Raw genomic sequence first — 144,179 nt, 5'->3', positions numbered from 1 at the left:
TCCAGGCCACAAGCGGGGAGCTGGATGGGAAGCAGAGCTGCCAGGATTAAAACCGGCACCCATATGGGATCTTGGTGAGTGCAAGGCGAGGACTTTAGCTGCTAGGCTACCATGCTGGGCCCATCTGTAAATTTTTAAAACGTAGTTTACTATCACTTCTTGGCATTTTGGCTAAAATCAAATGTAAAAGTATTTTACTAATATCTATGCTCTTGAGGTTATTTGCATGTTTGTCATGTGTAGCATGTGAATAGTATGTAACAGTGTTTGGTGAACAGTATGCAATAGTGTTCTGCAAATCTCTTCAATGATTGCTTGAAATCAGACCTGATGGTACTATTTTATATCACAGAAGTCAGTGAATGACACACATCACACATCTATTGTCCCCAACAAAGAGCTGGTTGTTAAATATTTATAAGTATATCATCATTTCCACTCTTTGGCGAGAATTTATCTGTGGTCGCATCTGGCTGCACATAGATTAGGATATATGTAGTCTCCAGCTACTTGACTATATATTTATTTGAAATGTAGGGATTTCCTTTGCAGGAAGAAGGGAAGAATGTATATTGCTTCTCCCTTAATACCCTCGTAATTTAACATGGAAGAGTGACCTCTGTACCAGGTTCTATACTTCATTAGTAGAGATAAGAGGCTCAGAGAGAAATTTTAGTACCTATCTGGTGCGTGATTACAGAAAACTTCATACCAGGCTCTGTATTCAGAGACATACAAAATAAGACATTAAAAATCCTCAGTAATAAAAGTCTATGCTTTTGATTTGCTAAGGAACTAGAATTTGGGAATACCTAGACTCTGGGTCCTCCTCGTTTCATCAATGTAATACTTAAAGTTCAATGTTTCAAGTCAGTCTTGGTTAAGGTTTTAAGTCAGTTGGTGTATATTTGGCAGAGAGACTGAGACAGAGAGCGAGCGAGAGAGACAAAGAGCAAGAGCAATCGAGAGATTTTCCATCCATCAGTTTACTCTGCAAATGCCAGGCTGAAATCAGGAATATAGGATTCCATCTGGGTCTCCTGTGTGGGTGACAATGACCCAAATACTTCTCATCTGCTGCTTCTGTGAGTATTATTTTGAGTAATATACCAAGCTCTACCATTCAGTTCTCAGGAATAGCTCCAAAGGCAAGAGAAGATAATTCTGCCTGTTGGATGCAGTGCTTGAATATTTGCTTGTGGAATGATCATCCATGCTAGATGTCAGTGCTTTTTTTTTTAATTAAACTATAATGAGCATGTTGGTACCATGTAGTATAGTCACAGATTGTGTTGTACAGATATGACATATTAAATATACATATGCTCAAACATTGTTTTATAACCTCATGTTAGAACTGAGAACGTAAAAGCTGGAGTTAAAACTATTTCCAGGATCATGGATGTTAAAGTGTTTACTTCCTCCTTATAAAACTAGGGGTTGCCTTTGTTTTTAAACAAGTTTCCTTCAGATCAGAAAAGTCATTACAAGCTTATGCATGAATTCTTGGTATTTGATGATAAAAAAAATAATGCTTCTGTGGTTTTATTAGAGTAGGAAAAAAAACTGTCGAATATTATGTTAGAATGTTGGACATTTGAATTCCAGAAGGAAGGAAAATAAAATTACAAATGTATTGTGAAGTAGTTTATTTCTCAATTTTTGATCATGCGAATATACTATATGTAAAGTGATGTGACACTATGTCCTAAAACAAATACAGTAATGTCCTCAAGGAGCTTTCAGTCTAGAAGGAATAAGAGCTACTTTAGTGCAAATGTTTATAACAATGTTGAGGCCAAGTACATGAATTTTCAGTGTTTAAAGCAGACTCTAGAAACATGGGGAATGCCTGAGCCAGAATATTTATAATCTTTCAATTTCTTAAATATTTGAAAGGTACAGTGTGAGAGCTTTAGTTTAGAGGGGAAGATAAGTCTTTTATAATAAGCTGACTTTTTCCCTAGAGGGACTTAATTAGGAGAGGAGAGTAAGCAGGACTGAGTTAATATTTGCCCACAAGCATCCTGAGGTCCTGCTTTTAGCTATGATAGGAACCAATTTTTGTGATTTGTCTGTTTCCAGTCTTTTTCCTTTCACCTTTTAATTCCTTTGGGTTGTTGGAGAATTGATAGTATGGTATGAGGTGGAGAGATGAATTAAAAGAAATGAAGATATTAAGTTGATTTTTACATACGAAGACATACAGAGCTATTAGCAGAGGAGATGTGTTTGGAATGGTTGGAGAGTTTCGAGAGAGGTAGGAGACAAAGGCTATCAAAACTGAATGTGAAACAGCTTGGAGTTGGATTCCTTGGTTCCACTTAGCAATCTATTCACATGTCCATCTTGACTGCCTATGAAATACTGGAGGCTTCAAAAGCGCATGATCACTGTCAGTATTTTTAATGCAACTAGATCTATTTTGTAACCAAAACTGTACTGTACAATTCTAAACAGTTCTATACTAAAATGTCAGTGTAGAAGCAAAAAAAGGCCGAGTGTAGGGAAGCTGGTCTGCTTGATAAGATAACTGAAGAGGATTATTGTGTCTGGTGCCTTGCAGGTTGTCACTGGGAGTTCAACCAAGAACCAGTGGTTCTAGGCTTTTTGTAGGCTTCTATATATTCCTTTAAAATTCCATTCTTGCTTAAACTGCAGCAGATTTTGAAATGTGAAAATTGGAAGTGGCGTAATATACCTCCCTAAAGCTTCCCAGTGGGCAGTTCTAAGGCTTGATGTTGTTTATTACACTCTAACCTGACATTCTAATCCCTTTGAGTTTAAAGTCTTAAGAACAGAAGGGAAAAGTCTACCTTAACCTTATTCCAGAGTGGGCTTACAATTTTTACATGTAGTTTTAACAGAAATAAAGAGGTCTTAGGAAGTGAAAATCTCTGGTCTGATATTTTACTGTAGGAATTGTGGGAGCCAGTAAAAAGAAATGGAGTCATGAGCAGGAAGGAAGAAGAACCTTGCTCTTCTTTTGAGAATGCTGTATTGAGGGGAACTTGAGATGACCTAGGTGTTAAGGGAAAGATGTCAGACTGGCAAAGGTTGCTTAACTAATAACAGCAGCAAAGAGAGTAAGTAGGCACTACTGGTAGCAGGCATGTTCTGCAGGGTTAGCAAGAGGAGTTCTAAGTAACCCAGACAATACTCAGAGAGCTCTCAGAAAGCATTGGGCACTGTGGGACTTCAGATGGTAACATTTTCTTCTTTCAGGTTGTTTAGTGAGGTTTTCTCTCTCATAAAAGCCTTTTTGCATCCTGTGTGGCCGGTATGCATTCAAGTTTGAGAGTTTGTGTCAGCCTATGTAGTGGTCCACTTAAAGACAACTGTTTATATTTTTTATTGGAGGCTCACACTAGAGAACAAAAAAGATAAGCCAGCTTTTCTACTACGTATGCATTAATCACATTAATCCTAGAATATTTTGAATGATGCATGGGTTTTAATATTTTTTATAATAAGGTCGTTTGGAACCAAATAACTCCTACATGTGAGATCGGTTTATCCTTAGGGATAATCATATAGAGTCTTAATTACAAACATTGAAAAGCAAAATGCAATTTGCCTAATAATATTTCAGACAGTGGAAAAAAATTGTTTTAACTCCTCTTGGGTACTTTTATCTCAGTTCTGACAAAATGAAGGCCTGTTGGCAATTTAACAGTTCCTTGGCTTTCAGCTGAAAGAAAATCAAATAAATGGAGTGGTGCTAATGGTTGATGTATATGTACAGTCTTGCAGAACTGGAGTCAACTTGTTTTTAAAACAGTAGAAAATATAACTGTATTTCATTGAGGTTTCCTTCTCCATTTTGCCTTCATTATGAAATGCTGATGCCTGATATCCTTGAATTTTTTTGTATATTGGCCTTGCCACTGTGAAAAAAATTAAATGAGAATCATATGTTTTTTTAATTTTTGTATTCATATTTTGCTCTGTGTAAGAGTCATGTAAACTTATTCGATTAAACATGGGCACAGGATCTAAATAGTTGTTTCTCCAAAGAAGACATATGAATTGCCATTAAATACAAGTAAAGATTTTGAGCATCATTAATCATTAAGGAAATGTCAGTCAAAATCACAGCGAGATACCATTTCATACGCACTAGAATGGCTACCATTACAACAATGATAAACAGATTTAAGTGTTGGATGAGCATGTAGAGAATGTAGAGAAATAGCTTAAACATAGAATATTGAGTATCATCCAGCAATTTCGTTTGTAGGTAGAAACTGAAATGAAACTACCTGTCTACAGTAAAACTGTTGCATGAATGTTCATAGGTGCATTGCATTATTCAAGATGACCAAAAAATAGAAAAGACCAAAGTGTTTACCACTGATAACTAGATAAGTAAATGTGTTTTGTGTAATACACGACATTTTATCCAACAAAATAAATGAATAAGGTAATAAGAGAGAGAGAGACAGGAAGGAAGAGAGAGAAAGAGAGAGAATCAACCTTCCATTCTACTGGTTCACTTCCCAAGTGACTGTTAATGCCAGAGTTGGGTTAAGCTGAAGCCAGAAGCCTGGAACTTCATGCAAGTCTCCCATGTGTGTAGCAGGAACCAAGTACTTGAGCTATCTTTTCTTATTTTCCCAGCATTAGCAGGAGCTGGATTTGAGTGGAGCAGCCAGAATTTGAACTAACACTAATTTGGGATGCCATCATTACAGTCTATGGCTTAATCTGCCATGCTGGTTCCAAGAGTATTGTTTTAGAGCAAATATCATAGGTATGCCTGTTAAGAACAACATAGTTCTGTATCTTCCGAATGCTTTGCAGCTCCCTTTTAGCATTACCTTACATTTTTTGGCATCTAATAGATATATAGGGAAAAGTAAATCAGTGAACAGGGAATGCTTAGGGAACAAAACATGCATGATAAGCCTGAACTAAATTATTCATTTCTTTAGGAAAGTATGATGTGGATGAAATACGTGAGGCAACTTACAATGTGATTTAATTCAGCAACTGTTATCTGAGCACTGTAATCAGCATTGCACTATGGCAAGAACTATGAGAAAACAAGTACATGTGAGGCAGAGATTACTGTGTAACTGGTAAACAGTGCTTGAGAGAATGAAAGGTCAGCCACTAATCTGGGAGCTAAATATACAAGCATCTGTAGATTTATTTTCATACACAAGCATTGAAATCCGTGCACAGATTTTGTAGTGTGTATTTTCTATTTTGTTTTTCAAGACTCCTCTTGTATCTGGAATAAAGGCTACTCTTACATCTTCTGTAAACATTTAAGTAGAACTGTAAAGAACAGTTGCTTTCCAGCTACATAGATAATAGCAAAGGGCAAACTTATATTCATCATAAATAAAGCACATAACCCTGGGACCAACATTCATTAAAGAAATTTCTCAAATGAATTTCCAGTATGAGTCAAAGGTCTTGTTGAAACATATAACAAGTGGTGATGAAGAATCTTTCTTGAATAGGATCATTTAAGTATGTTTGAAGTATAAAATACATGTAATCAAATATATTAATCTTAAGTATTCAGCATGATTTTTAAAGATTTCCTTTGAAAGATTTTCAGAGAAAGAAAGAGGGACAGAGAGAGATCTTCCACCTGCTGGTTCACTCCCCTAAGTCACCACAATGGCTGAGCTGAGCCCATCGGAAGCCAGTAGCCTAGAGCTGCCTATGGTCTCCTGCATGGATTGCTTCTAGTGTTTGATTATTAGAATGAAAGAAGCCATCACTCTTGTACAAGTCCTTTGGTGGAAAGTGTACTAATTTCTACTAGGTACATACTGAAAAATAGACTTGTTGGGTCACAGAGTTTCATAAGCATAGTTTTTGGAAGAGTTGCTGAACAGTTTTGCAAACTAGTTGTACATATTTACATTCCTCTCAGCAATGCATGAAAGTGCTAGTAGAAAAGTATTTGTTTAATAGCATGGGATTGTAGTGAGATACTGATGTTAAATTGAATGATAGAAAGGTCATTTTGTTGTGGACGACAAAAAGCCATGGTTGACTGTGTGGTTAACAAGTCTTGTGGTTGTCAGACAGGTCTTGTGATCGTTATATTTATGACTGGGCTAAGGAATGCCAAGATGACTGGTAAAACATTATTTCTAGTTGTGTCTGCAAGGGTGTTTTTCAATTGGTTTATCCCCATCAACATGAATGAGCATCATCTAATCTGTTGAGAGCCTGAATAGAGGAAACAGTAATGGAAAGAGTGAATTTTCTCCTTACTTGGTTAGGACATCCCTTCATAACCTCCTGCCTTTGTATGTAGGTGGCACACCTGCAGGTCTCCCCCCGACTTCCCCCAAGCTATTCTTAGTTCTTCAGACTGCCAGTGAACTACATCACCAGCTTTCCTGGTTTTCCAGCTTGCACATCACATATCATGGAACTTCCCAATATTCATAATCTAGTGAGCTGATTATTTTTTCCATAAAAGAGTTTATTTTTTTATATGCATGTAAAATGACAGAGACAGAGACAGAGGAAAAATTATCTTTCATGCAGTAATTCATGCCCCAAATGGTCATAGCAATCAGGGCATGGCCAGGCTGAAGCCAGGGCCCAGCCACTTGTGTTATCTTCCATTGTTTTCATAGGTGTGTTAGCAAGGAGCTTGGTCAAAAGCAAAACAGCTTGGATTCAAACTAACGCTGCAATATGGAATGCCTGGAATGACAGACTATGGTGTAACTTGCTATGACACAATGCCAGACTTTGAAATGATTCTTATCATAAATCTATATTATTATCTCTTTAAAAATATATATTTGTTTATTTGAAAGGGAGAGTTACACACACACACACACACACACACACACACACACACACACACGGAAGGGGGAGAAAGAGGGGAAGAGAGAGAGGGGAAAGTTCCTTCATCCTTTCACCCATTTGTTCATTCCCCAAATGGTTGTATTGCCTAGGGAAGGGCCAGATCGAAGCCAGGATCCAGGAATAAGGAGCTTCTTCCAAATCTCCCATGTGGGTACAAGGGTACAAGTTCTTGAGTCATTCTTCTTAACAGGCACATTAGCAAGGAGCTAGCTGGATTAGAAGTGGAGCAACTAGGGCTTGAATGGAGATATGCTAGTCATAGTGCCGGCTCCTTCTATCTTTATCTCTGTAACTCTGTTTCTTTTTTTCTAACTCATACTGATTCTATTTAGCTGGAGAACTATAATGTAAGGTTCTTAATTGTATCAATGTCTATCATAAAAATTCTTACACATTTTATCAGGAATGCTAAATGCTTTCTAGGAGTCTTAATAGCACCCTCAAAAAATTGTGTTCCAGTTTCTCTTTACTAGAGCTTTAGAAACTTTTTGTTCCTCCACACCTAGGTTCAATGCCAAATATACCATTTAATCACTTGTTGACCTTTAATTATTCATTCTCTTTGTGCCCGCATTCCCTTAACTATAAGACTGGGACAATAATATCTACCTTGCAGGACTAGTCTACGGCTTTAATGTCTGTTACAGAGCAGGTATCTAATTCCTTCCTCTCTACCTCTCCTTCCTTCCTTCTTTCCTTTCTCTCTCCCTTTCCTTCCTTCCTTGCTCCCACCTTCCCTCTCTTCCTCCCTCACTGTTTTTCCCTTCCTCCCTGCCCTTCCCTCTTTTCTTCATTCCTTCTTTCAAGGAGTCAAGTGAGAGGTGATCAAGAGTAATAATAACATTATTGACTTTTGTCATTGTCTTAACAAATCAAAAATTCTATGGTGAAATGGGGAACACGGTTTGGAAAGAACAAAGAGTGAAAAATACAGAAGAATTAGACATTGTGTCTTCATCCTTAAAATGCAGTTCTCTATCGAGTGGGGAAAAAAGAAAAGAAGCAGAAAAGTGAGCAGAAAAGAAGTATAAAATATTGATAAGATATTCTGAAAATTAAACGTCATTGTCTGTAGCAATGTCAACCACACTAGAAAATGGAGTGATTCAGCTTTAATGATTTATATAGGTTTGCACTGAATTGAAGATATGTCCATGTGAAAGTATATGAAAATTAAAATCTCATTTGCATAAATATCTGTCAGAGCAAATTTTCACTGCATGATAATGCTCCCTCTAGGAGCGCCATTAGATTGATTTGCATTCATTTAAATGCTCATGTGGGATGTTGAGTTTGCCTGTGCAATTACTAGGGTAGTTAATACTGTGCGCTACTAAAACAGCTATAAGACTACATAGAAGCTGTAGCACTCAAATGCATTGATGTCTGAGCTGATTGGAAGGAAGGTTGCTCCCATAGTCACCAATCCCTCCTTGTCCCCTGTTATTCTTGTGGTTTGGGTTCATGAATAAATGAAACATTGTTTTTTATAATATGTGAAATAAATAAATTTATGGTATGTTAGAAGGTGTGGTGGATTTCAAATATGGCCATAAATTCTTGTTCCCATTTGCACACCTCCTTACCATTTAACTTTGCTTTTCTTAGCATGAAGAACTGAAGTCTCTCTCAACCCCTAAAGTCTGGGATGGCCAGGATGCTCCCTTTGGTCAATAGGATGTTAGTAAATAAAACACAGGCATGAGCAGAAGTTTGAAAATCACTGACTCACAGAGGTTGCTGCCTTATCACTTTTGAAATCCTGAGACCACTATGGGAATGAATGTGAGAATGTCTGCTGGGAGATAAGTTACCCAAAAAAGAACAGAGGTACTTCAGCTGATAGTCTGCAAAACACTTGAAATATGATTGATTTCATTCTGGATGCATTCAACTACAACTGAATTGCAATTAATGCAATTCAATTGCAACACACTAGTTGATCACAGATATGAACAATTCCAAAAGTGACCAGAAAAGCATCAGTCCAGACCAGAGCTGTCAAGTCAACCCACAATATTGGAAGCTAAATAAAAATGATTATTTCAAGCCACCATGTCTGTGGTGTTTGTTATGCAGCACTAGCTAACTGATACTGAAAACGGAGCAGGTGTGGGTGGAAGCAGAAGTATGTTATTATGTGGATGTTGAAATTTTAAACAACTTTGTCTTTCTGAGGAGATAGCATTTGAATAAATATTTGAAGGAGATACAGGAGTGATTCATATAGTTATTTAGGCAAGAAACATGCTAGGCATAGGGAATAGCAATGGAAAGTTCCTGAGACACAGCGTGTTTGCCTTTTTCATTGTGAAGAAAAGCAAAGTGGTCAAAATGTTGTAGAACTGTAAGAAACAAGGGCCAAAAGGTAACAAAAGAGCAAATATCTCAGAAGTTCCCTGTGACATTTGGGATGAGAGGTACATTATTCTGGCTAACATAAAAAGTTCAAAAACTGTGTAGTTTATATATAACAGAAATTTGTTGGTCACAATCATGGAAGCTGGGAAGTTTAAGATCAGAGCATTGGTAGTTTTGATATTTGGCAACAGCTTATTCTCTGCTTCTAAGATAGCATCTTGCTGCGTCCTCATGTGTGGAAAGAGCAAGACAACTCTCTGGGGCTTGATGTTGTTCATGATGGCTCTGTTCACATGAACTAATCACCTCCCAGGATTTTCACCTCCTAATGTCATCACACTGGAAATTAGGTTTCAGTATATGAATTTGCAGGATTATACATTCAGATTTTAACACTGGACTGTACTCAAGAAACCCAAAACTCACCCTTAGTTTTAGTTGCTGAATTTTAGAAACTGACCTGTTTCTTGTTCTTATCAAGGCTTGATAATTGAGCTTGTTTTTTTTTTTTCAAATACTCCTGAACATGACAATAAATTTTTCTCTATTGCTTTTTTCTTAAGTAAGGCAGCGTTAATTGCTATTGCTATAACAAAGTATCTTAACTAATGTAATTATCTGTGAATCCTCTCTAGTTTTTTAATGTAACCTTTTTTCTGAAATACATTGTTAATTTCTCAGAGATGGCAATAATTTCTTCAATTTGTTTTGTATCACACTCTACCCAGCTGTGCTTGTAGAACAAAATAATAACAGCTAAGCATTCATTCATTGACTATAATATGTCAAGCACTGTGCTAAGTGCTTACGCAGATTATCTTATTTAAATTTCACAATAATTCTGTGAATAATTAACTCTTATTATCTCCACTTTTTTTTTTTTTTAGCAGATGAGGAAGCAGAGGCCAAAGAGATGACAGGATTAATGAATGGCGTGGGCCTCAGATTCTGGCAGCCTCATCCAGAAGCTCATGCTTTCAGGACACAGGACTTAGTATAAGATACTTAAAATATTTGTGTAATGATTCACTGAAAAGTACTGAACATCGACACAGATTGCTTCCTAGGATGATCAGCTGACCTTTGCTGTCCAGGCAGGATTGTCCTGGTATCCTTCCACTGTGACTAGAAAGACTTGATTCTAGGAACTCACTATCCATGACAAATTAGGTAGTGCTATGTCCAGAAGGCAGGAAACCATTCTTGCTCAGAAAATTTTCATTTCTACCAGCTGCTCCTACTATCATAGTGGGCCCCCAGAGACCTCTTCTTCCTGCACTAAAATCTTGGTTTGGAGTAGAACACTCAAGACAATGTAGAGTTTTAAATAAGAACACTGTAACATACTAAGGGGAAAATATAAGAAGTGTTGTAGGGAAACCATTATTTTCATTAATAAAGAAAAATCATTAATATATTGTTTGTACAGATTGTTTGTACTACATGCATTTTTAATGTTCCTTCTAGCAATTCTGAAAGACGAGGTAGGTGTTATCATGCCCACTTTACTGACAAGGGAACTGTGGCTCAGAATTTTAAGTGCTTTTTTATAATATGGCTTATCCCAGCCCCAAAGCTGCTGCATTCAATGAGCTGGAGGTGCGAAATGCTCAACCTTTTCACTGAGCCATTCTAAGCACCAGTTATTGCTCTACTTCTGAGCTCACCACAATTCTCTTTTCCTATTTTATTTGCCACTTAATTATGTGCTGCCCCATGATACTGATGTCCTACTCCATGATTATGTTTGTGTTGGCTCAGAGCAGTGCAGCTTCATTGTAATTTTACTTTTCAGATCTTTCTGATATATGTTGGTACTGTCAAGAGTAGAGCATTTATGTGACGAAATAATACAGATTTGGTATCAGCTTGTACGGAACTATTTATTAATGAAGAAAATGATTGAGTAGAATCAGACTTAATGACTAAATGCTTTTCCAGTTAAAAAAATCAGATAATGCTCAATATTGGACTTAATATAATTCATATAATTTGGGGGATCTTTGCCCTATCATATTCATTGTATATTCTCTTATGTGTTTTCTTATCCATATGAGTAGATGGAAAGAAAGTAAAATAAGTTTTGTTTTTTGTTAAAAAATATCCTAGTATTTAGGGGAGTTTATCATGCTGAAAGACATACACACACAAATAGGCACATACATATGATAATGGGAGCATTATATCAGTCATTTACTATCATAATCCTAATGCTTAAATAGTTAGTAAATATACATTGAAATACTTCTTAAATGCCCTTTAGATGCCAGTGAGAGTTCTAGACACTGAGAAATAGCTTTACCTAAAACAGAAATCTATGTTTCCATGGAGTTTGTATTCTAGAAAAGTAAAAAACAGAAAACAAAAGTAAATTAATGTAATATTTAGAATGTTCAAAGGTGATGTGAATAATGGTGGAAAATAAATAGATATAGAGGATAGGAAGTGTTGGGATTAGGTGGAAAAGTCATTATTTAAATAGAGCATAAAGGAAAATCACCATGATAAATGAATCATGTAGAGAAACCAAAAGGAGGTGAGAAAGTAGGACATAAGGATGTCTTAAGAAAGAGAATTCTCAGCAGAAGGAATGGCCAGTGCACAAACCTTGTGTTTGAGAGGATTAGCAAGGAGGCCTGTATGAACAGTGTGGAGTCAATGAGGGAGACAGTGGGGGAGAATAGGCTTGGTATGGTAGCAGGGGCTGGACCGTGGAATGCTATTGACTATAAGAATGATATTTTTAGTCTGAGTGACAGTGGAAGGTTTTGAGAACAGATAACTGATGTATTTTGAATTATGAGAGTGTTCCAAAAAATTGAACTAAAAGATATTTATTTTGATGTGGAAAAAATTTAAAATCTATTCATATAAGAACTCTTCAAAATGTTAATGAAAATGTGTATTATAAAAACGAATTTCATTTTTTTGTTTATAAATTAACTTTTCAATTTCATTTTCCACAATCCCTCCATTTTTAAAGTTTCCTTTTTTTAAGATTTTTTTTAAATTGGTAATGCAGATATGTGAGAAGATGAGACACAGAGCGAAACATCTTCTGCAAAGTGGCCACAGTGGCCAGAGCTGAACTGATCCAAAGCCAGGAATCAGGAGCCTTTTCTGGGTCTCACACATGGGTGCATGGTCCAAACGCCTTGGACCATTCTCTACTGCTTTCACAGGCCACAAGCAGGGAACGAGATGGGAAGTGGAGCAGCCAGGACATAAACCGATGCCTATATTGGATCCTGGTGGATGCAAGGTGAGGATTTAACCACTAGACTATCACGCTAGGCCTAAACCCTCAATTTTTTTTTTTAAAGATTTATTTATTTATTGGAAAGGCAGATATACAGAGGAGGAGAGACAGAGAGGAAAGACCTTCCGTCCCGATAATTCACTCCCCAAGTGACCGCAATGGCCGATGCTATGCCGATCCAAAGCCAGGAGCCAGGAACTTCTTCCGGGTATCCCACACGGGTGCACAGTCCCAAGGCTTTGGGCCGTCCTCGATTGCTTTCCCAGGCCACAAGCAGGGAACTGGATGGGAAGTGGAGCTGCCGGGATTAGAACCGGCGCCCAGATGGGATCCTGGCGCGTTCAAGGCGAGGACTTCAACCACTAGGCCATACTCCCGGGCCCTAAACCCTCAATTTTTAAAGAGTCATTCTAGCTATTGTGCGAGAACAAACCATATGGGACATTGGGCAGAAGCAAGGAAACAAGCTGAACTGTTTATAATATCGTAGTGAGATAGTGGCGGTTAGATGAGTACAATAAGCAGTATGTGTGATGAGAAATTAACAGCTTCTAGATGTTTTGAGGGTGGAGTGGACAATATTTGATAATGGAATGGAGTGGAGTGTGAAAGAGGTGAAGTATGAGTTAAGGTTTATTAAGCTTATGGATGTATTTGGCAAAAATAAGATACAGAAGATTTCAAAAGGCACAAATGTGGGAGAAATATTAAGAGCTGGGTATTATAAAGTTACAAACATATATGATAACTTTGAGATTCCTATTACTCATGTAAATCAGGATATTGAGCAGGTTGCTCTGTGTGCAGGTGTCTGGAATTTGGCGGACATTTCCAAACCAGAGATAAAAATCTGGGATTTATTGACATACAGTTGGAGTTTAAAAATGTGAGAGCAGACTAGTTGACAGGTCCTTGATGAATATTTGATGGATAACAAAAATATAAATAATCTCTGCCAGTATAAATGTTTTTATAACAAATAGTTTATATGCAATTGCAAATAGGGGAATAATGTCAGCATCAATATAATGTGGAAGCTGTACTGGAATTCAGTTAAATTATTTTAATGATAAAAGCAAAAATCTCCTCAACTTGAATGTTGATCAGGAGCCATTTTAACTTTGTTTCAAAAAAAATTAAAAGTAAGATTTGTACACCAGAGGCTTCTTGTCCAAGGAGGTACAATCCCAGAATTACATGGTTCTTGCCTCAGGCAGATTGTACTTCTTTCTGTGCCTACCTTGATAACGCCACATCTGTATCGTCTCAGAAATCCCTCTACCGGTTACTTACATTTTTACTCTCTCCTAAAGTGACCTAGTGCACCAAGCTGTGTGTCTGGACTGTCAGAGTCACTGCATAATGTGCTGGTATTTACCTTCTTAATGCTCTGCTTATAAGGTTGTATTAAGTTTGAGTAATCTGCCCAAGTCTCTTTTTTTTCTATAGATCTTGTTAGTTTTTGTGTGTGATTTTGTAAAATGGGAGACTTTTTCAGGGTTGAGTGTATCTATTTGCTATCTCATATCTATATATCTATAGGCATATGTTTTCCTACTGTGTGTCAGGCAGTGTGCTGAGTTATTGGAACACTGAAATGAATAACTCATCACTGCTATGAGTATCATTTGTGGAGAGATTTAGGGTTATAATGGTGGTAAGAAACCAATGTGATGGTGAGAAAGTGTGCATGTTGAGGGGAGCCGGCCCTGTATTCTAATAGTAAAAAGCTTCCATTCTTTGTCAGTTTTTGGAATAGTGGAAGAAGTGCTTTCTCTCTGGGCTCTGTGATCTGTGCCTGGTTCCAATGCTAAAGGAAGCTCCTATACTACATGGTTTCCTCCCGGTTTTCATATGATAAATGCAGGAGTTACCTTTTCACCCCTGCCCCTCCCCTAACAGAACCGGATGCCTCTTCCAGAAAATGCCATGTTCAAAGCATACTTCTAAGCTATGTTTGCTTGAGTTGTTACCTTTATACGTTCTGGCACCCTAGGTCATCTTGATGTCCCATTGAAGTAGAACCACACAGTCCAGGTTGGGTAAAGCCTTGTCTGCTCTTCTGACACCCAGCCAGGATACCTGTGGATACCTGTGGCCAGAATGAGGGTGCCATCATTCCCCCAGTGCTTTTCCAGAACCCCGGGAGGAATCAAGGAGAGATGAAGGACTGGAAACCTCTCTCTCACTCCTCTTTTCAGTTAGCTGAGGGACTCTTGGGTGTGTTGATAGTCGTGGGCAGTAGGTGCACCGCCGGTATGGACATCAGATATGGGAGGGTTAAGAATGTATAGGGTGGGAATGAGGTCACAGGGGAGCAGGTGCCTGCAAGGTCCATTCTAGAGAGAGAAAGACCAGTGAATACACCTGTGGTCTTTTCTGTTCCTGTTCCTGCTCTGGGTGAGTCTTGGTGCCACCGCAAGGGGGAGACCGAGGATGACTAGGGTCGAGGGATACACAAGGCTGGTGGAATGTCCCAGGGTGATTTGTGCACTCTGTAGCCAGCTTGGCATAGTCTGTAGGAGGGCTCTGGCAATGCTGTGTCCAGATGGTATGTGGAAAATGTGATTTCTCACGGGCAGCCAGGGGCAGCGGTGTCGGAGGAGGGGGCAAGGGCAGAGGGAAATCCACGACAGAGGCTCTCCAGTGGCAGAAAGCGATTTTCTGGAGCAGCGGGCTGTGCTAGGCTGGGCGCTGGCGCCGCCCCCTGGGGGCGGCCAGCAGTGAATTCGGTGGATAGGGGAGGTTGAAGATCGCCTCCCAGCGCTGGGTCGTGGAACCTGTTGGGGGCGGGGAGAAGGGGCGCGCGTTACAGGGAGGCGGGCGCAGAGCTCGTGAGTCACTCAGCTCCCCTGGGTTCTCAGAAGGACTTCGCCTCCCGCCTGGGGTCTGCATTTCGCCTCCAGCTTCATGGCCTCTTCAAGCGGTCTGACTGCTTCCTTAGGCTAGACCGGTCGTTTTGCAGTCTAGGTGAGAATCAGGTAAGTTTCTCGTCTTTTGATGCCGCTTGCTTGGGTGTTTCGGCGGCAGGGAGTCATTTAGTCCGTCTCTGCCTTGGCTTCCTTCTTCTGTTCTCTCCACTGGAGACAGAAAGTTAGATTTAAAAAACCCAACGGAGAAGATCAAATCCAAGCTCAGATCCCAAACTAAACTCCGGACAACAGTCTTAATTTTCCCTGGGAACCTTAAGTGTCCGGCTGCGATGTTGTTTATGGGGCTAGGAGTGTTTGGTTTGTTTTGTCTGTTTCCCTCCTCCCTCACTTTTTGAGGTAGGGACAGGAGAGCTGGGTGGCTTGCCGGAATCCTTTGCCAGGGCGGTTTCTTCATCTTCGACGAGGTGGCAGATATTTTACTGTAGACTGAGTTGGGAGCTGAGAACAACGCTCCCCAGCCCAGGACATGCTGGAACTGTAAGGTACTGCAGGTGTTGCAAACCTTCTCATCACCATTAACTAAATGAAAACATTCTGGAGGCGAATCAATGTGAGTGTTATGATAATATTAAAACAATTCATTTAAGGACTGTACTGAATATTTTTTTATTGTATTGTATTCCACAGATAACCTTTTAAAAAAAAATTCTCAGAGATCCTTCAAAACCTCTTGATTCCCTTGCAAGGAAACCAGTGAGGACCTAGTTACTTTCCTATAAGGATTTAACAATGCAAAGCTGCATTTTAGTTTTTCCTCCCCGGGAAGGGGGGAGGGGGAGGGAGGATTTATCCACTTAACTGCTTTTAGGAAAATCAGTGTGAGGAAAGGTGTCCCCTCTCTCTACCATTAGGTGGCAGAGTGTTGTGACTGTTAAATAGGTACTAATTGTTATTGTCATTTTGCTGAAAACTAGCAGAAGAGAGAATCTCTTGGAATGTGTGTATTTGTGGTTTATGTTGGCAACTGATTGCTTCATCATCAATGTTGTTGGAGTGATGATGCAGTGTTAACAGGTGGTCTTAAATCACAGTACACAAATAGTCTGAGAAAACATCCCTGCTGATATGGAAGTTACTCACCCCTCCCCCAAACCATGTCTTTATTCTTTGTGGGAGAAAGATGGAAGGGGGCTAGTCTCTCTGACAGTTGATGAGTTCATGATCATAAATTGCTCTCTTCTGAATTATCATCAGGTTTATAGCCTGTGAGTCTCAAAAGAGAATAAAAGCTTAGATGTTTAGCCAGATGACAGGGATAATTTTTTTAGAGTTGAGTGGAATCTCTGATGATCATCTTTGAATGCTCTCCCCAGGAAGCCCTCCAAACTGAGTAATACTTCTTCTCACCTCCCTGAGAGCATAACTGATTTTTTTCTGTGTATCTTTATCATAGTTCTTACTACTGTGTGACTTTTGATTTACATACTAGTCTTACTCAAAGTAAAATTTATTTGAAGGCAAGGATAATGTTATTCATCTTTATATCCCTGGAGCCTAGGAAAGTAGGAATCTACTGAAAAAATAAATGACTGAATAACTGAATTTGACACAGCAAATTGGGTTTACTATTCCATGAATACCACCTTGACATGCTTGAAATTCATCATTTTTATCCAATGATGCTTAAGGTTTGGATCCTTAGACTACATTGTGTTATAAATGAGTGGTTTTGATATATGAAGAACATCTATATATTGTGAATTTTTATTTTTAACGGAAAGTACCAGAAAAGCCAACTAAATACAATTAATTGATTAGAGAAGTCTGACAATAGGAGATCACTGTAGCCCAACATTAGCAGGGTTCTTGATCAGCGTGTTACCCTTTTGGTTTCACAATAGGTCTAATAGTTCCACATACTATGTCCTTATCATATACTCAAAGACAGGCATTGGGGTGGAAAGGGGCAGAATATTTTCCTAATGTGATTTTTTTTTCTTATCAGAGAGGAAATTATCTGATCCCGAAATTCAAAATCTCTCAACAAAATCTCCCTTTCAGCTCATTGGCCATATCTGGATTACTTACTGCTTTTAGTAGCAAAGCATCTAACTTTTCAAGTTCTATAAAAGGCAGCCAAGAAAAGGGATATTGGGTATGGCTTTGGGGAGCTCACTAGAAAGTCTGCTAGACTGTCACAAAAATAAGGCATGTTTAAATCTGTGATTGTATTAATCATTGGGCCAGGTAAAATATGAAATGTTAACCAAGGAGGCAGGTTTTGTCGCACAGGGGGTTAAACTACTTTGGATGCTAATCTCTAATGTTGGAGTACCTGGTTTGAGTCCCAGCAACTTTGCAATTTCAATTCTGATTTCTGGTAATGCTCACCCTAGGAGACAGCAGGTCATAATTCAAGTACTTGAGTTCCTTGAACACCTGTGGGAGACCTGGATGGAGTTCCTGAATCCTGGATTTGGCTCAGCCCATCCCTGACTGTTGTGGGAATTTGGGGGTGGACCAGTACATGAAGGACATGTGCTCTTACTCATTCTCTCTCTCTCTCTCTGCTTTTTAAATATATTTTTAAAATAAAATTTTAAAAATTTAAGATATTGAATCACAGAGCATATACTCTGTGCTAGGAATATGGCATATTTGATATGCTGATAATCATGCTTGTAGAGTGCATTAATTTTAGAGATTATACCAGGTGTAATATATAAGTATATTCATGTATTTATAATACCATATTGACTGCCTTTCTAATGAGTCACACCCTCCTCTTCCCCTGCTGGTTCTTAGACTAAACATTTAGTAGTTTCATTTAATAGTTGTCCTTTGAGTAGACCGTTGAGTTTGGGAGTGTCAAAATTTCACAGGGATGTATAAAAAGTTGATAAGGCAAGAAAAATCTGCTAGTTGTCATGTATACTCTAGAGTGCTAATTTGCAAAATCTGAGCACAACATAACAGAAATCCTGCGGGCAACATAGCAGGATGAACACCAGTGATCTACGAAGAGGTAGTGGGTACTGATAATTTAGATCAATAAAGTTTTGGAGACTTCTTCATATCTGCATTGTGGAAAAATGTATTATCAACATCTTTCTTGCATGTATACCTGCATGCAAAACACAAAAACTTAAAATTTGAAAGATGACTAGAGGAGAACGACTATTATGGCCATCTTTGATTTTTCCTGGTTTATAGTTACCTATTTACTATTTTAATTTACTTGAAAAGGAGAGAGAGGAAAGAGAGAGAGGGAGAGGGAGGGAGGGAGGAAGGAAAGAAGAAAAGAGAAGAGGAACTTTCCTCTGCTGGATCATTCCCCAAATGCCTACAACAACTTGCAGGGCCAGGCAGAAGCCAGGAACCAGGAACTCCATTGCAGTCTTTTATGTGGGTGGCAGGGGCCCAATCACTTTAGCCATCATCTCCTCCCTCAAAAATCCATTATTTAAATCAGAAGGTGAGGAGTCATGACTAAAACATGAGATATGGGCACTGTACGTGGTAGTATAACCTACTGTGCCACTATGCCCTCTGCAACTTTGATTTTTGATTCGCTGTTACCCAGAGTCCTCAGATAGTTGCAGAAGGAGTCAGATTTGGGGACACAGGGTGGAAAACCAAATAAGTATCAAGATACTAAAATTTAGTTGATGGGCTCCATGTCTTAGATTCCCCACTAGTCAAAAGAAAGTTTTTGAACTCTAATGCACATTAAAAATACTTGGAAAGCTTTATAAAATGAAGATTTATGGGCTGATTCGTTAAATGAATAGCTCTGGGGATGGGACTTATGTTTCAATATTTTTAGAACTCGAGACAATTCAAATATGCACCTAGTTTAGAAATTGTATTGATTTGTTGGGAGTGGCATACAAAACATGAAATACTAGCAGATTAACAAATGTATTTTATCTTCTACTTTCTCCCAATTCTGAGGTTGGCAGTCTGAGATTAAGCAGGTTTGGTTTCGTCTAAGGTTTCCACTTGGCTTGCACATGGCTGTATTCTCCTTATATCACTTCCCATGTCTTTCCTCTTGTGTCTATCTCTTATTGTAATATAGGACACCGTCATATTGGATTAGGCTCTAGCCTAAAGTTCTTACTTTAATAAGTTACATTCTGAGATCCTGGGGGTTAGAAGATGAACATATAAATTTGGACACAATTCTTTCCATGATAGGAATCATTAAGCAAGTACAGCACTTCTCAGATTTAGTGGCATGCAAGTCAACTGGAAATTAGGTTAAATTCAGGTTCTTTGGCAAGTCTATGTGGAGCCTGAGTTTCTGTGTTTCTGACAAGCTCCCAGTGAAATTCATGTTACTGGTTCACTGATAATACTTCAAGGACCATAGATTTTTAAAATCTAGATCAGTGGTCCTCAAACTACAGTTGGCATCAGTATTATCCTGGAGAAACTTAAAACCATATTGCTGAGATGTGTCCCCAGAATTTTTGTTTCTATAGGTTGAAGTACCGATCAAGAATATGCATGGCTAACAGGTTTCCAGGTGATGCTGATGCTACTAGGCTAGGGATGAAAATCTGGAAACCATGTCTCTCTGACACTTTCTGATTTTGCAGTATTGCATGAATCAAGTCAACTTCACATCATGTGTGATATTTACCCTTGATACTTGCTATCCTAACTGCTGATAGTATTACATTTTTATTTTGCGAAGGTTAATTCCTTTTTCTGCTTATAGAACAGAGGTCGAGGAAATAGGAAAAAATGCTGTAGTGTGATTCCTTTTAGTCTCCTATACAAATAGAGGTGGATAAATACAAAGCCTACATGTCAACGCGTTTGTCTTTATTCATGTTTTTCTCCATCACAGAGCTAATTTACAGCTCGTTCTACTAGCTCAAGGATGCTTTAATCCGACTGGTGTGTATTTCTGATATGTGATTTCTATAAAGAATGAGAAGTGTCCTAGAAATTGTATTATCTTAGGGTAATGAGCATTTCTCAAAACACACAAATTTTAAGTTTTTTCAAATTTAATCACATTATTGTGTCTACATGAGACAGCAGTGAACTGTATCAAACAGCATCTCCTCCCCACATAATTATAGATGGGGCAAACATGTTGCTTGCTCTTGATAATTAAATCAGCAAAATTCATGTTCTGTGGATGTCATTAGCCTCTGCAACACACATACACATGAGAATTCACCCCAAATTTGGGGGAAAGTAGAATTGAAAGGTAATTATTTTGATGCAAAAAAAATTTGAAATCCATGTTTATGAGAGATTTTCAAAAACTTCATGAAAAAATATAAAGAAAAAGTATTCATGGGTTTCAAAAATGTTTTCACCAAAATAAATTTATATTTGATTCCATTTTCCCTAAATGTTTTTGAAGTTTCTGTATACACACACATTTGAATATATATGTATGTATATATACTTCTTTTCCTATTTAAAACATTTTATGTTTTTCATTTTCAGGTTTCTGTTTTCTCCACATGAAATAATAAAAATCATTCCATCTTAAAAATGCATTTAACTTGTAATCAAGTAAATATTTTAAATAAAATTATAATCAAGTTTGTTGCTTCCCTATTGAAGTTGTTATCAAGAGTGGATCTTGCTAACATATTTATCTTACACTTTTCTAAAGTTATGGCAGGTGCATAAGATCTCTGTTTAGAATAACTTTACTGATGCCATAGGTATTTTGAGTTTTTCCTCAAGCATTTTGCACATTGTACACATTCTTGATGAGTTTTCCCAACAACTGATGGTGCAGCTCTCAGTACAATCCAGGGGAAGAGATTATCTGTTGTGTTTCTGGCCTGAAACACCAGATAAGACCAGCTCAGTTGAGGAGATGGATACAACAAGCTGTTAGAGATCAATGCTATTAACCATTTGAATTGTATAACAAATTCTGCTTCTCCTGATTTCAGCTCTACAATCAACCATACAATGCCACATGTTCATTGCCTTCAGGGAGAGAATAACCTGGTCAGGGTGTCTGGTCTGCTTAGCAGTCTTATTTATCACTGTAAATTACTAAGCCACCATTAAACCACCATTCTGGCTTTAAGCACTTATGAGTATTGAGTGTGAGTCAGCATCCAGCAGCACTCTCATAGCTGATAAATTCAGGGACGTTGATAAGATCAGTTATGTGAGAGTTGGTTCAATGCCAGACTCTGATGCTGATGATTCACCAAAGCATTTATAAAACATTCTCTGCATACCAGGAACTGTGCAATTTTATTTGCATTATCTCATTTAGTCCTATTATCAACTTTGGGAGGTAATATTGTTATTTAAGTTTTACAAATTAGAAAACTGACAAGTATATTAAAAACTTGTCCCAAATCAAATGATTTGTTGTCATCAAATGAGAGTTCTAGTTGTCATCAAATGTCCACTTTTATCTTCTTCTTTAGTGATAGAATCCCAGTTTTATTCTTGGCAGCCATTCAGTGCAGTCTGAATTACCCAGCATCTCTTGCATTCAGCTGCAACCCTATGACTGATTTCTGCCAGTGAGAAATAACTCTGTTGTGTGGCACTTCTAACAGATATGGATAAGGGGAGTTGAGTTATCTGGGACGGGGAACCTCTTATCCCTTGTGCTTCATCCTGCTGCTAATCTGGAATGCAGTCCCAAATTGACAGAGCTATCTTGGACCATGGTGTAGTGACCTACCGGATATGAACTAGCATTGAAAATGGTAGAAAAGAAAGAAGAAATCTGGGCCTGTGATGGTACCATGGAGCTACTGTGTCAGATCTACTTCAGTGTTGTTTGTCTGCCACTGGAACAAATTGACATTCTGTTAGAAGAGCATGAAGATAGGGATGGTAATTGGGTAAGCAGTGAACAATACTTATGCACTATGTACAAGGTGATTTTGGCAGGTACCTGTGCTCAAGTTGCATCTTTGCCACTCACTAGCTGTTTCTGTTGGAAATGAGCTTTACTGTGTGTATTTATGCCTCACCTCTTTAGCTAAACCATTGATCTAGAAACCAGCTTTATGCAGGTGTAACCAGTTAGTGCTTTGCATTTACCTCACTATGAATATCTTATTTTTCATCCCAGGATTTCTTTCATACTTCAACACAGAAGCCTGTTAGAGAGTTCTGGAATCCCCAAATGTGTATTATGGAATGTGAGGTATTTAAATGATGAAGAGTCTACCTTGGCTAGTAGGGGACAGGATCTAGGCATACATACTCCCTTCTTCAAGGCCAAATAATTCTCAATTTCATTTCAGTGGTGTTGTTCCCAGGAGGTTCTCAGAGATTGTCTATAGTTGTGGCCAAATCAAGAGTATACTAAATTGGTTTTGTTTTTCCCGTTCCATTTTCCCTTTTCATATTCCCCACTTCTACTCCTTGGAATCACTTTCCCAAATGAACTGCCTGTGTTCAAACTTGTATCATGGCCTTTGTATTTCAGAGATAACTCAGGCAAAGGTGTTGCATAACCTTGAATTAAGCTGTATTTATATAATTTTTAGTGTTTGCTGACACTTTTATGTCCCTTACATGATGAAACAGTATGTTGTCTTTGGTGTACAAAGATAAAAATACATTAAGAAATCTGATGATGCAATAAGATCTTACATACTTTGTTGATTGGAGTGTGAATGTTTTGTTTAGGAAAGATGGCTTGGCACTATCTTATAAACTTGAACATTTATTTTACCCTATAACCCAACATTTTTTTAATTCTTACAATACATCTCCTGCATGTGAAGCAAGAATTCTCCTTCTCAGCTTTTCTAATAAATCTTGCTTTAAAACTAAAAAAAAAAAAAAAAAAAACAAAGCTCCTTAGGAGTGTCCATAGCAACATGGTTCATAATACAACAATCCTGGATTAACCTAATTTTTCAGTGGTAGAAAACAAATAATTAAGGAGAGTTGATATGTATTATTATTTGCAATAGAGTCAAAACGATTTACTGCCATGTGCAGACAGGAACACAGATGCAAATTGTCAGCAAAATACTCAGGGAGAGACTAAATCATCAAAGACTTCATGTAATTGGGTCATCTTTATAAATCTCAGAAACAAGCAATACAATGAAGCTGTAAAATATGTTTTGACAATATGATGCTAGATTTTCTGCCATTGCCTGTATCTGCAATGCCTTAATACCCTTAAATAGCAGAATGTTGGACTTGTGATTGTTGCTGAAGGACTATACTATTGTAATAATGCGGGGAAAATAGGAGGGGAGAATGGGAATGGAGGAAAGAGAGATGACGTGGGGGATCTCTACACTTAAAAGACTGTATCATGGAAAATAATGAGAAGAATGTGTTGTCAAACTGTAAAGCAAGGTAAACCCTAAGTTCAGGCTGGTGTTGGGGATTCAGGGATGGGACAATCCAGGAATATAAAATAAATGCAGTGGTTTTAGTAATGTTCTAGTTCAAGTCTGGTTGATGGCTTATTTATTGCTAGCCCTTGTAATTTATTTAAATGTTAGAGATTTGTTGTGTATATCAGACTTTATGTAGTAATTTAGATTATGTATCTGTTTGAAAGGCAGAATGAGTAAGAGAGAGAGGGAGAAGAAGAAATTGTCTATTCCATTTCATTCCCCAAATGACTGCAAAATCTTGGTCTGGTCCAGACTGAAACAGGGAGATAAGAATGTCATACTAGTCTCACACATGGGAGGCAGGGGCCCAAGGTGCCTGAGCTACCATCCACTGCTTTCCAAAGTGCATCTCCAGGGAACTGCATCAGAAGCAGAGCAGGTTGCACTTGAAGCAGCACTTCATATGGGATGCCGAGGTTGCAAGCAGTAACTTTAACCTGCTGTGTTATGGTACCAGCTCCTATATAATATTTATTTTAAAAAAGCAATCTTTCCCTTTCCTTTTCCATTAAATAAATAAATGGAATAAGTAAATCATTCTATTAATAATGAAGTTACTTCTGACAATGATGTTGCACTTAACAAAAGATGGCTTTTGTGTGAAAGACTCCTCTAATTCTCACTTTGAACTTTTAATTCTTGAGCCAGTGTTCCTCTTCATGTTTATATATACAGTTTAACATATATGTATATATGCATATATGCACATATATAATTAATTTGTGTTACAGAATATATTGTAATCAGAATGGTCAGGTACAAAATTCAGTTGTCTTAAAGCACTTAAGAATCATGTTCTCTGGACCTGGTAAATGACCTAGTGGCTCAATTCTCACCCTGCAACTGTTGAGATCCCATGTGCGCGCTGCTTCATGTCCTGGCAGCTCCACTTCTCATCCAGCTCCTTGCTTGTGGCCTGGGAAAGCAGTAGAGGATGGCCCAAAGCCTCGGGACCCTGCTTCCTTGTGGGAGATGCAAGAGGCTTCTGCCTTCAGATCAGTTCAGCTCCTGTCATTGTGATCATTTGGAGAGTGAACCAGTGGATGGAAGATAAGAGAAAGAAAAAGAAAAGAAAAAAGAAAAGAGAAGAGAGAAGAGAAGAGAAGAGAAAAGAGAAGAGAAGAGAAGAGAAGAGAAGAGAAGAGAAGAGAAAGAGGGAGGGAGGAAGAGAGAGAGAAAAGGAAAGAAAAGAAAAAAAAAGAAACATGTCCTCTAACATATGTAAAGATGCTTGTGTTGTATCTTCTGCTCCTGAATACTTTTATTCACGATTCCTGTAAGTTTGAGGTACTCAATGTTCTCTCTTGTACACAGTCCAGCTGGCTTCTTTATTGCTGTTTTTAGCTCTCTCTCTCTCTCGCTCTCTCTCTCTCTCTCTCTCTCTGTGTATGGGGCAGGGGTTGCTTGCTAGAAAGTGTTAAGATGGACAGTCAATACAGAGAACCTACTGTTTGCTTTTGTTAAGTTTGTCCACATTGTGCCAGCTTGTAAATTCTAGCCCAAGGTTTATAACGATTAAAATAGATTTCTGCAGTGGGAAGATCCCTTTACATGTATGTACGTGTCTGCATATATTAGAAGAGAAGGAGAGACATATCCAGATTTTCCATCTGCTGGTTTACTCTCCAGCTGCCTATAATAATGGGCTTGGTCAGATTAAAACCAGGAGCTGGAAACTCCATCTGGGTCTTTCACAAGGCTGGGAGGAACTTAATCCTTGCATCATAATCTGCTGCCTTCCCAGGTGCATTAGCAGAAAGTTGGATCAGAAATGGAGGAGCTGCTATTGGAATCAGTTCTCCAATTTAGGATATGGGCATAGCAAGTGGTAGCTTTAACCCTCTGTGCCACCATACCTGTCTTACTGTGGACACTTTGATGAAGCCTATGGTGGCTTGAACACATAAAATCAAGTATACAAGATTACTAAAGGAGCCAAGTTCAGTTAAATGCAGTTATCAGAATATTAAAACAAAATTAGAATACAATATTATTTACTTATTTTAAAATTATTTGGAAAGCAGAATGACACAGAAGGAGAAAGAAGATAGAGGGGGGCATACATGGAGAGAATATGAATATGAGAATGAGACTAATTTGCTCCCCAAATGATCACAAGGGCAAAGCCAGAAGCTAGAATTTCCATCTGGGTAGCAGGGTTCCAAACATTTTATCTCACCTTCTGCCTTTACAAAGTACATTATCAGGAAGCTGAATTAGAAGTGGAGGAGTTGAAACTTGAATAGGAATGCTGATGTGGGTACAAGGTTGTTTCAAGTGGCAGTTTAACCTGCTGTACTGTGTGCCTACCCATGTAGTTACTGCTTTATTAATTTGTTAAATAACATGACCTGGTGATGGATTATACTTAAAATTTTCTAAGTATTAATAAAATTAAGGTATATATTTCACTTTCACAGCAATTAATATGATATGAAAAGTATCTGTGATTTTTACTTGGTAACAAGTTCACGGGTACTACTAGTTGTGTAGTGGTCTGTTGTTTACATTCAAATTGAAAGAAAATCCTCAATTTCATTTATAAATCAGTGAATATAAGGATGTAATTTTTTCTTACTCAAGTTCATGTACTTTCTAGATTCTATTCATATATCTGTGGGAGTTCATAGACACCAGGCCTACACCTTGCTTTAAGCAAGGCAAAGGGAATTACAGTAGACAAAATAAATTTGAAGAGGGTACCAAGTATTATCCAACTTGCAGTCCATACACATACAAAGACAATTAGCTGTTACCTTCATAGAGGATGGGGAAACTAGATGGTTCATCTAGTTTCCATTCTTACAGGCCGTCATTTTGAGAAGCTGGTATTTGTTTCTCTGTAGATATGTTTCCATACTTCTATTAGGTACTCCTGCCTTCCGCTCAGAGGGGTGATAAACCCTTCAATCTGTCAGTTTTGTTTCTCCTCTGTGTTTTCCCACAAAGTGTCATCCACTGTAGAAAGATGTTCTCAGAGTTCCAAACAACAGCTTTGGCTCCCTGAGCCTTGTGCCCTTTGAGGCCTTTCTATTCTGAAGAGTTATGGTGGACAGAGTCCACCTGTCCCTCCACCAAAAGCATTGGTTCTCAGGTATAGCAAGTCTGAAATCATAAGGAAAATTAAACCTTTTCCTGATTGTCCAATAAACTAAAAGACTGATCAGGCCTACAGTAGACTAGCACTGTGCAATTATTATGCAGATAAGTTATACTAGCTCTTTTATTCATTCCATGGCCCCTCACACATGGATTCATTACTGAGCTGGAGATCTTACAGTGGCTTTTCTCTGAGCTACACAAATGCTTGGGTCCAGTTTGAAATTTCTGCTTTTATGACCCTGATTGAGCATTTACATGGTGTTACTTGTATTGCCCACATGCATTTTGACTAATTCATTGATTATTTAAATGATTTTTCAGATCTGTTTACTGGGTATTTAATAAGCTTATTGTTTTACTAGTTTTGATAAACAAACATTGTAAAGGTAGTAAATAAAGTTAACTATTATATATAGTGATATACATATATATCATATAAAGTATATATATGTAGAATATATATATTAACTGAGTTCCATGCTGTATTGACATTTCCTTAATTTTTAGCTAAGGTACTTATTCTATTCCAAAATCCCATGCAGGATACCACATTGCATTTAGTCTTCATGTCTAAGAATTTTCTTGGCTGTAACAATTTCACAAAGCTATCTTCTGAAGATGATGTTGGCAGTTTTGAGGTCTGTTGGTCAGAAATTTCAAGGACTGTCCCTCAACTGGTACTTGTCTAGTGTTTTCAATATGATTGCACTTTGGTTATGTGTTTCTGCATAAAGACCACAGAGCTTAAGTGTCACTCTCATCACATGAACTCAAGAGTACATATATTCAACATAACTGTTCACTTTGATGCTAACTTTGTTCAACTGGCTAAGTGTTTTCACGTTTCTCAACTATAAAGATAGTTATTTGTTTCTCCCTTTCTAGTCTGCACAGAAAGTCATACTCCTCATACTTGACTGAGGAGTTATGTTTTACCCCCTTGAGGTTGAATAGCTGCATAAATTACCAGGGGTTCTTCTATATTGGATAGTTGTCTGTTTTCATTCGTTTAGTTGTTCAGTCATTTATATCAGTATGTATTTCTGGTTGTGAATTTTTGATCACAGAATTTCTGTGACTATGACTAGCCATTAAATTCCTAAGCACAGGAAGGAATAAAGCCAGTGGATACAAATGGAGTTTTTAACTTATTGTCTTATTTGCTTATATTTCTATTTTCTCTAATATTTCACCAAAAGAGTTTTCAGTAACGTGGGACAAATTCAACCACAAAAGAGCATAAACTATTGAATGTTAGGATTACATCTATCTCGGGCTGTTGCATCTCTTTACAAGGGCAGGTTTGTCAACTCTTACTGATATTTTGCAGAAATCATCATTGGATATATTCTATACTTTTGACTCTTTGAATTCTAAGGAAAATGGTCCAGAAAAAGACAGGAGGTCAATGAAGGGGAACAGGATATGACAGAAGCAGAACAAGAATTAGTTCAGTTACATAATATTGCTTTTTAAAAACATTTAATTATTTTTATTGGAAAAGCAGGTCAGATTTATGGAGAGAAGGAAAGAAAGAAAGATCTTCCATCCACTGGTTCACCCCTCAAATGGCTGCAACAGCTGGAGCTGGGCCAATCCATAGTCAGGAGCCAGGAGCTACGGGCTTCCTACTGGTCTCCCATGTAAATTCAGGGCCCTAAGGCTTTGGGCCATTCTCCACTGCTTTCCCAGGCCATAAGCAGAGAGCTGGATGGGGAGTGGAGCAGCTGGGACAGGAACTGGCACCTGTATGGGGTGCCAGTGTTTGGAGGTAGAGAATTAGCCAGTTGGGTCATTGTGCTGACCCTCAGAAATCTTAATCATTGTATTTCATTGGCAAGCAATTTATTTTTCTATGATGTTTTCCTTGTTGTTTCCCATATCTGTGAGTTTCAAAGCCTGGTTGTTACTAAGGTGGCTGTTATAAGTCTAGTTTCCTAGTTGAAAACAAATCTGCCTATTTTAAGTATAAGTGTTTAAAAGTACTGGATTTTATGAGGTTTATGGCCTTAATTATCTCAATCTGTAACCATATCCTCTGCACAAGTGATTTTGTAGTATCCCTTACTAAAAGAAAATATTTACATGTCCTTTGATTTTGAGATTAGTTGTATGACTTGGTCAATATGATGTTAATTGATATGATCAGGCACAGAATTATAAGAGCGTTTGTACATTTTTACTTCTGTTCTTGATTTTCTATAATCTCTAACAAAACATACCAAGACTAGTCTGCTAGAAGATGAGAAATATGTGGTGCAGAGCCAAATCATGATCATTGTCCAACCTAAGCATCCTAGACTGGCTGACAGCCAGCTGACTTCAGCCATATGAGTGAACTGAATTGCTGCTGATCAGTTAGACAGGCAAGTCCAGCTGAGATCAATAAAGTGTAGAGATCTCTGACTCTGCAGATTCATGAGCTAAATAAATGCTTATAATTTGTTGCTGAAATGTTGGTGTTATGTATCATTATTGTAGTGAATAAATGATGCTGTAAGTGATGCTGATGATGATTTATAAAATTCTTGGGAGAGTCAAAAACCCTTTTTGAAAGATTTATTTATGCAAGAACTAGATTTAGAGAAGACACACACCAAGAGAGAGAGGGACAGGGAAAGAATGAATGAATGAATGAATGAGAGAGAGAGAATGAATCTTTTCTCTCTGCTGGGTCATTTCCAAAATGGCTGCAATGGCCAGTTCTGGAGCAGGCCAAAACCAGGAGCCTGGAATTTCATCTGGGTTTCCCACATGGGTGCAGATTCCCATGCCCTTGGCTATCTTTCACGTTATCAGGGAACTCGATTGGAAATAAAGCAGTTGATTCTCAAACCTGTGCTCAAATGGCATGCCGACATCGAAGGCAGGCTCTAAACCTGCTGCACACAACACCAGCCCCAAGAGAATCTTCTTTAATACTATGCCAGAGTTGCCATCAATTACACCATAAAATATTTGTTTCTAAACATTTTATTAATATGAAGAGAACAGATTTTATAGATGAGCTCCACTCCCGCTGCTCCTTCCTGTGAATTGATGAAAAATCTAAACAGGGAATAAAAGTCCATTCTCATACCTAGGAGTTTGTGGTAACTAGTTATTCATTGTTATTTTTATTTTAGTTTTCTCTATTTATTACTCAGAATATTTGCATTAAGGTCTGAAAACTGCCGCTAACCAAGATACTAGACTGGAATAAGAGTTGGGCCGTAGAGAAGATACCTCAAGATTGACATTCACCCCCTCCTCTCACTATGGCTTCCACTACTCCCTCTATAGACTCTTGTTCCCCCAGGCGATTGTTGTAATCACTGGCCTCTGACAGTATTCATATATGTTTAAACCTTTGCTTATACTTTTTCTCTTGCCTGCAGGCCCTTCCAGCCCTCTCTGGACATCTGTGATCTGCCGTATAAGGCATAACTTCACATAAGCCAAGGTAAAGCTTAGTTGTAATTTCAGAATTCTCCTAGTTCTCTTAGCCTTTTCCACCTCTCCCACCTCTGAGCTTGTAACACACATGTAAAATTTGACATCTAGGCTAACCCTTCTGTGCCCTTAAGGCATCTGCTTACTGCTGAAATAGTCTCTGGACACTACAACTAGACTGGTTTGTAAGTATGTATATCCATAGTCTACTACAGATATAACCAGTTCTCCTTTGGGAGATGATACCTGGAACTCCCAGCACAAAGCTACAGCAAAATTCCATGTATTTCCCTGGAGCTTCTTTCATAGTTGATCCTGACATCCATCTTCACTCATGCTTCATACTTTTTTTCTGATCAATTATTATGTTAATGTGATATCAATGGAAAGACAACAAATTCCATGTGATTCACATATAATTCTAAGAGTATAATGGTATTTCCTTCCCTCCCTCCTTTCCTTATTCTTTCTTTATTAATTTTTAAGATAATGTTTTAAATTTATATTGTACCCAAAGACTTAATGCTCTACTAAAGAGTTCCACAGGTAGAAAGACCATAGTTCAGTTTAAATATAATCAGGGTCTAAAATGACAATAAAAATATTTCCATTTCAGCAAAAACACATTTTAAAATAATCACAGATCATTAAAATTATATTAGTATGCCAGTCTTAATTTGTTTGACAAAGGTATAGAATGTTTTCTTAAAACTATATTATTGCTATAATCATTTCTTCCTGTTTTTTGACTTTTTTTTGTTAATTTTAGTGTTCAAGTGTAAGAAAGAACATGTGGCATTTGTTTTTGGGCAGCTTGTTTCTCTCAACATTGTGTCCTCTAGTTGAATCTATTCTTGTGTAAATGGTAGAATATCCTTTTTTTATAGCTTAATAATACGGCAGTGTGGTTTTTACATTTCTTTATCCATTCTATGATGAATGCCTTGATTGATTCCATATTTTGGCTGTTGTCAACCATGCTGTTATAAACATGGTGGTGTAGGTATCTCTTGGATGCAATATGTTCATGTATGTTGAGTATATAACCAGTAGTAGAATTATTGTATCATATGGCAAATCTCTCTCTCTCTTTTAGAGAAATAGACATAGTGTTTTCCATAGTGGCTGTGCTATCTTACATTCCTCACTACAGTGTATTAAGAGTTCCCACTTCTGCCCATATCCTTGCCAGCATTTGTTATTTTCTGCCTTTTGGAGAGTAACCATTCTGCCAGGAGTGAAGTGCTATCTCTTTGTGATTTTGACACTGATATTTTAAGAGAGTCACATGGTTCCTTGGTTATATAGACTTTAAAAATTCCATTACTACTTATTTCTAGTAACAGGAAAGTACTACGCATTAATGTTCTGTTGGAAGTTCCTCCTTGTATGTTATGTCTGTGAGATTCTGAGCAGAGTGGCCTTAAGCTATGGGATTGGGTGATGTTGTCATCAGCTCTCCTATAACCATAAACATGTATATGCCATTATTATTCCTACTTGGGTATGTGCAAAGTGAATCATGGAGAAGTTAAGTATCCTAAGAACACAGCAATTAAGTTAAGAAGCCAGGATTCCTCCTAAAACATTCTGCTCCTGAGTGTGTGTTGTTGCCTTTATACTATACTGCCTTTGCAAAGGTCTGCATGGTATTCACTACATGATCCTAAAAACTTCAGAGTTGCCTGAGTCATACAGTTTAAACAAATGAAAGTCACTACTAACCCTTTCTGTTACGCTTTCTGTGCTACCAAGAATCCCAGAACAACCTGCTGGTGGAGAAACTAAATGTAGGGGGATTAATTATGACATTCTCTAAGGCTACAGAAGCAGGACTTCAGAACCATATATGCCATTAACATTATATATAATCTGTAAGCAAATTCATAGCTAGGGTCTAAAATACATAACTTAGATTTTGCTATTACACTTATTGGTTATAATATGTGTATTGCTTTACCTCTTTTATATGGCACTTAGTCAACTCTAAATAAATGTTAAGTATTATTTCTGGGCTAGTGTTTCCCTGGCTGTCTATCCTTCCTCATAACAAAGCTGTGTTGACTACCTGTTATGTCATTTACAAAGCTCATTGGATTAAATAATCACATCTACAAATATGAGAGGGAACAGTGATAGTGGAAAAACACATACCCAAGTAGTCTACATGGTCAGGGTGACTTGTTTCCTTTGTTAATGAAATGATGAAGTGGAAGAAAAAGGAGTCACTCTGACAATAAAATGCTACCAACTTAAGTTTTCATTTATTATTTATGACTTGCTTGTTTCCTGTTACATTCATGTCTTACCCATTAGGGAAACAACATTCCCTTTTGGTTTTATTAGTTTCCTAACTGATACTCACTTTGAAATACATCGGCTAAACCTCTCCTTCCCCTACCACTTTCCTTCATCTCAATTACCAATAACTAGGTTTCCCAAATTGTTTAGAAATATCAGATGTGTTAAAAAAACAAATATTTGCTTTCTCTTGTGAAATACTTGCAATAAGTAGTTCAGCACTTTCATTTTGAGATGAATATTTGAGGATACATCTGGCAATGTCACTTAAGTTCTCTTAAAATGATGTTAGGTATAGAGCCTCTAACAAGATTATTGAATTTTCTGCAGTTACAAAATCCAAGGATAGGATGAAAAAATTCCCATATAAACAAAAAGAAAAATTGTTAGGCATGAAATTTATGATCCATTTTGAGTGGGAGCTTTTTGAAGTAATAAAGTAAGCAAATATTAGTCGAAGGGAAATGCATATGTACTTAATGCAGTACTTAAATATACATTCTCTTTTCATTTTGCTCTGTAATCCAGAATTACTGAAAAATGTCCACATGTACACATTTATTCTTAGATGTGCCTTCTATTAATGCCTGTTATTACCTTTGAAAACAAAGGGATCTCTGTAAGACAGTTCAAATATGTCTATTGTTCGGCCCTCAGCAATTAGGGGAGGGGTTGCAGTATCTCTCCCTTTATTAATCCAGGAACACGGTTATTTGGAAATGTTGGGGACCGATTTTCTCCCCCAGTATGCTTGAGAGGCCCTGTTTGTATTTAACTGTGTCCCAAGTTTGTCACGATTCTCTTGTTCCCTCACTTAGCTGATCGCCCACATAGCAGCTTTGTTTCTATCACGTCTACGTGCTAGTAACTGATTCTCCATGCTTTTACAGCCTTTCTGTGATCTATTTTGTCCCTGCACTGTGGACAAAGGGCTCTTTCTGAAACCCCAGAAACTAGAATGCGGTCTTATTTAAGGCTTGATGATTATGATTACATCAGGGAATTATAATTACAGAAAGGAAATTTAAAACTTGATATCAGGTATGTTCCGCTTTGAGTCCATTGGTCCCGTCCCAGTCACACTGCTTGTTTCTTAGCCTACAGCCACGTTTTGGAGGTCTACGTGCCCCTGCTCTGGAAGAAGCATTCTTTTTGCATGTTGAGTTCCTCCCCACCCTACCCTTCAGGCCAGAGTAAGCAAAAGCCCTTCAAAGTCATTGTATGCTTTGCTAAGTGGATTTTGGACTTAGCAAATATACTACTGTATGTTATTTATAGATTCTATTGTTACTCATTTGGAAATGTCTATTTGTAATTTCCCCACAAGTTCACACTTGAGTGTAATAATCTCCCACTTTCTTGGTTGCAAAGGATCCCCAAAATAATCTCCAAGGTTGAATTAAGCATTTTTGGGGGGATCTTAAAGAATAGGAATGACTATAGGTTCAAACGCAGCATTTTTAAATCGTCTAATTCTGTGGTTCTTAGGGGGGTAAGTTTAATTGTAATCTGGAAGAAGGGTAAATAAAACAACAAAACAAGAAAACATTGTATTCTTTGTTGAGAAAACCCAAGGTCTAACTTCAGAGGTTTTTTAGAATCGGATCTATTAGCAGATTGAGACTCCTTGTGTTAGGTGGACACCACCTCCAACTACATTCAAGAGACTTCACTTCAGAGAACATGAAAGCCTGCCTAGTCAGTACTGTGGATTTCAACTGTGAAGTCTTATTTCTAATTTTATATGAATTCTTTTTATTTAATTCTTTATTGACTACTTTGGTAGAAGCAGGTAACATTCTTAGGAACCATACAGGTTCTCTATAACATGTTATTTGAAGAAATAACTGTCTGAGAAAAGACAGTAGTGATTTAATTCTAAGCTTCTGGGTTTGTTTCATTCAGCCAAGTATTTACATGTATGTTTAATGTGTTCCTACTAAGGATTGACCCCTTTCAGACATAAAAGATGATTTAGACATAGATTTCACTCTTATGAAGCTTATATACCTTTTGAGGGATAATTGATATTAATACAGTTCTGAATGCACCAATGCAGGTCTAGATAGAAAGTATCATTGAATACAAATAATGATATTTCTTTCCACCTAAGTTAGAATGACTGTCATCCAAAAATCAAAAAATAAGAAATACTGGCAAAGATGTGGAAGAAAAGTTACTCTAATTGTTAGAATGTAAAACAAACATATGACTATGTATTGTATGATACCACTTATATAAAGGGGAGTATAAATTAGTATAGTCATTATGGAGACAGTATATTGATTCCTCAGAAATTGAAAAACTGATCTGTTATAAGTGCCAGGCATCCCACTCCTTGAAATATACCCAAAGGAAATGAAATAAGCATACAAAAGAGTAATCTATACCTCATGTATATAGCAGCTCATTTCAAAATAGTTAAGGTATGAAATCAGCCCAGATGTTTATCAATTAGATAAAAAATATGATATATGCATATGATGGGCTATTACTCAGCCATAAAAAGAATGAAGTTCTGTGTTTTGCAACAACATGAGTGCAACTGGAGATTATTACTTTAGTGAATTAGATCAGACCCAATAGACAAATATTATTTTTTTCTGATTTGCAAATAGCTAATATAGAGTACAACTTTAGTAAAATTGATATCTTTGGATCTGATTATTTTTATGGATCTTGTCTTTACTACTGGGAAATAGTGGTATTTCTTGCTTTTTACTTGTTGAACTCTTTATTTAGTGGGAGATTAAACCTATGATTATAAAGTAAATATGTGCTTTCAAAAAATCTAAAAAGGGGGAGGGAAGGAAAGAGGAGAGGAATAGAGACAAGAAGGGAACTATTGTGTTGTTTTAATTGTATCTATGAGCTACATAAAATCTGTTCTCTTTATATTAATAAAAAAGAAAAATACATTTAGGTCACTTGACATGAACCCATATAGGATGCTGGCAGGACACGTAGAGGATTGTTGTGCTATACTACTGCACTACCCCCAGCTGTACTTGTTTAAATCCCAAGATAGTTGTGGTCAAGTCTGTCTCTATCATGTAATGATTATTTGATCATGATATGCATTTATGTTCCTTGAACTTCAGAGTCCCCGTTTATATAATTAACTTAACAATACCTCAGAGGATGATGGGGAAGATTATGTAAGATATCTATATCTATATATAGATATAATATATATAATATAAAGTGCTTGACACATGCCTAGAAGGCATCTCTTCCTCTATTGTTCCATAAACTGACCAAATAGATGTGAATGTCTTATTGTATAAATACTTATTGGAAAGCCCATAAAATAGAAAGTCACATCTTCCAATATGAACATATCAACACTTTATGAAAGAGTTGAAATTTTAAGTGTTCTGATTACCCTTAATAAAATGGCCATGTGGTATTCCCAACATTTTTTCTGCTTTTATTTTCTCTGTAGCACATATCATGTGAAATGTGTATTTTCTTCTTAGTTTACAAGGCATTATTCCTCATCCCTTCTTCCCTGATGCAAAACATGTTCTACAAAGAAAAGGAAGTTTGTCATTTAATTTGCTTCAGTTACTCTGGAGCCTGGAAATAGTATTTAGCATATACTCAATGCTCGGTAATTACTTGTTAAATGAATGACTGCAAAGATTAAGTCACAGTTTAATAAAAGAAACATTAAATTTTTTTAGATTGACATTTACAACATGAAAGTATTTTAATGAGTGAGCTAATAGTCACTGCTGCATTATTACACTGTGAGATTTTATAATTGTATCATGTTTGTTAGTAAAGGTCATGTCTTAGTTTTTTTTAATTTTTACTTTTTATATGTTATTGGTCTATCTGCAGAATCCATATTTACCCTTGAATTTTATCAACCTCTTTCAGTACTGGCAATTTCTTCCTCTCAGAGATTTCCCTGACTTCATATTCTTTTTTTTTTTTTTAACATTTTGTTTCAGAATGATTTTACATTTATAAGATAAAAATTGACCTTTTAAATTATTTTTCATGATACGATTCTTTAACCTTGGGGCTTTCCCCTTCTACTCTCCCTTCTCCCCTCCATCTACTATTTTCTCTAATATTGTAGCAACATTTTCATCCCCCAGCAATAGGCACAAGTCCATCATTCTGTTATTTGAGTGAATCCTGACATTGTAGGTATAGAGAATTGTATGAAGTCCAGCATTCTAGTGGCAAGATATATTTAACAGTTTCATTGAGAATTCTTTTATTCAGAAGTAGAGATGCATACAGCAATGTATCTCCACATTGTGATGTAAAATAAAAATTGTGAGATACAAAGTGTTCCAACAGTGCTCCTCACCCTAGTTTCTCTATTAACAGCTCGTGTATTTGTAACAATAAATGAGCTACACACAGCTTACCCTGTTTTATACCATCTGAACTGCTTTTGGTCCATTTCCATATCCTTATTTCCCAATCTTTGTATATTTCCTCTTTGACTCAGTGGCTTCTAATACTTGCCTCATCACAATTTCACCAGTAGGTGCCAGTATCTGACATGACTTATAGAAACAAAGCTACCACTTATGGAGGACTGCCTTTTTGGAAGAATGTTCCTTACTGGAGAATTCAGAAAAAGCAAAATGTCCTCTTTGCTAGCAGGAAGCCTATGTGGAATCTTACTTATCTATAAAAAGATGGTATGATTTAGGGTGTTATATTTCTGAAGAATAGACTCTGACACTATATTTCTCCAACAGTATATGCAAATACTTTATGAAATCCTTCTCATGGATAAGCCTTCACATTGTGAAACTTGAAAGTGTGTTTTAAAAATCACCTTAAATGACAATTATGGCTTTCCACTCTTCAAATAGTCAATGACTTCTGTATGCTTTGGGGCCACTCAACAACAATTTCAGAACCATGATTTCAAGTTTCATCTTAGTTTTAGGATTTTGTTCAAGGCTCTCTGACTGGGAACACTTGTATGTTTCACTACAAGTGACTCTACACACTTTCTCCAGACAACGTGACATAGAATTGCATGATCTAGAATTCTAAATCATTGTTTAACTTAACTGGAATCTCATTATTGACTACTGAACCACAAGACTTTTTAAAAACTAACTGAATTTTAACCGAAGACTTATTCAATCTTATCCCAAGGTATACTTTTGGAGTCAGTCCTAAATGAGCATAAGGAAACATCTTCCTAGTTCTTTTTTTTTTTAAAGATTTATTTTTTTATTTTTATTGTAAAGTCAGATATACAGAGAGGAAGATCTTCCTCCGTTGATTTACTCCCCAGGCGGCTGCAGTGGCCAGAGCTGTGCAGATCCGAAGCCATGAGCTTGGAGCTTCCTCCAGGTCTCCCACAGGGGTACAGAGTCCCTAGGCTTTAGGCCGTCCTCGACTGCTTTCCTGGGTTACAAGCATGGAGCTGGATGGGAAGTGAGGCCACCAGGATTAGAACCAATGCGTATATGGGATCCTGGCGAGTGAAAGGCGAGGATTTTAGCCACTAGGCTACTGTGCTGGACCCCTTCCTAGTTCTTAAAAACTGTAGATTTTAACTTCTTGGTGTAATATTCAATGGATTCCTTCACTATTATGTATTGTCTAGATGTATGGATTTTTTAGAGTCTTGGTACTATTTGTTTTAGGTCTGGCATTCATATAATAGCAAATAAAAAACTCAAATTCTTCTCTTTTTATACTTGATTTTTTGTGTGTGAAACCCAGAAACAATCTGGTTATTATGACTCAGACTCACTCAGTTCAAAAATTTGTCACTGTTCAAGTTTGGCTCTTCACCTTGAAAGCTGTCAAGGGAGGGCAAGACTCGGAAAATGCATATAAATGTGCAAGATAGTAGAATATTCTCTTACTTCAGCTCTTCCTAAGATAACCTGCTACATGTCTTACTAGGACTGCTGTTTCACTTTTTCACAGGAGAAGTGAAAGCAGGTGAACAAAGCTAACCGCATCTAGTGTAATACCTATCTGATGTGTATGGCGGAGATGATTGAAAATAAGTTTACAACATTGGCAGAATTAATAAAAGTTCCTTTTTGCTTTATCCTGTGCCTGTTAGATTCCAGTGTTCAGCATCAGCCAAGCCATTTTAAGTTTTGGGAAGTGAAAAATTACCTGAAATTATGGCTAGTAAAGAAAAGAACTTTAAAATAATCTCAAAAATTGTTTCAAAGAAGATGCAGTGGAAATAGTGATGTTGTATTTGTCTGACAAAGACTTATATGAGGTAATTATGAAAAGAGAAATTTGATTTTATTACTTAGAGATTTTACATTAATTGCAAAAAGGAAATGACATCATTTCCTAATACATGTGTTGTAACATCTTCATGACACTTTGACTTCTTTATCTGCTTGTCACTGCCTGTACACAGGGGAAAATATCCAGTTTTGTGGGACCTAAAGCTTATACAGTGTAAATGACTGTCATTAAGAGAAGGTTTACAAAATAAATAAGTACTTTACAATTTCAGCCTGACTAGTTATCCAACCCAAGCACTAACTCAAGCATTCACTCACTGAAGTCCCTTAACTAGCACTTTCTCTGACACCCTTTAGGGGAAGGCCAGCAACTAGCACCTATGAGGTAGATCTGGATCACCACATGTTCTGTATTGGAACATAGCCACACCCATTTGCTTATGTATTGTCTATCGCTATCTTTTCACTGCAGTGATCTAATTGAATAATACGACACAACCTGTAAGATCCTACAAAGTGGAAAATATTTACTGGCAAGTTATGGAAAATTTGTCAGCTTCTGCCTTACACAATGATTGTGGGTTTCTGCCCTACATCTCAGTGAAGCCAGTCAAGAGGGTCTAAGAGACCCATTCAAGCATGCCATGGGATGTACAAGGCATATCAGCCACATTGCTTCAGCTCAGAATATGCATGCTGCACTTTTAATCCCATCATCTATAACATCAAACTATTCTCCATTATAATAACTAATCTCAGATCACTACCACAGTCATTTCTGTTTTTAATTTTAACTTTAATTTAGTGGTAGTAATTTTTTTTAAGTTTTGCAAATCACTTCATTTGGGGGAGTGGAAGGTAGGATTTAATTGTTAAGTTAAAATGATCAAATGTTATCATCCTGCCTGTAGTGGTAGAGTGCTTTACAGTATGTGAATCAGGACAGAAATTTGCTATTTTAAAATTACTTGCAGTTTGTGCTTATAATTGCCATTATGAAGGGTTTGTTTTTGAGATATCTGAATTTTGTGTATATGGAGAAAATACCACTTTAGTGCTTCTCTGGGTTAAGTTGAGGCAACCTTATCTCATTACGGATAAACATACAAAATGTCTTTGAAGCAAGACTGTATATCTAAAGGATTATTATGCTATTAATTTTTTCTTATTTTTGCTTCCTTTAAATGGGGTGTGAGAGAACACAAAATAGAGGTCTCTGAGGAGAAAGAGGCATGCTGAGTGCCTGAAGAGGAACAGGGTACCATAAGAGACCATGGGAGTGTGACCTGTGGGATCTAGGGAAAAAAAAAACGTTTATTACAGGTTTAAAACTTTCTAAATTAGTGTGAAAATTACTCTCCATTTACCACAGGTTTCATTAAAGTTAGTAAAAACAATAACCTAGTGTCTATCTTGCTTTGTTGAAAATTGAGCAGGGCAACATTGTCAATGTGTTTAGATGAAGTATTGTTGAGATAAGTGAAAAGTGTTAAGAAAACCACAGTTACCAGGCAGACAGAGATAATCTCAGGGGAAATGAAGAAGTGATCCTAATAAGGGCTAAGACAGATAGCCACCTTTGGGAAGTCTCAGAAACATTTCCAGAGTACCCCCATCCTCTGCCTCACCTTTGACTGAATCTCAGCTAGATAACTGCAGTTGCATATTTAAAGAACTCACATGTGATTATTTGAGTGATTTTAGTATTATCAGTAAGAGACATGAAAAACGTAATTGATTTGGTCTTGATCCTTCAAAATGGGAATGATGTAAGTATTCAGAATTCAATCAGGCTGAGCAGATTAACGGAAATACATTAAGTTACAAAATTAACTGGAATTCAAGCTTGACTTCTAATGAAGTCAATAAAATTACTTTAGGGTAAAATCTGAAATAAGCAAATACCAATGTCCTCAGTTAAAAATGTATTGATTGAGAGCCTTCTGTTTTCATAGTAAGAATGAAAAGGGCTAGGGGGATCTATTAGGACTTCACCTTAGTAGATTCTATGTCCTGACAATCTTGCCTGTCCTCTGAAGTGGTAATCTTAGTTTAACAAGGTAATGATTCTACTTTGCTTAGGCATTGTGATTGTGGTACAAGACAAGTAGTTATCCTTAAATATTATTTTTCCTTTTTCATGTTGATAGAACCCCAAATTTTTTTTTTTAAAGATTTATTTTTATTATTTTTTTCATTGGAAAGGCGGATATACAGAGAGGAGATACAGAGAGGAAGATCTTCCATCCGATGATTCACTCCCCAAGTGAGCCGCAACGGGTCGATACTATGCCGATCCGAAGCCAGGAGCCTCTTCCGGGTCTCCCACGCGGGTGCAGGGTCCCAAAGCTTTGGGCCGTCCTCAACTGCCTTCCCAGGCCACAGGCAGGGAGCTGGAAGGGAAGCGGGGCTGCCGGGATTAGAACCGGCGCCCATATGGGATCCCGGGCGTGCAAGGCGAGGACTTAACCACTTGCGCCACCGCGCCGGGCCCAGAACCCCAAATTTTAACTAGATACATGGGTACTCAAAATAAAGATTACATTCCCTAACCTTCATAAGTTGGCTTTATGGATACATTTTTGTCAGAGGGCTCTAAGAGAAAATAGTTTAGCAAAACCCTGAGGCTGTATTTTTTATGAATATCTTATTTATTTGTGTTTGTTTATTTGAAAGGCAGATACAGAGAGGGCCTAGGGACAGAATATCTTCCATCAACTATTTCACACCCCAAATGGGCTTGACAATGCTTGGGGCTAGGCTGGCCAGAAGCCTGAACTCTATTTTGCTTTCCCACATGGGTTGCAGGGACCCACGTACATGGGCTATCTTCCGCTGTTTTCCACATGCTCTGGTGAAGAGCTGAATTAGAAGTGAAGTAGCTAGGTTTCTGATATGGGTTGACATCTTTGCAGGTGGCAGTTTAATTTACTGTTATCACAATGCTGGTTCTGAAAGTTGTATTTAAAGGGAGGGGGATAGTTAGTGTGTGTGTGTGTGTGTGTGTGTGTGTGTGTGTGTTTTCTTTCCCCTTTTTCTTCTAGCTTGAATATAGACGTGGTGATTTGAAGTGGAGTAGCTATTTTTGACACTAAGGCAATCAGTGTCAGAGTAGCAAGACAGAAGGAGCCTAGGTCTCTAACTGTGAAACTGCTGTGCCATCCTGATGGCACCTGATTGCCTTTTGTTAGACTTCTCTATCAGGGAAAACATATTTATCCTTATTTGGCTACTTTTGCAGAGGAACCCAATCTTACTTAATTCAGGATATAACACTTTATTTGTTACCAATAAAACATGTAGAAAAATAGTTATCAGTCATCTAGAACTGCTGCGATACTGAGTACAATCACAAAACCTCAGTAACATAGCTTAGCTTTCCTCAATGTGCAGTTCATCCTCTCCAGCAGGCAAGTTGAGAAATGGTCTCATGGCAATGGCACAAGTGCAAGAAAACAAATTGTTTTTCAAGCCTTTACTTGTATCAGCTTTGTTAATAACTATCCCAATATCCAAAGTCAATGTGTACCTGGACTCAGAATCAAGAGGAGGGAAATATATTGCTTCTTAATGAGAGAAATGGGAGGAACTGTAGTCACATGGCAAAAGACTTGGATACAGACAGGGGTCAGAACAGGTGTCATTAATGTAATCACCCTTACAGTAGTACAGTGTTTTTAAAATAAAAAATAAGTAAAATGAGAGAATATAATCTTGGCTGTGACATTGCAGACATTTGGAAAGCAGATGGGATTGCTCTCTCTCTCCCACTCCTTTCCTCTCCCCCCCTTGGTCTCCCTCTTCTCTTACCCTCTCCCCCTATCCTCTCCCTCTCCCTCTGTCTCCCCTTCTCTTCCCCTCTACCCTCTCCTTCTCCTCTTCTTTTGCCTCTCCCATCCCCCTTTCCTTCCCTCTTTCCTTCCCTTTACCTCTCTCCTTCCCTCCCTCCCTCTCCCCCTGTCCTCCTTAACCCTTCCTGTCCTCTCCTTCCTCCTCCCTCTTTGTCCTTTTCCCCTCCCTTTCTTCCTTCTCCCTCCTCTCCCCATCCCCTTCCCGTACCCTCTTCCACCCTCCTTCACAAAGAAGAAATAACAGAAGCTTAGAATTGAATGTGTGGATTGATCTCCATGATCATTGTAATACTCTATATTTATTGGGTATTTAATATATTGGCAGTTTGAGGAGAGTTTGGCATGTTGGAGGATGTGGGACTTGGGAATTTGATTCCATTTTCAAATGCCAGATTTTGCTATTAATGTTAGTCTTTGACAGCTAAAAGGTATAAAACAGATTTGCTAAGTTAGTATGCAATACTGTGGGTCTAAGAAACTTGAGCTTCACTGGATTTTAAGTTAAATTTTTAGATTTTGTAGCTTCAAGTACCTGTGAAATGCCTCATTTAGTACTTGTCTTAAATGGTCATACTTTAAAAAGGCCTCCAGTGAATGTTTTATTAAAAATGATTATATACCTTTCCCTCATCTTCTATATACCACTTATCCCTGTGTTGCATTAGATTATATATTTGTGTATTACTGGTTTTGTTTACTAAAATTCTCTCAACACAATGAAGTGTGTGGGAGTGGGTTTGTATGTGCTTATTGCTAAATCCACAGCATGTATAAAAATGCTTGGCATATAGTAGGTTTTCAAAATTTTGCTGGATGATTGAATAAATTAAATTTTTGCTTTTTGACTATACCTTGAAGTGCATTAAAATAAATTTGAATATAATAAATCTATGAATACAGAATCTTATGAGAAAATTAAATGAATTGTAAATAGGATTGGTGGCTTAAGGAATTTGTCTTGTTCAACTTGAACTGACTGAATATTAAACATTTTCTAGTCCGTGACTTAGAATTTAGTATATATGCAAATAGAGTAATCTGATTTTCAAACTGGACTTAAAGCTAGACTGATAAATGCTGCTTTAGTTATTTGAATATTAATTTAAAAATTCATTGAAAGTTTTAAAAATGACATAGCAATACATTACATAATAATTTTTCCAAAATAAAGCTTTATGGAAGAATTCTGCCAAATTGGAACTTACTGTAGTGGAAATTTCCTTTTCCTGCTAGAATTTTGTGTGATTGTTATTAGTGAAATTAGATGAATTTGCTGAGTAAATCAATTGGCGTTTTTGTTTTAAATAAAATGTACCATTTGTTGTCCTCTGTAAGAGCATTAAATCTGTGGCTTTAGAATTACTGGGTTATTAAATGTGTCAAATGGACCAATAAAGCTCACCAACTTTTGAGATTCCCTGCTAGATTCTTCTGGCATTCTTGTTTATGGGAGTCATTGCTCAGCAATAACTGGTTCAGCTCCCTGCCATACCTAGTTTATGTTGGGATAGTCTCAAGGAGAAATGGAGAGGTGCTGATTACCATTCTGCAGTGTGTTACATAAGCTATCAGCTGAGACCCTTTGGTCCTTTTTGATATTAACAGTGTAAAGTTCAGGACCATAGCAGAGGCTGTTGTTATCCTTTCCAGTTGCTTCTGTGCTTACCTGGACAAATATAATGCTGTGTTCTGTAAAACACTACTACTGCTTTTCTCTGCTGGGAGTGGGGAAGGGTCTGTGGGGGAGGGTCAGGAAGTGGGCAAGGTTGTGTGTGTTTTCCGTGTCTTTCCCTCCTCCTCTGGAGATGGGCTTGCCTTGTATTCAGACCAAAGTTCTCAGAGGTAGCCTCCAATCAATGAGTAAAAAGGCCTTGATGAATAAAAACAATACAACTTATTTACCCGTATCTCTAAGAACTTGGATTTCCAAGATTCCCAGGTGATGTTGTTCGTGCTGTAGGAACCATATTGTAAGAATATATGTCATAAATACATCAGGCAACATTAAGAACTAAATTATTTTGGATTTTTCTTAATTTTTTTTCTATTTTGAATTCGATCCTGTTTTCTTGTGGGAGAATAACTTTCTAAAATCTATTTTCAGCCATCCTTTCTACTCCTGGGAGTCAGTTAACTTGAAATAACTTGTGGGAATAAATCGTTCTCGTTTATATAATTGTCTTAGCCACCCCCAGACTTTCATTTTGATTTTGTTGATGTTAAGGTTAACAGTTTTAGGTAGTCCCAAGCTACCCTTAAAATTTATTACTGGTGTAATTTTCTTGTATTTCAAAGAAACTCAGTTGCATTATTCATGAACCTGAATGGGTTGAATGGGTCTTTAACAGATAATCTTTATGATTAGAGTCTACCATAAGCATAAACATGACTTATTAATCACAGCATTCTTCATGTTTATATGTCAGCCTTTTAAGGTACAGCATATATGCAAATTTTATTGTAGTTTTCCTTTGTGATTGTATATCTCTTTAAAGGTAATAATACATCACTTCAAATTTCTGTTACTTTTACCTACTGCTGCCTCCTACTTAAATGAGTCATGTCACTCCTCCTGACAAGTACCTGAATGTTAAAACAATTTTTACGCTTCTGTCTCGTTTTTCTCTCATAATTCTTTAATGCATTATGACCAGGAAGTTACTTTGATGAGAAGCAATAGTGGGTGAATATTCAAACTTGAATTGTCCTTTTAGTCATCCTCTACCCCTTTACCTCTGAGAATTCCCCACAGGTGACGGATGCTTTCCTGTAATGAGTTATGGTACAACTCCATTCTCTGCTAAGTTCTTGAACACTAACTCATTTAGTCATCTCTGGTATTCTCTGTTAGTTCTGGGATCTCCCATCCTCTTCCTTATTGCTGTGCTTTGACTTTCTATGCATGGCACACTTTTGAAATAAGAGGAAAAGGAAAATACAGTAACAACTCAGTCCAGTATGAAAGACTTAATGCTGATGTGGCATCATAGTATTCTTAATTCCTTAGATGTCCCTTTCTGTAGGGAACTTCCTCATAGATATCCTGGTTGCTTATATCCTTGCCCTTTCTTATTTGCCTCCTTTGCTATCTATAGTAGGACCCCCTCCCCTTTGCCAGCCTATCTGCTGCCACCTTAATCTCTTATGCTGTTCTTTTCAGTGTATTTCAGCGATCTTTTCTGGTTCTAACCATTTAAACATTGCACAAAGGATCTTATATTCCACAGTTTAAAAGGTAGTCAAACCCCATCAGCAAAATACAGTATTTTCTAAGTAAAAGAGCATTCTGCCTCTGAGCTAGTTTGGAAATGAAAAAGTGGCCATTCTTAGTATTATTTTAAGTACCATTTTTCTTTCTTTTGCCACATTTTAAGAAAGTAGTGACAATAGGGCTGCTTAATGTAAAAGTGTTTTTGTGGATTGGCATAGATTTGGAAAGCAAAAATATCATCAGTTAGAAAAATGTGTTTCTGACTTATATTGAACAGGTTTAATGACATATTGTAGCTGATTAGGAAGGCTGTATTGTAGAGGGTGACAATTGAAATTGGTATGGGGACCACTGCAGTGTGTTGTTGAAGTAGAGAGAGGGATTAGATTCAGTTCCAATTCCAATAAGGACAATTGGAGATTTACAGCTCAGAAGTAGGGTAGGGAGTCAGTTGATGGAAAAATAGTAAGACTGTACATAATTACTAAGAGAATACATCAGGGATAAAGAGAATTGTTGATAAACTTAATTCTTACTGAAACAGGCTAGGATGATTAGATATCAAGGGTGAGGGATAAGGAATATAATCATAAATTAAGGATGGTCACATGCCAGGAGTGGGAGATTTTCAATAAGCTGACTTAGCAAAATTCATTTTTAATGTCACAAAATATTATTTTAATTGATTAATTTATCTTGCAGATAATGTATATTTAATAAACATTTATGGGGGATAAGAATAATATGCTTCTTCATTACACATTTGTCATCTGCATTAGCTTCATAAAAACAGAGCCTCTGATTCAACCTGTATACCCACAATGCTTTTAAGAGAGGTCAAGAGCAGAAACAGGCAAAAATATATTAGAAAGTGTGCAACTTAGATATACTTCTCTCTTTAACACAGTATGGAACAAAAAGAATGGTTTGAATTATCCACAAGGATTATTGGCCAAAAAAAAAAAGACAAGATTGCGTTGCTTTCCTGAAAATAGTGTTCATTGCTCTCCATCCAGATGCCAGGGAAGCTGTTTCCATTAGGATTCTTCTTCCAGGATGGAAGGGAAATTGGACCATGTAAAATCCACTCTGCATAGGGATCTTTAGTCTAACCTTGTGGTTGAGCTCATTGTATTTCAGCTCAATATAGTGGGGATTTTTGGTAACCTAGTCAGGCTGAATTGTTATTTCCGTTTGTACAACCTGCTGTGGAGTAGCCCTTTGTGCTGCCTTGTGTGTTAATCTGTTTTCTGTGAACATGATGGCTTTGCCTGTGGTTTCTCTGAAGTAAATGGTAGCCCTTTTGGAAGGTTCTAGGATCATCTAAATAGAAGTTAGTATCTCTTCTCCATAATGAATGGGCATGTTGTTGGCAGTCAGTAGACCTCTTGCTTACTGCATTCTTGTCTGTGGTTATACCACAAGGCAAGCTTATTTGTAATCTGTACTAATGTTAACTCGTTAACCTTTTCATAATTACAAGACTCTAGTGAAAGCAGTAAGGTGAGCCTTTTGAGCCAAAGTGTTATATGGCAATGCTTGAGCTTTAGTCACCCCTGTAGTGTTTAGTAGGATACATACTGCCTTCCTAACCCGTTCTTTCTTGAAGCTACCATTTATTGGTAGAACACTCAACAATTAGATTTACCATGGGATCATCTCATTGGTCTCGAGTACTTTCAGAAGGCAATAGAGTAGCCATAATGAGGAGTTGGCACCAATTAGCCATTGACGTCATTACTCTGCAGGACTCCTTGAGCCTGGTGTGCAACCTCAACTTCAAATGTCTGGCCGAAAGTCAGTTTTGTGGTTTCCTGCAACAGAAGTGCAATTGCAGCAACCATGTTCAGCATACAGGCCATGCTGTAGCCACTGAATGTGGCTGTGTGGAGAAAGTTATGTGGTCATAGTCGTGGACACAGTTTCTGAGTCTGATGTCTAGATCTACTCCCTGTTGGACTACTGAAAATACAGTGTATCCTGGGGCTGAAAACATACACTTTTGTACTTCCTTTAGAAATTGGCATGTTACTGGCTGTAAGGAACCAAAACCACAGCAGAAACACAAAACTTGTGAAGAAAATTATAAGGTAGTAGCAAAATATGTCTTGATGCTTTGTTTTCTTGCGGGACAGCCAAGAATAATACACCTGGGCAAAACCAAGTACAGTGTGCACTAGCCTATCAATGCTGTTTCCCTGACTAGTCAGACAAACCCATTGAGCATCGTTGTTATTTCTGAAATGCTTATGATTTTTTTTCCAAGGAGGAAAAATCCATGTCAAGTTTCACAGATAAGAAATGAATGGGTGTTAAAAGAGAAGACTGTTATTTTAATTAGTTCAATAGAAATCAAAAGTATACACCTGGGAATATATATCTAATATTACATTACAATGAACAAATCAACTAATCATATGATCTGTAGCATGGGGTTAATTAGAACATGAGGAAGGAGGAAAATCAACAACTGATAGAGAATCTGCTTTACCTAAGTTCCAGTGACCTGCAGCTAATATGCAAGGCTGAGGTCAGATAAGGCAGAGTGGCACTCTAAAGACAGGACAGATTTTCAGTTGCAGCAAGCAAGTGTTGTGTGTGTGTGTGTGTGTATATATATATATATATATAAACAGTCAGCTAGAAAGATAAAAGCTTTCCTGAAGTCACGGAGCAGTCAGTAAAGTGAAGAATATCCTGATACAGAACTGTCCCTGCTGAGACCTGATCAATCAGCGTGCAGTATGCCCCAGTGACATATGAAAGCTTACGATGTCACAAAGACCTTCTGTGACTGATGAGAGGCTGGGTTCCAGAATACAAGGGGCGGGGCTGAACACTGGTGTGTTCAGACACCCAGGCAACCTGTTCAAATACTCAGGCTGATGAGAGACTAATCTAGAAAACACCATGTCTGAGAGAAATAACCAAGAGAGCTGCAGTAGATTTCACAACCAGACTGAGTGCCCTTCTTCTAGAGGTGAGCTGCAGGTCCCAGTGAACTGTGTGGACCGCATTCTGGGCCTGGAGCAAGATGATGAAAACACGAATTACTCCACAATGGAGTTTCTCTTTGCTATGCTTGACTGTCTAACAGATTACATCCTGGAGCTGGTAGGCTCTGAGTTCAACAATAGTAACATGATGGACAATACTTTACAAGGCCAGAGTGGAGAAAGCAACAGCAGCCGTAGAGCCTCCAGAAACCTGGAGGATGTGCCTTTTGCTCCATTTGATGAGATACCTGGATCCAGGAAGAGTGGCTGAAGACTGGATCCCAGAGCCAGGGAGTAAATACTCTATGGACAATAGGCCATATTGCAGAAGATGCCCTGCTTTAGTCATCATCAATGGATAATAAAGGATTTGAATTCATTTCTGTGTTTCTGACCTCTCTCACTGTCTTAACTTTAGGTGGAAAAGATCAGTAATACATCCAGGGGATGGCTTCCTCAGAGGGGGGAATGGATCAAGTGGTATCCTTGTGGGTTGTTTCAGTCATGGATTTCACAGAAATTGTTACCAAGGTGGGAGGTGCTGGCTGTGGTGGAGGGGACAGGATATAGCCCTGCGGGTGTGTCATTGGGAGTTTTTTTGGGGGGGGCGGGGGTTTGTCTGGAGCATGCCAGGCCTGTGGAACTCAAGATGATGGGGTACAGCAAGAATCATTGAGAAAGTGCAGAAAGTTGTTTCAGCGACATGGGAGGTCTAATTCTAGAAATTGATGGCTTGATGTAGTATATGGGGTGGACATGGTGGAACATTAGTTGCATTGAGCTTAATGGCATAGGCCTTTGCAGTTAGACCATGGAGTTGATGCAGAGACCACAGGAAAGCGAAAGAAAATGATTGTGAGCATGCTGATTCAGTTCATTATTTAATTATGTCCTGCCTCTTCCAATACCAGTTTGGGACACCAGTTTACACATTACCACTACAGTACTTAGTGTGGACCATATTGTGCCCTGTTCCCTGTAGCAGATATCACAAAGACTGTTTTGGTGCCACGTAAGTGGTAAAACAATTGGGGTGTCAGATGGGATGTCTGCATTCCATATTACAATGATTTAATTGAATTCTCCCCCAGCTTTATTATTATTTTGATGATCTTTACATAGTTTATTAGGGGGCAAAGGGTCAAGGGCTACAGGAAAGTGGGTAAGACCATTGTTTCCACATTCTCTTTATTCCTTCCTGTATCTGGGAGAAGGTGGCAGATAAAGAGAGAAGCCTCACCCAGCCTCCCAACCATCCCGGAATCCCCAATGTCATACATGCTTCGAGGCCACTGCTCAAGTGGTTTTTGATAGTTCAGCAGTTCTGAATTGCTGCCAATCTCGCCATTCCAAGCATGATGAAATCTCTTTAGAATCCGCTGACTGACATAGTTCACCCTAGAGTTGCCATTTACCCAGATTTTCACTGCCAACAGGTGGCCAAGGTAGTTGATCAATTTGTTCTGTTCTTTGTCCTCTGCTGTGGTACCATGTGTCCTCTGTGGGTTCCAATGGACTGCCATACCCTCCCTGTGCACCTGGATATATGCTGTCCACTGTTCTGTCTGAGCCACTGAGGAGGCTCAGCTTTGATACATGCATTCCATGGTCAGATCATGGAACCTGCACTCCCCTTAATGGTTGAGATATTGAATCCAGCAGTTCCGTTTGAGGGAATCTCCAAAGAAACTCCATCTGAGGAGATCCCAGATCTGATTCTTGTGTGTGCTTGCCAGTACAGGGTCCGGCACAGTCTGTTGCCCCAATCAGCTTATGCAAATGCTGGTGGTTGCAATTGTGGATCATTTCTGTTTGCATCACCATTTTCTACACAAACCAATGGATGTTGTAGTCCAGCCCAATCCTGCCTACCACACAGTTGGCCATCACACAAACCAGTGGGAGCTGCAGCCTAGTCAAAGCAACCCACAATAACTGCCAGCAGTGCCACCCCCTACCCTGGTTCCCATGGCTGCCAGTATGTACTGCAGACTGGTCCAGTCTGTCCCACATCCCATTCAGCTCTCATATATGTTAATGCTGGCCCAGCTTCTAGTTAGACCTTCCTGCTAATGCCTCTGTGGAAGGTAACACATGTTTAGTCAAGTGGTTGTATCCCTGCCACCTATATGAGAGGCTGAGATTGTGTTCATAGCTTTCAGTTTGAGCGTGGTTCAGCCCCAGCTTGTGGCAGCCATTTGACAGAGTGACCCAGCACATGCGAGATATTTGTCTCACTTTTACTGTTGTACTGCCTTTCCAATAAATGGAACAGCAAATGCAATTTTAAAGCTGGTTGTCACAAACATGAAATTCTTGATTTGAGCTAAAATAGACGCATAAGCTATACAGATTTTCTCTCTTGCAATAGAGATGAGATTTCTATAAAATATTTAGAGAGATGTGTATAGGAATCTATATTAAGATAAATCCCCCAACATTTGATGAAAATTGACAATAAAGGCTCTGGCTATAGACAGCTGCCTTGCTCGCGTTGTACCTAGGCAAGTGTTACACTACTGGGAGATAAGTAGCAAATAGCTGGCAGGAATTGTGGGCCTATTTAATGCCACATTTGTGTTAATGTACCAGTGTGCAGGCATAGTTGCCTGTCTTCTTTTCAAGGTATACCTAGGGGACAGATCCTGGCAGATTGGGTCTGGGAACACACGTCTTCAGTGTATGTGAGTCCATGTTTTGCACACAGTGGCCCAGGGTAGGAGGACTGGGCTTGTGGATCTAAGTGCTTGCACACATGGGGGGTTGTGTATTGCACAGAGAACGGAGTCTGCAGATGTGCAAAAGGAAGGATTGCTGCTAGGAGAGGAGTTACTTCTGAGGGACTCCACCCAAGCACACTATTTTACTTGCACTTAAATGAGGGGACTGAGACAGGGTGGTATGGTGGAGGGGAACTGGAGGAACTCTCAGGGCCACAAAAATACACCTGCTCATGTGTGAGAAAAGAGCTGTGCTTGTTGGCCACATTGAAGCCATGCCTGTGTAGCCTTCCAGGCAGCTCTAGATCAGAGTAATGCCAGTAAGTTTTGGGACCATGTCAGGCTGGGCTATGACACTAACCAGCATCTGAGAGAACTGGGTCTGGGAGCAGATTCTGTTGGGGATTTGTGGGCTCACTCCTGTTAGGTCTGCCGTTTCATCTGGTTTGTTCCAAGGTTGGGAGTATTGACGGGCTGAGCTAGGCATGACAATGGAACTCACCAACATTCAGGTACTGGGGAAGGGAACAGAGTAGGCTTTTCTAGGTTACAATATATGTAGGTACATCCAAGATTTGGTTGTGGAGCTGGCTGGGATTCAATAACCACTAGCACACAGAAAGGCTGACGCTGGGGTCAGACTTTGCCCAGTAAGGGCCTAATACCTGCTGACACGTGTGAAGGTGGGTTCTGGGAGTGTGCCTGCTGGAGGAACTTGTGGAATTCCCCTGGTGGGCCATAGCTCCTACTGGTGAGCATATGAATTAGAGCTGGGTGTTGGTCAGGCTGTGCAGGGCTGTTTTATTCATCTGCTGGTGTGTGGTTATCTGCGGGTTGTGAATGGCTGCAGAAGAGACGGGGCTAGGGCAAACCAAAGCACGCTGGCATGTGCAGGAGCCTGGAGGGGCCTGGGGCATGCTGAGTTCATTTAGGTTATCATGTCTACTGGTTTGCATGAAAGCTAAGAATGGGGACAGGCTGAGTAGGACTAGGCTACAACACCCATCAGCAAAAGTTGGAACAAGGGGAAGGCAAGGCCAGGCCAAGCTGCAACATCCAATGACAAATGCTGGGCTGGGTTGGAGCAATGTCCAGCATGCACAGGACCTGTGGCTAGGAGCAGGCCTGGTTTGGGAGCTAATGGGACCCTGGGCTGTGTTTCCCACTAGTGGGTGTAAAGGTGGTTGGGGATGGTGAACTGGGCCTTACATGGCTGTAGTATGCTTTGGAATGGCTGTGGCCTGTGTTTGTGGTATGCTAGAATGTGCTAGGCTCCAGCTCTGGCTGGTGGTTGTGAGAGCCAGGGTCAGTGTAGGACAGGCTGGAGTAGGTCTCAGCACCCACTTAAGCATGCAAGAGCTATGACACAAGAGTAGTGCCAGGTCAGGAGCTGGGCCAAGTTAGGGTAGACCAAGAACCCATTGGTGTGCATGAGATCTATGCTAGGAAAAAACCTGATAGAGGAGCTTGGGGAACTCATCTGTCAGAATGCAGGTGAGCATAAGAACCAAAGCTGGGACCAGCCCAGATCAGGCCAGGTTATAGTACCTGCTGACATATGTGTGGGTCTTGTCTGGGGGTGGGCCAGGCTAGGGCAGTATGTAGCACCCACTGGCAGATGTAAGCTCCAGGGTGGGGTGTAGGACAGGCTGGCTGGCTACAATACCAGTCATTTACCACATTAGGGCCAGGACTGTATGCTGGTTCGCTCGCCTAGTCTGCAGTTCCCCCAGCATGAGCTGGGACTGAGAGCAGAATTGGCCGAGCCAGCTTGCAGCACGTGCTGGGGAATGCCGAGGTGAGGCTGGCTATGGCAGACTTGTCCAGAGCATCCACAAATGCACACTGGACCCCATGAAGCATGGGTGAGTCTAGTAGTGGTCCTGGGAAGAATTCCATGCTGGACCCCTGCTCCTGCTGGTAAGCGTATGGTCTCTGGGACTGGGGTAGATCATGTGGGCAAGGCCAAGCATTAAGAAATTTAGAATTAATAGGGAGAAATTATGATTAAATATTGAATCTAAAACTAACAAAAGGAGCCTCAGCAACACTATATTGTGCTTTGGATTTTTGTATAAAGAGCCAGGAGAAAGATACTCTTCTTCTTGAATTAAGCATGAGTGTATAAGTGAACTATTGGACAAACCCAATGTGAGCTTCACAGTAGTCACATGAATAATGAAATTTTCAACAGTATAATCAGGACCCTCCTACACATATAACATGCATATTTGTTAAATACTCTATGTAATTTATGAAGGAACTAGCAGATATAAGCAATTGAAAGGTGAATCCAAAAATATTTACCATGAATATTGTCAGTGAATCTCCAATGGAACCATAATTGATTTTGTTAACAAAATGAGAGTGGAGAAGTTGACTTCTACAAGATTTCAGCATGTCTCTAAGTGAACACTGGTTTACAAATGGATATAAAAGAATGAACAGACAGTTGAGGGGCAAGAAAGAGATCACAGAGTTATGTGAATGTATGGAGAATGGGCAGAGAAACATGAACAGATTTTTTTTTTTTTTGGCTAAAATGTTAAAATCAAGGAGAAAGTTATGGCTGTTTTTGCCAAAGATAGGGTCTTGCCACTATGCTAAGCAGGTTTACTCCATGGGCATTTCTAATTAAGCATCCCCCTCCCCAGCCCTGGTCTGGTGAACCCCAATGACATCACATGACATCACAAGTCATGGTTTGTTACAAAAGCAGCCCCCTGCCCAATAAGGGGTCCTGGAGCAGGGTGGACGGCAGTTAGCACTGGTATTTCAAGGGGCCCAGTAGAGCAGGAAGATCAAGCAGAGTCGATCGGGGGCAAAATCCAGTGGCCATCATGCCTCGGAAAAAGCACTGCTGCTGCCACTGTAGGCCTAAGAGGCCAGCTGTCTCCCGCTCCAGAAGGGCCGAGCTGCAATTCCCAGTTAGCAGAGTGGAACATGCCCTGCGAGAGGGGCACTATGCCCAGCGCCTGAGCTCCACCACACCTGTTTTCCTGGCTGGTGTTCTTGAGTACCTGACGTCCAACATCCTGGAAATGGCCAGCAAGGAGGTCTCTGACAGTGACAGAGAGCGCATCACCGCCGAGCACGTGGAGAAGGTAGTGCAAAGCAACGAGCAGCTGCGGCACCTTCTGGAGAAAGACACCTACTCTGAAATTGAAGCAAGATACCATCTGAGGGATAAGCAGTGATGCCGTGGTGTCGCAGCCCTCACCACCAGTCTCGTCCAGTTCCCCGGACTCTGAAAGACATGAGAGCCTGTGTGTCTGCCATCACCCTACACAATTAAAGGCCAAATCAGTGCCAATTGCTGTGACTTGTCTCACTTTCGATCGTTGTCAGTTGAAGGAGTCTGTGAGAGCTCCAGGGGGATGGGAGGAATGGGAGGAGGGGTGGTCAGTGTGGGGTGTTTGAGAGGTTACAGACACAGTTTCCTGTATGATAAAAGATGGCAGTGACCTGTTGGAAGAAGCTACCTGGGGTAGAAGCAAGAAAGGATTTGGAGGGCCAGGATGTGGGCCAGGCTGTCCCAAATGTGTGCCTGGAGATCATGAGGAATTGCAGCAGTTATTTGTGCTAGGGAAGGCCTGAATGCAGGATGGGGTTGGCAAGGTGTGTGGGGTGGCATGGTAGCAGTGGGCATAACATGCACTGTTGTTTTTCACTGCAAGCCAAGAGGAGCTGCATCAAGATCTGTTTGCTGCTTTCTGGTCGGTAGTTTTGTGTGTTTATCTCTTCCCCTAAGCAAGATTCCTGATGTATAAATGGGATAATATGAGTCTCTTTTCTGAATTTTTTCAGGACTGTGTCTACTTGTGCCTGTTTGGTTACTTCACACCATGCGTGGCACAGGGTAGTTGCTTCTGCCTCTCTTCTTAATCCTAGGGGATCAGGTGTGCTTGCTAGCTTGGCCTGGTTCTCATTCATACACTTGTTGGGTGCTGGGGTACCGACTAGCAAGCCACATCCCTCTGAGCTTTGAATACAAAAGTGAATGACCAAATGAAGTAGTTTGTATCGCATTTTTCTCTGCTCTCTCTTCCTGGAACCCCATGCGCGCTCTCTCTCTAAGCAGAAGGACATGGCTTGACCTTTGCTTAATGCACTGTGTTTTTCCACGAAGGAGGGAGCTGGTGCTGGGTTGCTCTCTGGGGTTGTCTGGGTGTGTGTTTGTATAAATCCAAGGACTTTCTCTTGATACGTGAAGTGTGCTTACTCTCATATTTATAACAACTTTGGTATAAAGATATGCCCCTGACACATTAGTGATTCTTATGATGAGGCATGCTGCTCTCCTAGGCATAGTGGAGATGCTATTTCTCTCTATTCATTCACATACCATTCATGGTCTTCCCCATCAAGTGCAGCTTGACTCCCTATCATGGCCTTGATCCAAGGAAGGCAAGAATATTGCTCGTTTATTTTTTGGAAGGAAGCATTCTCATGCTCATGGCATGGGTTTCTCATATTGCAGTGTCCTTCAGTCAATGCCGAGTGCCCTGAGAATGAATAACAGCGAGGATTAATGATTATGCTCAGATCTTGACATGTTGCTTAAATAGCTGTCTGTTGTTGATGAAATGTTTGTGTTTATCATGTGGAGTGACCATGGACAAGCTATTCAATTTTTTCATTTTTAGTATGTGAATATTAATGGCACATGTCTTTTAAATTTTTGGAATTGTAGGGAATGGTACATAGTGCGTACATAGCACAGCTCTGACAATAGTTGTGCTTGCATAGGCCTTTTCTCAGATCCTTTGAAAACTGCATTTTTCAGGGGTATATATAATAGAATGTTTCTTAAAAATCATCTTTGAAACATGCTGTGCAGAGTAACTTATGTTAAAAACTCTTCAATGTGTCAGAGGATGAGACTTCATTACCTTTCCCCCGCTGATCAATGGAGACATGTCTTTAAAAAGCTCAGCTGAGTCAATATCACCTACTTCTTGAAATAGTTGTCTACCACAGATGACCATTAATGGATGCCAAAGGGTGTGTGCAGATGTAAATAGATTGTGGGAGCATGAGAGGCTGGTTTTACAAGTTCCTGCTCCTGGTAATTGAGTAGTGTCAAGCAGCATAGCATTCTACATTAGTGGGTCTGAAAGAAGAATGAGCCTAGAAAAAGTTCCAACCTTCACATTAAGGTAGGACTAATGTGTTTAGGGATCTGCAGTGTGATATCTGCTTTCTTGGTGTTTGCATTCTATATGTGCTTTTAGGTAATGGTGTTTACCGTTCATGAAAATAACCCCTGCTTTCACCATTTGATAATTGTCTTTTCCACAGTAAAAAAGAGCAGAATGGATTTCTCTCTCCCCCCCCCACCCTTCTTCTCTGTTCTGCTGTAAATTTGAAAGGCTACCTAAAGATCTTCTTGTTGTTAATACTTAAACTTTAAAATTAAAGTTTTCTCTAAATAATTTCTCCAGAAACAAATAAGTATTCTGCAAGATGCATATCCTTTGGTACACGATATCAAGTTCACATAAAAGTATTGTACATACATAGTTTTAAAATTCTCATATCTCCATGTATAAGAAGCTTTGAATTTTATCTCATTTATTAGCAAAGTCAGATAAATCTTGCAGCGTTATTGAACCAGTGTAATTAGTCCCATTCTCAATATAAACACAAAAACAATAGATGTATTTTCCATATAAGGATTGTTGATGTCTGACCCTGGGATATTTTCAATATTCAGTTAATATTTCTAAAAGCACACAGAGTGATATATTGATAGCACGTGTATGCATTGTAAAGATGCATTGGCTTTTGCTGTTCCTTACAATAGAATTTTTTTTTATTGTTGTTAACATTGTATTATGTGATACAGTTTTATAGGCACTGGGGATTCCCCTCACCCCTCCCATACCCCTCCCCCCATGGTGGATTCCTCCACTGCTGATGATGAAATTAGTTTAAAAAAAATGAATAAAGTCAATTTCCTTGTTACTTTGTGACAACATGACAGTAAAACAGATGTTTAGACATCTGAGGAGGGGTATTTAGATTACTGAGAACATATGCAAATAGCATATGCAAAACAGAAACAACTGAATATGCTTTTCAATTAATTGAGCAGTTACACATCAAAGGCAGCTAAAATTGGAACACCTCAAGAATCCCCACAATTGTCAAAAGGTGAGAATTTCCATGTATTATTTAAAATAGATAATTTTAAAGCCTATCTTTCTGGTTTTTTTCTTTTATTTTTTGAATAACATATTTTTTTCCCTTGCTCTTCAGAGTTGATGTCTCATCAAAAACTATCTGTACTGAAAAGCAGTAGAATGACATATAAACCACATGTCCTCTATCTGAATAGTTATCTAGTTCTGTATTTAAAATGTTTAAAGATGGACATGTGTTTAGGAAATTGAACAGTAAGAGAAAAATGCATCTATGTGTCCTTGTCTGATGGATGTTTATGGTGCACATTAGACTAAAAGAATAGGGAGTGACCTTGTTCCCTGCTTGATTTAACAGAGTAGTGGTGAAGGGATTCTTCAAATGGGACTTTTAAGTAACTGAAAGGGAGCATTAGAAGATGATATATGCTTACATGATTTCACGACAGTCCAGATACTGGTCCTCAGTGCAAAGGCTCACAAATGCTATTTGGCCAGTGCATAGCAATCATACCTGACATGGGATCAAACTAAACCAAACACAGAGGTTTCTGTAGGAAGGACCAGGATATTCACTTCAAAAATGAAAGCTGTCTGTCAAACCAACTTGCAGTAAGAAATGTCTTGACTAAAGTGAAATTCTAAGGCTGATTAGTTATATTTTTGAATGATTAATATTGTGAAAATTTGCCAGACTGAAGTCCCATCATCCAACATGTGTTACAAGGCACAAACAAGTTATTTTGTTTTGGTGCCTGGATACTTCTTTCCTGTTTGAAACATGGAAGGGTATCATCAAGCATCTGGCCCTTAGATCATCTTAATCCATGCCAAGGCTCACTCTCACCTTTAATCTGTCATGTATTTCTCCAGAAGGAATCTTTATCAGTGAGATCCTGTGTTGCTAAATTATAGTCATAGCTCAGGCTTGTCTTCAGGAGGAAATCTCTGACATTCTTGATAGAATTTTGACTGCTTCTGATCTCATTGTTCATCCATTTGCACCTAGTAGCCTAGAAATGTGACCCAGTTTAGCTAGGGTCAGCTACAAGGGTAGAAACAGGATCTGACTGCTAGAGCAAGTTAGAAAAAAAATGAAGAAAACTGAATTTACAAGGAAAACCTAAAATCATTTGACAGAGGTACTATTTCATGCTGACCCACCTATCCACAGTATTTAATAAATGCATGTTTACTGACGTAAACATTTGAGTTGGTACATAGATATTTAAAATATAGTTTTAAAACTGCTATGGAATGATTTGATTCATTTTCTTTTCCTCTGCCTTTTCAGTGTTGCTGCACTCTGTTCCAGTTTATCTAATTTCTGCTTGGTAACTTTCTGAAGGCCTGAAGTTGGACATCATTAGTGACAGTTGCTACCTGACCGTACACCACAGCAAGAGCTTTGTATATCTCTTTCAATTAAAAAAAATAATGACTTTCTTGGAATTTAATTATAGCAAAGCCTGTTTTTTCTGTCACCTGAAAGAATACTTAAGCACCATCAGTAATTCTTCAGAGACCTCATAGAATTCACGTTATACCAAACAACTGAGTGACTCTGGGCTGGTTATCAGGAGTCTTAAGGATTGTAGATATCAACTTGCCTTCTGGAATATTCAGCCACTGCTATTCAGAACTATTGTTGCCGAAATACCATGTCTAGGAACTCGGAGATCATCAATCTGTCATTTTTATTAGATCATGAGAAGGAAATGATCCTGGGAGTGCTAAAGAGAGATGAATATTTGAAAAAAGTGGAAGACAAGAGAATAAGGTAACATTGTTTTATGCTTTTGGGTTAATTGACTGTCTTCTGTTCAAAGTACTTTGGATTACAAATGCAGTAAGTGTGACTACACTGGAGACAGAGAATGGTCAGAGTCTTCATGAATTCTCAGAAGTTACCCAAATATTAGAAAATATCTTTGACACTTGACTATTTAACCATATAGGATAATAATTGAGCTAATGATAGTGTTAATGAGAATGCTAATTTGCCAGTAATATCATAACTAGTACAAAAAAAAAGTTTGTGTAGCAACTTTGGCATGTATTAGTTGTGTGACTTTGAGCAGCTTCCTCAATTTTTGCATGCTTTGGTTTCCACATTGGGAAAACAAGGATAAGTATGATATCTAACTCATAGAGATGTTGTATAGATTAAGAAACATATTGTGTAAGTGATGCGGGTTTTAATGTTCAATACATGTCAGCAATTACATATTTATCAATCCCTTTTTCAGCTTAGCCTTAGGGAATCAAGAGCAATGCTGGATATTGAACACAGAAACTGTGATGTGGAATGTTGGCATACTTTTTTAAAGATTTAAGTATTTGAAAAGTAGAGTTAGAGGGAGAGACAGCGGGGGGGGGGGGGGGGAGAGGTTTTCCATCTGCTGGTTTACTGTCCAAATGACTGCAATGGCTGGAACAGGGCCATTCCAAAGCCAGGAGCCAGAGTCTTCTTCCAGGTTTCCCATGTGGGTGCAGGGGCCCAAACATTTGTACCATCCTCCACTATTTTCCAAAGCTGTTATTAGAGAGTACTGTCTGAATTGAAGCAGCCAGGACTTGAACTGGTGCCCACATGGGATGCTGGCACTACAGGCTGCAGCTTTATCAGCTGTGCCATAGCACTGGCCCCAAATATTGGCATCTTAGCCTCTACGTTAAATGCCTACTATTGAAATTTTTTCTGATGTTATTTTCATAAGAGCCCAGGAGCTTCATTCCTACTCATCCACATTATTCAATCTATCTTGAAGAAACAAAATTTTGTGTTCATTGTGGGGAGTGTGTGTGGGTGGGGGAAGGCGGGAGAGAATTGTTTTCCCATTAACTTGCTAGACTGCTCCCAAAGTGCCCACAACTGCAATAGCTGTGCAGAGACCACAAGATGGGAATAAGAAAATCAGTCCAGGTCTCCCCTGTGGATGGGCAGGAGCCAAATCATTTGAGCCATCAAAGCTGTTTCCAAAGGTCTGCTTCCAAAGGACTCAAGAGCCGCAAGCCAGTTAATTCCCGACATTCCACAATGGGGATGAGCATCACAGCTGGCAGCCTAGTATGCAGGTGACACTAAAATGAAGTTAATCATTTTTCAAATCAGATGTGATAATTTGGGCATTATTATTATTCTAGTCATGAAAAATTACTAATTTTTCTAATGTAGTACACTGTTACGTTTATGCAAGGTGGACTATTAATCAGTTATTGATGATATTCTCAGAGGAAATTAAAGTCATTACCCTACCCTGCTTAGGAAGGAAACAGCCTGATCCCAGGAAACAATGGGTAGGATTTTGTTTGGAATAAATGTTTCTGTCATCTCAGTAACTTTTAGGAAGTTATACTTTCTCTGTATTTTTCTTATTTTGTTTTTCTTTCCCTTTTCTGTCCTTTTAGATTATAATTAAACTTTCAGATTATAAGTAAATTAAACTTTAAAAACAAATTGTTTATATATTTGAGAGGCACAGATACAGAGATGGAAAGACAGAGATCTTCCACCCACTGGTTGACACCCCTGAATGTCTGCTAAAGACAGGAACCAGGAATTTAATCCAGGTTTTCCACATAATTTGATCCAGGTTTCCACAGAAAGCCAAATACCTGAGCCATTATCAGCTGCTGCCTCCCTGGTACTACAATATGGGATATGTTTGTCCCAACTTCTAAGTCACATGGCTTCCCCAAAAGTGCTTTATATACAACAGACATCAAGAATAAATTATGAGTTTGAATATAGCTTAAATCAGTTCAGGATTACAAGACAATTAAATTCTCCTAAAAATTTTGATCAATTGGTTTATACAAGAAGCCATGATGAACCTTAAGAGAGAGACAGGATGATATTGAAAGAAAAATCCCTCAAGTTATCTTAGTATACAATTAAGCAACCCTGTGAACTTGAATGGTGGAAGTTTGCACCTTTTCCTTGATCATCTTTCATTTAAATGCACTGTCTTCATCAATTATGAATATAGAAATATATCACAGTAGTAATAACTATTACCTATGACTTTGCCACTAAAAGAAATCACAAAAATTGATATTGATGTTGAAGCAGACATCTCAAAGACTCAGTTATGCTCATCAGTACTGCAAAATCATGATTATTATTAGGCCTATCACAGGATATTGTTATTTAATGTGTAAATAGAGTACCTACTGTTATAGCCCAATTTTTATTTTATTATCTTAATGACTTTGTTTCAGTGTGATTATCTTTGTAAACCTTGCAATGTATAAGATACGTTAAAAAAAAAAAAACCACATAGATTTGAGAGGACCTCTTTAAGCTTAATGAAACTGCCAGGGAAGTCGACAGTACTTACTACCCCCAGTATAAAAGCTTATAGTCAAGTGGCAGAGCCAGATATACAGCAAACTAAAGACAACATGACGCAGAGTGAAGCAAGCACAAACTAGAGGTATATCTCAAAGATTAGCAAAGGATACTGTATTAGGGCTTCCTATTTATGTAGACTCTGAGAAACAATATAAAGGATATTGTATTAGGGCTCTCCAGAGAAGTTTAACCAGTAAAATATTTTTTTATTGTTATTAACATTGTATTATGTGATACAGTTTTATAGGCACTGGGGATTCCCCTCACCCCTCCCATACCCCTCCCCCCATGGTGGATTCCTCCACCTTGCTGCATAACCACAGTTCAAGTTCAGTTGAGATTCCTTCCTTGCAAGCATATACCTAGCATAAAGTCTAGCGTCTTATTGTCCAGATAAGTTCAGTGGCCTCTTGGGGAGACCTACTCTGGTCTGAAGATAGGGCTAACAGAGTAAAGTTCCGGTCAGTTAAAAGCCCCAACATAACCAGTAAAATATATAAGGCTGGCTGCATGGATGAATGGATAGACAGATCTATGGAGTGAACTTGGGTAAACAGATATACAGATAGGTAGACTGAAGTACTGGTAAAGATATTTATTATAATAAGGAATTTGATTGTATGATTATGGAAGCTGAAAAGCTCGGATCAAGGACATTCAATGATACAGTTCTAGTCCAAGTCCAAAAGTCAAACGCAAGAGAAAACTGATGTGCCACTTGATGCAAATCACATAAAGAATGTGTTCTTTATCACTCTTCAAGCTTTCAGTGGATTAGATGAGACCTGCCAATATTGGGAAGAGCAATCTTGGTTACTCTATTGATTTCAGTGTCAATCTCATATAGAAACACTGTAACAGAAATTTAACCAAACAGCTGTGTACCCAGTAGCCCAATAAAGTTGACACACACAGTTAGCCATCTTAGGGATTGATAAAAAGCTGACTATAAGCCTCTTTTCCTCACACCTCTGTGAATTTCATAGTTTATCCTTACCTGATTAATTTTGTGGAACTCACCCTGTCACCTTTACCCTTTGTCATTTGTAGCTTTTTCTTATTTTCTTTCCTACAACAAAGAGGGAGTTTAGTTATTTTTTCATTTCTATTCCCCCCAAAATCATCAAGACCAGGAAATTTGCATGTTTAACTGACTGTATTACAACAGTAAACCTTGATGCTAACTATTAATTTCAGGAGGAAATGGAAATCAAATGATTTTTCAAGAATTATAAATATTATTAAGAAACTAATCTGAAAAGTGAATACAGGGAAACAGTAGATGTATTATTTAAAGATTGAATGCTTATTTTTTTTGAGTAGGTTGTCTTTTGAGATGAAGAAAACAGAAGAATTAAAGAGTGTAAAAATTGTACTGAATCAGTATTTTATATCTGATAATCAAATGTGTTTCACTGTCAAGGTAGCCACTGAAGTGTGGCATTAATTAAGGTGAGACTGGTTGCTTGGAGCTCTCAAAATTGCTATAGACTCGGAACACACATGACAAGTCTTATAATCTTCTATTTGTGTGAGCTATAGGCTAAGGGAGAAGCATCTAATACCAGTGCCTTCTGGGTTTCATCCAAGAGGTTGTATATGTATTCTTCTCCTTCACATCAAGCACTACAGAATATAGGAGATCTGAATACACATTCTGACTGTTAGAAAGGAAGAGTATTTTAACTGTTCTCTATGGAGAACAAATCATTCAAATTCTTTGATATCTTTAATGCAATGCAGAGAGAATAAAAGTTTGTGCAAAGGAACTGAACAATCAACAGTGATTATAAATTGGAAAATATAGTTGGAAGCACATAATATAACATAGACTAACATAAATGCATATATTAAAATAAATGCTCATAATACCTACTCCAAAAACCTCATTAATGCATTTTTGCTCTATTTGATCTCCTGTATTTTAAAACAAATACTGTCAAATATCTACCTATTGGCTTACATAAGAAATCTTAAAGTCTTGAAAGACTATTTTGGCAATTCATTGTTTTAGGCTTTATTCTCTCTAAAGAATGTCATTTCTTGTGGTGGGTGTTGGCGTATCAAATAAGACACCTACCTATCCATTAAAGATGTGAGACAACTACATCTAACATCATAGTTCCTCAGTTCATTCTGACTTCACTGCCTGATACTAGCTTCTTATTTATGTAGCCTCTGAGAGACAGCAGTAATAGTTCAAATAATTGGGTTCCAATTATTTGTGAGACCTGTGTGTGAGACCTGGCTTAAGTTTCTAGATCCCAGCTTCTTCCTCCCAACTTCAGTCTGACCCAGCCCTTCTAGGGCAGGCATTTGGGAAGTCAGCCAGCAGAAAAACACTTCTACCCCTCCCTGCCCTCCCATTTCTCTGACTTGCAGATACACATATAAACATGACTGCACTTACACTTTCTTTGATATCATTGGATGATTTGCAATGTCCATTACTTCTTTATTTTCCCTACCCAAATCTCTGTTTGTTTCAGAACCAGCACTGAATTTTTAAAAATAATTAACCATACCAACATGAATTTTTTTTTGTAACCGTCATTGGTCTAGAGGTAAACATAAAATCGATGGTGATTCACATAGATACAGAGACAGGATTTTATAGTTTTGCTTTCCCACCTAGATATATTCAGTGAAACATCTTACCCCAGTTGCTTTTAAAAGTGAAGGCCAACACATTGATGAAGCTGAGCCAAAAGAATAGTAGAGAATTAATGTTTACATCCTGATACTCTAGAATATGTAAATCAGTTTTTCTCTAACTTGCAGCCATAATTATCATTCTGTCATTAAGAGTCAGAATTAATCAGCATTTATTGAGTACCTTCTAGGGAACAAGGGATGTTTTTATTATTGCAATAATAGAAGTGAGCAAGAATATGCTCCTAGTGCTTGTTACATCTGTAGCAAAGTTTATTCCTGGTGTATAGCAGAAGGCAACACTCTTCCATAAAAAACAAGAGAGTAAGTATTTTAGAGTCTACATTCCATCTGTTCTGTTTTATAGCTACTTTGCCATTGTATTATGAAGGCAGTTAATCCCTATGTCATCCTTAAAATATATACTTGGATATACTTAGCTATGGCAACTATAAATTAGATTAAATAATTTGCCCATCAGAGCTAAGGATCTCTCATTCTATGTTGCCCCCTTTTTTGCTTGTTGTGAAGCTTACTCAATTACTGTATCTGTTCATGTGCATAGATTTTTTTAAATTGTACTAAATAAACTTACATTTTAACTTAGTTTTTCATTAAATATTTTGAACTACCCTTGTATTCAGACTGCCCACCCTAGCTTTCCTAATAGTTGTCAGAGAAGTAGAACCAAACAAAAAACATTTTATAGCCTGTTATTTACTAAAATTTTTGTCCTGTAAGCTGTATGGCATTATCCAAAGTTACTGTGAGTTTTATCAAACACTAAAAACTGACAAGAGTTCCTTAAGTTGTTCTATTCTTTATGCCAACTGATAACCAAATAACAAAGCTATTGTTTTGTTCTGCGTATGTGGCTCAGCTGAAGCAAGCCAGAGCTTAGAATCATCAAGAGACAGATTCCTCTCTTGAAACTGCTAGTCACATTATGGCTTTGTTTTTATGTAGTTGACTGTATCCTTTCATTGTTGGAGAAAGAGAAGGAAGGAGAAACAAGAGAGGAAATTATATTTAAATTGGTTCTTTGAAATCCTGTAGATAAGGTAGATATCTAGTTCAAATGGATGTGATTAAGTGATTAAGACTCAAACATTAAACGTGGAAATCAGGGAGACCAATAAGTGCCAAGAAATAATATCCTTTTAGTACTCTGTCAATCTTTGATCTGCAAGGATGTTTGCTTTTCCAAATTTCACCACTCTGAACCACAGGAATAAAATTAGTTTGACCTTCTCAAAAGTCTAAAGACTCACTGTCCCCATAAAACACCAGGAGTGCTCTTATACTGGACTTTCAGTTTGACAAATGTTTTCTTTTAATCTTAATACATTGACCACAAAGCTTCTTAATAGACTAATAGATGCTCCAGGCATGTACATACTTCTTTCCTAATAGTACCTAAACTCTTAATGAGTCACACAGAAATGAAAACAAAAAAAAAAACAGAATCCAGGTCTGACTTAAATAAATTTAAAAGTAAAACTTGGGGGAGCTTTCCTACCAAAACCTTACTAATTTCAAAAGATAAATATAGATGGATGGATAGATATGTAGATATGTATAATACATATATATGCATATATATATGAGGAACTAATTTACATTTTTGTCTACTCCTAGCAGTTTTGATTTACAGGGCTCACACTTCAGATCAGCTTCTTGCCAGTGCATACCCTGGGAAGTAGCAGGTAATGACTCAAGCAGTTGGCTCCCTTCTGCTGAAGTGGGATACTGAGGTTGAGTTTGTAGTTCTGGTTTCAGCCTGGAACAAACATGGCTAATGTAGACCTTTGGATACTGAACCAATGGATGGAAGATCATTCTCTCTATAATCTGCCTTTCAAAAAAATAAAGTGAAATACACTTTAATACTACCACACCACTAACATTTTATATTTCAGAGAGGTGACCATTTTATGTCAACAGTAAATTTTTGAAAGATCTTACACGACTAAGAGTTATGGTTCAGTCAGTTTAATCCTTTAATAAGATTTAGCTAGCATGCACTTAACTTTTAATCATGACTGTATTGCAGATTAAGTAAATGTGACTTCTGAAGATTTAATCCAAATAGATCAAACTAATAAGGCTATTAATAAAACTTTTATGCAGTGAAGGATTTTTCTAAAGTTTTTAAACTTTAGAATGTACTGCAATCTACACATGTTTTGTACAAAATCTTGTACCATAAAACTCTAAATCTTCCTGTTGCTCTTCTGGTCATCATCATTCTCTTCCTCTTTCTCCAGCTCCTTTTTCCTTTCTTTCTCTTTCAGCCCTTCAAATAAATGAAATTTTTGGCATTTCAAATAAATAAAATTAAACTTTTATATCTTCTAAAACATGTTTTACTTTGATAGTAATAGACTTTTACAGAAATTAAAAAATAGATGCAATTTTAATTTTAAACTCTCACATTGAATTTGTGTTCAAAGGTAGTCTCTATTTTTTTAAAATTTCTTCACAGTGTTTTTATGTGAGTACATATAATGTTCATTTAATTAAAACATCACTATATATGTATCATTTTATCAACATTATCATCATTTTTATTGACTGCATAAGGTTGGAAATTGTGGTGCCACAGTTTAAGCTGCCACTTGGCCACATCCTACCTCCATTTCTGATCCAGCTTCCTGCCCATGCACTTCAGAGGCAGAAGGTGGCCCAAGAACTTAGGCCTCTGCCACCCATGTGGAAGGATAGGATGTAATCCCTGGCTCTAGGCTTCTGTTTGGCTCATCCTTGGTTATTGTAGGTTTTGGGGAGGTGAATAAAAGAACAGACAATAACTCTTTCTTTCTGCCACTCTGTCTTTCAAATAAAATGTCAATGAACAAATAAATGTTTTCTAAATATTGAAAATGTGAGATTTATTATATGTAGCATAGATGTGCAGGACTTTGTTTTGCTGTTCTACTTTTGATAGGCATCCTTATTCTTAATCTTACCCTAATAGCATTATAACATTTTGATTTCTGTTTTTTTTAAATTGCATTTTTCAAAAGTTTATTTATTATTCAAAAGAGTGACACAATAGAAACAGAGATCTTGCATCCACTGGTTTACTCCCTAATGGCCGCAAAAGTCAGGGCTGGGCCAGGCCAAAGTCAGGAGGCAGAACTACTTTTGTATCTGACATGGGTGGCAGGGGCCCAAGGACTTGAATCATTTTCCTCTGCTTTTCTGCAAGCCATTAGCAGGGAGCTGAATTTTAAATTGAACAGTGCCCATATGTGATTCCAGTGTCATAGATGGCATGTTTTACCCACCAGGCCACAATGCCATTCTTAAATTAAAAATCAGTTTTCCAGAAGTGGTTCCATTTCTTCTTCACCAATCTTTCTGCCAATGTCAAAATAATTATTTTAACCGTGGTGTGGGCATCTAATCTGGAGGGTGTGACATGCCTGTATCCAATATTGTCATGACTAGGTTTGATACCTAGCTGGGGCTCCTGATTCAGGCTGCCTGCTGCTGGAAACCCTGGTTGGCAGTGGGTCTTGGTGCTTGACTTTAGCCCACCTGAACACCACCCAAACTGATAGGGGCATTTAGGGAGTGAACCAGAGGATGGAAACTTTGTGTATACAACCCTCTCCTCTGTGAGTCTATCTCTATGCCTTGAAGATAAACATATAAATTAGTGACCTTATAAAGTGGTATTTTATATTAATTTGCATTTATGTGAAATACATAGTGGTTTTATAGTTACTTAGACATTATTTTGTTATGAATTTTTAATTCATATCCTTTATACCTTTACTATTGAGAATTAATGTTATTTCAATTGATTTATGTGAGTTCTCTTTCCCATATATTTGGGAAATATGTTTTTGAGATTCAGCAAAGATGCATTAAACATTTATTTATATACAAGACATTGCAACGGACATGGATGAATTTCCAATATAAAATAGCACATAATAAAAATTGTTTGTATTCATTTTCAGTGAATTTCAAAGGAACAGTAACCTTTTTTTGTACCCTACACTGATACTGGCACGTAGGAAAACTCTAATTATTTAGTAATAACCCACATATATGAAAATAAGTATTACCTTAAAAGGTAAAATGGGATAAATTTAGTAATTAATAACTACTTTTGCTGAACATATAATTTATCCCCCAATAAATTTAAAATAATTTAGTTTGTAAAAATTCAATTTAGAAACCCTTAGAAATAAACTTCAGCTATGAATCTATAAAAATTTAATCTAGAACACTTGGTATTTGTCTTCTGAATTCAAAAGTGGTTTCAAAGAAGTTTTCAAGGGCATAATGTTCTCTAAAGTACCTGTTTTTTGTATAAATGCCCAATTTCCTTGTATCAAGTCAGTTATATCATTGTGTAGTCATAACAATAATCTTTCAAAGCCCAGCATTTTATCCTTTTTTTTTAAAAAGAAAGGCAGCTTTTCTATTCCTTACTGTACTAATTCTATCTCCACCTCCACTTTTTCTGAGTCAGTTATATCGATAACAGAAATTTATGTTGCTTTTCATACTCAAAAAAGGTGTCTTTTGAATTTGAGGTTAGTAAAGTGCATCCTTCCTCTTTGATAGGCCAGGAAATTGAGACAGTAAGTTGTTTTAAGGTATTTCCAAATGAAAGATTGATTTGCTAATTGCACATTTTAATACTATAGTTAATAACAAAATATCAAATAAAAGTAATTCCCATCTCCTTTAGAGTCGAGATAAATTATCTTTGTCATATGGTTTATGAGATCTTTAAGTTGGATATAAAATTAGCACATTTTACAAGATGGCTTAGTCTGTATAATTGTTATTTCCATCTTGCTCCTACTTATTTTTTCTGAAGCGGCTTTCTCTCTAGGCAAACCTTTTCTCCCAATTCTCAAGCATATCTTTATAATTTTAGTAGCATTTGATTTGAAAACTAATAAAAAGGTTTATAAAGTTTTATTAGGATCAGAATGGTGTTGTTGTGGAGCAGGTTTGTTGGGGAAATATTTGTCACGAGAGACTTTGTGCTAAGATCCAATTTTTTCAGGTGCAATAGGGTTGGAGAAACAGAAAAGACAAAAGAAACCCCTTATGGCTACTGAAGCTTAACTTTAATTGTGCTGAGCGTGACCTTGCCAACTCAGAAGGAAACAATCATTAGTAATAAGTATAATATCCTTTCTCAGTAAAAATATTTCTGTAGATAGGAGAGAAGAACCTGATTGTGGGAAGAGTGAATATTATGAAACATAATATTTTCAGTCTGAATTCTCACTGCATGACTTAAGACTTCCAAGACCCACAGCAAGTTGCTACTCTGAGATTCTACTTAATTATCTATAAAATGGGAAAATCATAATGACTTTCTCATGAGTTATTAGAGTTTGATGGTTTAGTGTGTAATGTATTGTGATGTTTAGGTTTTAGTAATAATTTCTACAGACTATGTCAAAATGAACAGGCTAATAATTTTATATGCAGAGTACAAAAAGGAGGTCTAGTCCACCCTGTGTTTTCCTCAGCCAAATTTAAATTAACATCAGTGCCTGTGGCACCGCCTCTAGATGTGAATGCAGGATAGGAGAACTAAGAACCATGTGACTATCAGCATTAGGCTACTGTGCCATTACTTTGCTTGCATAAATTATTACTTTGGTGATTTCTGAATCATTTCCTGCTGGGCAGTACATTTAATCAGTCACTGTGGTTTTGTTCTTTTAATGGACTATAAAACTGTAGTTCTAGACAAGAATTTAGCTTGTAGGCATTGCAGCAGAATTTAAAGCAAAACCTGATAGCAACATCTCCTCAAGTGGACATTGTAATAAAAGCTAATATTTACTGAATTCTTATTGGATTTGTTGGAAAATAGGCTGGGGTGCAGGGAAAAGAGACACATTATAATAATGACTTAAACAAGAGGGAAATATATTCTTCTGTAATAACGATGAGAGTTGGTTGGCATGGTTGACAGTTTTGTGGTATTTCTGTGGGGGTTCCAGTGAAATGAGAGTCTGGCCTGTCTGTCTGTCTCTCTCTCTCTTTAAATTGTTCTGACATCTCCTGAGTTTAGCCCTTCGTTCAGTGCATTTCACTTTTATGTTCTCACATCAGTCTACGACAGGAGAAAGAATCAAGAGAAGATGAGACCCCGTTTCCAATTAGAGAGATACAATAGAGATTTCACTTATCATTTCTTATAATTTTCCATAGGCCAACATTTAGTATCATGACAAAAATTAACTGAAAAAAATCACTGAAAAATGTTTGTATTTATTTTGAGTGGACCATGAATCTTGCTGTTGTTCTACTAAAAGAGAGGAAGGAGAACAGATATTAAGAGGTACATACCAGAATTGTATATATTATGACTACTGTATATCAAGTTATACTGATCACTTACATTGTTTTACTTAGTGCTCATAACAACACTATATTTCATAGTTTATTTTGAGACACATAAAGGTTAAGTCTGCTAAATGTCTAAATAATTGCTAAGTAATTGTCTAAGTTCTCAGAGGAAATGAGTGACTTAATCAGGATTTGAACTCAAGCAGTCTAACTTAAGAGTCATGTGCTCTGGGCCACTCTATAATCCTTGCTTGCTCATTTCTCCCTTGAGCCTTGATATGATATGCTAGATGAGACTGTTTATCAGTTTGCTTTATAAACTGTTTATTTGTGGGTTTTGCTTTCAGACATTTAATCACTTTCATTCTAAAATTTATATCTTGTTTGATGGAAAATAATGTTCTATAAAGTTGGGTCTAGACCGAGTAACAAGAAAAACCATGCCATAAATAGGTGAAAGAAATTTTAATAAAAGCAGTCTCTGGTCAAAAAGAAATATGTATAATTGATGATAAAGCAATAAGTGGGTTTTTAAATACATTAAGCATTTTTGATGATGAGACAAAAATAATGAATCAAATATGTTACCAGAATGCAGAAATGAAAATATTCTATCATTCATCAACTGTCAAATAATCCATGTATTCAGTCTTTAAGATTTCAACTACATAGCTGTCATCAATTCATATATTTATATGAATACTTATGTACAGCAAACAAGGAAAAATCAGGAAAAAACAGGGAAAATTGTAGTTTAAAATTTGAAAACATACTGAACATATGCATAATGAAGAGTTGAAATTAAATTTTCATCAGCTTTTTAAAATTCTCATTTGCTTTTTATTATTTTTCAACCATTTTATACTCTGTGCTTCTCCTGGGATAAGAAAAACTGGAGAAAATGGTTAAAATTTTAGTATTTTCAAGAATCAGGGTTTTTTTTTTTTTGTTCTGAATAAAAGTGAACAGTTGCAATGAATCAAAAGAATATAGAAACAGTTTTATGAAGTGCTTAGCAAGGAATTGAGAACATTATTTAAATCTCAGGTTTGTATAACTTTTTCAAATGTATTTTATCTTAGTTTTTGCTAATTTTAACTTTATTGTTAGCAGAATTAAGAATGTACATCTTTCTTTTTTTATTAATAGTGACCTTATTTTGTGAAGGTCTTGTATTATAGTCTCATTTATAATTTATTGCATGAGGCAGGTTATTCATAAGGAAAGTGAGTTGCCAGTTCTGGAAGTTCAAATATATGATGTTGGCTGGTAGTAGCTCAACTCTGTTGGAGGCCTTCCTGCTTGCATCTCATTGTAGTAGATGGGTATGGCAGCAGTATGTGTGGAAGCAAGTCATCTCAGCTTGACACAGAAAGAGTTGATTTGGATCAGGTACAGGATTTTATAACAACCTTCTCAGAATAACAACCAAGAGATTGTATTGAAAAACCACTGAGAGAGCATGTAAAAACTACTTTTCTCTATTTCCACAGCATGATCAGCCACTTAACCTCTCTGTCATGAAGGAAAGAATCATTATCTTTATTTTTGAAGTTGGAGTAACGGATATTCAGAAAAGCTTTTTGGCATGCCCAATGATACGTAGTTATAAACATGATTAGGTCTCTCTTTCTCCCTAATTTGCTTATGCTTTGTTTTGTTCAGTCAGCTTACATCTGTTATGTTCCAGGTACAGAGTTATGAAAAATGCAGAGCAACACAAAACAGATGTCTTTCCTGTATGTCTAATGACTTGTTTTGTATAGTCTATGCCATGCATAATGTATGTAACATACGGAGTTGTGGGGAAGACAAACATTAAAGTAACTTATTAAAATAATGAAGCAGTATAAAATTAAGTGCTTTGAACAAAATCAACACAGTGCTTTGAGTGAAATTAAGGTGGGGAGTTGCTCTGGATTTAGCAGTCACAGACTCTACAGGAGCCATCCAGATTAAAAATAATCTTTTATCAATCAGAATAGGCTAAGTTATGTTCCAATAATGACTGCAAAAATCTCACTGAAGGTTGGGGCTGGTATTGTGTATGTAGTACAGTCCATTACGATCTCACCTGCCTGTTCAAGTTCCAGTTTCTTAGCTTCCAAATGAGCTCCCTGCACACCTGGCAAAGTAGTGGAAGATGGCCTTAGTTCTTGAGATACTACCACTCATGTGCAAGACCAGGATGGAACTTGTAGCTTTTTGTGTCCACTTGGCAAGTAGCCCCGCAGATGAAAAAGTCACCTTTTCTCTCTGTTTCTCCCTATCTACGCCATTCTGCTTTTCAAAATGAAACTGTTGGACATATCTAGACAATTGTATGCTGGATTGTCTTACATTAGCTGTAACAGCAATGTTGGGGCACACTTAAATAACAGATTGATGGAATCATGACTGCCTTAATAAGACTATAATATTGCAATAATTATGAGGAAAATCAGTCGGGGGGAGGAGTTTCAGGCCCTATGGAATTGTACCATAAAATTCTAAATAAATAAATGAATAAATGTTGCTCATTTGTGTTACATATCCACGAAAGAGTGACTGAAGACCGTGCTCCATAGCATCCTTTAAATCAAATCAAACTCAGAATTGGAGAGCACATACTGTTGTGACTTTGGCATCCTTTACAGAAAGAAAAGAATAAGTAGTAAACAGTATACTAATCTTAAAGCTTTTACCTGAAATTGTACATGTTCCAAGGGCCCATGCAAGTCATATCACCACATTCAATGTCAAGAGATAGAACATATAATTCTAGCTCATTCCCAGAGGTGAGGATAGCAGGAAATAGTGAACAGAATAATCAATATAGTGTTAGGTGACAGAATGTGGAGGAAAGGCATTCCCAGCTGAGGAAATAGCACATGCAAAGTCACTAATGTGAAAACCATGTTGCTGGGTTACAGGTTGCAGTAAGTACATAGGAGATAACCAAGAGTAAGAGATTATGTTGGAGCTTCACTAAGCAGATCTGTATAGACGATTGAAGAGATGTGTGGGTTTTATTCAAACTGTAAGAGAAAACTGATAGGTTGTGAACTCAGGAATAAGATTCTGTGATAAATATGTTCATAGATTATTGTCAAATTACATCAATTATTTTATGGAAAATACATTGGAAGAGTATCAGAAGGAAAGTAGGGAGGCAAACTAATAACCTTCCAGTATTCTAAGTGAGGATTCATGTTGGTTCCCAGATTAATGCAGTCTTATTTGAGGCAAACATTGCATCTACTCTAGACATTTTCATTATTATCTAGTTCACTCTCCTTCCCTTACACCAAGTCTAACTTATAAAGCCACTACAGTGAATCACAGTAAAGGAAGGTTTGGTGATTATGAACATTTTGCTACCTTTACTTCTCCTATGGAGCTGGGCATATTTGTGTTGAAGAAGAGGGAAGAGTGACGGGACTCTGCATCACTCATTACCGGCAATATTTGGTGAGAAGGCAGAGGCCCTGTCTTTGTTGTCATTAGCACTTTTCCATCTAAGATTGATTGCATATGGCTGTTTCAATGTTCTTGGCCTATTTGAGCCACATGGGTGTTCTAAGAGGTGATATTCTTCTTCCAGAGTAATTGTGGTATGGGTGACTCTGTATCTGAAATAGGATCCCTGCTATGGTTCCAAGGGGGCAATGAAGTTAGGTAGAAGGTGATGGATACTAAGAAAGTGATGGGTTCAATGAAAATGAAAAATTATCTTGTTGGTGGTCTTGAATAAGTGAACGAATAAGTGAGCTAGGGGAAAATCCTGTATCAGAAAGCATTTCAATTTATAATTTGAGGGATTACATTGTTTCTGGAGATAATAAATTACAAGATTTATCCATGAATGTGGATGATTCACATGGACAAGAAGAGATGAGGAAGTGAAAGATGAACAGATAAAAAAAATGAGAGTTCAGTGAGTTTGCTGTGTAATTGAGGATGCTGTAGTCTCCAAAAAAAGTCAGGGTAGGGTATATTTTTCCTTGTGGCTACTAAAAATAATTACTATGAACTTAGTAACTTCACACAAGATAAATTTATTCTCAAAAACCAAAAGGATAAAATCAGTACTAATAGGTGGAAATGAAAGTGTTGACTTGACCACACTTACTTCAGAGGCTCTAACATAAAAACCTGCTACTTGACTCATGTCTTCTGGTGGTTTCTGGGACTCCAGCTGTGACCACATTGCTCCAATTTCTACCTCTATGTTCATATTGCCCTTTCCTCTGTGTCTTCTCTGAGCCTGTGTCATGTCTTCCTGTATCTCTTTCTTGGTGTAACACTTGTGATTACATTGGGCACATTTGAATAATCTCTCCATCTCAAGGTACTTACTGACATCTGTAAAGATCCCTTTTCCAAATACTACATTTTTTACAAGTTCCAAGGATTAAGATATGATCTCTTTTACTAGGTATCATTGAGCCTACTACAGAAAAAGCAGACAATGTGATAAAAGTAAAAGGTTGAGAACTGACTATGAAGGTAATGGCATCAAGGAAAGGGAATGGGCAGGTACCTCAGGGGCCTGAAAGTAGCCAGAACCATTATTTCCTCCAGACCTAAAACTTCAAAAAGAAAGTTGGTTAATCTGTGCAATAGAACAAGCAAGTGTATCTCCTTAAGGTCTTGTTGTCTCACCAGGTAGGGACCATATTCTTCCTTGTCTATTCTACCCTATGAAGTGAGCACCAGAAATGAAGTAAGCAGTAGGATGTATTGGAGTTAGCTGCTTGTTGGCAAGAAAGCGAGACTGCTGTCATGTGGATACTGTGTACTGTGTAGAGGTAATTACTAAAAAAAAATGAAGTGATTCGTTAGCCCTCAGCCATTCCACTAAAGAAGGTGGAGTAATATTTTTCTGGTCTGCCTTGCAGCTGGTTGTGATGCTACTGTACTGCTTGGCGAAAGAAGTGTAAGCAATCTGATTGGAGGACATTTAGGTCAACCTTTGCTTTTTGGTTAAAGATAGATGCAATTCATATATTTCCTCCCTTTCTTCTTCCTTAAACAAGGATCCTGTGCTCTAGCCATTTTATATAAGAATGATAGCCTTACTTTGAGCACAGGGCAGTGTAAAGATGGTAGAATGCTGAATCCTTAATCACGATATTTTGCACCTGAACTAAAGCAAACAATTGTCTAACTTTGGATTTCTTATTATGTGAAAAAGGAAACCCATTTTTAAGCAGCAGAAGCATATCTAGCTCATGTGGATAACTTCCCTGTTTATGAAAGAGATAAGTAGATCTCATCTCCCTCAAATGCATGTCAGAGCTTTGGCAAGCAGTGCTGGAATAGAACATATGTAGTTTGTAAGTGATGGCTGGTAAAACAGAAGCCGGAAGCACAACTGATCCTATTCCTCCTTATACCTTTACTCCCTATACCTGTTTTTCTCCATTGCTACTATTTCTCCAAGTATGCATTTTATTTCCCAGGTAATTATTACTCTCAACTATGATTTAAATGTTATCTTTATCTTTATGCTCAATACATCAATGTTGGGAGGAGGGACCCATGGGAAATATTGAAGTCATGAAGGCTAAACCTCCATGAATAGACTAATGTCATTATTGCAGAAACAGGTTTGTTAGAAAAGTGAGTTCAGCCCTTCTTGCTGTCTTGTGCTTTCTTGCCCTACTGCCTTTTGAAGGATGACTCAGTAAGAAGCCCTTTGCCAGATTCTCGGCCTTAATCCTGGACTTTGCAGCTTGCAGAAAAATGAAAAATAAATATGATTTTTCCGGGTTATTTATTCTCAACTATCCTGCGTTAGAAACAAAAAAACAAAGGCTGTCTTCCTGTGCCCTTCCTCAGTCACATGAGTTTCCTTTTTTTTTAAAAGATTTATTTATTTATTGGAAAGTCAGATATACAGAGAGGAGGAGAGATAGAAAGGAAGATCTTCCGTCCGATGATTCACTCCCCAACTGAGCACAACAGCCGATGCTATGCCGATCCGAAGCCAGGATCCAGGAGCTTCTTCTGAGTCTCACACATGAGTGCAGGGTCCCAAGGCTTTGGGCAGTCCTTGACTGCTTTCCCAGTCCACAAGCAGGGAGCTGGATGGGAAACAGGGCCACCGGGATTAGAACTGGCGCCCATATGGGATCCCGGGCGTTCAAGGCGAGGACTTTGCCGCTAGGCCCAGTCACATGAGTTTCTAAAACTATGGCCAGTTAACATGGATTCTCCTGGTGGGATTGAGTTAGCTTTACTTCTAGGAGGGGTAAAAAAAATCAGTAATCACTAATATTTTGGACTGTCCCAAACAGTTCCTCTCAATTTTCCTCTGATATCTCAGACATAGTTACCAGAATATCTGGGATGATTAGAACCTGTTGCCTCTGAAATGGCCCAACTAATGTGTTTTAGACATTTAAATTCCTATCACCTGATTTATTCTGGACCACAAATATTTTTAAATTCTATGAAGTAGGTGAAAACTGATAGCTAAATGCAGTCTTGTCAAATAGTAAATAAGAAATATGCAATACAGATTTTTATGCAATTTGTGGCCACAATTTCTGCACATTGTTTCATCCAGTCTAATGAGTTTAAGGTGTTAAAATTCAGATACCTGTTGTAGATTCTTTTTAAAAATTAGAATTTGGCAATGGAGTTTCCAGAATCCCTAATTCTTTCAGTTTTTGCTCTTTGGCATATGACATATTCAGTTAGGGCTATTATCTAGGCTAATTGTTTTTCTTCTATTCATTTTGACCTTTGTTTTTGAGTAGGCAATATTTTGTTCCTTGTATGTCCTGAGGGATTCAAATGTCTGCTGTTATCCTTTAAATAATATAATCACAGTCTTCAAATGAGATCTCATTTTATTATTTTAAAGCCTTATATTCTGCACGTTTGTCAGAATAAACCAGATGGGACCTTTCTTACATTCAATAGCATGAACAAGTTGCTATCATTTAGGATATTTGTAAACTGCAAATTGGGATGAGAAGAGCAACCATTGTGAGCTCTTCTCATTTGTTGTTAGATTGACAAAAGAGTAGGAATTTAAAGAATGTCCCACCTGTTGCAGCATGTAAAATTGCCTCTTTTTTTTTCTTATTCTTTTAAGTAATATCAGGGGTAATGGAAATCCTTAGTAGATGACTTTTCATGACTCATTTTCATTCCTGAATTCCTGAATGCCTAGTACAGAGTAAGCATTAATTAAATGCTTGTTGGATCAATGAATTAAAGATTTCTGAAACTTTATTCCTCACTTTAAAACTTCTTCAATTATAAATCTCTTATTGGACTAGTAATTAAAAGACCAAGTCTCTAATTCCTTCTATACTGCTATCTTTAACATAAATTTTATAGGACTCCACAAGTTACTTTGAAGGATCCAAAGAAAGATACATAGCACTAAATACTCAATTACTTTATAAACTAGCATGCAATTTTGTATTGAGCAGAATGTGCCTTTGGGGAAATAGTCGTCTAGCTGAGTATGACAGTTTAGTACCAAAAATGTAAAAGAGGCTAACATGATATGTGAGAAATTTTTCTGAATTATAAGTGATGTTTCTCTTCTCCTTCCAGGAAGCTGAAAAATGAACTATTAGAAGCAAAACGTAGAAGTGGGAAGACTCAACAGGAGACCAGCAGAGTCTGTGTTCACTGTCAGAGAAACCTGGGCCTAATCTTTGATCGAGGTGACCCCTGCCAGACCTGTTCACTGAGGGTATGCAGTGAATGTCGGGTCACAGGTCTCGATGGCAGCTGGAAGTGCACTGTGTGTGCCAAAGTCGCGTAAGTTTCTTTTCATGCAAAGTGTGTATTTGATGACTAAAAGGATTGTATAGGGGAAGCAAGAAAAACAGTATTGTCGATTTAGGGAGAGACCAAAAAATTAAAACTAATTACAATCCAACTAGAAGCTTAATGCTTTAGCCTTGCTCTGGGTGGGTGGGTGTGTGTGTGTGTGTGTGTGTGTGTGTGTGTGTGTGTGTGTGTGTGTGAGAGAGAGAGAGAGAGAGAGAGAGAGAGAGAGAGATTCAAAGAAAAAGAGAACAGCAATTTTAATTAAAAACATAAAATGTGTGTGTGAGAGAGCGGGAAAGCTTCAGAGATAAAGAACAGCACTTTTTAATTAAAAACAGAAAGAGCGTGTGTGTGTGTGTGTGTGTGTGTGTGTGTGACAGACGGAAGCAGATACAGAGTCAGAGAGACAACATAGTAAAACAAAACATAGCATAATTAGAAGTCTCATACAACCAGCTCTCTTTCTGCACTGGAAAACCATTCTTGTGCTTTCTTAGAGCTGTCTTGGCTCCATATGGCTTCTTAGAAGACACAGACAATTCCCCTGAGACATTCTGAGACATTTACGGTGACTGGCAAGATGGGTACCAAATGTCCTGCCTTCTAAGCACACCAAATCAGCAAAGCTGGAGTGTTTCAGAATTCCCTGTAAACCTACTTCTTTAGAAAGGATGAAGGGGAAAGAACATTTCATTCAGCTTTCTGTTTAGGCAGTGGAAATGTGGTAGGCACAGATTTCACTCTGCCTCACTCTGTGAGGGTCACTGTTTCCTAAGGTAAACCAGATCCTAAGCATGTGTCAATCTCTGTTACTCCTGGTGCCTACCAAACTCCAGTCAGTTTGAGAAATTTTCCCTGAATTAGCTAGCATGGTTTCTTCCTGCCAGTATACTCTTCTATTCTGGGAGCACCTTAAAATCTCCTCTCAAGGAAATTCAGTGTTGATCTTTCCTGTGGTTGAGTGCAAAACTATAGTTTCTAGAAGACATATGGAAGATAATACTGTGACTTTGGATTAGGAAAATATAACAGAATGCATAAAACTCAAATAAGAGTAAAAATTCAGAGAGTATAACAATTTTTTTAATTTACTATTTTATAATATAGTTCCATAGGCTCTGGAATTTCCCTCCTTCCCTCCTCGAATCCCCCTGACACTGATTTCCCCTATATTATTACAGTATAGTCCTTCATAAATAGTCATAAGTCCATCATTCTGCTATTTAAGTGTATCCTGATAGAGTAGTTATTTTTGAAAGGAACCATTAAAGAAAAAAAATGAGCCACTGAGAAGTAAACCGGCTAGTAGCCGGTTCACAAGGCTGTGGGCCATCTTCCACTATCATCCCAGGCCATAGGCAGAGCTGGATGGGAAGTAGAGTAGTCAGGACACAAATTGGCACTCATATGGTATCCTGGCACTTGCAGGCAGAGGATTAGTCAATTGATCCATCACTCTAGTCCCACAACTTGTAATTATCAAAGCATATTATTCAATTCAATGTTGAGCTGATGCTATCACACATTTTGCCATCAACTCAGCTGTAGATTAGTATGCTTGCTAACTGAAGTTCTAATTTACTCAGTTTTTCTCCATAAAATTGTCAGATTTACATTAATGAGAAATTCATTTCCTATGTGTTAGGTCAATACACATTGAAGATTGCTCTAGAAGCTAACACACCCAAACTAACACAACGTCTTTTTTTGTTCACCCTTAATACTTACATGCTATACACTTGGTTATTTTCATTCTTACCTCTTGGAATACAAATTTCATAATCATGTAGGTAGGATTTCTTGTCTATATTGTTCACTAATGTAGTTCTAATTCCCTGAATGAATATCTGTAGTAGAACTCAGTGAACACGGGTTAAATGAATAAATGGATGAATAAACAAATGAGCTGATGAGTGGATGACTAGGTCCTATTTAAATCATTTCTTAAGCAAGTAAAATGTATATAACAAATGTGCTTATATCAGGAACATGAAGTTTAACATATAAGCCATCTGAAATATATTTGTCCTCAGAAAAAAGAAAATCTGCTAGAATACAGGTGTTAAGATTACAAAAGATAAAGGGATAAATAATTACAAACCAAAATACAACATGGATGATGGGTAGAGTAAATAATGAACTGAAAGTTCAATGTTTTCCTTGGAATATGTTATGCATTAATAAGTAACTTGAATCCATGTCAATGTCTATTGACTTAACACATTGGATGATGCTCAGTTAGGTCATAGTTTAAGGAGGAAGAACTTATTATTGTTTCATGCATAAAATGTCCTAAGGAAATGACAGCCTTTCAATGTGTAATTTTTATACCTCTATGAAAATAGCAGCATATTTCATATCATTCCATGACAGCTAGAAGTTTACATGTTGAGTCTTTAGTTTGACAGATCAAAATGCATCTTTACATGCAAAGCTGAAAATAAGCTTTTCTAATATTCTGGTTGCTGATATTTGTGATTTCAGGTACTGTCAGTCTAGTAAATATTTTATTTTTATTCATGCAATGATTTTCAAAAAGGAAGCATAATTGGTATTTTATTGGCATCAAGCATCCTTTGTTTGTTGTGAGAGAATGTTACAGCCCCGCTAGGCTGTCTCCATGTTTAATAGACCATAAAATTGAAATTCCCACCCTGACCTGCAAGAGGTGAGATGAGTCAGAAAGTGACTCATTCTCTAATCAGTTGGAAGAACAACCTTTATTGTCATTTATTTTGGATTATGTAGAAGCAAAGATATTTTAATAGTGCTAAAAAGATTAGAGCAAAAACTACTAAAAGTAGGAGGACCTGGGCCTGGCCTGGCCTGGCCTGGTAGCCTAGTGGCTAAATTTGCCTTACATGTTCCAGGATCCTGTATAGGCACCAGTTCCTATTCATGCTGTTCTACATCCCTTCCAGCTCCCTGCTTGTAGCCTGGGAGTACAGCAGAGGATGGCCCAAAACTTTGGGACCCTGCACCTGCTCAGGTGCAACCGGTGGCAGCCACATGGAGAGTGAACCAGCAGATACTCTGTCTCTCCTTTTCTTTGTATATCTGACTTTCCAATAAAAATAAATAAATCTTGAAAAAAAAGTAGGAGGACCCTGGCTTTTTTGATTTTGATGAATTTTTAATGATTACTAGAATGTATGAAGTATAACTGAAACAGGTACATTATGTTTATCTGTAAGTATAAAATATATAGTGTTGATGAATGGAACACAGATTGCAAGAGAATGGATAGCACTTTGTTAAAAATAGTAATTCAGACCCTGATATCTAGAAATCAGCCTGACACTTCTATATAGATCCTGATGTTAATAATTAACTTCAGATTCAGAGAGAATCAAGATGGCAGAATAGGGTAAGGACACATTTAAACGGACAGAGAAACATTAACCAGTATGAAGCAGAAAGGGCACATTCCAGGAAATAGGAGAGGGCAGAACAATAGCAAAGGGGTACCTGGAGACTGACAGACACAGGAAAGCAGCGAAAACAACAGTGTAGTGTTGCAGTAACTGATACACCAGTGGCATTCAGCAAACAGTGATCTGAACTCCACCTGCAAGTGGGAAGGGACTTTCACAGGGAGCTCAGGAGGTGAACCAGACAAAGAACTGCCCATCCTGCTGGTCTGTTTGATTTGACCAGGAGCACAGAGTGGCAGGTCCCAGACAGGCAGTGTGGGAACAGGGTGGATTTACGGTCCAGTCCTCTCCCTAGAGCCAAATTGGGCGCCATTTTGTTTAAGGAGGAAAAGGCAAGGGAAAGGACTGAGCATACGCTGAGCTGAGATTGAACTCTTTTCTGACTTAACAAACTGCATCAGTGTGGCATTCTACAGGTTCCAACTAAGACAGGTCCAGGTAGCCCTCAGACCTGATGGACAGCAGATCAGGAACTCTAATAGTGGCACATCAGGTGCCATTTTGCACAGTGTGGCAAAAGCCTTTGCCAACTTCAGAGTTAACTGAGGAATACATTGAGAAAATGGGGGATACAGAATTCAAAGAACTTGTTATAAAGCTTCTTATCAACAATGGGAAGCATATGCAGGAATTAGCAACATTGAAGCAAAATCAAGCTAAATTATTCAAAGTGAAGGATGCAATAGAGCAAATTAAAAATTCAATGTAAAGTCTCAATAATAGAATGAAGGAGGCAAAAGAAAGAATCTCAGAACTGGAAGATATTTCCTGTAACCAGGGGAAAACAAACAAAAAACTGGAAGCAGAGCTGGATCAGGCCAAAAAAGTATTCAAGAATTGAAAGACACTATTAAGAGGCCTAATATAAGAGTTATGGGAGTCCCAGAAGGTGCAGAAAGAGAAACTGGGACTAAAGGTGTATTCAATGAAATAATAAGGGGGAAATTCCCTAATCTAGAGAAAGAATTGGGAAACAGCACCCAGGAAGGACACAGAACTCCCAACAGGTTTGATCAAAAGTAATCTTCACCACCACTCATGATAATCAAGCTTTCTTCAATTGAATATAAGGAAAAGATCCTTAAATGTGCATGTGAAAAAAAATCAACTGACATATAGAGGAATGTCAATTAAACTCACAGGAGACCTCTCTCAGGAAACTCTACAGGCAAGAAGAGAATGGAGTGACATATTCCAGATTCTAAAAGCAAAAAAAAAAAATTGTCGGCCTAGGATAACATACCCAGCAATGCTTCCTTTGTCTTTGAAAATGAGATAAAATTCTCCCACAGTAAAGAAAAGTTAAAGTAATTTGCCTCCTTCAAACCTGCCCTACAAAGAAGACTTAAAGATGTTCTCTTGACAGAGAAGAGGAATAGCACCTACCAAAACCAAAGGCAAATGGGAAGAGCATCCCAGCAAAATAACAGTAGAAAATCAAATCAATGAACAACCATTGTTAAATGACTGGACTGAATTACCACACATTTGTATTAATCCTGAATGTAAATGGCTTAAGCTCAATCAAACATCATAGATTACTAGACTGGATTAAAAAACAAAACCCAATCTGTTGCCAATGTTGACACATTTCACCAACAAAAATCAGCGGAAACTATATCTCATGGATTTTGATTTTTTGTTGTTGTTATTGTTAGTTTCATCTCTTCAAAACACTTTCTTCTGATTCAATTCTTCAGTGACTCATAGATCATACAGTAGCATAGTTTTTTGAAGAAGGTTCTTGATTTTCTTTTTCATTTCTTCAGCGAAACATTAGTCATTCAGTAGCATGTTATTTATCTTCATGGTGTTGTTAATTTCTTTTTTTTTCTGTTGTTGATTTTGTTTTGTGGATTTTCATTTAAGGGATATATAGTGGCTGTGTAATGGAGACTCTCGTATCTAGTAACATGTTATTTAACTTCATGGCATTGTAAATTTCTATTTTCCTTCCAGTTGTTGATTTTGTATTGTGGCTTTTCATTTAAGGGGATATACAATAACTGTGAAATGGAGACTAATATATCCAGATGTGAGGATCCAATGCAGTATGCATCTCTACTTCCAGACTAAAGATGGACTCTCAGTGAAACTATTTACTATATGACAATAGGATTTTGTCTCTCTGCCATTGTCCATGCCCACAATAATGGACATATGACTATGTATGAAGAACTATGCTACAGTAATGATATGGGGAACTTGGTGGGGGAGGGAATGTGGAGGGGATAAGGGAAATCCCAGGGGCCTATGGAACTGTAACATAAAACGATAATAATAATAGCAATAATAGTAATAAATAAATAAAAAATTAGAAAAAACAATTAACTTCAGATTCAAAGGTAATGTATGGTATTTTCATGTACAACATACTCACAGCACTAGCTTCCACAAAATTATCCTACAGCCATGATGAGGTTGGATGAAACAGTATACTTTTTAAACTTTTCTAAGCATAGACAAAAACAAAGTGACTACTCAAGATTTAAGGTACCCAAAGCTTCCCTTTTCTGTAAATAATCTGTTTCCTTAACCTTATCTTAGCCTATCCTCCTTCAGGAGAAAATTTGTGAAGGGCCAGAGTCAGAATTGTACCCACTTGCAAACAACACCCAATCTCAAGAAAATCCTTCCTCTTTTGAGTTCTTCCCCAAATTGTAGAGCATAAACTCTAAACTTAAATCCTTTCAGATGTCCTCTTACTGAGACTATGTGACTGTGTGTGCCCTGTGTTTTCCTTCATTACACTGAGCATGAAGTTCAGCTTGTTCAGGCATGGGTGGATACCTGGTGATCACTGACCTGATGCATGTTGACAGTTTTCACATAGTCATTTTGAAATCACCCCTACTCTATCAAATTTCTGTCATCCAGCTGTAAAGGAAAAGTATACATCAGAGCAATCTTAAATTGATGCAGAGGTTTTCAGAATGATAAGAACCTATTTTCAGTGCCTTGATGTGCTATTTTGTACACTTATCAATTATGTACAAGAGCCCCTACCCTTTTAATGATTCATACACTGTGATATAGTACTGTAATAACTATGTAACCTGGAGAGATTTTTTTAAATGAGCAAATGTCATACATATAACATAAATAAGACATATATAATATTTAAGCAATGTGCATTTGCTTTCAATGAGGGCATTACTGCATTTGAATGTGTCCTTAAGTAGTGTATTTTCTGATTTTATGTGTTTGGATACCATCAGAATGAAAACCATACTGAATCTGTTTTGTGACTTTATTAGCTCAACTTTTGCTGGCATTTGTCCATGTTTATGTGAATAGTATCACATTTATCTTCACTGTTTTTACCATTTCTTTTAATGTATCTGTTGGACTGATGGGCTGATATGTGTTCAGAGTGTTACAGGGACTGATACTATGATATTATACTGTCTGTGGTCTGGCTAACACATATGCGAGCTTACCGCCGAGGTGTGAAATTGTTTGGGGAAGGCTTGTTTGTTTGAAAAAAATCACAAAGAAAAGGATGGAGAGAGATCTTTCATCAGCTATTTCACTCTCCAAGTGGCCCCAACACCCTGAGCTGGACCAGGCTGAAGGTAGGAAACAGGAGCTTCATCTGGGTCTGACACATGGGTTGCAGTTGCTGGAATAGTTAGGTGGTCTTCTGTTGCCTTTCCCAGGTCAACAGCAGGGAGCTGGAATAGAAGTAAAACAGCTGAAACATGGATCAGCCCCATATGTGCTGTAGTCATTGCAGGTGGTGGTTTAATCTACTACATTGCAATACTCACCCCAGGTTGGATTTTTTTTTAAAAAGATTTATTTATTTTTAATTACAAAGCCAGATATACAGAGAGGAGGAGAGACAGAGAGGAAGATCTCCATCCGATGATTCACTCCCCAAGTGAGCTGCAATGGCCGATGCTGTGCCGATCTGTAACCAGGAGCCAGGAACCTCTTCTGGGTCTCCTGTGCGGGTCCCAAGGCTTTGGGCCGTCCTTGACTGCTGTCCCAGGCCACAAGCAGGGAGCTGGATGGGAAGTGGAGGTGCCGGGACCAGAACTGACGCCCATATGGAATCCCGGGTGTTCAAGGCAGGGACTTTAGCCGTTAGGCCACGGTGCCAGGCCCCATGGATTTTTAATATATACACCCTAAGTTGGCATTATTAAATCTGTGGATTGTGATTTATTGCTGAGTTGGGATCAGCATTTCTTAAAAAATGAAATAGAATAGCAAATATTAATATGTGTTTGCACAGATGCATGTATACCTACTTACGTATGTATAAATACTTGTGTGTATTTTGCGTATTGATATAAAATGTTTCTTACTATAATCTCATACTGAATATGTTTGAGAACTTTACTGCAGCATATACAACTGAGAATGTAATTATGGGACCAATTAAGTGAGCATTCTCAGTTTTACAAGACATTAAATTGTTTAACAAGTGTTAAATTGTTTGTCATAGTAATTTAAATTCCACCTGTGTTGTCAAAGGGTTTCCTATTACTTAACAGTTTTACCAACACCTAGTTAAGACAGGTAAATGCCTGGGGAAGACATTGTGGCATCGCCTGGATAAAGGGCCACGTGCAACACCAGGTGGCTGCTCCACTTCCAGTCTAATTTCCTACTCATATGCCTGCAAAATCCATGGAGGATGACCAAAGTCGTTGGGTCTCGGCATTGATGTGGGAAACCCAGAGAAAGCTCATGTATCCTGGCTTTGGCCTGGCATTACCCTGGCCACTGCAGCCATTTGAGGAATGAACCAGTGGATGACAGATTTCTCTTTCCTCCCTCCCTCCATCTTCTCTACTTTCTCTCTAAAACTCTGCCTTTCAAATAAGTAAAACCTTTTTTTTTTTAATAAAAGGGATTGCTCCTTTGATTTGCATTTGCATTTCTTCTGATTACTACTGAGGTTTAGCATCTTTTCAAAGGTATATGGCCTTTGTGGTTCCAATTTCTGAGAGTCCATTGGCCTTATTAATTTGAAAATATTCTTGATGACCACCTTCATCTCTAGAAATGCTTTTGCCTTAATCTAATCTGTCTGTTAATATATCATCACTTTTCTTGGTTGGTATTTATTTGTTTACACAGTATATATTTTCCCATTATTTGTCTCTCAACTTCAATATGCCTACATACTTAAGGCAAGTCTCTGGCATTTGGCTGAAGTCGTGTTTAAAGCTGTATGTTCTGTGCAAATGTTATATATATTCTGCATGGACAGATGTGTGATATAAATATATACTGTTTGCAATTTTTAGTATTTTAATATAATTTGGTCTACTATATACTTTTTAGTTTTTCAGTAGTTTTCGAAATTGCAACATTTAGCTTCATATGTCAATAGTTTTACCCTTCCTCTTATCAATTAAAGGAACATGGTATTCTTAAACTCCAAAATCTTCTTCCTTACTGATTTATATTTTCTGTCCTGTGTTTTAAACATATGTTCTTTTATAATCCAACAATTTAAATGTTTTAATTTTTCATACACTAATGATTATTTAGATTTGTGTACATTTGATCAGTTTCACTGTTCACCATTCCTTTTCATCTTTATTTCCTCCTTAGTATAATGTTTGAAAATTGCTTTAGTGAGAATCTATTGATGATAAATTATCTTAGTCTTAATTTTGCTGAAAATTACTTTATTTCATCCTCATTCCTGAACACTGGTTTCTCTAGATATACAATTCTCGTGATATTTACTTTCTCCAGAACTTTGAAGACATTTCACTGGCTTCTGTGGTACATTATTGTTAAAACTGAACTGTCACTGTAATCATCATTCCTTTGTAGCTAATCTGTTTTCCTGTATCCTACTTAATTAATGTTATTATGTTCTCTTCATCTGTAATGCTCTGTAGTTTTGCCATAGGGTATCAAAAAGTTTTCATTTTCTCTGCTTGAAGAGAAAAAAAGGACTGAATCTACAACATCATCTCCATATGGCCAAGATCTTTGGTTTCCTTGCTTCTATATTTCTCTATTTATAGTACAGGGTCTGACATAGGTGAAATGCAATAAATATTTGCCATGTGATGAATAAATGTACACATGATTTTATTTAGTTTCCTTGTGAATAATAGAAGGAAATTGGAGTTTTATCAGAATATTTAGTAAATGTATCTTGAAATGTTTCTAATAGCAGAAGACAAAGGAAAAATGATTTTTTTTGGTAATAATACTTTTTTAGGATTAGATTATTTTTCTCCCTACACATATAAAGATAATTTAATGACTTTGTGTGATGTAAGCTGTTAGGTGAAGTTTTGATATTCCAGGAATTGAATGTTAAAGAAAATTTAGACCTACCAAATTCTTAATACTCAATGATCAGTATTTACAGATAATGTAACCCACTGTCATGTTAGCCAAAACCATTCTTTGAAGTGTATGTTAGGAAACAGAGTCTGTATCAAGCCTTTATTGTTCAGATGATAAACTTATATAGCAGAATTTAAAAATTTTATAGTGAGTATCATATAGATTTTCTTTCCTCTTTCATCCCTTTAATGTCACCACTTTATCCCCAGCACACACGTGTGTGTACACACACACACACCACGACGTTCCTTGGTTTCCTTGGGTTTTGGCTACTCTGCAAAATATTGCTATAGCTGATAAATGTGAGCTTCCTTCTAACAATGTCATCAAATACAAAGGACATGAAGTTGTGTTGCAAATCGTATCTCTGTGATAATGTATTTATAATTTTGAGGAAGTTATTTAAGTTATTTCAGCTGTAGTTTTATTCATACATTAAAAATAAACATGGCAATTTTAAATATTACATGTAAAGCATCAACCAACATTACTTGATGCCTGGAGTACATTCACTAAGTATTAGATTTCTAGTCTACCAAGCTTTCTGATTGTCATCTAAGAATGTGACAAATGCACAGTCCCAAGGCACTGTTCTGATGCTTCAGAGTTTTGACTTGACAAATGACTCAAGTACATGTTGGAATTAAACAAATATAAGGCTTACAGTTGCTACACTTGAAAGGATAACAAGACGTAATGATCAACAATTCTGGGATGATCTTATTTGTGTTAGGTGTTGGCCTCTAGGTACATGCAATAGAGTTGATATGGAGGTACATTTTCTGGGGCATGTTTAATAGGTGTGCCCCCTTCTCACTCTAACACACGAAACTGCCATCAGTGTGCTCTCTATCCCGATGACCAGTAACACACAAGAGCTAAAACCTTTACATGCCTCTATTTTCTCAACATTGAACTCTATTATTTCCTTTGCTATTGTTTTTATAAAAATTATTTGCCCTATTGCAGAGCTTGGCAAATTTTTCCTTATTAATAAAATTACAGAATAAATGTTTTGGACTGTGGTATATCTACTCCATGGGATATTACTAAGCCATTAAAACGAATGAAATCATGCCATTTGCAATTAGATGATCCCAACTAGAGACTATTATGCTTAGAGATTTCTTAGTGCATCATTTCTTTCTCATGTTTGCATTATGACTCCCTATTCTGAGGCATCTCTCCTGACTTCCTTTTCTTCCTGTTTTTAAGATTATGTTGCTAAGTTTGGACCCACATGGTTAATCTAGTAAAGTCTCAAAATTTTAAGGTCAGCTGTTTAAAAATCTAATTCCATTTCCAAAATTCCAATCAGATAAGTGCCTATACTAGTGTTTGGTTGAAAAGTCAAAGGACATTAAACTTAAGGGAACAGCTTCCGAAATTAGAATACTGTGATCACCACATGGAGTTCCAGTTTAAGAGTGAAATATAAGTCTAAGTCATCTGGTATTTATCCAGATATAATCAAAGCCCTTCCAATATTTTGATTTGGGTAAACTATATCTCCTTAAATTTGATGTACTCTATAAGCATATTGCATGTAGTTATGGAGATAGTTTATGAGTTCATGGTTCCTAATAGGTGATTGATCTAGCCACTAGGGAATAAACCTAAACCATACATGGCATTGTTCATATACACCGTGGCTTTGTCACGCACATTCAGAAGTAGAATTTTAGACCAATTGATGTGAGAAAATTTATACATGCTTCTGGAGGGATTTTTATATTTCTAGTCCAGCTATTGATTTTCAAGTCCAGTTACTTCCTGAATGTCATGATTGCTTATTGTAGGCCTAGAAAAAACTATTTGACTCTGTTGCTTTTCCTCAGTCACCTTGCCACTCTTGTTATCAGCTCTTACTTGGTTTTCATCTTCTCCTCCATGACACTGTGACTTACATCTTCATTATTTCCTAACCTGTTTACTGAAATAACTTCTCAATTGATCTGCGTATTTCTACTTTCTCCCTTCTGCATTTATATCTCCAAAGATATTATTAAATCTGAACTGCAGAATACTTCCAAAGTTCCTTCTTGTATCTATCAAGATGTTCCAGTTCGTTGTGATAGTATTCAGCCCTACCTTTCAACCTCATCTTTCCCTGCAATGTTTCACGAATCCTTCACCCCAGTCTTACTTGCCATTCTCGGACATACCTTGTAGAGATGTTAGGACAACAGTTCTCAGCTAATTAGCTACAAGCTTTTTTTTCCACTCATAATTAGGAATATATTTAGACTACTGAATGACTTCTTCAGTTGCTAAAAGATTTGTTAGAAACCTGAAAAGAGACTTTATAGCAGCATAGCTGCTGTCAGTTGAATTCCAGATATCCTACTGCATTCTACAAATATTTACCGGACACAGCATCAAATGCTGTTCCTAGTAATAGTGAACAATATATCCAATGCTTCTATTTTCATATCATTGGTAGAATGAGGGCTTGGAAGATAGAAAATGAATGGTAACATGTTAAAGTGATGGAGAAATTGTCAATAATTGATTTTAAAATATTTATAGCATAGTCCCTGAAAAATTCTCTTCCGGGTGTTGGAGTAAAAAAGATGAATCCGACAGAAATTTGTTATCTTGGAATTTATAATTCAGCATATATGTACGAGCCTTGACAAAGGTAACTCTGAAGTGAAATAGAAAATACTATATGCCATAGGAAAGGAATAAACATGAGCGTTATAGAAATTTCCAATGGAAAGATGGGTTTGGTTTCATGTAACTGTTGAATATGGGGCTTAAAAGATTAGAATGCGCACATATCCTCCTTTGCTACCTTTAGCATTCATTTTAGAAACCTAGCAGATATTTCTACCACCTGCATTTTTATTTTTCTTACCATTTCCCTAATGTAAGTCCTGCCATCTCTCTCATGGACTGTTGCAATGGCAAAGCTGTCTCTTAGCCCCATTTTCTCTTTACTCCAAAGCTGTGTTCATGTTACATCAAAGAAGATTTTGAAGCAAAATCTGATTTTGGCCCTTATGTTATTTGTAATCTCCAGCGGTCCCCTATTCATCACATTCAAGACCCCAATAATGCACTGGTTAAGAAATTGGTGCATAAGCAAGAATGCTTGGGACAAGATCTTACCTATCCTACTTATAACTGTGCAATATGAAAACACATCATTTTATGTATTTATCTCACTCTCAGTTTTCTTAACTGTAAAATAGGAATAATGCTTACAAATGTTTTATGTGAGTAAAAATATATGTATGAACTATGAAGAGCAAATACCTAGTTTTTATTAGAAGTATACAATATATTTGATTAATACTGGTCATTATTTTCACCAAAAATACTCCAGATATTGAGATGAACTCTATAAATAAGCTACTGGCTTTATTTAATTAGGGATTTTCTATAGTTCATTAGGTAGCTAAATGATTGAGTTTTAATTTTCTCCCTTTCTCTGGAACAGGCAGCTAAGAATTATAACGGGTGAATGGTTTCTTGAAGAAAAGGCCAAACGCTTCAAGCAAGTCAATTTTCTAGGCACCGATGTTGTCCGGCAGTCAATTTTAAGAAGTCCAGGTAATGAAAACAATTGATTTTGAGACTTAATATTCATTTCACTGGGCTAAATAACTTTACCATATGGGAAATAAATATCTCTAAAAACACTTAAGGTTCCTTATGGCCACTTCACAAATTAGTAGTGTGAAAGCTTTCTTTTCCTGAGCTTGAATTTTAATCAAAAATAAAAATTTTATATTTTGTACCATATAAAGTTGTTTATAAAAATATATTTATGAGGGATAATGTGATTTTTCAGTACATTTATGTACGTTGAATGAGCAAGCCAAGCTAATTAAAATACATGTGCTCTCCAATACCTATAATTTGTGATGATATTTAAAATCTCCCATCATTTTGAAATAAAGAATGTATTATTATTAGCTATAGACACTTTTCTTGGGAATAGAACACCAAAGCTTACTCTTGATATCTAACTGTACATGACCTCCAAATGTGCAGTTCATAGAAAGGAAGAGATTGGAGCCCAGTGCAGTAACCTAGTGGCTAAATCCTCATCTTGCATGTACTGGGATTCCAGTGGGCACCAGTTCGTATACCAGCTGCTCCACTTCCCATAAAGCTCCCTGCCTGTGGCCTAGGAAAGAAGTTGAGGACAGTCCAAAGCCTTGGGACCCACATGGGAGGCCAAGAAGAAGCCTCTAGCTCCTGGCTCCAGGCTTTGGATGGACTTAGGTCCAGCTGTTGCAGACACTTGGGAGTAAACCAGTGGATGGAAGATCCTTCTCTCTGTTTTTCCTTCTCTCTGCACATCTGACTTTCCAATAAAAATAAATAAATCTTTAAAAAAAAGAAGTTGTCAGAAAAAAAATTAATGATGAGTCTCTAAATATCTGATACACAGAAACATTCAAGGGAGCCATTTATTTCATCAAAAACAATTGTTTTCCTGAGTAAATGCCTGCTGTTTTATTAATCATTTAAGAATTTAACTAAAGCATTTGAATTAAATGATTTTCATCTCTTAGAGGCTTAGAGTAAAATGATAGTTCCTAGAGGCTTTCCAGAATAGCAGGGAGAAAGGGATGCAAATAATGCAGGGTTGATAAATATTGTGTTTAAATGGGAATAAGGAGTTTGCATGTTGTTACACAGTAGGTGAAATCTAGTGATAATGGCTTGTGTATTTCTTTTATAAAAATCTAGGAGTATTTTTAATGTTTTCATCATAAAGAAAACATGTTAAATATTTGAGGGAAAATTATCCATAGTGTAAAAGAAATTCTAGATTTTTTAATGTTTCATTTCAGGTTTCTTTAAAATAGCACCTTTTTATATCCAGGGGTTTTCAAGAAGGAGTAGTTCTTGTGCATTGACTTGTGAACTCCCCAAATGGGAGCACTTGAACATGCAAAAATATTTGTGGTTGTCACAATGACTGGTTGAACTGATGGCATTTAGTGGGAAGGAATCAGAGAATCCAAATGATTTTAAAATATGGGATAATCTCAGTCAATGAAGAATTGCAGCAACAAAAAATATGAGTAATACTGAAAATGGTTTTCAGTGCACTAAAATTTAAGTTGGTTAAATATTTGGTGAAACTTGTGCTGGGTAATATGTTTCTCCTCTATGTACAATAAAAGTGGAGCAGACACATTTTGCCCTTTTCTGACACTATCTTGTCTTTCATGCACAAAGAATAAGTGTCCTTATTTTTAAGTCTGGCAGGTAAAACTGTGAGGCTTGTAACAGATTCCAGTGTCACTTGTTTAACATTGGGTATGATATGCTAAAGAGGGAAAGAGTAAGAGCAGAATTAGAGTTAAACTTTTAGCTATAGCCTCTTCCTCTACATAAACCTTAGTGATTTCCAAAATGTAGACTGTGTATAAGGTTATAAGTCAAGTGCACAGGTGCCCATCTTCCTCATAAAGTCTTTCCCATATACTCAGAAATATCCTTTCTATAACCTTATGCTAGAACTCAGTCTCTTGGTATTTGTAGTTCTGCATGAATCCAATTCTGCTCTAAAAACATTGATAGAGGGCTGAATTATTCATTCCTCTGTTTCAGTCATCCCTAAGAAGCTTACCTAGCAAAACTCGCACAAACGAGTCCTTATTTTAGTTCTTAGTCTTCAAAGAATCAGAAAATTCTAAATCATTAAGAGAGAAACTTAGAATGGGGTCACCATTGTAAGTCATTGTAGATATCTTTTTCCTGTGCTTCTAAGAAAATCAGTGTTGGTAGAAATTTACTCTTGTTGTCGGGTAATTTTGTGTATAAACATATAGTCCAATTCTTTTAAATGAGGAGCTGAAGAAGTACAAAGTCAAGAGCAAGCCTCCCAGATTGCAGAAAAGTCAGACACTCCACCTCCTGTTGGGCAGAAGGTCAGCCATGATGGTCCCAAGAGAAAGGGGTAAGATCTTGCCTGTTTAGGTGATTTTTTTTTTTACGTTTGTTTCAGGCATGTCTGAAATAAAACTTTGTTTTTCAAGTCTGATAGTTTCAGAGGCCCAGAGGAGATCAAAGACTCCTATTCTAGATACTGATCTTTCCTATCATGTTGGATCCATTTGTCACATTTTAGGGTTCACAAAATGTCTTTTGCCTGTGTATCACTTTGTCACAATGCATTCTGGTCCATCATACACACAGACACACACACACACACACACACACACACACACACAGAATTAGTGGCTGAATATTTAATTGTAAGCTCTTTTAGTCTTGGACTAGTGGAATTTTTGCTTTTATTTCATAATATCTAGCATGGGATGCAATTATAAGATTAAGTAACTCTAAGCCCCAAAATGCCTCTGGGATCTATGGTTTATAGACATTAGACCAGGAATTAGAGTGGATTCCAAAATGGTGGGGATGAACCTGGACGCAATAACTTACTCACCACTACAGTGAATTACACAAATCCTGACTCATTCCAACTGTCATTGCCCTGGGGCAAGGCCCAAAACTGGAATCTAACGGTTGTTAGCCATCAGCTCCAATAATATGTAGTCAGGATTTAGGGAGGAAATGTGCATTCCGGAAACCAGAAAGGTAGCAAGTAGAAAAGAACTGTGGGAAAGGACAAAATGGCTACATGAGTTGCCTAATAAGTTCTCTAAAGCGTGACAATATGTTAACTACAGCAAATATCATAAGGCAATAATGAACAAAGTATTAATTGGGTACCTATATAATTATTTCTTGCCATCAAGAAAGATGATGGCAAAATATACTAAGTGTTATTCCAGGCCAAGGACACAGGCACCCCAAGTAGAAGTGCAGAGATAGGTCTGTGCATTAAGTGATTCTCAGAGCAGCATAGATGGGCATACATTAAGTGTTATTCTCAACACCAAAGAAAATGTAATTTTCCAGTAGATTGAAGCTTCTGGCACTTCGACAATGATAGTCTTCCTAGGTTCTTTGAAGCAGAGACAAGTTGGCAGATTCTATTAAGATTGTGCCAGTACCTTTGGAATCCATTATTTCTCTTAGAAAACTGTAGCTGTAAAGTAAATGAACTAGTTCCTCCCAGGGCCAACACAAAAAGAATGTAGTTAGAAATTTAATGGAAGTACATTTGGAAGCACCTATGTGTTCAACACTCAGTATCCTGGATTGAGACTTTAATCTCAATTCCTGAAAAATCTATTTTTGCTTAAGTTCCAAATAATTTAGTGGCATTGGAATACAGTGAGGTTCTATATAAGACACTCCATTGTTTAAACTTGATCACCCCAGGAACAAATGTGGAGGATATAAATATGCTTCTCACCAAATGAGTCTTGTCACTCATTCCACAAGAACTGATTGGGTTTTAGTATGTTCCAGGCATATTCCAGGCTCAGGGTATCTAACTAGCAGGAAAGAAGAGAAGCAGAGGCACTGTTCTCATGGAGCTGCAGTTTAATATGCTGCTCTATTCATTTGTCCCAGAGCATCATCCTGATTCTTCTTGAGCACAGTGAGTTGTAACTCCCTGTCTTCAGTATCCTGGGACACATGCTACTCCCACTGCTCCTGAATTTGCAAATGACATGGGCGAGTTCTCAGCAGATGATCCTTTGCTTAGCAGAGTGAGAGACCTGGTTTACCAGCAAGTAGTATGTCATTGATCCAATGCCATAACTTCTTCCACCACCATCCTTGACACTGTACTGCAGAGGCACTGAAAAATCTCTGCAGGTCCAAGGTTACCATATAGAAGAATCATTTATTGTTAAAGGTGCTGGAATTGTATTGGTGGATTGTATCACTTTCTTTCCTATGTTACTTTTAAATGCATAACATAATTTTGTTTTTCTCAGATTTCTTCTTAGCAAATTCAGGTCAGCAACCAGAGGAGAAATCGTTACTGCAAAGACTGAAAGTGGACGGAGCTACAGCTTGGACTTAGACAACCAAAATTTCCAGAGTTTAAAAGCAGTCCCAGGTTCAGACAGGTAAGATATGTACAAATTGGGAAAGGGCCTGAGGATAACCCAAACAGGACGTCTGAGTCACTGTCGTTTCAGCGGTCGGAGAGGTCCTAATACATGTTATGAACAATCAGAAGGATATTTTTCAGTTGAAATGAAAAATACTATCTTCCTTCTAGAATTACAGCTCTTTGAATCACCTATGTCACTTGAAAAGATGAGACTTAATGTTTGAAGACTCAGGGCTGCAGTTCAAATGGATTTGTACTGAGCAAGTAACCATTTTCATTGATTTCTTCATCTTTCTCTGGTTAAGCTTTTAAAAAAGAAACCTGCAAGTGTCATGTTCAGTCTTTGCAGCTTTAAATGTATATATATTTTAATGCTTTCATTGAATTGCCTGAGGGAATTTTCCATACATCCCACTTCCTCTAAGTTGTTCTCAGCGAGGGAAGTGAGAGTCTTCTAAGCATAGAGCTATCATTTATGAGAAAAATAAAAAGGCATGGAAAGGATTGCTAAGAGCATGGTCATTTCAGATAGGCTTGATTTTCTTTATCTTGCTGGGGCATAATTCACAGTTTATCTTCATGTTTCAGATATTATCAAGCTAGACATGAGAAAAGAGTTCTAACCTGATGTCTCACTGGTTTGTCTAAATGTTTGTCCCCTTTGTTTGCTTAAAGGCTGCAGTAATTCTATAATTCTTCCAGGTAGTAAAACTGGAAGACCTTTCCTCCTTAGGTTCTACAAAAAGAGTTCTCACCTGTATTCCACTTTAGAATATTCAGCACAACATTTCAGGAGGTGAGAACTCTTTTGTTACTAGGGTTTTGGGTTTTTTTTTTTCCTTCAGAGTGGCTTTCTGTACCTATTGGCTTTTTTCTTTGTAGTATTCCTATAAGCAAGTATCCTTTTATATAAAACCATACAGAAAAAAATACAATGAAGCATAAAATAAGTCATGTTATCCACTATCAAATGACCATCACTGTATTGACTATTTTCCAAATTTTTAAGAATTTAAATATATTATCTTTATGAATAAAAATTATGAACCATGATTTCTTATGTCCTTGAAGTAATTTCATTCAGTTTCCATGGGGATTACTCCATATGTAGTGTCCCAGAAAATCTTTATGGAAAAAATCTCATTTAAATTTTTAATCATTGTACTCCTGATGTTGAGATAATAGTGAGAAAACATTAGTAATGCTATCCAGCTACTTTGGTGTTGATGTTTTGCCCCATTGCTTCTCAGCCTTCTGGCTAAGATCGAGTGTGATGTTTTGCCCAGCCTCATTGGGCCTCTGTGGAGCAGCCTTCTTTGTTTATTCTTAAGGCTCACATTGGAGAGGGACAGTACCTATGAAGTGAGATTATACAGAGTTTAAAGAATGGGGTCCAGGCCTAATAAACAGGATTAGGTCATACCACTTTAAGCTGTTAGTCTCACAATTACTCATCAAAAATAAAGGGCATGATCTCCAGTATCATGGTGCTTGTACCCTTGTTCTAGAATCCACCTGAGTTTGCTTCTTGTGTCTAATCTCTTGCCCAGTATAAATAAAGGTAAAGCTATAAAGTCATATGGATATATTTCACCAATACTTACTGGTATGTTGACCCAGGTGTTTCTTGTTTCTGTTGGAAACTGGAAGAATGTCCCTAAGTAGACTTTAAAATTTAAATTGCAAATACTGGTTTACAGATCATCAGAATATAGTAGTCAGGATTGCTTTAGCTTAAGCATGCCAACAACAATGTTTTTCCATTAAGAAAGAAAATAAAGATGCTCAGGGGATGAGTAGAGCAAATTGTCCTTTTCCTGTGGCATGCATATTTCACAATGATGACTCATTTATGGACTGCAACAGTGAGATGCATTTGACTATTCCAAAAGTGATTCCTGAGAAAGTTGGGCCAGGAGGTAGCCCATCTTTTCTTAACACTCCTAAAGAAATTGTAAGATCCCAGTTTCTTTAGTCCATTAACTAGTCCAGCTTAGGAATTACTCCCCTTTCTCCTCCACAGTGCCTATTTCTTCAAGGTTCATTCATCTTTTCCTGGAACGGTGTTTTTTTTTTTTTCCACACACCCCATTGACTTATTTCTTGACAGTATTTTCAAAGCAGAGCAGATATGAATGAATGGGTTAGGGAAAGCTGAGTAGCATCTCAGAATAGCATGTCAAATGACCATTCAGTGGTTTCGAGGAACTGAACACATGATGCCAATGATTTTTTTTAAAGAATATTAATGCATACTGTAGTGAGGAAACCTTGGAGTTCAAGTCAGTGATTCCAAACTTGTACTGACTTAGGCTAACTGTCACTGTGCTATGATCTTTGAGATCTCCATCTCAAGTCAGGCTCTCGCACAAACAGACCTTCAAGTAAGGATTTATAAGCAAATGATCTACGGATCAAATTATTCCAGGAGAAATCTGTGAGTAAGAACGGCAAAACAGAGATTGGAGGAAGACAACCCAGTTTGGTCCCAGGAGACCCTGAAGCAGGAATTATATCCCTGAACTTAGCCAAGTGAGAATTCTGGCCATTGCACTTCTATTCAGTCAGGCACTGGCTATAAATGCCCTTGAATAGCATTTCAAAAGCTAGCAAACAAAGTTACAGGATGCCCATGTAAATCTGAATTTGTGATAGGCAACTGTTTTTAGTCTTTAGCTCATATAATATTTACTACATCTTTATGCTTAAAAGCATTCATTTTTCATATGAAATTCAAATTTAGCTAAAAGTTTTATAATTGGATCTGACAACCCTATTGTGAAGGTGAGAGAAGACAAACTAAGGCATTTGTAAGCCTTTAGATTCAGTGCTAAAAAGCAAATTTCTGAAGGTGGCAAGTGCAAACCATGAAGAAAAAAGCACTCAGATGCTAATGAGGGGCACACACCACTGGTAAAATGATTTGGAAAGAATTTGTATGGAATGCTAACCATGTTCTCGAAAAAAAATAAAGGAAAAGCACAACTTTTACCCTAAAATTTGCTCTTGAGTGAAATGGATGAGTGATGATACTGTGTTCTTCAGCAGCGTTTTTCTCCTGGCCTGGGAGGATGTGGCAAGCTTGTGACCACTGGACCTCAGCCGATCTCATCACCAGCTGTGTTCTCATCTTTTCTTTTTCAACGCTGCCCCTGGACATGTTGGTTTTATCCAGTTATTCTTAATTGCCCTTTTATAGTGCTAGCACTGATTGTCACAGCTCTGTAAAACCTCACAAGCTGCTTTGCTTGGCTCTGATCCAAAGCAAGAACCAGACAGTTCATGCCAACCTCCAGCTAGTTCCCTGCCCTCATTCCGAGATGATGCCCTTCTCTTTCTCCTTCTATTCCCCTTCCCTCCCCTCACTTTTTAAGAAATATTTGCATGGCATTTTTATACCATCACGACTAAAATATATTTCTTTCATCCTATCTATTATTTTGACCAAGTTTATTAAACCCCTCTCATTAAGTGATACCTCTTTATTGTCAGAAGTCAAATTATTTTCCTGTCCCAAATGTAATTTTCATTGACATTTCTGCAATTACAATACAGTTAAGCAGACTCCTCTTCCTAGTAATATGAATACAGCAAGATGGGAGTGTTCTAGCTCTGAGTCAGGATGACATTCACAAAGTCAACAGTAGTTTCTTGTGTACGTTAGATAAAGCAGTAGATACCTAGTTGCTAACACTCCTAGAAAACGCCTTTCCTTTCCTTTCCAGGCTTTAAAAATTATTCAGACTCATAGCATCACTCTGCCAGCATGTAAATTTTATTCCATAACACTAGATAATTTCATGACTCAAAGGGAAAAGGATGTCAGATTGTCCTCCAAAGGAAAATTATGTTTACTTTTTCCCATGCCTCTGCTTCATTTTCAGGTGCTTTTCTTCTCACTTTTAAAATGTTTGTTTATAAGAAGGGAACAAATCGTATGTATTTCATGTGTCCTGTTTTAAAAGCACAATACTACTTTCCACCCTGTCCTGCCTCCCTTACTCACTTCCACCCTTCCTCCTTATTTTTTTTAAATTTTAGTAATAACATACTTCCAATTTCTTTATAACCACAGAGTTAACACTCTACTAAATAAACAATTTAACAAATAGAAGATAGAGAAAAAACCAAGATCATAGATAAGAGCTGTGGAAAATAATCTTAAAATGTTTGTTTCCCTCAAATACACTACATTTGTTTTGTACTTTATGTATTTGTGTCCATAAATCAGGGAAAAATGATATTTGTCTTGGAATTGGCTTATTTCACTAAGCATAATGGTCTCCAATTGCATCCATTTGTTGTAAGAAGCAGCATTATTAAAAAAAATACATTTCTACATTTCTCTCTGACGTTTATTATAAGTTTATCAAAAATAGTCTCCTTTTAGTTAATTACACTTAGAAAATGTTTACTCTAATGAGGCAGATTGCCATAAACAGTTGGGTGCCAACACTTTTAGATGGTATGTGAAATATGACAATAAGATAATGAACCTTTGTCACTTGAAAAGGAGGAGGTTAAAAAATTTCCACAGGGGTATAGTGTAGGAAGTTTAAAGGACAATAAAGAAATTATTTTGATTCAGATATCATATTACTGAGATTTAAATAAGGATTATTAGACATCAGTATCAACAAACCTTCCAGTTAAAGTGTGTTTAACAAAAAACTGGCAAGAGAAGGATGCATTTATCTCTTTTTTAAAAGATCTAGGTATGGGGATATGATACTCTCCGGGGAGCTTGGATTTTTTTAAAAATTTTTTTGAAGGGATGGAAATTAAAAGAAAAATATCAAGCCCCTGAGATGTAGCAAAAACAGTATTGAAAGGGCTATTGGTCTTGTATTTTGCATGAGAAGTTGTCATCCAATCAGCACAATGTGAGGGTGCTGCAGATACTATAGTATATATGAAATGTACTCTGTTTCCATGCAGTTCACAATTGAAAAAGCACCGTAACCCATATATATGGGTCCACCAGAGAACCAAAAAGACATTGTATAGTCAAACTGCACAATAATAATAATGATTATACAAAAGTAATAAATACTTCTGTAAAGAGTGTAAGTCAAAAGAAACTAAGAAAAGCAAAGATAGATAAGACTGGGTGTGACATGAGAAACCTGGTGGAGAAGATTGGACTGCATCAGACTTTAAAGGATGGCAAAGATTCACATATATAGAAGTTGGCAAAGAAAGCATATCAAATAGGGAGAAAATGAACAAAAACCTTAGCAGTAGAAGTGAATTTGGCAAGTCAAAAGAATAGTCAAGGGTGTGAACCCACCGGGATCATGTTGGTATAAGTGCTGTGAAACTAAAGCTGGAAAGACTGGAAATTTTAAAGACTCTCCTGGGAGACATGTAAATGGGGTAAAACCTTGTGAACCATTAAAAACCTTCAAAGAAGGGGCTGATACAATAATTGCCAAACAGTTCCAGTGTGGCCATTGTCTGCTTGGTGTGGTTAACACGTCCTAATTATTTTCTTTATAATCCTTCCCCTTTCGGTGTCTTTGTTTGCTGCTCTACCTCCATCTTAAAGTCACAATCTGTGTTCTCATTTAGGGGAAGCATGGATTCATCAGATTTCAATGATCGGGAAGCTGGTGCTGGGACTCCAAAGAGCAGCCGGAGCAGTGGTATGGCTCCAGCCACTCAGAGGTCACCAGCCCCAAGCACACGCAGCGTGAGTTCAGTAAGCAGTAGAGTAAGTACCCAAATGTAAAAGGACATGCAGCGTTGGGGATTTGATCGTACCACCATGTCTTGGCTATATCTCAGGAGCATATTTGTTAGTATTGATTAATGATAAAAGCTTCTTTATCTGGACTGCACCTGCTGCATCCTTAGCTCCTGACAGGATATTAGACTAAAAAGGAAAGGAAATGCCAGCTTTAAAGGAGCACTTCTATGATTGCAGTTAAAATAGCTATGTGGGGCCTGGCATGATAACCTAGGGGCTAAATCCTTGCCTTGCATGTATCAGTTCCTGCCCCAAATACTCCACTTCCCATCCAACTCCCTGCTTGTGGCCTGGGAAAGTGGGAGAAAAGGGAGACCTGGAAGAAGTTCCTGGCTCCTGGCCTCAGATCAGCTCAGCCCCAGATGTTGTGACTATTTGGGGAGTGAACCAGTGAAAGGGGACTCTTTCTCTCTGTTTCTCCTTCTATCTGTAGATCTGCCTTTCCAACAAAATAACTAACTAAATCAGTCAATAAATAGCTACATGACTAAAAGGTTATATGATTTACACAAATACAAAGAATTTTTATAAGGCTCTAATTTTGATCTTTCGTGTTGATTCTCAAAGAAGATAGTTATGAAAGATGACCACATTAAAATTTTCCCAAACTAGGGCCAAACTAATTTAAATCTGGAAATGTAGAATCTTGAAACCATTTTTGAGTAATTTTCTTTTCTATATGTCTGTTCAAATAGGGGATGAACACAAAATGAAGAAGTAAATGGCTTGTTATATACATAGTGTCATGTTGTTAAATGTTTCAGTGGATGGCAGGCCCCATATAAAATGCTCATATCAGATAATTATATGGCTTAATTTGTATAAATATACTCTATGGTCTTCATACAACCAAAAAAGTTTCTAATGACACATATCTCAGGACAGGTTCTTATTAAGTGACGCATGGCTATAAATACAAATGTATATTTGGTATTTCTTTTTTTGCTTTTTAAAATGCCTTGTTTATTTTATTTGAAAGACAGAAAAACAAGGAGAGAAAAAGAGAACTCCCAAATGTCTACAAAGGACAAGGCTAGGCTTAGCTAAAGCTGATTTGTGGAATGTCAATCCAGGTCTATCAGTTGGGTGGCAGGAAACCAACCACTGAGTCATCACTGTAGCCCCCACCCCACATGCAAACAACAGGTCCTGCTTTAACAAATTTATCTAGGTTTCGACCTTGGATATTCTCATATGGGATGAAAATATCGCAAATGATAAGCTGCAGATCTCCCTTTGGATTTGTGTTTAAGGGAGGCAATGGAAAGCTATTTGGAGAGTAATATTTTCTTTTATTAAATATTTTGTTGCAAGTTATTCTTAGAGTTAATTAGCATCTACTAGATATTTTTATTAAGCAAGAAACTTAATATGACACTTCTATTTAAGAATTCTTCGTTAATATTAACTGCAATTATTTTGATTAAATCTATGTTTAATGAGTGTATGCTGCATGCCATACCCCAGTCTACTAAATGCTTGAAGGAAGTAAAAGCATTACTCTTGCAGATGTCTGGAGCAAAATGTTTTTCCAGGCAAGGGCAATACTAAGAATACATGAGGAAAGCAGCTTCACTTCTGTATGGCTAGTTTCCATCTTGAATGACCAGTGCAATTCCCAACCACTTTCTAAAATATTTAATGCCTCTGGTGGAATGGCAAAAACATGGACTGAGCTAGGAACGCACATGATATATATAAGGTACAACAGGGAGGCCCATAGAGCTGTCTTAAGTGAACAGCAGAGGGGTACTAGGAAATTAGGTCAGTCATCACACACTGCTTAGGGCCTTGGAGACCACTGTACACACTTTACATTTACTCTAAGATGGGGAAAATTAGAGTGTAGGAATAATGTGATCCAGCTTCAGTGCAAGCAGATTCTCGGGGCTATTCAGTGGAAGTGGGGAGACCCAGTAGGAGGCCATTAGCTGTACTCCAGACAAGAGCAGTCAGATTCTGTAGATATTATTAAAGAAAAGCAAATCTTGGAGATGGAATAATAGATTTTGTTTAACACCAACAGTCTAAATTATACTTGCCAGATAAAACACAACTAAAAATGTCATAATTATGCTAAGTTCAGCAAGCAGATTCTGTTCAATAGCAAGAAAACTTCATGTGTAGTTGATGGTTGAACTCACTTCTTTGATAAGAACAGACACTTGCACAAAGCTGGTGCAGTACTGTGAGCCCCTTCCATAGAATGCATTAACTTGAATTGTTGTGAGACCTGCAGTGGTGGATAAATGGAACACAGGGAAAGGAGGGTAAGTTGGGATAAATATATCAACTGATAAAAGAGTTAAGAAATTTCTAGGATTGTGGTATAGCCTGTATTTAAGGCACTGTTTAGGACATCCCACATAAGAATATCAGGGTTTGATAATTAGATTTACTTCCTGGTTGGGTTGTCCATTAATGCAAACTCAGACTCAGAGTTGATAGAGTGGCTCATGTATTTGGGTTCCTGGAACCACATGGAAGAACTGGGTGAATTGCTAGCTTCTGGCTTCTGCCTGACCCAGTCTTAACCATTGAAGGCCTTTGGGGAGTAAACCATAAAATTGGAACACTCTGTCCATGCCCCTCAAATAAATAAACAGTTTTTAAAAATTAACATCTAGTACAATTGTCCCAGTAGGTAGCAACTATCAGTCAAATAACCAACAAATAAATCAAGTTGGTTCTCAAAGCAAAGATTGCCTTCTAAGAACTATTTGAGATTGTTACATGGAAAAATAACTTTTGTCATTTATTGGTGCCATTTCAATTAGCAATATCTATATGCCTACATCTTTATCAAAGAAAACCTAGATTGCCCAACAAAAATTCCTTGTAATTAAATTCTGAATATATATACAAATAAATATTCAGTGACTGTTTGATTTACTGTATTATAGCCAGTCTAACTTGAACTTTCCAAAGGAAAAACAAAAATATTTTGTATTGAATAAAAGTAAGACAGTATGATAGTTTATGTAGCACATTTGCTGTTTCATGATGAAAGATGAAGTACATGGAAGTAGATAGCCAAGATAACTTCTCAATCTCATGTTATATATTATATATATATATATATATACATATATGAAATCTATTCATTTTTAGTGGAAAGTCAGGTTTACAGAGAAGAGACAGAGAAAGATTTTCCATCTGTTGGTTCACTCCTCAAGTGGCCGCAATGGCTGGTGTTGAGCTTATCCGAAGCCAGGAGCCAGGAGCTTCTTCCAGGTCTCCAATTAAGGTGCAAGGTTCCAAGACTTTGGGCCATCCTCGACTGCTTTCCTAGGCCACAAACAGGGAGCTGGATGGGAAGTGGAGTAGCCAGGACATGAACTGGTGCCTATATGGGATCATGGCGCATGCAAGGCAAGGACTTTAGCCACTAGGCTACCATGCCAGCCCCAGATTTCTCATATTTATTAGTATCGCTTTGTTTCAATGTTGTTTTCTGATTTTTCATGTAAAAATGTTTTTAAAATGGAAAACTTCTAGAATGTATAAGTCTCTAACCTGTCCTCTGCTGCAAATACACCCTGTTAATTTTCAGCTTGACATCCTGAACCTCCAGGGAATGTATTGCATGTTAATGAATGTGCAATTAATTGGCCTATTAGTGCCAACTAATACTATTCCCAGTTTGCCTGTGAAAAAATTTACCAGATTCATAATTGTCACTACGGAATTTAGTCTTATTTAATTGGAGGATTCCACATGTGAACAAATTACACCAATTTATCCACATGGCCTCTGCCACATGTTTTTGATAATGCTTTTACTACAAGGAAACTAGAGGAATTAGAATCTATACACTGTTGCTACTGATATTATGTATTAGAGAGCAATCAAAACTAAAATTTTTCTCTGTTGAAGCTGAATTGAACTGAGAGTCATGACTCTGGAGTGAGTTCATCAAATATTCCTAATTGCGAATAAGGAGGGAATTCCTTCCTGCGGGACTTTGAAAGGCACTTTCAATTGTTTATAGAAGGAAGAAAAAGAGTCTCTCTTAGGCCTAATCATTATCACAATCTGGTGACATTTGCATGAACATTGAACTTCAGGCTAGTTCTTGGAGAATGAAAAATGACTTTTCAATGCTCAGGCATGCTTGGATGATGCTGTAGACCATAGGCATGGGCAAAATTGGGACAGTTTTCTTTCATCATGTTCCATTGATAGCAAGGATGAAACTGAACTCCGCCACATGTGCAAGCATTTATTGGCAAGCAGACAACCTCCCAAATTACCTATTCTGTGTTCTGGGGCATTTCACATTTGTTATCCTATAGGGAACATTGAGAAAGGTCATGCATGAAAATTTTATCCAACATAAATGTTGCTAACAATATACTGATAGACAGTCTTGTAGATGAAAAAGTGGCATGGTCTTCTATAAATAGGGGTGGAAGAGGGAAATGTAGTTGAGCAGACAGGATGTCTAGAGTGAACACAACCGTGGGACCACACAGATCTCTAAGCCCAAGTGTCGTTCTGTGGATATGAAACTTAACAGATTCTTACAGCTACTTTATGTAAGACTAAGTGAACCTGTATCATCATTCTTACTAACCATATGTTAGGACATTCAGTAATTTTGTGAGTGAAAATGTTCATATACCATTTTTGCTAATTGCCAAACTTCTTACAATAGATTTCATGTAAAAGTATAATAATAAGTGTTGGTGTTATATGGACTCCTGATGAATGAGGGTCCTTCAAATGTCAGTTGATTCCGACAAATTAGTAGACACAAATGTTTATACTGAAAGGGATTTTATATAAGAAAATTGTGAAGTACATTTATAATCAGCATAACGATCTTTAATTTTATTACTATTATTATTTTGACTTTGTGTGAAGGAACGTGGTTTTGATAATTCCATGGTTTCGGCTGGCATTGAAAGCACAACTGAGGAGCTCATAAGATGTCATCACAGAAATACATCAGGTACGCCTTCCATAGCAGTGTCTGGGACCTCCCTTTCTTCTGGTGAGTAATTATATAGCCTACTCTGAAACAAACAAACAACAACAACAACATTAAATCAGATGGAATTGACTGCCCTGGGTGATATTAATAGGATGTCACATGCCTTAGAAAATAATTATCCACTCTCTGATGTAACAGGCCAATCCATGAGAAATACTTGAAAGTGAACCCAGATAATCCTTTGGGCTTCTTTCTCATACAGAATCCAATTTTTCAGTGAATACTCCTGCCAAGCTTCACCACTAACTTTCAGAATTGTATCAGAATATTAATACAAGGGTGTAGAAAATATAAATGGTTCCAGGATATGTTTGAAATAGTAAGAACACTTGTCCAGAATTCAAGAAAATTATAATTCAAACTTTATGATCATCAAAAATTCCCTATATTCAGACAAACAAATCATTTCATGGCTTAAAAAAGAAGTTATCTGCAAGCAGAATTATGGTAAGAATAATTACACCTTTCACTTGTACCATATATTTAAATGTATGATTTTATTTCACTATTACAACAACCCTATGAAGCAGGTATTAACAGAAACTTTATTACCTATGAATAAGAAATCTCTTTAGAGAAATTTGTCATAATTATGAGGTTTACCTTTCATATATGGAACTAAAATTATGATGAAATGCTCAACATAAAAAAACTGTCTATTTCCCGGGCCTGGTGCAATAGCGTAATGGTTAAAGTCCTCGCCTTGAACGAGCTGGGATCCCATATAGGGACCGGTTCTGATCCCAGTGGCCCCACTTCCCATCCAGCTCCCTGCCTGTGGCCTGGGAAAGCAGTCAAGGACAGCCCAAAGCTTTGGAACCCTGCACCCACATGGGAGGCCTGGAAGAAGCTCCTGGCTCCTGGCTTCAGACTGACTCAGCTCCAGCCATTGTGGCCACTTGGGGAGTGAACCTTCAGACGGAAGATCTTCCTCGCTGTCTCTCCTCCTCTCTGCCTTTCCAATAAAAAATAAATAAATAAATCTTTGAAAGAAAAAAGCTGCCTATTTCCTAATGACGGCATTGCTTGAAGTTTAAGGTTTGTTTCTGTGAGCTTAGTTAACAGGAGAGGAGTCTCTCCTGGCCAACTAGTTCCCAAAGAATTGTTTGAATGTATATGGGTGTTGCTAAATTTCACTGAAGTGGAAAATTAACTGCTAAAATGAAAAATTTCAAAATCAGCCAGTAGTTGAAATCATAGACTCTATGGCTTCTATTAAACAGCCTCTTTTTTAAAAAAAAAATTAAACATATACTCTATTTTAAGTACTATGGTAAGCACCTCTGCAATATATTTTATTTACATTTTAAACTTCAACATGTTATTGCTATATCCTGTCTTTCCATTTATATGCAATTATATCTATCTCAGCAGAGCTTTGACATAAGAACTATTCTGTGGAATAAGCTGTCCTAGTTTGGTAAGCTGTCCATGGCATTAGTGGGAGTGAGTGTTCTTAATATTTTTAAACTGGAAAGAATTTGCTGATCTGATACAAGAATGTTCTAGTGAGTAACTAAACAGAACTTCCTCTCAGTTCACCAGAAGCCACCCACTGTGTGTGTAAAATCTATATCAATTAAAACTGGCAGTTTAGAATTAGTTGGCTTGTATTTTATGTCCATTGTGAAAGCAGAATGAATCATGTAAGTATTGCAACCAGGAATTGTTAATTGTTTTTCAAACGTTTCTCAAAAGAGTTTTTCAAAGTCTAGGAGTAAACAAGATTAAACTGCTTAAACCTTGGCATTTGTAAAGCGTATGTATAGCTGCAATTTTCAATTTTTTTAAATTGATAGCAGAGAGACAGCAAGAGAGAGAGATGAACAGATCTGCCATACTCTGATTCATTCCCCATGCTGGGGGTCAACATCAGAGCTGAAAACTGAATCCAGGTCTTCCATGTGGGTGTCTAGGACCCAGCTACATGAGCTATAGCCTGCTGCCGCTCAGGGTGCACATTGGCAGGAAGCTGAAATCAAGAGTGCAGCTGGGTCTCAAAGCCAGATGCTTCAGTGAGCAAGGGGAACATAATGATAGGCCAATGCCTACCCTAAAACTTGACGCTTCATTATATAGTGCATTTAGTCTTCTACGATCAAGAGAAACCAACATAGAAATATTGGTAAAATAATCCAGGATATGTTCCAAAATACTGTTGAAATGGGAATATGCTAGCATAAATAGCATGGAGTTACTGACTTGCTTTTATGATATAACTATGCCCTATGCCTAAAAAGAATCTGCATAATGATGAACATTTGCTGTGAAAGCTAACAACATAAGCTGATTCACATTTCTCTTTTTCCTTTCCTCCATCTAGACCATAGTCGATCTGAGTTAGAGTTGAGTGAGTCGTGCACTGAAGACTTCGAGGATTCTGTAAGCATAAGCAAGTTTGTCCCTGGGGCTTTAGACAAAGACGTGGTAAGTGGAATATGAAAGACAGACTAATGATCGAGACCAAAGAAGGATATATCTTTTTTTTTTTTAGAATTTTATTTTTATTACAAAGTCAGATATACAGAGAGGAGGAGGGACAGAGAGGAAGACCTTCCGTCCCGATGATTCACTCCCCAAGTGAGCGCAACGGCCGGTACTGCGCTGATCCAAAGCCAGGAACCAGAAACCTCTTCCAGGTCTCCCACACAGGTGCAGGGTCCCAAAGCCTTGGGCCATCCTCGACTGCTTTCCCAGGCCACAAGCAGGGAGCTGGAAGGGAAGTGGAGCTGCCGGGATTAGAACTGGCGCCCATATGGGATCCCGGTGCGTTCAAGGCAAGGACTTCAGCCGCTAGGCCACACCGCCAGGCCCAGATATATCTTTTGAAATATTTATTTTATTTGTATTTGAAATACAAAATTACAGAGAGAATTAGCCAAAGAGAAAGATCTTTCATCTGCTGGTTCCCTCCCCAAATGGCCACAGTTGCCTAAGCTAATACAATCTGAAACCAGTTTCTCCCGTGTGGGTAGAGAGTCTCAAGGAATTGACCCATCTTTCTCTGCAGGGAGCTGATCAGAAGTGGAACACTGGAATGAACTGGCACCCACGTTGGATGCTAGTACCATAGGCTGAGCTTTGGTCTACTATACCAGGGTGCCAACCCTTGAAGGGTATAATCTTGCCTCAAGCAGTTCTATTTCAGATGCTAAAGAGTTGCAAATGAAAAGAGTATATACAATATCTTTTTTTTGTTAGTCTTCATGACCAAAATATAAAAGTAACTGAAAGAATTATTTAGAAAATGGACAGATAATCAGGTTAATGAGACAATTGTTTTTACAAAGATATTTATTGGGGATTTCGGTTCTAGACTGAGAGCATGTTGCCTAATCTAAGGCTGGGAAATGAGATATCCCAGGGTTTCCTAAAGCAAATAATTTTAGATTTATATGACTATGTATTTCATATAAATATTTCTTTTATAAATTTAAGTTCAAATAATTGTGTTACCTCTGAGATTCATGATGTTTCAATGATGTTTCAATACAGGTATTTTGTGTTATGATCAAATCAAAGTGGCATATCTCTCCAGAATTTTTCATTTGTGTTGGCAACATTCAAAATCTAGTATCTATTCATCTATAAAATACTGACCTCATAAAATAGAGAACCGTGGATAACAGGGAACTGGCGAGAGGCAAAGAGTTGATCAAAAGGCACAAAGTTACAATTAGACAGAAGGGATAAGTTCTTGCATTCTATAACAAAGTAGGGTGACTATGGTTAATAATAATGCATTGTACATAAATGTTTCTGTATCTCAAGTTATACCTCAAGAAATGACCTTTTTAAGTGAGACTAAATTAAATGAAAATCAATATTTCAATGAACACATTTATAAAATGAGGAGGTTATATTACATTATTACTAAGGTTCCCCTCCTGCTCTGATATTCTTTTGTTCTGAACTTTATAAATGTTTTAATAGACTTTGAACTCTTTATGAGAAAGATATAGCAAAATATTATCCTAAGTGTATTTACACTTTCAAAGTTGTAGAATTAAATCATGGCATTCTTTAAAAAAAAAGATGTGTCCTCCAGAAAAGATATTAATGCTTTTCAAAGGCAGAGCAGAAGGAGTTTGTGTGATTTGGACAGTACACAAAGAGCATTTGATTGATCACTTTATATATACTGTATGTACATAATTTATTTATATTTTGATATGTTATATAATGAAAATATTTTAAAAGCTATGTAACTATATTATAAGATCCTATTTTGTAAAAATAGTGGTTAAAATTAGTTTTTATAATATCAGGTTTACATTGCATATTTTATATAAATAAGGAGAAAGATGTACACTGAGGATGCTAAATATTAGTTTCATATGAAGTAAGAGGAAAGGAAAGGGAGGAAAAGCCAAAGCCAAAGAGGAAAATGTACATAGTAAAAGTCAGAATGCTTCCCATCAAGAGAATCATTTGTTAGTTCAGGGCAGTAAGAAATGAAGTCAGTCTGTTTGATTCTTTCAATAAAGTAAGCACTTTAGTATGGAAACCCTGATCTCCAATTCCCTACCCAGTTCCTTTAACAGTATAATTCAGATTGACTTGTGGGGGGAAAAGTGCAAGCTAGGAATGGGGTGATTTCTAGGTAGTCTAGTTCATCTCAGGTATTCATGTAAGAAAAGCAGTGTTTAAATGAAAAGGCTTTCTAAGGAACAAATAAAGCAAATTACTGATTCTTTTCCCTTCCTTTCTTAGAACTGCTTGGTAGACACTGAAGAAGGCAATGAGGATGTAGTGTCCTCTCAATTTTCTACAAACACCCACAGTCTGGCAAGCGGCCTGTCTACAGTAAGCACTTATCTAGCACATGGGGAAAATTCCTTCTTATTCATTTTATGTACATTTCCGAAGGAAACATGAGTGTTCTTGGAAAAATACGTGTTAATGAGTAAAAAAATCATTGTAGGCTCCTACCTGTGTTTGCTCACAGAATACTTCTCAGTCTAATTTTTTGTGGGTGTTTCCCAAGGTTCCTGATCCCTTTCTTTTCTATAGTATTCATTCAGTGTTTTTTTTTTAAACATATTATTTATTTTTATTTCGAAGGTGGAAAGAGAAGAAAATAGACAAAGCTTTCATCCAGTGATTCACTTTCAAGATGCCTGCTACAGCCAGGGCTGATTCAAGCCAAAGTCAGGAACTCATTTCAGGTCTCCCTAAATGGGAGGCAGAAACTCAACAACTTAAGCCATCACCCTCTGCCTACAAGGATCTGAATTTTCAAGAAGCTGGCACTTAAAGCAGTACTGACAGTTGTATTCAGCCTTTTTGATGTAGGATGGGGGCCTCACAAACTGTGTTTGAGCAAATTGTTAAGCCAAATGGCCACCCTCCCCCACCTCCTAGTAGAAACCCAGTTAGCAAAAGCCTATACATTATTCCAATGCTCTGCTGCCAAACTTACCTGATATTATTCTTTCTAACTTCACATCCAACCACTCTGCATTGCTGCTACTGGTTTTCATTAGAGCACATGCCCATTCCAGTTTCTTTCCTGCTCAAAAACCATCCCTAGCTTCACACTGCCTCCAAATAAAGGAGTTTCTTATTCTAATCTTTAGGACTTTCCTTGAAAGAAGGAATATAGAAACTCCTGTGTCTGTGGAACTATCTGTGTACCTGTAAGCCTTTTCTTTTCTAATCTGTATTGATCTAATACACCTTTTCTTTTGATTTCTGAACAACTTCCTTAAAGAATTCTCAAGCTGGATCTGACAGGAAGTGGACCTACTTAAATGTGCCTGATGCTGACTCAGACACTGTGAGTTTTCAAAGATTGTTTCCTTCTTTCCAACCTTTAAAATTTCACAGTTTGGGAAATATGAACAGGTGTGAAATTCTTTCAACATTTATCTTTCTATTACTGGCTTACAATTAACCAAATGTTTCCCTTTAAAAGATTAATGAGGTTATCAGACATCAAGTATTCCAATTTAATTGTTAGGATCCGAGTGTCAGTCAAAAGATACACACCCAAAATTACTTTGAGTTAACAAAACTGTGAAGTAAATGTCTCTAATTTCTATTTCAACATTGGCTTAGTCAAGAGATTACAGTTTGCCATAATTGCCTGAAATTTTAAAGGCCTAAGTATTTTTGGGTTCTTAAATACCCTTCTATACATAGGGGTCCCCTGGTTTTAGAGTATCCTTTATAAAGATGTGACTTCAGAGGGATGTGGTATTGACAATTTTGTGAGCCAGACTTTTCTTAATCTAACTTAATAGGGTTGGAGCTTATTCTTGAAGCACTTAACAGTTGAGGGTATAGCACTCTCAGGCCAAAAATAACACTTGACTACTCCGTTTATCAAGATATTATGTCTAAACAGCTAAATAAGCACTTTGCATTTTAACAACTTAGTATCCATTTGGAAAAGTTATACAGATATATTGAAAGAGAAATAATATTTATGTTTCATTCTTAATTAATTTCTATTGCATACTAATAGAATGTGTTCCTGTTTCTCTAATCCTTTTATGAAATTTGTTAATATAAACAGAACACATTTTGTGTATTCCTTAGGTACATCTCCTAGATGACCCTGCTTTTCTCACTCCCCTGCTTCCCTTTAATTCACCACTTTCATCAGTTTTACATAGACAAGATCTTAATTCATTCTATATTCACTAATCATAATATTCAACAAGTAAAAAGTAGAGCGATGACAGTTTCACTGGAATATAAACATGCTCTAAAATGGCACTCAAATGAAAGTGATCATTTCAATCCTGTATAGTTTTTTTTTTGTATTCTATATTAGCTACTGCGTGTCAGAGAAAATGTATTTATCTTTTTGAAACTGGGTTAGTTCATTAGGCTGTTTCTCAAATCTTGGAATCTGATTGAACATCATGCTTTTAATTTTCCTTTCCACATTGATTTTTATGTGATTTATTTGTTCATTTTGTTGTTGTTGTTACAGCAATTGCCAAAACCTCAACTTCACACAGATACAATTCATTGGGAAAAAGAAGTGTGACTTAATTCTGACATTTCAGACAGCTAGTTATTAGTTTGCATGGCATCTAATAAATGTCTCTAATTCCCTTGAAAATCTGAAATATTCTGTGATCCTCTTGTGAGTGCACTGTGGTTTTCTGAGGGACCTCAGCACCCTACTTGGGAAATGCAGACCTAGCAGTTTGTTACAAGACAGAATCAGACCCCACCCTAGACTGGATAAATCAGTCTTCATTTGTGAAAGATGCCTAGATGGTTTATATGCAATTAAAGTTTGAAAAGCTCTGCTCAGAGGCTCCTGCTATATACAAAATATCTATTGCTTTGTTTTAGGAATGAGAAAAGGATAAATTACTTCATTCTTTGGCTCTCTCTCTAAGCTGTAGTTTCCTAGTACTTGTGGAACTTTCAGCTTGCTCTTGTCCTTGACTTAATCTTGAAAGAGGTAGGAGGCACTCAATCTGCATCCTGTCTTTGTATGACAGAATGGAAGCTCTAATCCTGAATTCTGATTATGGCTTATAACCCTTGTCTGTGCTCTTGTAGAATAGTGGTCTTTGTGGTCTCCAGTTGTTGAATTCTTTATTTTATGGAGGACTAAGCCTGTGACTAATCTAAATGGAGACTGTGTCATCACAAAATTAAGAAGAAAAATAAAGGAGGGAGGAGAGGTAGAAAAAAAATCATCAGTATAGGCCTAACATTGTATATATGAAATGCATGAAATCTGTTCTCTTTATATACATTTTTAAAAGAAAAAAAGAAAGTCTAAGTTCTCTTTAAACTCACCCTAGCCCCAGATTCCCAATGATTCCCAGAGGAGGAGTTGCAAAACCATCAGGAAGGTCTTCCATCCAGTCTAATGTGACATACATATTACAAAGATATAGATTTTTTGCTTCTAGGGTTAAAGGGTAATTTGTTACATTTAATTTAAAATAAATCCTATGCCATTAATGATTTGTCAAAACCCACATTCATTCTAATAGATTTTAATGGCTTTTAAAAATGTATTGATTGATGCATGATTTTTATTGCTTAGTGTTCAATTTTTTTTGGTTGCTATTTTATGGAGATTAGTGGCTGCACAATCTCAGCTAGGGTGGGGTGATCATGTCAGCAGTGAGTATGTGGTGATCACTTGGCATGTCCTTGTTAAAGCTGGAGCTCTGACTCCTAAGTGAGTGATGGGGTGCTCCTGTGGATGTCAGAGAAAGAAGCATGTGTATCTTGCTAGCATAGATTGTGAGATGAACTCTTCTCTGTTCTGATCTTTAAAATACACTGAACTTTAATCTACCAGTGAAAAAAAGAGTAAATTCAGGAATGGAAGTGGAGATGGGATTGGAAATACTTCAGTGACCTTCTGTTCACTAAAGGTGAATAAACAAAGGGCATTCAGTAACTTCCAAGCCAATGCTTCACTATCAGCAAGCTTCCTACCTGCCTTTCTTTTGATACTAAATCTGTTGCCTTTTCTCAATCTGGTATTTTCTGTGAAATGAAAATACCTTAGACAAACCTGTTTATCATAAAGAACATGAATTTTAATTTAGGGAAGGGCTAAATTCTGTGTGAATATCCTTACAATAACACTAAACATACTTTTCCTGTTTATTTCAGACCAGTCTTAACAGCATGACGAGTGTTTATAGTGAAACCGGAGACTATGGCAACGTGAAGGTCAGTGGGGAAATACTTCTCCACATCAGCTACTGCTATAAAACTGGCGGGCTCTACATTTTTGTCAAGAATTGCAGAAATCTGGCCATAGGAGATGAAAAGAAACAAAGGACAGATGCGTAAGCACATGGAGTTTTCCCTAAAGCATTCCAATCATTGCCATTTTTGTCTATATGCATGCTTTTTAGTTTTAGCATTCTTCTTTGTGCACAGCCTTCTGACACAGTTGTCACTTTCTTCCTATACCTAACTGTTAAATATTCTCTGGAGCACATGCATAATGGCTGTGTCCTTGGTTACTTGATTTTAAGTTGCCAAAATTCAACACAATTCAGGGGCAAATTTATTTGTAGTTTAATACAGAAGATCTTTGAGATAGAAGGTTGACATGTTGACATACCCATTAATGTACAACAGCATCCTGTTCATTTTTGTTCTGGGAAATCCTCCAGAGAAAATTACCAAGCTGATATTAAATTAAATAACTCAAAAGGGCAGTTATGAGACTGTTAGAGTCTAGGAATAAGCCCAAAATGCAGATGTGAACCAAAGCATATTAAAAGGGAGCTACATATAAAGGTATGACAGATGACTCCAAGAACATTGCCAGGGTTCAGTGATTCACTGGATGGATTTACAACTTTCTAAACATTGTAATAATCAGTAAAAGGAGAAGATACATATGCCCATGTGCCAAAGAAACCCAGCTTATGCTCCGAGAGTCCTCTCCTGTGAAGTCCCACAGGAAACACTTAATTCCTTTACCAGGGAGCTGTGACATTACAGACAAATTGTTCTCTACAAGAAAACTCATTAGAGATTGGGCTATTCATAAACCAGATTTCCAGTCTCCCATAAGGAAAGCATTTGTTTTGCATTTGCCATATTTTTTTATACTATGAATCACTTTTATCAGTTCTGGCAATTGTATGAACCCTCCTGATATCTAAGTTCCCAGATATCACCCAAATGTCAGCTTCGTAAGCAGATATTTTTAAGGGATAGTGATTTCAGGACTACTGTGTTAACACTTTTCTTCAAGATACATGACTTTGGCCCGATTAACAATGCAATGAAGTTGGTTTCAAATAACCTAAGATAGATAGATGAATAGATTCTGACAAATTTTGTCCACCTTCCTCATTAACTATCTTCATCAGAAACTTACTAATAAAATTATTTGGACTAGCATGGAAAGGTGTTATCTAAAGCCCCGCATGATGTGCTTTGTGACTTTAATAGGATCTTGTACATTTCAGTCTGTACATCTTACATATTTGTAACTATTGAGATGCCCTGGCTCCAAGAGGCTCCTTTGAGTTATCCCTAAGATAACCCAAAACAAGCTGTTGGGTAGAATTACTATCTTAACTTCAGATTTTATTTCTGTTTCTTCTTTCACACCCTTTTCTTTCATTCACCCACTACTACTGACATTAGAAGGCAGAATTAGGAATGAAGAAGCATAGAACCCAAGAAAAGCTTGTGAAACCTTGTATAGTAGCATTATATTAATTGATTAGCATAGTAGCTCATGTCTTTTCTATCAATCTGTATAATCCTCACAATGTAATGACTTAGATACTGTAAGTATCCAAGTGTTACAATTGAGGGACTTGAGGCATACAGAAGTTAAATAAGTTCTTGACATCACCAAAACCAAGGAGACAGTGTTCAAAAATAGGTCATAGCTGGTAGTGTGTTACAGTGGGTAAAGTTGCTGCTTGCAATGTCAACATCCTTTATCCGAGTGCCAGCTATTCTGTTCTAATTCAGCTTCCTGCTAATAAACCTGTAAAGGCAGTGGGTGATGATTCAAGTACTTGGGCCCCTGCTGCCCAGGTGGGGTTCCTAGATGCTGACTTCCTTGATGCCTGGAGCTGGCTATTACAGCTAACTGGGGCATGAGCTATCATCTGCTACTGCCCAAGGTACATTAGCAGGACTCTGGATTGGCAGTCAAGGTCCTAGGAGTGGAAGCAGACACTCCAATATGGGATGCCAGTATCCTAAGTGCTGATTTAACTTGTTGCACCACAATATCTTCCCCAGAGTATCCAACATTTATCACTACACTATACTGATTTTCTCTCATGGAAGACCCAGCATTACATATTTAAGTGCTCTGTTATACAAACTACAATCTCCTTGATCCTGTTTCTTATGCTCCTTGGTCTATTCCTTTCACCTCTTTACTCAAGTCCCTGAGCATTTCTTACAAAGTAGAAGTTTCCAAATAACTGCTTCCATTTTTTGTTATCTACAGTTATGTCAAGTCATACCTTCTTCCTGACAAGTCCCAGAACAATAAACGCAAGACCAAAATCAGAACAGGCACTAATCCAGAATTCAATGAAACATTAAAGGTAAATACACTTTCACAGGTATTCCTGTGATATTGGTCACAACCTCATTAATTTAGAAGCAATTACAGATAGATTTTTGTTTGCATGTCAAGATTTTCATGTTTTAGAGAACTGGAATTTCATAAGCCATTGTTATACTCTGAAATTCCCTTAGATTGTTTGTAAGGGAAAGTTTTTATTACCATTTTTACTGCATTATTTCTCTTCTACTACTGCTGAAATTGTACCTTAGGTAAGAATGATCCAGCAAAATTACATCTGGACCGATACATTTTGTCAAAAATTGTTTCACCATTGGGAAAACTGTTTTGGCTGACTATCTTAAAAGAAATTTTCAGTAATTTTGACACTAACATAGCAGGTCACTTTGTACACGTTCATTGTTCTGCTAACACAGCATGACTATGTGTTGTTTCTTGTTACGGCTTCAGAATTTGGCTAAATTTGTCTGTGTGCTTAGTAAACATCAAAGATGCCAGGTTAGAATCAAGGCATCTGGGAGAAAATGACCTAGCTGAAATATAACCCAATATCCAATCCTAAAGAAATCTGTATTTCTAGTGGGCTTCAAAGTAACAACTCTCTCCCTCCCCCTAGTTCTGAATCAAACTGTCCTGGTTAAAAAAAAATATTCATAGAGATTTGAATGTCAAAGTTATTGCCAATCCCGTGAAATTTTAAGGCCAAGTGATAAAGTCATAAAGTGATAAAATTGACAGGTGAAGAGAAATGTGAGGCTGCCTCAGTTAATAGGTGCACATGTAGAAGCAAGATCCAGTATCAAGACAGATCAAGCTAAAAGTGAATAAATGCAGGCAGAAGTTGCATCCAGTGGCCATAACAAGATAGCAAAGATGAACCCAGACATCTTTGTAAACCCAGTGATATGTTCAGAAAGGGAGTCAAGGTTAATCATGATTGTAACAGCAAGAACACAAAGAGACACAAATCCAAGATCAACAGTCAGTTTGAAATGTGTCCCAGATGGTGGTTGCATAGAACAAGTAGAAGGTTGGCAGGTATGTGCACATGTGGCCCTAGGTAGCATTCTGCAGGAAAAAGAAAAGCTAGACCAGCAATATCCACTTTCTGCTTATTCTGCTTATACACCTTTTCACATTGGCATTTAGGTTGAGCTTTATGAAGTTGACTGTTTACAACTTCCTAATTACCAGTATTTTTCTGGGCTTAGGGATTCTCATTAGGAATGAAATAACACAAAGATGTTGTAGGAATAATATATATCATTCAGTGGTAGTCTGGCACAAAGTAAAGCACAAGTAGAAGAAAGAGACTATTCTCTTTGAGTTTGTTTAGTTTATATCACTGATGCATACAAAGGAAAGATGGTGAAAGTGAATTTCAACATTTCCTGCCATTTGAGCCCTCCCTGAGGAGTATGATCTTGTACTTCTCATTTGTAGTATACCATCAGCCATACCCAGCTGGAAACAAGAACTCTGCAGCTCTCAGTCTGGCACTATGATCGGTTTGGACGGAACAGCTTCCTTGGAGAGGTGGAGATCCCTTTTGACTCATGGAACTTTGAAAATCCAAGTGATGAGTGGTTTGCGCTTCAGCCCAAGGTACGAAATGCTTCCAGATTAGTCACACAGTTATGCAGTGAGGCAAATGATAAACAACATTATTGTCACAGTTCTAAACAACCTGAAGATTTCAAGATTTCACGTGATGACCTGCGAAGAACAATATAGCACATTATAAAACAGTGTAATTAATGTTTTAAATTTATAGTTGTGGGAATTTCTTGTCCATATATTTTCTTTATCATGTAAGTCATAAAATTGTGTATACTATTAATTGCTACTAAACATTTATTAATTATTTGAAAATGTCCATGGATAACAAAAAGGAACACATTATATGTTCCTATTACAAAGGCTGTATTTTTACTTAGGCAAAAATAAATCCATAGAACATGACAAATGTCAAAAAATTACCTCTGTTACAGAACTCCAGAAAGATTATGGAAAATGAAATTAAAAGATAGGTTTATTGTGGTACAATTTGTTGAAATTCAAGCATAATTTTCTTCATAAGACACATTTTCATTTGACTTTTGAGTGATCTTTTCTATTTCTCATAATCAAGACCAATAGCAGAATTTGTCTTGTCTTGACTATCATGAGGAAATGCAAGGTAACTAAATTCTCAATTTTCTCACATTCATTTTCTGAAGATTCATAGCCCAAATCTTTTTCTTAAGATTTATTTATTTATTGGAAAGTCAGATATATACAGAGAGGAGGAGGGACAGAGAGGAAGATCTTCCGTCCAATGATTCACTCCCCAAGTGAGCGCAACGGCCGATGCTATGCCGATCCAAAGCCAGGATCCAGGAGCTTCTTCCAGGTCTCCCACATGGGTGCAGGGTCCCAAAGCTTTGGGCCATCCTCGACTGCTTTCCAAGTCCACAAGCAGGGAGCTGGAAGGGAAGTGGAGCTGCTGGGATTAGAAGTGGCACCCATATGGGATCCCGGTGCGTTCAAGGCGAGGACTTAAGCCGTTAGGCCACGGCGCCGGGCCCAAAAGCCCAAATCTTGAGTTTGATTCAGAAAAGCAAATTTAAAGATAGTTCTACAAATAAGACACCAGCATAGTATAGCATTTTCCAATCTACAACAAAAGTACTTAAGTTTCTGGAATCTCTCCACACTTACAGAATTTTATTAAGTGAAATGGGAGGTAGAAAGGGTCACATCTGTGCAGCCAGAGATTGTTCTGTACACATGGATAGATAAGAACTGATTTGCTACAATACTAGCTTTCATGAATGCCTACAATATCCATATCCTTGGATTCTTATTTGTAATGTAATAATAGAAGTATAGCTTATAGGACTACTTTAAAGCTTAAATAAGCACTCCTCATGAAGCTAGCAGCATTCTGTCAAGCACATTGTAGGCTCTCAATAAATTCTAGGTAATGTATGTCTTACTTAGGAGTCCTTGTATTGCAATTTTCAGAATCTCTGCTATGTACTAATAAGAAAATAAAGGGAGATTCTCAGCCTGTGAGCAGGCATGGGTTGATCCAGATGCTTAAATCCTATTGGAGTCTCTTGGTCTCTGTCTTCTGTTTGTTGACTTCATTTTCAGGTTTCACAGTGTGTGAGCTTTGCTCATTAGATCCAGGCATCAGGCATCGTTTCTTGGGTGTGAATGACTACAACAGCTCTAAGCCTCTCTTCCTTGCTGTAACATTGCCTAGGGCCTGATTCACTTCATTCTAATTATGTCATTTCTCTCTCCTGAGCTAATGACTAGGGCCTGGAAGGTGAGATTTCTTGCCCGATTTAAGATAAACTGAAAATACCCTGGTCTTGAGGGAAGGATTGCCACAACAGAAATCCAGCTAGAGTTGTATTAAAGGAGTGGTTAGAAATGTTTGACAGCAAAAACAAGTGATGCTCCCTCATAGCATCATTAATAACTGCATGGTTCCCATGTACTGGTTACACTAACCCTGTGAGGTAGATATCATTATCCCCATTTTATAGGTGAAGGGGCTGAGACTCAGGTGTGGTGGAACATTGTTGATACAACTTTGTAACTGCTGGCAGAAAAGTAGCGTAGTAACTCACAGAATATCTTTAGGACTTATATGTGTGCTAAGGATAAATTTAACAGTAGAACAAGCTTTGAAAATCCTTACTCACAAATCCATGACTAACATAAATGTGAGAGAGAACAATTGAGCATTAGTATTAACAAGTCCTCAATAGCATAGTATTCCTCTGGTATTAAACATAGGAAATGTGCTAGTATTACAGCATTAAATCTCTTGGACTTGAATGAAAATCCTCATCATAAAAGCTAGTGCTTAATATGACTCAGTAGTGTCTCGCCAGTTATTTCCTTTCATGATTATGAATGAGCATCTTCATAAGAAATTGACCAACACATCATGTGACACATGCCACAGATAAAAGGCAAGTAGTCTTAGTACTAGCACTCATTTGTCTGTCGTGGAGATAATGGTAAAGCACCTAGGGACACTTTGGAAACCCATTTGGGGGTGTTGGGTGGGAGAAGCATCTTTCCAATCACTTGCCTGGAAATAGCTGAAAAGCTTTGTGGTGATATGTATGCTGTAGTGTGTAACAAAGCCCTCACCAGGCCTCTCCCAGACATCCTGTGTGCATAGGGACCACAGTAATTGCCTTCACATTATGTTTCACTGGTTCCTTTCCATCACAGGAGGAAACCTCTCTGGATCTCTGATTGTGCTCAATCTGTTGCAGATCACCAGGTGTCCTCAGATTTCTAACCATGTCTGCTAGGAGGTTTGCCCCAGTGGCCTCCGCCTGTGACTCTCTACAAGCCTGTCCTCGGGTCATTGTAACTTTTTGCTCACATAGAGAGCCAGAGGGTCCTGGGAGTTTCGTACCTCCTGTCACAAGATTATGCTTCATCAGTAACTGGTAGGTGGGAGAGTATGAAATCCCACTTTCTGGACTGAGTGTGAGAAAATCCCTGAAGTGCTACTTTTTAAAATATATTTTATTAACATAAAGAGAAGAAATTGGAAGCAAGAATGTAGTGATACTTCCACCTCCTTCATTTTTAAATCATTTTTTGAGATAAAATGTCTTCCATTTACTTTATAAATCAGGACTAATGTTCCAATAAATGAAGAAATCAACAAATTAAGACTAGAAAGACCACTGTTCAACAGGCATGCATGTAGATAGTGACTATAATCAATACGTAAGCCCCATGATGTCACTTTCCCTGAGCTGTTACTTACGATGCATAGTGCTCCTTCCTCATCAGGTTGAAGCTGCTTTCCAGGGAGCATTGCCTCAGACTGAACCCATCCATTCCCTCACCACTTCCCTGGTCTCTCTTGGGAGCATGTCTTTAATAAATCATCTGCATACAAATTCTCAACTCTGAGCTTGTTCCTGGGAGGAAGGCAAGAGAGGTTGTGCCTCCAACCCACATCATCTTCCTCTGGTACAGAGAAAAGGTGGAGGAGCATTCAGACTTATAAAAAGCCATCCTTTCCAAACCAGGCAGGATGATGCCACAGCACACGGTGGATGCTGCCTCATGCCTCATTGCTGGATTAAGACGGGCTCCTTGGAGTTGTTTATCAGCAAACTGTGGGAAGTGTTGTCTCATTCTTCAACCCTCTGTCTCAGTCATTTTGCTGCAGTAGTCACCCCATCAGCTGTAGCTGTAGTGTGAGCCACCGTGGAGATGTGATGTTTCCGGCAGATTATCTGGCTGAGGAAATGAAACGTGAGCAAAGGGACCCGTGTCCCTAATCATACAGAACAGGATCAGAATTAATAATCCTGATTAAGCACTTCTGAAATGCTAACATTGTTTTGCAGTGGGAATGACAGAAAGATATCGCCTTAGTGCTGATTGACTCTGTGCTAGTTAAAGTCCCTCAGTGTCTGCCTTTGTGTTATGTGCTGTTGCACTCAACCCAAAAAGGGGCTGGTACAGACAAAACTCAGGATGTCAGATGTACTGCAATGTAGTTTTAGTGTATCATTTCCATTGTACTATAGACATGGGATGATTTATTAGCTATAACTCATTACCCTTCTGAAAGACATATTAGGTAGTTAGGCATGAAGAAAGGCATGAAGAGTTTGTCAGTATGAATTGCCTTTTCAAGATTTCCCAGGAGGTGCTGTTATAAAAACAAGGACTTTCAAAAACCAACACCCAGCCTCAGTGATTTTCCAAAGAAACATTCTCTTATTCTGCCTTCAGGCAGAAAATAAATGTAAGTTCCTGTGAAATAACTACCTAGCTAAAAGGCTGTTTGGCAGTTTGGACACACTTTTGTCTGTAATTTATTACCTCACCTTACACTATCTTACTCCAGGTTAAAAAATAAAGGGTCTCTTTACAGAAAGAAGTTAATAGGTATCATCTGATTTTTTTCCCCACTCCTGCTTAGTTTCAGTGGTTCCCTGCTGCTTTCCCTACTAACCCTCACCCTGACACTCAGTGCCCTCTTGTTATGACTCACCCTTTCTTGAATAGCCTGGAGTGACATGCCTATTTTCATGCAAATGTAACTCTCTCTGGCTTTCCCTTTGGCCAACCATCTCCTGCCAGTCTTTGTAGGAAGGGAGCCCTCAAACTCCAAGAGTAAACTCAAGTCTATGGGCATGGAAAGCCAAGAAAACTTGAGTATTTAAATCTGAAAGTAGAGGGGAGATCCCTTGATCAATGACTAAAGCGTGAAGGAGGAATAAAAATCTCACTCCCTTGTTTTGCTGGGGACAACCCTGAGGTGTGATCTGTTTCATTTCCTAACCTTTCCTGCATGACTGAGAAACTTCAGTCCACCAGTCTTTGCCTAATTCCACACCCTTGATATGCCTTCTTCACTTTCTGGCACAATCTCCACGCCACCCTTCCAATAAAAAATCATAAAGAACAAATTCAGACCCTAGAGATTTTGGGGAGCCCAGTCAACGCATCTAGGAGGACATATAATAGACAAAATCATAGAAATCATTCACATACAAGCATGAGTAGGCATTTGGAACAGCAGATAAGTTGATGATTGGGACACCCACATTCCATATCAAAGTGCCTGGATTTAAACCCTGTTGGTCCAGATTCCAGATTCCAATAAACACATACCTTCAGAGGCAACAGATGATGGGCCTAGTATTTGTGTCCCTGCCTCTCATGTGAGAGACCGAATTGAGTTCTAGGCCCCTGTCTTTGGTCTGGTGCAGCCTTAGCTGTTAAGGGCAATTAGCTCTTCCCTTTCCCCTTCTCCTCTCCTTTCCTCTCCTCTCTTCTCCTCTCCTCTCCTCTCCTCACCTCTCCCTTTCCATTCTCTTCTCTCTAGCACTCTTGCTCTTGCTCTTTTTCAAATAAAAGGAATAAATGGACTTTAAAAAAATAATTTAACATGTGCAACTGAAAGATTAACAACCATATATGTGATATACAACGTGTTTTGAAATGTGAGGCAAGAACACTTAATAGCTACTGTTTGAGCAATTTTTAGGAATACAATGACTTGTTAGTAACTCTGTCCACCATATTGTACAATAGGTCTCTTGAACGTACTCCTCCTGTACAGTTGAAGCTTTGTCATTTCACCAAAAGCCTCTCCAGTACACCACCCTCTAAGATCACTATAACTACTATTCTAACTCTCAACGTTTATGAGTTCAGTCTTCTTTGTTCTAAATCTTTATTGAGAGACAACCTGAGACAGAGATACATCTTCCATCCACTGGTTCACTGTGCAAGTACCTGCAACATTCCAGATTGGGCCAGGCTGAAGCCAGGAACCATGACTCAATCTACATATACCATGAAGGTAGCTGGAATCCAGGTACTTGAGTCAGCACCTGCTGACTTCCAGGGTGCACATTAGCAAGAAGCTAGAATTACAGGTATGTGGGACTCAAATCCAGACACCTTGATATGGGATGCAGGCATTCTGACTGGTGTCTGGACCACTAGCCCACCCCATTAAACTCAGCTTTTTTTATATTGCATGTATGAGATCATTATGAACCTGTCCTTTTGTGCCTGGCTTATTTCATTGAACATTAAGTTCTCCAGATTTATCCATATTGTTGCAAATGGAGATATTTCTATATTTTAAAAGACTGAATAGTATCCCAGTCTATATATTTACCATGTTTTCTTTATTCATCCATTTATGGACACAGATTGATTCCGTGTCTTGATTCTTGTGACTAGTGCTGCAATGAACATGGGTGTGTGTATGTCTCTTCAATACAACTGATTTGATTTCCTCTGGATGTATAAGCAGTAGTGACTTACTGGATCATGTATTTCATTCTTAATTATTTTTTAGGGATTTCTATACTGCTTTCATAATGACTACACTAATTTAGATTCCCAGCAACAAAGTTCTCTGCTTTTCACATGTTATTCATTTGCTCTCTTTTTTCTTTTTAATAACAAGCACTCTAATAAGTTTCTTGTGATACCTCTTGTGATATTGATTTGTGTTTCTCTGGTGATTGGTGATTTGGGGGAGTTTTCATCTACCATTTCATGCATGCCATTGGTATGTCTTTTTTTGAGAAATTGCTAGTAAGGTCCATTCTTTCCTGATTTTTTAGTTGGGTTAATATTTATTTTCTCACTATTGAGGTGTTTTAGTTCTTTATGTATTTTGGATATTAACTATCTTAAATATATACTTTACAAGAATTTCTGCCATTCATAGGTTATCTTTTACCAATTGAATGTTTCCTTTGCCATGTAGAAATGGGATTGAATGTAATCCCATTTGCCTCTTTTCATATTTGTTGCCTGAAATTTAGGGCAATTTTCTAAGCTAGTGTCATAGAGTTTTGCTCAAGTAGCTTTTCTCCATTAGGGTCTTATATTTGTCTATAATCTAGTTTGAGTTGATGTTGTGTATATTGTGTGGGATAAAGGTCTAATTTCATTCTTCATGTGGATAATCAGTTGTACAAACACTATAGAAAATACTATTCTTTCTCCATTCTGTGTTCTTGGCACCTCTGTTACAAATCAGTTGGTCAAAATGTATGAATTTATTTTTAGAATTTTTTTCTGTCTCACTAATTTGTATGTATGTTTCTTTTTAATAGCAATACAATACATGTTCTGGTTACTATAGATACTTAATGTATTTAATAAGCATTTGTTTGAAAACTTAAAGCATGATATTCATTTGCACATCTTCTGACATAATGGACAACTAGTTTTGTCTGAATTTGAGTTCAGTAATTGCAATTCTGCCACATCATCCTGGCATAAATGCTACCCTAGTATATCATCAAAAGCCTCTGGTTTAAGTTTTTCTAAGATGAAACAAGAATGTAAGACTATTTTAAAAGTTTTGGTTTGTATAAACCAGGACAGGCAAGCTCTTTTCTGCCAAGGGCTATTTGGATATTTATACCATCAGTTGTGAGCCATATAAAGTTTTTAACTTAAAAATGCTCCCTGCTATAAATTATTGAATTTCAACTCTCACTTTTTATTGCCTTGTCAGGACCAGACCAAATGGCTTTGTGAGGTTTATGTGACCTGTGGGTTTTCCATCCCAGAACAAAATAAAAAAATTTTGAAGTATTTATGATTTTCCTAATATCTTACAGCATTAGACCTACATATAATCTTATAGCAACTTTGTTATCAAATGTTTGTTTCTTCTAAAGTGTTCAACTTAATTTTATAGTAACAACTGTATCTTTTTCTCTTATCAATTTATGTGGCAGTAAATTATATAATTACAATTACAGTGTGCCAGCATTAGGAACTTAGGGAACTAATATAACTGATTTCTTAGTTCAAAATTCACCTGAAAGGGCAAATATGGGTGGTTTTTGTAGAGATGACTCCGCTCTTCATTGGGGTTGGAGAATATTAATTAATATGATGAATTGGTTTCATATGGATAGACTGGGACTGACACAATGGCTCAATTGGCTAATCCTCGACCTGCAAGCACCAGCATCCTATCTGGACACTGGTTTGTGTCCCAACTACTCCACTTCAGATCCAGCTAAAATCAAGTTCCTGGGACCTGTGGGATATTAGAGGAGTCTCCTGCATCCTAGCTTCAGATCACCTTAGCTCTGGCCATTGTTGCCATTTGGGGAGTGATTTGATGGCAAATCTTTGTCTCTCCTCTCTGTAAATCTGCCTTTCTGATGAAAATAAATAAGTCATTTTTTAAAAATATGGGTAGACTGCCCTCTACTACAAACATGTCTCCTAGATATACTAAAAACTCATTTAAAGTAGGGTCTGATTCTTATATGTCCAGGTGATACTTAGCAAAGCACCTTATAAAAATGGAAATATTCTTTATGTGTTGATAGTATTAAAGTGAATGCTACTATCTTTCTCTCAAAAGAAGTTGCTTACATAATGGGAATTGTGGCATGCCAGGACAGTATGGATTGTGTTGCCTTGGAATTTTCTTGCAGGAGTACCCAAAATACCCCCCAAAATTTGATTATGTTCAGGCTATAAAATGATTTCAGTCTTTAAATATCTTTTATATGTGTTATAATGCTGTAAGACTTCATCTTTATTGTGTTTACTCTGATAAGATTTACTATGATGATTTAATATAAAAATCAATGGATCATTAATAAATGTCATTTACATATGTTTTGAAACTTATTACTGCGGTATTTGTTTATATGTGAAAAATATACCTACCGCTTATTGGCATATTTCCCAATACTAAAATTTTTTTAAAGATTTATTTATTTTTTATCACAAAGTCAGATATACAGAGAGGAGGAGAGACAGAAAGGAAGATCTTCTGTCCAATGATTCACTCCTCAAGTGAGCGCAACGGCCGGTACTGTGCTGATCTGAAGCCGGGAACCAGGAACCTCTTCCAGGTCTCCCACATGGGTGCAGGGTCCCAAAGCCTTGGGTCATCCTCGACTGCTTTCCCAGGCCACAAGCAGGGAGCTGGATGGAAGTGGAGCTGCTGGGATTAGAACTGGCGCCCATATGGGATCCCAGCACGCTAAAGGCGAGGTCTTTAGTCCTAGGCCATGCCACCGGGCCCAATACTAATATTTTACCCATAAGCAAATAGAGCCTCCTTTTGTTAGTTGTGCTGCATAGCAGACTACCATAAACTATACAGGCTTGAAATAGCAACTTATGATTTTGTGGGTTGACTGTATTTGCCTAAGCAATAGTACTCAAAATGCTGTGAACATTATTTAATCAGCAAAAATACCCACTATCATTTTCTAACCATGACACTTATATAAAATAACATTACTAAAATTGTCAAAACAATAGTTTTTTAAATGTATTTGATCTAAAATAATCACATTAATTATAACACATATTTCACCAAATAATCTTATTTTTCCCTAAGAAGGTTGGCTAAAATCTTCAAGCAATGTTCCCACCATTACTAATATACTTTATTACCAGCAATGGAAATGAAAGAAAAGAATTCCTTTTCTTTGCATGAACTAAAGAATTTTTTTTTTCTTGCTGAGCCACAAACAGCCTTTGGCTTTGTTATGAAAAGGCTGGTTGTCTAACCTCTTTCAGTCTGCTTGCGCTCGAAACAGATCTTTCTTTCCTTGATAAAATGTTCAGAAATCAGATCTTTCAAGGAAAAGCATGAAAAGGTACACTCATTTTCTACTCCATAAGTCATCATCATCATCATCGAAGTTGTGTTGACTTAGTGCAAGTGAATGACTTACAGACTAAAGGCTTTAAATGGCTATTATAGTAGAACAGTTACGCTGTCACTTGGAACACCTACGTTCTGCATTAGAGTGCCTAATTTCAAGTCCTGACTCTGACTCCTTTCCAGTTTCCTGGTAATGTACACTCTGGGAGGCAGCAGATGATGGCTCAAGTATTTGGGTCCCTGCCATCCACATAGGAGGCCAGCAAGGACTGAATCCTGGGCTCCTGGCTTTCACCTGTCCCATCCTCAGCTGTTGTAGGCATTTGAAGGGAGAATTATCAGGGAGATACCTCTCTTTATCTATGCATTTCAACTAAAGTAAAAGCAGGTTTTAATTTTTTTTTTTTTGTAAAAAGATATAGACCAGTTACTTTGTCACATGAGTCCTTCAGGTTGACCTTTTGAAATCACACCCATTTCACATTGACACCACTCCTAGCACCCAGTCAATATTCTTCATCTATATAAATTGGTCATTTCAAGAATGGTACAGAAATTGAATAATGTAGTATTTGTCCTTTGATGCTAGCTTTTCCCTCAGAATAATTTTTTGGTGATACATCCATGTTGTTGCATGTATCGATGGTCCTTTTTATTACTGGGTAATATTCCATGGCATGGATACACTGTAAGTTATTTAAACATTTATTTATTGAAGAACAAGGAGGTTCCTTCCAGTTCTTGCTATCACAAGTAAGCTCATATGTGTGTTAGTGTACCTGTTTTGTGTAGACAGTTTTTTTTTTATTTCTCTAGGAAAAATGTCCCTGAGTTCGGCTTCTGCGTTGTATGGTAGTTGCATGTTCAGTTTCCAAGAAACTTCCAAAGTATTTTCCAACGTAGTTATTCTATTTTCTATATACACCAGCAAAGTTTGAATGAACCACTCACTTTCTTCCCTTTGAATTTTGATGATGTGAATTACTAATATGTCTTTCAACAATTGGTAGCTGGCAGCCCAATGTGAAGCAAGAATTCCGAACTGCTTCCCTTGTGGTCATTTATGAAGGACTCGGGAAAGATACAGAGAATTGAATTCTGATGTTTTTTCAGTGAAATATTTTTCATGTCTCATATCCCAAACTTTGTGTGTATCCAAAGATAAATCTAATCTTCAATGCATCACAGACATTCAATATCCACTGACCAAAGAAAAAAATGAATTATTCAAGGACAATTCAAAATGTTTGTAGAAATGGAGTTAATAGACAAGCTGATTTGGAAACAAAGACTATTTGAAATCCATGTATAGATTTTTTCATACTATTTTTTCCATGAACTTTTTGAAACACCCTCATATGCTTCTTTTCAAATTCTGTTTACTTGTGTTTAAAATTACAGGCAAATAAATTCATAGAATTATCCATCACCTCTTTTTCCAGTCTGAGGGTATTTCTTGAACTATTAAGAAGTAAAGTACTTGAAATGGCAATGGGTTGTCACATTTTAGCCACCAAGTAAGCATTGTGCATTCAAATATGGGCTGCAAAATAATAAAACACTCTTTGCTCTTGTCTCCTCCTGGCCAGGTGGAGTTTGCTCCTGATATTGGCCTTCAATACAAAGGAGAGCTGACAGTTGTTTTACGTTACATTCCCCCAGAGGAGAACCTGATGCCCCCAGTACAACAATTTCAAGGTAAAGTGAAAATCAGTGACTTTGATAATAACTGATGCTCTGTTTCTAGAAGCGTGGAGATGTGGAGTTATTGGTTAAGCTGTCTTACACTCACAAAAAAACAAATGAAACATACATAATCAGATATAACTATCTTTCTTAAGTTAAAAAATAACTTGAAAGAGACAGACTTCATTCACCAGATCATTCTCCAAATGCTCTTAGCAGGTATAGCTGTGTCAGATTGAAACCTGGAGCCACAAACTCAATCTGAATCTCCCACAATGGTGATAAGGACCCAAATACTTTATTCATCACCTGCTATCTCGCAGGATATGCATTAGCAGAAACCTGGATTGGAAATAGAAGTATAATTCAATACAGGCAGTCCCATATAGGATGCAGGCATCCCAAAGACATCTTAGCCTCTAGGCCAAACATCTACCGCATCACTTCTTTTGAGAATTGAGAATGTTATATAGGGAAGGATATGGAATTTGTATAAGACCAAAGTTCATATTCAGAAACTAGCCTTACAATGAAATTTGTTTAGACCCTGTTATTGGGATTTCATTACAGTTTTTAATATGTTTTTATTTTTTAAAGTATTTATTGATTGATTGATTTAAAGTTAGAGTTACAGTAACAAGAGAGAGAAAAAGCCAGATTTTCCATCCACTGGGTTGCTCCCCAAATGGCCACAATGGCTAGAGCTGGGCCGATCTGAAGCTAGGTCTTCTTCCAGGTTTCTCACATGGGTGTAGGGCCCCACGCAATTTTGTCAATCTGCTGCTGCTTTCACAGATAAATTAGCATGGAGCTGGGTCAGAAGTAGAGCAGATAGGGACCTGGCACGGTAGCCTAGCAGCTAAACCCTCACCTTGCACACACTGGGATCCCATACGGGCACCAGTTTGTGTCCTGGTTGTCCCACTTCCCATCCAGCTGCCTGTTTATAACCTAGGGAAGCACTAGAGGATCGCTCAGAAACTTGCACCCACATGGGAGATCCAGAGCAGGCTCCCAGCTCCTGGCTTTGGATGGGCTCAGCTCTGGCCGTTGAGGCCATGTGGGGAGTGAATCAGCAGACAGAAGATCTTCCTCTTGCTTTCTCCTCCTCTCTGTATATCTGACTTTCTAATTAAAAAAAAAAAGGAAGAAGAAGAAGAAGAAGAGCAAATGGGAATTAATCCAGGGCCCATATGGGATGCTGGCACACAGGCAGTGAATTTTACCTGCTATGCCATGGCGCCTCCCCTTTTTAAACAAACACAAATGATAAATGCATCCAGAAGGAATACAAGGAAGTCAGAACATTTAATTTGATATAAAATAATGTGAATGCTTGAATCAGTCAGCAAATTTAAAGTTCTGCTGGTATCTTTTGTAAATTTTGATATGAAATTAATTCATAGTCTCTCCCTTTCTCCTCCTCCTTCCCTTCTTCTCCCTCCCCTCCTCTCTTGTCCCACCTGCTCTTCCTCCTCATATTTTGGCACTGGGTACAGGGAAGAGGACCTTTAAGAAAGGAAAGAAGGAGTCACCTGTACACTCTGGAGGAATACTGGAAGTGTGCATCAAAGAGGCAAAGAACTTGACAGCAGTGAAATCAGGAGGCAATTCTGACAGCTTTGTGAAGGGGTAATTATGTTTAGTTCATTTTGGATGCCACTCAATGGGAAATGAAAGGATCTATGATCCATGAGACAGTAGAAGCTGTGAGGCTTTTGTGTTCTGCTTTCTGGAAATGTACTAGAACAGAGCTACCCTTAAATGCTCACACTTACAGCTAAAGCAATATGATTGTAGCAGGAACTGCTTATTCTAGCTTCCACTGTGTTTCCAACAGATTTCAGGAGTTTCTATTACTCTCACCTTCCGGATGGACAGGATACTCATTTCATCAAAAAGGGAGAAATATTTTTATAGCCCACTTCCTAAGACACATCTTTTCACATTTTGATAGCTCTGAAATCACAGTATGTCTTATCACTGACAGTACCGTAGCATGCCTACATGTAGACAGTAGTACAATCAAAGTTCATGACTTGTCATCTTTTTTTTAATTTTATTTTTGATGATTTTTAGATAGTTGACTAGATGGGAAGGGTCAAGGCCTAGAGCAAAATGGGTGAGATCGTTGTTTCCACATTCTTTTTTTCTGTCCTGAGTCTAGGGGAAGGGAAGGGATAAGGAGATAAGGGGATAAGCCACACCCAGCCTCCCAGATACCTCTGTACCCTGAGATGAGGGACAGCCACCCAGTGCCATCCCAGGGTCCCCAGTGTGGGGCATTCTTCGAGGGTCCCACTCAAGTGGTTTTGATAGTTCAACAGTTCTGAATTGCTGTTGATGAATTCCCTCCAGGATCCACTGGCTGACATAGTCCACCTTTAAGAGTCTCCACTTGCCCAGATTTTCACTGCCAACACTTGGCTGGGATAGTTGATCAATTTGTTCTTAACTCCATCCTCTGTTTTGGTACTAGATGTCCTCTGTAGGCTCTCAAATACAGTGCCATATCCTCCATGTCCACTGCTCCATCAAAGGCCACGAGAAGCCCAGCTCTGACACATACACTCCATGGTCAGACCATGGAACCTGCAATTCTCCCCATGGTTGGAGTGCTGAGTCTAGCAGTTCAGTTGAGGGGATTCCCAAAGAAATCTCATCTGAGGTGATCCCAGACCTGATTCTTGTGTGTGCTTGCCAATACAAGGTCTGGCACAGTCTGTCACTCAAACCAGCCCCGCACACACTGGCAGTTGCAATTGCTGGGTTAGTTCTGTCTCCAGCCCTGTCTTCTATGCAAGTCAATGAATGTTGGAGCCCATCTAAATCCTGCCCATCACACACTCAACCCTCACACAAACCAGTGGGAGGTGGAGCCTAGTCAGAGCAACCCCCAATGACCCCCACTATGCCTGACCCCCTGCCCTGGTTCTTTGCTTGCCAGTATGTACTGCAGACTGGTCCTGTTTGTCCCACATCCCATTCAAGTTCTTTTTTTTTAAGATTTATTTTTATTTATTGGAAAGGCAGATAGAGGGGAAGATTTTCCATCCAATGATTCTCTCCCCAAGCGGCCAAGATGGCTGGAGCTGTGCCAAACCAAAGCCAGGAGTCCGGAGCCTGTTCCAAGTCTCCCATATGGGTGCAGAGTCCAAAAGCTTTGGGCTGTTCTTGTCTGCTTTCCCAGGCCACAGGCAGGGAGCTGGATGGGAGGTGGGGCCGCCAGGATTAGAACCAGCGCCCATGTGGGATCCTGGGCATGTTGAAGGCAAGGACTATAGCCACTAGGCTATCGCACTCAGTCTCTCCCATTCAACTCTTGCACATGTTAGTGGGCATTGAAGCATAGTTCAACCCAACCAGCCCCGCTATCCAGCCCACACTTGTGCTGGCAGGTGCCACTCTGTCAAACCATGAATGCCCCCAGTCCTGGTTCTCATGCTCACCAGTGCAAGTGGCAACCCAAGAGGGATAAAACAATTTCCCATGATGCTGGGCCATGGGTCACAGGACGCTTTTATTCCTCTTCTCAAATGTTCTTAGGAACATTCATTTTCCCTATAAAGAAATGGGTCAGGCATTTTCCCTCACATATTCTAACTTTGGTAAAGTCAAACGGAGAACAGACGGCTATGTGGGGAACTTCTATGCTGGTGGTATGTATATCTGAATCCCAGTTCAACTGTCTATTATTCTTTCTTGTAGTAGAGTTAAGGATAGAAGAAACGATTTCTCTGTATCCTACTATTCTAATTTGTCTCACTATCTGTACCACCCTGTTTACTGTCTGGTGGGATGAAGGGATAGCTCGTGACTAGTGGCTTCATGGTGCCTTACAGGAATTTAATATGTTGCCTAACAGAATTCTATTTTGTTAAAAAAAAATATGAAGCAAAAAAATAGTAAAGGACAATCCCTTTGTTCTTAATGGGAAAAAAGTATTCCTAGCAAATTATCTCCTTAGCTATACTTAAACATTAAGCTTATTTGAAAAGGACCTGAGCTTTTTGAAAAGGCATGTCAACGCAGCAAGAATAAACCCTTCTATAAAGTTAAATGTTGAAAAAATATATCAATTACCATTAGGTTGGTCTGTGATCCAAAGTAACTGGCTTAAAAACACAAAGGACTGGAAGCATTTGATTCTCAAGAGACCCAGGATTAGTGTGTCTTGTTACAGGATCAGTTTCTTGGGCAAGAATAGCTTGAGTTTTGGCTATCCTATTCCAATTCCAGCTGCTAGGAGATTCACACAGATCTATTTCTTATATCTCATTAACCAGAGCACAGTCATTTGACTCTCTTACCTGCAAGGGATACTGGGTAATATGATCTTTACTCTGGGTAGCCTGTGCCCACATTTTTAAAATAGAGATTTTTTTTTTAAAGGAATGAGAAGAAAATGGATATGATAAAATAACATGAAGTCTTTACTTGGAACATAAAATTAAGTCTCTGGTGACCTAATATAAGTAGCTTCTTTATTGTAAAGTAGTTTGCTTATTATATTTTTCATTTTTGCTTGATGTACTAATTCCATACATATATTTGTCTCCATCCTTAATGCATGCTTCCTGAAGAGAAGCATCTAGTTAGAGTGGGGAACATTTTTGCTGGAAAGGACCATTTGGATATTTAACAACATTATTTGTAGGCCATATGAAATTATCAACTTAAAAATTAGCCTACTGTAGAATTATTAAATTTTGAATCCTGCCTGTGGTTTTCTTGGCAAGGCCAGACTAAATGGTTTTGTAGGCATTATGTGGCCTATGGGCCAAAAGTGTTCCCCCTCCACCTCCATCCCCCACTCCCAAACCTAATGTTTTGACCACAGTAGAGAGGAATGCCTGGGATATAGCTGTTTTGAGAGGAGATTCCAGGAAGTAGTATGAAAATAGAGAAAATGAGAAAGGACATATTGGGGAGCTGAAAGGGAAGATTAATGGGCAGGCTACCACTGTGGGCCTCAAGAGCGCAATTCCATTGGGAGACAATGAGGAACTCCATTGTCACTTTAAGTGGCAGGGGCGGTACTGGTGCTGAGAGGATTATCCACCAGTTTCCAAAATCTTTGGCTTGAGGCTTACCCCAAGGGGCATTAAGTGCCTAGTGATTCCAGGGTTCTATACCATTTCACACAGTACTAGAGAAAATCCTTCACTGGAGAAGGCCAAGAGATAGAGATAGTTGAGGTTAGAAACTGCAAGCAGGCCAGAAATTGGTCATTTTGACTGCTAGTCTACCAAAAGACAGGCCAAGAAGATCCACAGCAGGGCACTCAGTAATGCCCAGGAGAGATTTTCAAGATGAGAGAAAGAACCAAAAATAGGGTTAAAAGGACAAGAAAGGACATTTTGCAGTTGCTCTACTAAAAACAAATAATAAGCCATATCATTAAATAAATCTAGATGCATGCATGTAAAAACTTAAGAGATAAATACAAACATACGCATAACATACCAGAAATTATGAGAATTTATAATGCCTGCTCAGGAGTGATTTTCTGCCTACTGTCTCTCTGACAGCTTAATTGTGTTTTCTTTTACAGTTACCTGCTCCCAGATGATAACAAAGCCACCAAGCACAAAACTCTGGTTGTAAAAAAGAGTGTTAACCCTCAGTGGAATCATACTTTCATGTTCAGTGGCTTGTATCCACAGGATATAAACAACGTCTGCCTAGAGCTTACCATCTGGGACAAGGAGGCCTTTTCCAGCAACATCTTTCTGGGAGGAGTTCGTTTGAATTCTGGCAGTGGTGAGATACTTTGGTCTGTGACTGGACAAGGAGCAGGGTTGGGGTTCCTGCAGGTGTGATGTGTGGTGGATATTTATGTAGTTTCAGCTTTAGCTGACTCGTGAAATTATCGCAGATGCTACACTCCTTTAGGTATCATTGGTCATTGTTAAACTACTAATATTTCCACTATTAGTTTGTGTCCTTAGGCTAGAAGTTTAGGAGACAGAATATTTATATTCAGCCCTTTCATGCAATGACAGTTACACTTTAAGTGAATTTCAAATACATTTTGGGGCCTTCAACTTTTACTTAGAATGAGATTAGCAAAGCAGAACAGGCTTCCCGTAAGGCAGAGTGTCTTTGAAGTCCAACTTTACATCCACTTCTCACTTCTACCCACGACATGTAGCCATCATTCACATGGATTGAATTGAAAGTATTTTGTCCCTAAGGAATGACACCTAATATTGTTTGAAAGGGCCATGGAAACACACTACTAGTGACAGAAGATACAACCGTAACAGAGAGATTGCGCAAGGAAATACAGTAGCGGAGCAAATGTGCCCATGCAATTTCCGAACTCTCCTCCCACAACTTAGGCCAGACATGGAGAGTCTGCCTCTACCAATCTCAGCATCTCTATTGAGAATGATCGCCACTATTGCTTTACTTATTTGTAGAGTAGGGGGAGCCAAGGACTTCTATGCCACTACATTGAAAATTCCCCAGGACAGAGAAGTGGACTTATTAGAAAAGGAGAGCCTCAGAGCCCAGTTCAGACCACACTTCCATTATGCTCATTTAGAGCAGATAAACCAGCTCTCTTCTGAATGACCAAAGTTGGGAAAAATGAGCCACCAAGGCTGTCTTAATTTGTCTTACATCATCTAGGCTTGAAATGATTGATTCTACTGTAACATCACTTGATAGACATTGATAGCTATTTCATGGCTGTTATAGATGATTTTCAAAAGATTGAAATATTTCATCCATGAAGTATAATGCACCCCTTGCCCTTCTGCAGGTGTCAGCCATGGGAAGAAAGTGGATTGGATGGACTCTCAAGGAGAAGAGCAACGCCTTTGGCAGAAGATGGCTGACAACCCTGGAACTCCTATAGAGGGTGTGCTCATGCTCCGCTCCAGCATGGGGAAGTGTAGACTCTGAAGGAATCAGTCATACAGGGATGAAGACTCTAGGAACTGTCTGGATGCCATTTTCCACTGGTAGCAGGCTCGGACCTGAAATTTTATTTCCCCATCATTTCTCACCTGAAAGTATTGTGACAAGAGGGATAGACACCACTGTTATAAACATTTAGAGTTTTGTTGAGTGCCTGAAGATATATGCACCGCTCTGTTTACGTAGGCTGGGCTTTCTTGGGTGTATGTTAGTGTATGACGTTATCCTGTCAATAAGCAAATTGTGCAATACTATGCTGTGTTATAATACTATGCTTTACCAACCATTCTCAAGGTTGGGGAGGAGGTTCCCAGAATTTTTCTAATTGTAAATTATTTTACATTTCTTAAAATAGTTTGAAGAGAAAGAGAACTGATGAGATGGTGGATCACTGGAAACGTCAGATGAAGGGATACTGACCACATTTGACTCACTCTAGGAATACTCATGATCCAAGAAAGTGTGGTGGGATGCTTCCTCAGGCAAGAAAGCGGTCCTGTTATTGTAACAAACTTGTGGATTTGCCAGGCAATGTTTCAAGGTGGTCTGAAAGAGATTTCCAGGGTAACTACAGAATCTATCATCTAAATTAGCCTACTAACCATAGTGATGAGAGCTAGATAATGACACCAGAACATCAGATGTAAATTAAGACTGACCTGGGAAAGAGGGGATATGGAATCACGCTACTGATAACCTACTTAGCAGAGAACTCTGTCATAAACAAGTATTGTATGAAAAGTTTTAAGCCATTAACTAAATGGAAATGGGGACAATGGCCAAATTATTTACCATTTTACCTTCTGCACTGTTGTGGGAGAAAGCTATGGATTCTATTTGTTCTCTTACCCTGATTTTCTCTTTCTCAGGTTGGTTTTTCTTTCCTAATTTTATTTAACTTTCAGTGTTGTTTACAGAGTTGAGAAGGATGTATGCCCTTATGGGCCACCCATTAAGGTGGGGAGGGTGCAAACATGGAGAAGGTAGGTGGACCAAATGTTTCTAATAACTTTTATTTTTCTCCTGTGTTGCAAGAGGGGAAAGGAGGAGGCTTCCCAGAGTCTTTATTATCTTCTTTTTTAGTGGTTAGCTACTGCCAAAATAATGCTGATTGTCAAATCACTCCAAATGTCAGTGGCTTAAAATGACAATCCTTTTGTCTCATGGTTTGAAAGTTGGCTAAATCATCTCTGCTTCTTGCTACAAGCATGGAAGTCTAAATCAGCTGCTCAAGCCTCATCCTTTTTTGGGTCAAGTGGGGGACAGTGCAGTGATAGCAGAGAGGCAATAGAACGAGCACCACTACTCAAGTACATTTAGATTCCCTGCCTGTGTTATCTGTTGATAACCCGTAAGTCAAAGAAATCCAAATGACCAAGCATAAAATCAAGAGGCAGAGAAGTAGTGTTTTACACACAGTGAAGCCAGGGTAGGAATTGAGGATAGAGAAGGTGGTGAAGAATTAGGACCAGTAGTTCTTATTATACTGCGTCACCTAGAATTACTTTGGCCATCAAACTTGAATGCAAATGTGGTTAAAGCTAGAAGGACACCTCAGGCCTGATTCCTCATTTTGCAGGTTTCAAAACACAGGAAGCCGAGGTGACTTGCCCCAGAGCTCACTGATACTAACTGAATATGGACTTAAATCTTAGACTAGACTTCTTTTTACTTTCACCTTTTCCATGATGCTGTGCTTATCAAGGGAGATAAAAGGGCTTATACTAAGGAAGGAGAACATAGTATTTGAGTATTAATTTACTTAACAAATGTGTTCTGGAGTCATTCTGGACCCTAGCTCATTTTTTTCTCTTGAATTCATATAAAATTCTTAAAAGTATAGAAATTTATTTTTAGCAGCAAGAGATTCTAAAATCATTTTCAGATTTATTCTGTTTGTACTATATTTTGAAATTTCTTCTTGAAATTTAAAAAATGACCCAAGAAATTATTTGGTAGTATCCTAAGTAGGAAAATAAGCAATTTATTTCCAACATTGCTCAAAAATAATCTGATTCTAGAAAACTGAAGTTACTAGTTTAGTGAGTGTGGCTATCATTTTAGGTGAAATGAGCAGGTAGTGATGATGAATTCTGGAGACATTCCTGTAGTAGATACAACAAAGTGCATTTATTTATTAATTAATGTGGTAAAATAATAAATTCTAAAATGTATAATTTAACTTTAGGAAGAATATTACTTAATCAGTTGAAAGCTTTGCTAAACAGTTCTCTGTGTTATGGTTTCATAAAATCCATTGGCTACTTTTTTTTTACCTTTAAAAATTTCTGTAAAGTCTGAAACTTTCCTGTACTTCATATATATAGTTTTAAAAGCATAATGATACTTTCCATCCTATCTTCCCTTTTGGTAAGGCAAAACCTAGGTATATAAAAGTCTGTCAGAAACCTGATGATATTGCTCTTGGAAATAACCGTCAAGTTCATCTTTAGGTTTCTACATAACTGGGTCATAGATGTATAAAATATTACTTCTAAATATAGGTAATATGAAGAAATTTCTAAAAGCTCATGGAAAATTCACATTATCTTGTTAGTTTCATTTTCCCATAAGCCTCTTGAAAATCCTTGTACATTTGAATGACATATAATTTCAAAAACTCAAAATTGTGAAAAATAAATGACCCTCTCTTTCTACTTCCATACCAGCCTCACTCTTTTTATGGCTACAGGATTTTATACTAATAAGGATATATCTGTTAGTTTAACCAGTCCCATCAGATGTCACCTTAAATATAGTTAAGAAATATTTTCTTAAAAGGAAAACCTTAAAAAACCTTAAAATTTGAAATGTATCCTCTAGAGATAGAGGTATGTGTTTAAAAATTTACACACACACAAGGATATTTATTTCAGCCGACTGGAAATAGCCCATCAACAAAGTCCCGTCTAAATCACGTACTCCCTATTTTTCCATCTCCCTTGTTGCTTCTTTTCTGTCTTTACTGTCTCTACACAATTGTTGAAAATTGGATTCTCCAATCCTCATGCTTTTATTTCTTCTCATTTTGTATAACCTTACACATTATATATAATATAATATATGATATGATCACTCTCATGATGATTTTTTTACACATTTAAAAACTCTAAATTCACATCCTCAGTTCAAACCCTTCATTTCAGCCCCACAGCCTATAAAAACTGACAGTGTGAATTGGACTCATCCCTGCATCACCCAGCTAAATATTGTTGTCATAGACACTTGTTCCAGAGACTGTCTTACAAGTCCAATTCAAGGAAATAGCATTCTATGATATTAAGACAGACATTATCTAGAAACTGTCACCAATCACCAATCACAACATGCTAAGCAACCAAATGACCATATGGTGCCAATGAACATGCTTCTAAGACAATTTGCATAATGTCTTATTTCTCCAATAAGCCCCTACTACCTTAGTCTATGCATGTGTCTCATTCATTTTATTCCTAAATAGAACCTTTTTTTCCTTGGAGATAATTTATGGATTTCTATTTGACTTGTGGCAACCCAGATGAAACCACATATATGACATCTCAAATAGGACAGTTTATGTTTTCAACGTATTCAGAAATGGAACTCTTTGTTACACCTTCTCCCTCATTATCCATTCTTTACTGCTGCAGTGTGTCCTTCACACCCAGCACCATGATCCACCTAAGTACAATAATCAGACACTTGATAATGATCCTTGATTTCTGCCCCTCCCTTACATCTGAGACAAAATAAATAAGAAAATCATATTGATTCTGCCTCTTCAATATCTCCAGACTGTCCAATTTTGCCCATCTGCATGGCAAACCTTGTTCCCAGGCACCATCACCCATCTCTACAACTCTTGCAGCAATCTCCCAGCTGCTATCTCTGTAGTCACCCCTGTCCTGCCTCAAGTTATTTTTTTCATACTGTAACCAGAGTGATTTATCCAAAAATGTTAGCAAAACTATTAAACATACAGAAAAGGTCAAAGAATTTTATAGCAGACACCGTTATACTAAGTTCATTCAACTTCTGTTAGCATTCAACAATACTTGCTTATCATTATAAATCTGTCTATCTCTAAAATGATCTTTAAAACCCTGCATGGATTTCACTGTATAAAGAATAAAGTCTGAACTCATGCTCCTGGCCTGCATGAGATGGCAGCTCCTCCTCAGCTTGTGCTAGGCCTTGCCTTCCCTGCCCCTTGGCTTTAGCCACACTATGCATTTCTCTACTTTTCAGTTGTGCCAGGCTTCATCCCATCTCACAACATTTGCCATGCATCTTCTTGATCCATCTCCTCATTTGAGTTCCATTAATCACCCACATCTTAAATGCTGTATCCTTAGGGAAGTGCCCCTGACCACCTCATGATAAACTAGGTCACAGCAGCCTGCCTCTCTTTCTTCCTCACTGCACACATCACAATTAAAATGAATTAGTCATGTAATGAGTCATTTGATGTTTGTGTCTGTTCCCTCCCTGCCTTATCTCTAAAAGGTAAGATTTGTAAGGGCATATACAATGTTTATTTTTTTTTTCATAGCTACATCCTGGTTTTTAGCTCAGAATAAGTAATCCAAAATATTTGTTGCATTAGTGAAAATGAGAGAAAACTGTAAGATTATAGTGTTAGGCCAGTAGGCATCTTTAGAGTTCACCATTCATAACCCCAAATTTACAGGTTAGGAAACTGGGATACAGACAGATCAAGAAAAATCTCAGGACATGCTGCCTGGTCTTTTCAAAGACATAATTGCACCTCATGGTGGTGATAATTAAGAAAAGGTTGCATGTTTAAAATAGCTTAAAGGATTTAAAATTTTCTTGCCACAAACACATGACAAATATTTGAAGTGATTGATATGCTAACCTGCATTATTCAGAAACACCACAGTATATCCCATTGATATACATATTTATGATCTCCCAAAAAGTAAAATAAAATATGGAATAGGAATTGTGATACAGTGGGCTAAGTTGCATCTTGGGCAGTTGTATCTCCTGTTGGAGTGCTTGAAATGGCGTCCCACCTTCACCTCTAGTCCAGCTTCCTCTTAATGTCCTAGAAAGCAACAGATAATGGCCCAAGTACTTCATTTCCTGCAACTCACATGAAAGTTTCAAATGGAGTTCCTGGCTCCTGGCTTCTTCCCCAGCCCTGGCTGTTGCAGGCATTTAAGGAGTGAACCAGAGGGTGGAAGATTTACTTTCTCTCTCTCCACACCCCCTTTCAAACAAAGAAAAATAAAATTTTATCAAATAAACTTCCAAAACAACTTTTCTGTAACTATATAATAACAACATTCTCTAGACATAGACAAAAACTAAATGTGGTCTCCAGTCCAACATATCTGCTTCTCATCCTTGCCTGGGCCATTCTCAATAATTCAACTCTGTAACTTCTCAAACAAGGTATAAAGAGACATACGCAAGTTTGATAGTCTGACTTTATCCAGACAGAATGTAACTACTACCTTCAGGGTACAGAAGAGTCAGTTACTCATCTCTGATTTTCATTTCTCTCATTATTGTCAACTAGATTTACTTACCATGCTGTAGGTTTTATAGGTCCTGAGAACACCAGAAAAAAAACAAAGACATCTTGGTAGAGTTCCTTATTCTTGGTTTCCTTTTCCTTAAGATACATACATACATATGTGAGAAATTATTAGTAACTATTTAAGTAACTCATGAATGAATCGAACCCCCTGATTCACAATAATACTGGTCCCATCACAAGTCGCTATTCTGTAGTTTATATTTTATAGGAGAGATCCATGGATGGAACAAGGACAAACCCCACTTTTAGAAATAAAGAGAATGCACATATCAAGTCCTAGAAGAACTTAAAAGTGAGAACATATAGCATTTTAGGCTGTGGTCATCGTTTTCTATGGATATATTTTACATTAAACAGAATGTTGCCTCCAGAAGTTAGCAGAATGGCTTCCCTCTTACCATAGCATCATTTATAGCCTCTCAAACTAAAGAAATGATAGAACAAAATTTTATAATAATATTAACAAAAATTGTATCTGGAAAGATTTGAACAATAGCCAGGGAAATTGTGCCCTGTGAAAGATTATCATGAATCATCTTTGTCTTTTGGAGTATGGTTTAATGCTTTGATTCCAGAACTT

General features: G+C 37.7%; 3 protein-coding genes across 6 annotated transcripts; all 3 read left to right on the top strand.

Moving 5' to 3' along the window:
- Window positions 1-48,642: 48,642 nt before the first annotated feature.
- LOC121170658 (huntingtin-interacting protein M) lies at window positions 48,643-49,190 on the top strand. The gene has a single exon (XM_041001904.1). The coding sequence runs from the start codon at window positions 48,734-48,736 to the stop codon at window positions 49,088-49,090; it is 357 nt and encodes a 118-aa protein (XP_040857838.1). The 5' UTR covers window positions 48,643-48,733; the 3' UTR covers window positions 49,091-49,190.
- Window positions 49,191-54,324: 5,134 nt separating this feature from the next.
- Window positions 54,325-54,847, top strand: LOC121170648 (histone H2A-Bbd type 1-like). Its single transcript, XM_041001891.1, has one exon. It carries the CDS (start codon window positions 54,380-54,382, stop codon window positions 54,734-54,736), a length of 357 nt encoding a protein of 118 aa, XP_040857825.1. The 5' UTR covers window positions 54,325-54,379; the 3' UTR covers window positions 54,737-54,847.
- A 4,143-nt stretch (window positions 54,848-58,990) lies between these two features.
- SYTL5 (synaptotagmin like 5) lies at window positions 58,991-138,912 on the top strand. Of its 4 annotated transcripts, none has more exons than XM_041001888.1 (17): window positions 58,991-59,462; window positions 78,588-78,797; window positions 92,016-92,128; window positions 94,388-94,496; window positions 96,397-96,531; window positions 102,090-102,231; window positions 107,134-107,263; window positions 109,587-109,687; window positions 111,977-112,069; window positions 112,977-113,042; window positions 115,868-116,046; window positions 118,194-118,293; window positions 119,718-119,879; window positions 131,028-131,136; window positions 132,624-132,756; window positions 136,679-136,887; window positions 137,894-138,912. In XM_041001888.1, the coding sequence occupies exons 1-17, from the start codon at window positions 59,344-59,346 to the stop codon at window positions 138,034-138,036; spliced, it is 2,253 nt and encodes a 750-aa protein (XP_040857822.1). In that variant the 5' UTR covers window positions 58,991-59,343; the 3' UTR covers window positions 138,037-138,912. The 4 variants fall into 4 exon arrangements, with proteins under 4 accessions (XP_040857822.1, XP_040857821.1, XP_040857824.1 ...); XM_041001887.1 differs by having other exon boundaries at window positions 109,587-109,690; XM_041001890.1 differs by lacking the exon at window positions 112,977-113,042.
- The last annotated feature ends 5,267 nt before the right edge of the window (window positions 138,913-144,179 follow it).

The sequence above is a fragment of the Ochotona curzoniae genome, unplaced genomic scaffold, assembly GCF_017591425.1.
Source record: "Ochotona curzoniae isolate NIBS_2020 unplaced genomic scaffold, NIBS_Ocur_1.0 contig_1274, whole genome shotgun sequence".
In the NCBI taxonomy this organism is placed as follows: Eukaryota; Metazoa; Chordata; class Mammalia; order Lagomorpha; family Ochotonidae; genus Ochotona; species Ochotona curzoniae.
Note: the sequence above shows the minus strand (reverse complement) of the source record. Positions and strands in the feature narration are given on the sequence as shown.

Bases quoted from the DNA above. Each gene is read 5' to 3' on its own strand.
- LOC121170658 (XM_041001904.1), top strand. From the start codon at position 48,734: ATGTCTGAGAGAAATAACCAAGAGAGCTGCAGTAGATTTCACAACCAG.
- LOC121170648 (XM_041001891.1), top strand. From the start codon at position 54,380: ATGCCTCGGAAAAAGCACTGCTGCTGCCACTGTAGGCCTAAGAGGCCA.
- SYTL5 (XM_041001887.1), top strand. From the start codon at position 59,344: ATGTCTAGGAACTCGGAGATCATCAATCTGTCATTTTTATTAGATCAT. The intron at 132,757-136,678 runs GTAATTATGTTT...TTTCTTTTACAG, and splicing joins TCTGACAGCTTTGTGAAGGG to TTACCTGCTCCCAGATGATA. The intron at 136,888-137,893 runs GTGAGATACTTT...GCCCTTCTGCAG, and splicing joins TCGTTTGAATTCTGGCAGTG to GTGTCAGCCATGGGAAGAAA.